Source organism: Passer domesticus, chromosome 2 (genome assembly GCF_036417665.1).
Source record: "Passer domesticus isolate bPasDom1 chromosome 2, bPasDom1.hap1, whole genome shotgun sequence".
In the NCBI taxonomy this organism is placed as follows: Eukaryota; Metazoa; Chordata; class Aves; order Passeriformes; family Passeridae; genus Passer; species Passer domesticus.
In genome coordinates this window covers 17,727,202-17,871,380 of record NC_087475.1, presented here as the reverse complement: position 1 = coordinate 17,871,380, position 144,179 = coordinate 17,727,202, and the positions used below count along the sequence as shown (strand labels likewise).

Genomic DNA, 144,179 nt, shown 5'->3' with positions numbered 1-144,179 from the left:
TAATCTGCAAGACATGAGATTCACACAAACCACCTCATGCCCTGGCCCATCCTGAGTTTAGAGACCTGTTTTTCGTTTTGGGCAAGGGCATGCAGAGACAAGGGCAACCCAAAAGGCAGATGGCCTCCTGTGCCACTGGGCTGGAGATAAGATTTCTCTTTATTTTCCTCTCCTGAGACTGTGTTTCCTGAGAAACAAACCCATGCCTTGAGTTCTGAAAATGGTAATAAGCTTCCATGGAAATATTTTTCATAAACCTGTATTTCAAGCAGAGAGCTTTGCAGTGCCACTGCAACAGATGTGATAAGCTTCCCTGAACAATTTGTCATTCTCTGTTTCTCTGACATCTCTGCTACTTTTGAATACATTGAAGCTGATTGATTTTTACAGTGGGTCAGGAGGCTTGCATATATCAACTTTTATTATAGATTCTGTTTGCTGATGGAGGCTTGCTGTTCATGTTCGTGTTAGAGTTCAGGTTCCATTTTCAGCGTGGGACTTGTTTGGTTTCTTTGCATTTTTCTGCCCTCATATTAAAACCAACCTGGGAAATTACAAACTCCAGTCTGAATCATATTTATTTTTAATCTTGTGCTCCAAGGTGCTGAAAATAGACTGATTAATGGGCACAATCTGAAAAGGCACCTCTGGCCATTACTTGCGGAGGGAACTGTATTTTCTGTACAGACAAAGGTGGTATCTTAGTACACAAGGAAGGAAAGATTCAGTCTAAAATCTTTCAGACAATTTGCCTCCCAAAGCACTGTACGGTGGGAAGGAAACACAAAGCAAACAAGTGTGCTCAGATACTTGGTGGATTGAGATCTGCATGTTTCTCTGGCTGGCAAGTGCAACGAACTTCACTTGTCCTTAAGCATGCGGGGAGCAAACCAGAGCACGTGACCAATGAGACTTAGAGAAGGGCTGTACTTTAGCTGTGAAGATGTCTTGGGGAATGTGTCAGGGGGACAGCAATGTTGATCTGGAAGAGGCCATGCAAAGGCCATGGGCTGTCTTTATCAGGAAGGTGACATGAGACATTATGAGACGTTGTCTGCACCACAGTTGTTATTTCTATCAAGCACCCTATTGCTATTTACAGAAACATCCAGAGACACACATCCTGTCCCATGGGGCACAAACACCTTAGTATGTTGAGTAACTAGGGTTGAGTTTGCAGGTTCATATGAAAAAAATCCCCTTTATTTCTCAAACTTACTTCATCTCCCACCATCGTTTGGTCCATTCCTGTTTTGTAATCTCACCCCTAAACACCATCCACCTCCACTTCTCCAGCATGTAAGTAAAAGGCATTGTTCCAACAATGGTTAGTGCTTGCTTGAGCAGAAAGTTGATTTCAGTTTCTAAAGAGAGAAGCAGTTTAGGTAATGGTTATGGTAGCAATTAGTATCTGACTAGATGGCTAAAGTAATTTCCTTTAACAGGTAATGCTTACATCTTAATTGAATTACAGATTTTCACTAAGGAAAAAGTGAAAGGAAGAATACTACTGAAAAAAAACACGAGATAAGATCATTTAGGAATTTTGTCTCTTTCCCTCAAACTCTTAAATAACCTAGTCCTTTGACATGTACATTTAGTTACCCATCACTGAGAACCTCTCCAGTTTCTGAGGAATTTTGAGCTGAAGACATCTCAAAATGTATAAAATGTACATTTTCATCCATCTAAGGTAGTGCTCAGAAGCCAGATGAACTGCATTATAATGAGGGCTATGTTGTCACTCAATATTCATTTAAGTGGGAGGTGTAAATCTCAACGTTTCAGTTTCATTTGAACTGCTAAATGCATATCGTGATAGAGATATATATGGATTCATGCAACAGAATTGAAGAGTTTTGGAGACTCATCTAAATGAACTATGAAAATTAAAGGATGAGTTCAGTGTTGAAGGTAGTGAAGTGCTAGCTACTTCTTTTTAAATTATGTAACAGCATTGCAAAGTAGTGATCTTTGCTTCACAATGCAATTTGGGGAAAAAATAGTATTTCTGGTAAATTAGAGGAGTAAGATTTTCAGAAGCCTATCAGTTGATTGCTGAGTTTGCAGGCACAATCTTCTGCTACAAAATAAGACCAAAAAGTGCTTTCGCATAAATGCATAATATCTGTGCATTTATTTACCTTCATCATCTTGGAAAGTTGGCTCTAGGAGATCAAGAGATTTCAGGTGCTGAGGCGTGGCTGCAGAAAGTGACATAATTTCACCTACAGCTTCGTGGAAGCCCTCGTTGGCACCGCTCCTGAGCAGGTAGGGCTGCCCCGAGTACGCCATGTCGTACTCAATGTGGCCCATCTCGTGGTGTGCCGTCAGGAAGTCATCCATGGTCACTTTGGTGCACATCTTGATCCTACACACCAGAATAAAGTGTCTGTGGTTAGAGAGAGAGTGGCCCAGAGAAAGGCTGACTGAATCCTGTTTGCCAGAGCCATGGGGCAAAGCCCCTCCAGAGCTTGCAAATGCCCTTTGCAAAACCTGGGCAGCTACACCCTGGTATGCAGTGCAGATCCTCCTGCTGCAGCAATACTTCATGGGGAACTCAGCAAAACACCTTCAGCCACCTTGAAATTCCCCAGGGAGTAAGAGAAAACTGCTGTTTTGTGAGAACAACTGTTCCCTAAAACCTGGTGACAAACTCTCTGTATGTGTGGGAGTGAGTAACCACCACCAATCTTGGTAATGTATAAAACGCTGTGTGTTGGTGACTCCTACTACTTCATCCTCATGTAGGATTTACAATTTACTGAAGGAATGTCTTCCAAACAGGGTTTCTTTTCATCTTCCCCAGACTGCTGAGGTGGGACACTGATGTGTTTCACTAAGGCTTGGCTGTGCACCAGCTTCTTTCCCTGGGTAACTGTGTGGACTGCAAGAGGGGTCAGAATTTCTGCAAGAAGCATTCATTTTGTGGGAACTTGCTGTCCCACTTTCCCAAGTACGGAAGAGACTGATGGATTTTCATGAAACTGGATAACTCTGCTAAAGATAGACAGTGGACTTTCAGGAGATTTTCCCTTGCCACCCAGGGACCCGCCCTTGCTGCAAAAATATGCAGTTGTCCATAAATCTCACTGGTATCCACCTGCATTTCTGCTTATCCCTTAAGCCCTAGAACATAGCCATTATTTCTCTAATTCATAAAAATATTAGTCACTTCTCAGCTAAAATTTGAGAGTGGATCTTGAGTATATCTACTAGTAAATTTGAGTAGATCTTCACAGAAAAAGTCATACAGAAAGGTTTACAGTCCCAGGATCCCTGCTCTCTTGTCTTCCTTCCCCCTCTTTTCAGCCAGAAAAAAATAAAGGAGAAATTATAACTTAAGACAGCATGGTGCACCTTTCATGAAAATAGGTTTGTTCTAGGAGGCAGTACAAAAAGGGGTCATAGCAGTTTCAGTACCTGTAATCATTTTTGCCCAGGTCCCAGGCTGTAGGATGGCAGACAACCTTCCTGCCATCGTCTGGCTCTGTGAGCATGGAGTTGTCCCAGAAACCCTGAGTCATGTTGTAAAGGCCAATGGAAACAAAGAAGGCCTCAGCAGATTTGAATATTTTATTGGCATCCCATTTCTGAAAGAGACAATGCCACCATTAACCTCTGCTTCTGCATGTCGCCTGTTCCCAATGCTCTCCTTGATGCAGTGCAGCTGACTTCATATTTCCCAGGAGCTTCACACCTGCACCTGGCCTATTGAGAGTAAGTCAGTAGTGCCTGCCTTTGGCACTTCTGTGAATTCTGCTGGGAACTGGAATTAAGTGTTTTCCCTGCAAACAAAATAGGTTTCTGCACTCAGAGGTTCAGCAGATAGCACCTGACCTAGACCAGAGAAGCTCTCAATAAAAGATAAAGTAAGATAAAAAATGCGTTCCTGTATGTCAGATCTGTGATCCGACCCTTCAGTCACTTCAGCCAGCCTGGGGACAACACATTTGAGGAAGTGGAGCTACATTCCCAGCAGATGAGCATGAGATTTCAGCCAGAACCATAAAACCTGGCAAATGTATCTGTGGGAATTGCTTACCAGATTAAAACTGCATGGTTATGTTCTGGATAATTTTGCCATTCAGCAGTTTTATTATTCTACCCAGCAGGAGCTCTGCATTTACTGGGATGAGCTGTCACAGAGACCTGGGTGGCAAACAGCTCATTTGGATGAAAATCCCAAATGGGGCACACCCACCAACAAGGATGAGCCCACCCATTGCTCTAAGGCTATGTAAGTAATGCTTCCCTTCTTGCAGTGGTACTTCAACAGACACATATTTATGACTACAAGTGGGTCAGTAGTGAAAAACAGAGGTGAGATTAATGCAGACTTGTGCAAACTGCTAAGGAATGAAATTCAACTATTCCTCCTCTTCCCCGTATAACATTTTCATGGAGTACTGCTTACAAGAGGAGAGTAGATTTCAGGTGAATAATTGCATTCAGAAATCAAATTCCATCTAGTTCCATCAAATTCCCTTTAGTTTAAAACAGGAGTAAAGCTTTGGCAAGACTACAGGGAATTATCTTCCCATGAAGATAAGAACCCATGTTCTTGGTCTGGTAAAGGTGGTGGCACAGCTGTTAGCTCTGCAGATCTCAAACACAGGCCTTATGCTGCTATGCAGGTATCAAAAGATAACAGGCAGCATTGCAGTTTCTGCAATGTTGTAGCTGTAACCAAATAAACAGGACTGACAAAAATAAAACAAACTGTGATATACAAACTATTTGATTATGGTAATGACTGGCAAAGGTCATGTTTGATATCAGCCCACTTCAGGAGTCCTGAAATATTTATAAGTACAAAATATATCTCTTAGAGGATAAGAGTCTCTGAGGAAAATAGACTTCGAGACAAGATTATGGGGGTCAAAGAGGGTGGAGGAAAACAGAGAACAGCTAAGGGTACAGTGAAAAATGCATAAACACTTAAAAGAGAAAAGCAAAAAAAGGATGCAAAAAGCAACACTTTGTTGGCAGTGTGTCTGCCTGAGGGCAGCCATGGATTTCTAGAGAGCAGCTGATATGTGCTACATAATTTTTATACCCTCTAGATTTGTTACATAATGCATATTGCATGAAAGCATGTCTTACCTTTTCAACCATTGCAGAAGTTACGTCAATGTTTGGTTTGGCTGGATAGGGAACAGTCAAGGCATACAGATTTGTCCAGAATCTACCCCACATATCACCTTCAGAAAAAGAGAGAAACAAAAAATATTTTGAATGATTTATTATGTATTACTCAAAGGTGCCAGACAGGTCTATAAATCATGCAGTGTCAAAAATAGAGACTCCTATTCATCCAACCAGGCCTGATCCAGATGTGAAGGGGAGCACTTCTGGAAGGTCATGCATAGGTCAAACTCAGATCAAGGATCCTTTCATTACCCAATATCAGCAATTCTTGGATAATACAGTTTCAGGACTGATGACATTCCTAAAGGTGTATGAAAACTGAACATCCTTTTTTTTTAGTCCATGGGATTGTTGTGCCATGTTCAGGTACACAACACTTATGGCAGCTTAATGCTGCATGATTTGAAAGCCAAGTTATGAAATGTGGGTTCTTAGAGTAAAATCTGAAAGAAAAAACAAGTCTCTCTGGAACTCTCATTTCTAAGGAAGACAAGTTCTGCAGAGGGGAGGGAAATGTCCCAGCCAAGTGCTGGACTTTTGTGCTATGTGAGGTTTGGCAAGGATAAGAATACCTACCCTCCCTTCCTGCTACCGCTGCTAAGCAGTTGTGTCATCTCTGCTAGGAATTTATCCATTTCTCCTCTACCCTTCTTTTTTTATCTGTAACCTTTTTGTTAATATATTGATTAAACAGTCAGATTATTCTCCACCCATGTGCCTTGTAGGTGACTGTCCTGTGTATAAAGCCAGGCTTGCACGCCATGGGTGTGTTGACATACCCAGCAAGTGAGCAGGGAGGCCTCCTGTGGAGCTGATGAGCTCGGGGCCATACACTTGCCCCAGCTTGTGTCTCACGTAGGCATGCAGCTGCTCGTACAGAGGTTTTATCTGGAGGCAGAGGAGGAGAAGGAAACCATTTTTATTTTTCACTTTGCTCTATTCCGCTCATTACTCCTAAACAGAGAGCCTTGAAGCTCTCTCCGACAAAAAGCTCCTGGCAGGTAACTGAACCCCAAACCTGCAGCTTAGGTTTGCCCCCTGCCTCAGGGCTCAGGCAGAGTCCAGATTCCAGCCACAGAATCATACCTGCTCAGGTATGAGGGAGGGGGCATTGCTAACTTTAGAGCTGGAGTATCAAGGATGCCATCTACTCCATGGATCCTACCTGGAGGAGAGACATGGACCTGCAGAGCTCCCTCTTTCCCAGCCTTTGGGGACCGAGCTGGTCCTTGAACAGCTACAGAGGTAGAAGAGTCATGTGTGTCTCCTCACATCTCTTTCTGTTAAACCCACGTAGACTGAGACCAGCCAATTTAAAGCAGGTTTCATCTTCATTCATAACATCAGCACGTGAGTCCACCATTTCAAAACACAGCCCTGCAACCCAGATGAGAGCTCTTTCTGCCTCTACCTGCTCAAATGTCTTCTCCACATCTTCAATCAGCTGGTCACGGCTGTATGTGTAATTTTCTGGAGATGTTGCTTCATAATTTGCTCTCCAGTAATCTCCGTAGTCAGAATAACCTGTAAAGCATGGATGCATCACATGAGGACACCACAAGTGGCACTGCTTAGGTGTGCAGGAAAAGTGCAGCTCCCTGCAGATCCCATGCAGACCTGCAGCCTTCCCCCAAAGCAAAGCAGCAAAATTCTAGATAGTTTGGGTTTAGCAGAGAGGAGAAAGCCTCCCTGCGGGTCTCCCTCATGAACATGCAGGTATGGGAGATTTCCAAGAAATTCAGAAATTGATGTCATGGTTATCTGCTAGGTAGGGTCATTCAGTCTGGAAATGGAGGTCAAAGGAAATCAGGAATCCTGACTGGAGCTCCTGGGGCTATGAGGGACAGCAGCCTCTCCTCAGGCTGGACACTAATGTGTTCTCACAGAAGGCATAAACTGGTGGACATTGAATACGAGCCCCCTCTTCCAGAAACTAAACCACCAGGACAGATGCAGAAACCAGAAGTGAAATTCAGCTCCCAGTTCCATTACCTCTTCCAGTCCACTGAGCTCCTTCAAGCCTAGAGTAAAAAGGGCTCCTAGCTGAAGTCTCTTCCTTGGTGGTATGGAGGAAGGTCATAATAACCATTTCTTAATGTTTGGCTTTTTTCCCTGTCTTACTGTTTGGGCCATATTTTCTTATCCAGCACCAGCTGACAGTTTTTGCAAAACAAGGAGGATGGAAAAGCAGGTGATGCAGCTTCAGTCTGGCCAAGAGACAGATGATGTAGCTACTTCAGAAGCTACTTTAGAAGACCCCAAAAGAAAATTAGAAGGCAGCTCCCGCTGTTCCTTGAAAAGACAGTTCCATATGATTTGTGTGGAGATCTCAGACTGGAAGCACACTTCCTTTAGTACAAAATCCTTTTTGAACATCCAGCTGCAGCTGCTGTCCCAAGCCAACAAATCTGATCATTCCAGCTAGGGAATAATGCTTATAAATATACCAATAACTGTGGCTGCTGCAAGAAGGTCAGGGCCCATAGGCAAGAGGAGATGTTGCCAAAACTCAGGAACACTCAGAAGCTGTTTAAATGGAGTGTGCTTGTCCATAAATCACAAATGGTGCAGTTCTGGGTGCTATGTAATGAGGGTCACTGATGCATTGTGGCCTTTGGGAAGGGTGCCAGCTTGGCCAAAAAGGTGCCTCTTGTTCCAGGCTGGGAGGAAACCTCTGAACTGGTCAATGGCAGTTGTCTGCATTGTCTCTTACTTTGAGACATGCACACCAAGAGCAAATTATGTGCAAGTTATGTATGTGTTTTGAATTCCTGGGAAAATTGGGTGAGACTGCAGTATATTTACTAGTTTCTGGGAGCCAGAAGGAAAAAAAAATAGAAACAAAAAGAAAACAGAAATTGACTCACCATTAAGCCTTGCAACCTCATTTTCAAGTTCAACATACTCTTCATATAATGGTCTCATCATTCTGCCAACATCAGCTCTCCAGCCTTCCCAGGCCCACAGTCTCTCATTATAATCAGTGCTGTCAGCCATAATAGCATCCAGACCTGTCAGAACAAAAAAGTAGGCGCTAGGCTTTGAAAAAGCAGAATTTTTCTTTCATAACAGGCAAACAAACCAAAGTGAAAGAAATTCATGAACAGAGAAGAAAACACTTTGTACTCGATATACTGAAAGATCCCATTATTTCAATGCATTCTTTCCTAATTTAAGGTTTCCCCCTTGCCTTTAAGAAGCATGGAGCACATCCATAGTCTCACAGACTCATAGTCTCTTAAATGCTCTCTCCACATTAGCTTCCCTTAAGTTGGTAGAATTCTCAGGACTGGTCTCAATGCAACATTAAGTCAATCTGACTGAAGGCAGGGAATAAAAAATAGATTTTCTGTGATACAGGCAAAGCCCAGGTGACAGGCAGGCTGCCAAACAAGGTGAGCAGCCCTCCCCAATTTTTTTTTCCTACAAACAGGAGACAGTATGTCTCGTGGGCAGAAGGTCCAATAGAGGTGCCTGAACTGCAAGGTGCAATTAAATTATGACTAAGCTTTAGATAGCAGGAAGTATCTCTTGAAATTACAGCCTGTTCTTTTGCAGTCAGGAGCCACCCTTTGTCTTTCTCCTTCTGCACCCTCAGGCTGAAGAACACAGTGGTTGGTGTCATACCTGGCTCCAGCACCAAACACTCCGATGGATCGTTGATTTTACAGACAGTCCCAGTGCTGTAGATGGTACTCATTGTATTTAGCACAGTGCCCAGCTGCAAGTTAGATGCAAGACAGCCCGTTAGAAACCTACTCTGTGCAAAATAACAGCCAATTATGCTAATTCTTTAAAAGCTAGAATCAACACTTCACTCACCAGCTTAATATTTAAGCATATGTTTGAGCTCAGGAGAGATTAATGAAAGAATTTGCCTAAATGCATTATTGAACCAGATCTAGCTGGAAAAGACAGATAATCTCCCAAATATATGATATAACCTACAGGTCCTAAATATCCAGTCAGACAGGGCTCTGGATTCAATGAGCACTGACTGTCACAAGAGAGCTGTCGATACACAGCAGCCATAAAAAAATAAAGTTTATCAATGTGTTTTCATAAGCATGAACACACATAAACTTTGTGGGGAGGTTGTGGCTTTGAGTGGCAGCAAAAAGGGCCCCTTTGGCAGGTGCTGCCAGGCTGACTGTTGCCTGTGGGTGTTCATATCACACTGATTGCATGGATCTGCTTGGACTCCATCACAGAGAAGCCATGGCTCATGTCTTGGGCCAGCTGAAGGCCAAAATGCACCTGAAATCATTCAGCTGTATCTCAGAACCTATGCTACGTGGCTTTAAATATTTTTTAATGTTTCCATGTCTTCATGCCTCAAGGATGACATGTACCATTTTCATCTTTCCCTTTAGGACTATGCAAGTTCTCACTTAGAGATTTAAGTCAGAACTCTGAAGAGCTGTCAGTGGGAGGGGTAATTAGTGAGTACCTCTAACTTTACTTCTGTCAGCATTAAAATCAATCAGTGCCCAGGCAAATTTTTGTGTCAGCGAAGAATATTTGGATATTCCTATGAAACCCCATCAGGCTGTATAAAAAAGTCACTTTTCAAACATGAATCAATAACTTCAGCCCCAAAGGCCATTATCTAGGAAATTCCAAGTGTCTAAAAGGGAGGGTACAGAAGAACATCTCCTCAACAGAGACAACATTACCATTAGTGCACTGTTGTGATCCAAAATAAATATTTGTTTGTATGAACTGCCAGCATTCCCACCAACACAATCTGTTTTTCAGAAATGCATCTTATTTGGATCAGACATGACATCCAGCCAATCTGCTGCTTCTCCTGCATAGTGATTAGCACTGCTAACCTTAGCAGAAAACTCTCTGGATTCTTCTGTAATTAGGACTGTAGGATCCTGGACTGTAGGTACCCATGACTCAGTGCTATGTTTCAATTTGATCTTCAGCAAAGGGAAGTAATTTAACTCTCAAGTGTTTGGTTATAAATCCCTTTTGAGTCTGCATAGCTGCTCACTCCAATTTCACATATAGTCATTATCCATATATCTGCCTCTCAGGTGAGCTTATCAGAGCAAATCTCATTATGATTCTTGCCAAACCTTGCTGGCCTTCAGCAGCTTTCTGTGGAACCCTCCCCATTTTCAGGCATCCCAGAGAGCCCAATACAATGAAACATTCCTTCCTTTTCCCAGTGTCGTAATGTACCATGTTCAGAGAAAGAAAGACTTCCTCCATCTCCACCTTTTTGACTCATCGAATGGCCTTGTACCCATCTCCTTCTGCTCATTGCCCTGGGTCTGGACTTCACCAAGCACTTACCACATGTCCTTTCTTGGTTTTATGGCTAATCCAGCTATAAGTGCAAGGACTGCTCTGAGGTGTGTGTGAAATTTATTCCATGGCAAAACTGCTGACAGAAATGTTAAACAGCTTCCTAGGCCAGACTACCCCCAGTCCTGTATGCTGGGAACACCTAGAACACTTCCATACCATACCATCACCCCAAAACAAGCAGCGTGGTGACAGCGCCATGGCTTGAGGGTGTTGTGAGAGGCAGCTGAACTCACCCCCCCCCAAAATGATGAACCACATTCAACAACTTACTCTGTTATACTTTTCTGATGACAGAACAGATGATCCTCGTTCCTGGAGAATCTGGATCTGGAGCTTGGTGAGGTCATCTGTGATGCTGTCTGTTGGGAATTTGCTGGCATTCCTGGAGGCCTCCTCGTAAAACGCGGACCACCTGGCGCCTGCCTTGCTCTGCAAGGGGTTCACACAACCCTGAATTAATCCCTCCAAGGGAGTGGAGTGGCCTGATGCACTCAGCAGAAAAAAAAATATCACTTCTAGGAAGAACTTCATTTGTGAAGAGCACCCATGGACTGAGGGCTTACACTGCCTGGTGAAATGGCTACAGAGCTTTTTGGCCTTGTTTTATTCACACATCCAGATAACCATTTTTCTTTGGGAACAGCAATAAGCATGACTGTCTACTCACACCTTGGTTGTTATAATTGATCCAGCATTACTTTGCAGCATCACTCCTGCTATTCTAAATCACTTTTTCTTCCCTTAGTGCTTTTCTTCACCCACCTGTGAAGAAATAAGCCAGGGCACAAAGAGATCTGTGACCCAGATGTTAATCCCCATTTCTGCTGCAGTAGCAGGAACACTCAGCTGCTAAGATAGTGATACTGAGTCTGTTTTTAAGGCAAATATCACTTTCTTCTGAAATGCTGACAAATAAAAGATTATACTTGGGCAAAGGAGGCTCTAAACTATTGCCCAAATTGGGTGTGCAGAATCTCAACATTTTGCATGAGATTGCTTTTAACACTTCCGCAATTACAAACTCCCAAATTTCAGTTCACCAAGTAGTAGCATTAGAACACAATTTGGAGTTGGGACTGTCTTATTCACCATTTTCTAATGTGTTTACAGTTTAACACATCAGCAGCAATTCCAAATGGCAATAAGAACAGTACTAATTAACCTAGGTCCTTGGGAGATTTTATTTAATTGTGCTTACACCAGAGCTTCCCAGACTGTGGATAGGGCACCTGTAATACCTGTAATACCTGAGGCATCAGGGAACTCCAATGTCATATTGTGCCTGAGGAGCTCTCAGGCACCCTTCACCCCTGGCAGACACACCAGTAAGACCAACACTTTCTGTAGGGCTGTGCCCAAGTTGTTCAGCCCCACGTGTGACAGGGGCACAGCACCCACGGCTCCAGGCTCCAGCACAGAGGGGTGGTGACAGATGTAAAGCTGTGGTGGCAGATGTAAAGCTGTGGTAACCCCATCTCCACAGCTCCATCCTAGCTGCAGGCGGGCAGCCATCACTGGGAGGCTTTCCAAACTCTCCCCTTCATGGGAACAAACAGTCCTGACACTCCTCAGCAGCTTGCAGAGCCCAGTGGAAAAGAGCTCGATAAACACCCAGAGAAAAGCATTGCTGTGCCAGTGTGTTCCTGAGCTCCTTGCCCTGAGCAGGAACAGAGAGGTGCCTCAGGAGTGGCAGGGCAGAAGAGGAGGCTCGCTGGCTACAAAACCAGGAGAAAGTAGTTTTCTTGTTGTCTGATATTTCCACAATTAGAGGAATTGGTTGATAAGTCAGAGGAATAGTTGTAGGGCTTGTGACACAATTTACAAGGAAAATGGATGTGAAGGAGCCAGAAGGGACAGTATTCATTAACTCTCCTTCAGCAGAATGGGAGGAGGGGAATCAGTGGGTTTATTACCAGCAGTGCTGAAGAGACCAAGAGAGAGAAAAAGTTCTCTCTGAATACCAGACTAATTGGTTTTATTTCTGGTATCTCCTCATGTATTTTATTATCATCTCATTAATGCTGAAAATACTATATAGGGCTTTCATTTTATGTGTTTGGAAACATTACAGTTTAAGTGTCTGGTGCCTTGGAAAAAATTCCAGATTGACAATGATTAGTCATTAGGATTTCTTCCAGCAACCAGTCTCCTTGCTTTAATTAAGAAATATGATAATTAAAACATGTTTTAATTAAGTTATATGACCATAAAGTGAAAGACCAGCCATTAGGCAAAAATAGATGCAGGATGTTCAGCTTTTTATGCTTGGAATTGTTTTCTCTAAGGCTTGAGTTAACTTTAAAAAATGTGATGCTTCAAAACAAAGCAAAATTCAAGGTGGCTGTATTCATTCTGAAAGGCTTTGAGCTTACAAGATACTGAACTGAGGCATGGCAATATCAGTAACCAGCCAGACCATGGCTGCGTGCTGTTGACAAGTTCTTGCCTAGAGACACCCCCAGGGCTGGGGCAGACAGAGGCTGGTGTTGAAATGCAAGAACTGTGTTGGAAGACAGCATAAATAAAAGTACTGTGGTCCTTCCTGCAGACAGAAATGGACTTTCAAAGCAACATGCAGGACCACTGCCATAGAAACTCCTCTGCTGGCATTTGCTAGTCTGTGATCTCACTTCGTTTTTTGCGGTCTAATACCTCCAGGCAGTCTACCAACAGCCCTGACTATGAGAAGAGTGATGGGGGCAGGGGGAAATGTCCACCACTGAGTAACTGGTGTGGGCCAATAAATCCATCAGCAAACATTTAACAGAATGCCTGCATCTAGAAAATATCTGCATATTCACTGAGAAGTAAAACAACCGCCTGTGTCAGTAAAAAGCCCAGCGTTTGTCTGGTCTTAGGGAAAGTGGGAGACCCGAGCTCATGTGAGTGAAAGGTTCAAATCCTGTTTCCTTGCACCACAGACAGCATCTACCCCAGGCCCTTGGAGAGGATTTTCACCCACAGGATACGCCCTCTCCAAGAGGAAAGGGAAATTCTTTGTTCTTGGAAAGGGAAACCCACAGAGAAACACTACACCAGGAGGCACTGGTGGTGTTGGACTCAGCAGAGCACAGCATCTCTCTCCATCCAACACAGATTTTCAGGATGAACACGCAGTGCTCCCTTGCCTTTTCCCTCCACTCATTGGAGTGACCTGAAGTGATGGCTAGGGCCAGTCCAGCTTCTGGACATCCCTCTGCAGTGGAGGCAGTCCAAGTACTAACCCAAGGCTGGTAGTGGCCCAGGTACATCCAGTGAGCATTGCTACATTAAAACAAGCTCCTCTACCCTTCCCAAAATGAAGCACAGCTACTAGAGAAGTAACACTCCAATTTCAGACAAGCTTGGTGGAACCAAAACAAACCAGAAAGTGTCATATTCCTAAGAGAACAGTAAGGATGCAGGATGGAGCACTCACCATTTCATTGGCATTCTCCTCAGTGATGTTGGTGTTGTAGTTCCATGAGGCAATGGAGTTCTCATAGCTGATATTTTCTGCCCTCCTGTTAAACTCTTCTAAAAACATTTGGGCTTGTTGTGTGACATCCTGAGGGGTCACAACAGCGCTCAGGCCACAGAGAAGCCAGAAGTGGACCAACATATTCATGTTCAGGATGAGAACCTCTCAACAAAGTAGGTTTCTTCAGGCAAGCTTCTCTGTTGGCCTCTGCCTCATCAGCCTTCAAGCATGGCCACTGTGAAGAAGAAAGGCTGAATCTAATTTGCTGGACCTTTTATAGGTTTTATTCATTATAGGAGAGAAAGGAAAAAGTTTTTTATAAAAAGCCACATAAACAAAAGTCAATTATTAACTTTGGAAAAATATAATTACTCCTGCCGTTTTATGGCCTTCTTATAAAAAGCTTTTACTTTTGGTTAATGTTTCCCAAATGTGCTGTCAATGATACAGCTGGTCACTTTATCTATAGCCTACCCGTGTCTCTGGTAGCTCAGAATCTGTCAATCCTTTAACAGGTTGGTGATAAGCTGTAAAAATATTTAGAAACTTCACTGAAACACCAAGCCAAGAACCTTAACTCCCAGGCAGGAAGAAACCCCACTGAGTCTGAGAGAGGGTACCTGGCTGGGTGTTTAGGGACATGTTTTTAAAAGCTTTGCAAAGCCCAGGTGATCTGGGGAACAGACCTCATTTTCAAAGCAATTGGGGCGTATAAAACCTGAATTTTAAATGTGTTCACTGAGCCATCAAAAAGCAGCAAGAGACTTTGTGGGGTCATAGCATCTTGTATAGAGACCTAATCTGAACTATAAATCAACTGGATTTAAGTACTAAGGTGACTAAGGCTACTGAAATGACTCCATCTTAATATTTAAATACCTTTGCTAATCTAGCTAGGAACCCAGCAGTTACTGCAAATCAATGGGAAAATCAATGCATGAATTAGCTCTGGAAATGCAGCTTGGGTTGAGTGTTATCGATCAGACAATGCCTTAGTATTTTTTAAATTAGCCTATTTCTGCTCAGGATCACTTGGATGGTTTTATTTTGGGTCTTGTCAGGGTTTGTTTTGAGATGCAACTCTGAAGCCACATCCACAGGCTTGGTTTCCCGTTCCCAGCAGCATTTCTCTGAAACCACCACGAGTCTGCCTCCATGGGAGCAGCAGGAATTGGCCCTTCATTGCCAAACCCTGGAGAGGAGGTCCAGCCCTCAGGAGCCCTTGGGAATCCAGCACAGCCCCAGCAGGGCCACCAGCAACAAGCATCTGGCAAGCACAGCCAGAAACCAGGGACCTCGAGGAAACAGCTGGCTTCAATATCTTGTGGTAGCCAATTTTCTTGAGTGAAAGTTAACAACATTCACTCAACCCTTCCCCAGAGGTCATGTTCCCTAAATTTCATGTTGCTCTTCTTGATGCCATCCAGACTTGCCAAGTTTTGTGCTTCCTTAGTGATGGTGTCCATATCTGCAAACAACTGAAACTGTAATCAGTGACCAGGAACTGGAACACTTTACATGCAGTGCCTCTCTGATACACACCTTCTTTCCAGTGACATCAGCCAACATCAATTCATATTCCAGCTGAGACCTTTCTGGTAGTGCTACTTGCTCAGCCGTTCCCTTTTTTGTCTCTGTACATCTGGCTCTAGGGTGGCACCAATTACTGCATTGCCAATTTGTCTGGGCTGAAGCACATCACACTGATTTCAGTCCATTTTTCAAAATTTTATGATCATTTGGAATTGTAATCCTTTGAAGGACTCCCTTGGCAGTGCTTGGCAATGCCCAAAAACCTGTTAGTAATGGATATTCTCTTCCCACATCCAGATGATATGGGATACAGTAAAGCCCAGGAGAGGTATTAAAATGCCCCTGTTCTTGACTGAGAACCACAAAGCCTGTTTTCTAAGTAATTATGTGCCTTTTGTGATTCTTGTCTTGCTCATCACTTCTCAATTTGCCAGTGAGACTGTCACATGGTGAAATGATAAAAGGTTTTTGTGCTGTTGTTTCAGCTGTCGCCTGTCAGAGCAGAGAATTATGCCTATTATTACCTTGATTTCTTCTTCTTCAGTAGAGAACAGGAACTATGGTGACCCTTCACTTCAACTCTCCTATTTTCTCTTCTGTGCTGGCAAGTTAATTGCACAATCACTGAACTGGGTATTTTTAGGGTACTGAAACAGGGCTGGCTGATTCAAAGCTCCCTTTTTTACGTGCAGTTGTTATTCCCCCCCTCCCCCCCGCCCCCCTTTACAGTGCTCTGCTTGTCCAGAGGCAGCCCTCGTAGCTGTCACCTCCCTGCTATGGTGCAGGAGTCACCTCTGCTTCTCACTCCCACCTGCTGCAGCCACCTGTCCATGCACAGCCTGGGACCCCAAGGGCTACATGCACAACCTCAGAGCCCCCAGATAGCAGGATACTTCTGGGGATACCAGCAGGGCAGAGAAGGGTGTCACCTCATGTTGCGTAGGGCTTGCCTCTGCACCTGCATGTAAATGTGTGTGCAAGCACTGTAGAGAGCTGGAAATGAGCAGGCAGAGTCACACTGAATTATGCTGCAAATTCTCAGCCCCATTTCTAAGTTATTTTCTACTGCATGCCTAAATGCAAACCTTGGTATCATATATGAGGAATAATAAAATAATTGCACTCCATCTTTCTTGCCAGTGACTTTACACAAGAGAAAAAAATAAGCTGTGAGATGAATTAGCACACAGCTACGTTTTGAAAAACTGTGTTGGAGAAACATTGAGGAGTCACTGAGCCTCAAGCACATCAAACCTTGGATGGATTTGCTCCCACTGAGAAGACATATGAGAGACACTAGATTCATAGAATCATAAATCCTAGAATATCCTGTGTTGAAAAGGAATCACAAGGATCATCAAAGTTCAGCTTCTGGCCCTGCACAGGACAGCCCCAAGGCTCACATCATGTGCCTGAGAGTGTTATCTGAGTCCTTCTTGAACTCTGGCAGGGTTGGTGCTGTGATTATTTCCCTGGAGAGCCTGTTCCAATGCCCAGCCACCCCTGGGATGATAGAGAATTGACTGTGTCAGCCTTACTATCACAACAGGCTTTCTGCAGTGGCCAGGCTCTTAGCTGGGAGTGACTTATACAGCCAGAGAAGGTGATGGCCATCCACACTTGGATGAGGAGCATTTCTTGCGGTGGACCTTCATGGTGTGGAAAGCTGATAAGAGCATGAAGATACAGCAAAAAAGGAACAGCAAACAGCTGAGAAAGGGAAGTACCTCGAGCCCTTTCATGAAATTCAAACCTCCAAGGGCAGCAAGGCAGCAGCCCTGGGTTTGGGTGATAGAAGAGCAGCTGGAGGTTTAAACTGTGTCTCAGTGAAATCCACTGCTGTGTGCGATGGCAGCCAGCCTGCCTGGCAGGAGCAAAGGGCTGTGTCAGTTTGCCACTGCCACAGCACAAAGGCTGCCTGTAACCTGACATGCTGACACAGGCTCCTTCTCCTCGCGTGTGCCAGTTCTCCCCCCTGCCCCTCCCGTCTGCAGCGGGAGCTGTGGCTCCCAGCTCCTACCTGATACTCCCAGTCCTGTCCCCAAGGTACGAGCTGTCTGACATCTGCTGAAAGAGCTGCCCACTGATGTTCCTCTGTACTCTGGCTCTGCTAGAGCAGTTTTCTGCCTCACCACTCATGTTGTTGGCTGAGCTGTGCTATGAAACTAGGACTGCAATAACAGAGAATTGCAGTTAGGACATGCCTCAATAAAAACCCTCTGTCTTGTGTATTGGGCACCACACACCCTTAAAATGCCTTTAAATACCATTATCAGGGCAATTTTTCCACACGGGAGCACTGTTTAAGCTCTCTGCTACACTTTGTCATTCTGCCTAGTGCATAAAAGATGGACAGAAGCATTACTCCGTGGCCACTTTGTGAAGAAGGGCTCTGAAAGGCTGTGGAGCATCCCCAGGGACACCGAGCTGCCGTGGCAGGGCCACCTGCACAAGGCTGTGGCCGCCCCACTCGGCCACTCCTCTGCCCTTTGCCAAAGACCAGCTCGCTCCAGTGGAATACCTGGCAAATCCTTGCTCTGAGGTCTCCTGTGAAGTGGCTTTGTGGAGGCAGGGGTGGCTTCAGCCCCTCTGCACGTGTCCCTGCAGCAGCGCCTGGCAAGGAGCCACACTGCCTCGGCTGCACCCGGGCATCGCTGGGGGGCAATTCCCCACCCTCTGCTCTTCCTCCTGCTTCGAATGGGGGGCTGGGAAAAGAGCCCTTTTAATCCCCTGAGCAGCCTTCTTCCCACATGACTAACTCTTCTGCATGCGTGCCATCCGCCTTTTCTCAGATGAAAGTGCTGGCACTGGGATGCTGCCTCCCCGGCTCCCTGGCTCCCTGATTCCCTGTCTCCCTGTCTCCCCAGCTCCCCAGCTGCAAGCTTCAGCCCATGCCACAGGAGCTTTGCCTGCCCTGGGACACATCCCTGTCTGCAAGAGGAGGCTTTCATGAGATCCTCGTGTCCGCTCTCCTGGGGGGACCCGAGCTGTGTGACACGGAGGGGACATCTCTCCTCCTCTGCAGGCACGCACGGCCTGTCCAGCTCCATCCAGGCCGCCAAGGGCACGTACAGCACCCAGCCTCAGCTCGGGCATCAGCGGTCTGGGCTTAGCTGGCTCGTCCTCTGGGAGGCTGATTCCTGCAGAGCACCCACCTCCCGCAGCTGGTTCCGCTGCCAGCCACTGCCCAGTGACCTCCCGGAGCACCGAGGGCTTTGTACCCCACTGCTCCGAGCCTGGGACCAATGTCTTGGACAACTAACCCACACCTCTCCATAACCTCCTGTCACGTTTGCTCCCTGCTTTTCTTTTTCAGACCTAAAAAAGCTGTCACCTCCACACAGCTCCATTGGACTCCCAGGTTGCCACAGGCTGATGGCTGTTTCCCAAGGCAGAGTGCTCAGCATTGCCAAGGGGACAGTGCCCCGTGCACAGGGGCCAGCCTCAGATCTGAGGACACCAAGAGCTATGTAAAGATGCTGTCAGTTTCCTGAAGCACCAGGAAACCAAAGTGTTTTTGCCAAGTTTAGGAGAAAGCTTAGAAGCTGAATGACTTTTAGGAAGATGAGTGTACAAACTGGCAGGTTAAATCAGAAGAGCATAAAGTGTTACTTTGAAGGATAAAAATCAAAACCATATGCTATAAAGGCAGATGAGAGGCAACTACTCAGGTGCACAATATTCTGCATCCCTTACACCTTGCCCTTTACAAAAAAACCCCCCAAAAAATCTTGCCCCAACAATGAAAGGAAAGGTATTGATCTTCTGAAACATGGCTTTGCTTCTAGGTAACGTGTTTCTCACTTCAGTTTTACTAAGCAAGTGGTCCCAGTTTATTTTACAGTGACCTTGTGCTCTCACATCAGCACCTGCAAAGTTGTTTAGATACAATGTCATCAAGAATGTTAGTCCAAAGTCTGAAATTCCTGTTGGTCCACAACTGATAAAAGCTGCATACTGTCATTTGTAGTAATTATAATTCAAATTATAGGAGAAAAGCAAAGGCAATAGAGAAATAATGCAAGAACACTCTTGCAGTGTTTCCAAAATTAAATGCTTTCCATTTAGTCATTGCTGTAGCTAGCAAGATGCTTTGACAGCTTCAAATTGTCACCTCTAAGGGAAAGGGAAACATGGTAGGAAGGAAGGGGACAGACTAAAATCAAATTTTACTTTTTGATCTTAGAACAAATTCAGTTCCTATTGAACCTGTTTACTTTACTCAGAACAAAACTGGATCTGGGCTACAAGGGCAAAATTACTCTGGACTGATGCAAACATCAATACAGACACAAAATATCCAGTTAAAACACAAGGCTTTCATGCAAAGTGCATCCACAGTGCTTAATGTATTCACAAAACTGAACATACTGATACATTCGCTAGCAAGAGCAAACCACTCATCACTGCCAATGTACTTTAGTTTAATGTAGTTTGAAAAATAGCAAGTTCAGTCCATCAAATTAGGCATATCTAACTGTGCAAATTTTTCATTAGCAATTGTCTGTTTGCGTAGGAAGCTGTGGTGTCACTCCATTGCACACCGCTCTTCTTGCATGCCACATTGAAGGGAAACAAAAACTATGAGAGGCCAAAAGGAGCTGCTCATAAAAAGCCAAGCACAGATTGTTCATTGCTAATGGACTGTGGACAGTTGGTCAATGCATTTTCTACAAAAACCTGGTGTATTTAAAGCAGCTTATTTTATGAGTCACAGGTTACTGCACTCGTGAACTGACCAAATTTCTGAGGCATCTGAGACATGTTTTAAGAGTATCTAGAATCAAAGACTCCCACTTTTCACTGAGTTGTTTCATGCCCTTGTTGCACCTCTTCCCTGACCTCAAAAGTAATTTCTTTTGTTTTCTCAGATGTGGGAATTTACACGTGAAAAACTCTTTCTGTCAAGATGTGATAAGTCTCCTTGGTTGGTCAAAACTGGCACCCAGTTCTTGTGCTAATACTGTGATTTGTATTAATTTGGGATTTATATCGTACTCACAGTGATGAAGAAACAGGACTTGACTCCTGCTCTGAGACTTCTTGAGCCCATTTCACCCATCTCTTTTGTGAATAACAGCAGAAACAATGGACTGACTTCCCTCAAAATGTAGAATAAAGGTGCTACTTTATGAAGGCTCAGCCAGGGAAGAGTTGTCCATGAAGATCAGTATGACAGAAGCAAATGTTGTACCTGGACAGACTGGAGCATATAGTGTGCATGAGGCCTGTCAGCTCATCCCTGCAGGCTCTCCAGCACTGGCTGAGCCCCAGGGGAATACCGGGTCCAGTTGTGAGTACCAGGATGCAAGGTGGGCTGATAGAGTGTTTAGGGCTGAGTACCACAGACAGACTCTTTATACCAATGTTCTTCAGCACTCCAAATGTCTGGCTAATGACTGACAGTGTAAACAACTTACTCGTGCATGATTTGTGCTCATTCTAGTGTAGGCATCAATGCTCTCTCTCAAGTAAGCTGAACAGAATTGTGAAAGTCCTTTCTGAAATGTCGACTTGCCGGGGATGTGGAGTGGAGTGATAAACACTGCAGACTTTCTTCACACAGAACTTCTCTGGGTTTATTGTTTCATTTAATTGAATGTTCCTTTTTCCTCTCTTTTCTTAAGTGCAGGTCTTGAAACAATTCAGTCTTGGGCACACCATGTACCTTTTTTCAAGATTCATTGGCACAGTACAAATGTTACTGAAATCAGAACCAGCTCATTGTTTTGGGAAGCAGTTTACCTTATAGTATATATTCCATGTTACTCACTTTCCTGTTTATTATCACAGGCTGGATGCAGGTGCTTTAGAGAAAAAGAAAATAAGTGGAAGTTATATAAAACATGTGGGCCAGCTCCTCAAGGGATATAAATTGTTGTTGTACCATTTACAGGCTCTGGAGGACAGGCTGTACCAAATCAACATATCCTTTGTTTTCTAATAAGATCCTACTGCACAGACTAGAAAAGAGATTTATTTCTTCTGTAGCACTGTGACCTTGATTAACCTCATCTGTAGTACTTATTTCAGTGAAAGAGCTAATACCTACACTGACTTCAAAATGTTGCTAAATGTAGTATATGGCTGCTCATGTATCATTTGCTTCTCTCAAGCCATTTTCTGTCAGCAGAGTGGCAAGCCAGATGTATGCTCTGGGTGATTCCCATATCATCATTAGCAGAAAATTAAGCCAAACTGCTGTAAAAGGTGAGCTGTCAGGAAGACAGTGATTAAATACTTACCACCACAGTCAGCCCACACTGCATAATGTCATGTTCAGAGGATTTCAATCTGTTTTCAAAATGGTAGTCAGTGCCATGGGCTCAACTGAACCTTTACTGAGGCCTTGAGAAGTAGGCTCAGATAAGCTTGGCCCTTTTTCATTTCAAAAGAATTTTATTTCAGTATCATATGGTACAATACAGGAAAACAAGAATTCTTAATCTGTAGCTTGAGGTTGCTCTTGCAGTACTAAGCTGTTCTCACCAAAATCTTTCACAGGTTCTTGCAGATGTGCTGCAGACACAGCAATCAGTCCATTGTGGTCACACTGAGGTGTAGCTGTCTGTCATATAAAGAATGGAAAAGTCTGAATGTTTAGAAATGATGGGATCTGAATTACTTCAATAAAACTTTGCATGAGAGACCTTGGAGCAACAACTGAGGCAGTAACAATAACAGTGTACTCTATATTTCCCCTGCAACACTGGCAAGCTTCATTTTCAACATTCCTGTGAGAAATACAGTCACATGTTGTGGATGGTAATTTTGAAACACTGAGATATTTTATTTATTTGTCTATTTATTTATTTATTTATTTATTTATTATATTATATAACCAATTTTATTAATGCTTTTCAGAATGGAGCAGCACACACTGGGACACAGAAATGATGCAGTCCTTGTCCCGAGGGACCCACCAGCAGGACATCAAAGACAACTGTGACAAATGAGACCACATTAGTGGGTTCCATGGTTTTATTTTGCATTTTACCCTCCTCTCTCCTGCCTCCCCTAACCTTGCTCAGCTTTCCCCTTTCACCCTGCTGCTTTCCCTTCTCCTTCCCATTCCTCCCTTTCTGCTGACACTGGTCCTAAGAGCCAGTACAGAGACAAGTCAAAGGTGCTCAATACAGCCAAAGCCTGAAGGATTTCCACCCTGGGAAACAAGAAACCTTGGACAGTTCAGGACACTGGATGGTCCGTTAGGAAAACCTTTTACTACCTTTTACTTTGTTTAAGCCTGTTCCTGTTGGTGAAGAGTCTGATGAAATAATCCTAATAAGCAAAGATGTTTTCTAATATTGCCTCTAGACATGACACTGGAAACAGGATGGTTAATGGTCAAATCCTGCCTCTAGTGATGTGGGCAGATGTTTAGTGACTGCAGATATCATATTTTGCTTCAACACATTTCCATTCTGTTTTTACACTTATCCACACATAGAACTCCCCTTTTCTGTTGACCAGTGTTTCTGAAGACAGCCAGAATTGTATCACTTACCCAGATCAGATGCACCAAATTCAGCAGTTGGTGTTTCACACCTTGAATCCTTTCAAAAGTTGTCCACCTATCACATGAACATGAAGGTTCATCTGACCCCAGGCTGGCTATGTTGGAAATCTACTCCAGTATTATTATTAAAAACTGTAAGCAAGACATTTCCAGAGAGCTGTGAAAGACTATTCACAAGGGCATGTAGTGACATGACAAGGAGGGATGCCTTCAAACTGAAAGAGGGCAGGTTTAGATTAGATATTTGGAAAAAATCCTTTACTGTGAGGTTGTTGAGGCATTAGAGAAGCTGTGGATGCCCCATCCCTGAAAGTGTTCAGGGTTGGACTGGACGGGGCTCTGAGTAGCTTGGTCTAGTGGAAGGTGTCCCTGCCCATGACAGGGGGATTGAAACAAGATGGTCGTAAGATCCCTTCCAACCCAAGCTGGCCTGTGATTCTGTGATTTAATGAGAGTTGGGCCACAAAACACTGCCTGCACCTGTGGAAAATCTGCCCTTTGCTGCAACTTCTAATTTCAAGTTTAATTTCCAGCTCACAACAAAGTTACAGCTTGTAACCTTGATAGTTAAGCGACAAACACTTCTAGTACAGATTTTTACTAGCCCAAGAGCTACACATGATCCAGGTAGTTTGACCTGGTCTTACAGAGGTTGTGAAAGCTTTTTTGTTTCTCAATAAATGAAAACTTTCATGCACTGATGGCTGTTCCATCTAAAGGCATACTACATAGCAGCAAACAGAAACAATTTTACAGAGAAACTTTTGCATATGGCTTGAAAAAAAACCCATCAAGAATTGACAATGATAGATGATCTCCCCAGTGAAATTCAGGAATAATGCAGTTTCACATTTATGTCAGAGAAAAACAAACAATGGACATATTTAAATAATCATTAAAAATGAGATGCCTGGCACAAGGCAGATTCCAACCCTGTTCTGCCACACATCTTCTGGAAATCTTTTTTGGATATTATCTGAGGCCTTCTTATTGGCGTTGCTCATGAATAAGAACTGTAATGGAGGTTCACCCAAGCAAAAGGTTCTCTCAAGGGAAATTACTTGAAGGGACATTTTTCTTGTCTTCATGTTTGACATTCAGGAGTAGTGATGAGAAAAGGCAGGCACAGGAGTCTTTCAGAAAACCACCAGAGAGCAGTGGCAGCATTTCATAGGGATGTGAACCGGTCATCATCTGCTGCAAAGACTCCATTAATGTGGCCTGCTTTTAAATCCAGTGCTTCACAAGGAATCCCATTTTCTAGTGTCACTTCAACTTTCTCTTCTAAATTTTCTCTCTCTGTTGACTCTTTATTCTTTCTAAAAACAAGAAAGAAAAGATCATCTTATTCTGTTGACCTGCAGCACTCCACCATGATTCCACAGAAAGCAAACTGCATATTTAGTTAGAAGTTTGTCATAGGTCATGCTCCTAAAGGCACAATCTGGTGTACTTCCTTGCTGTTGTAAACACACCAGATGGGTGTACCTAAATGCAGTAGCTGGAGGACACACAGATGGGAAGCCCTAGTTTAAGAGTTTGAGCTCAGAATTGGAGACCAGAAACCCTGAAGTTGACATGTTGTAAGTATGTTTTAAATATTATTTCATCTTCTTATTCTGCACCATGACTAGAAGGTGCAAAAGAAAAGCTGGGGCAAAACAAAATTTGAAAAAATCTCTAAATCTGTTTGGGTTTTTTTACATCAGGAAGGTCTACACTAAGCATGAAATCTGACCCTGCAATGTATGTCACAGATCACACCCCAGGATCTGTACAAAACAAAACATATTTTTTAGAAACAGATCAGTCTTAGACTAACTATAGCCTCTGATGTGGAGACATCCATGACATCCATCACATCCATGATTACCTTCTTCAGAACATTCATGATTACTTTCTTAGGTAATCTCAGTGCTGCAAATCTGCATTTTTTTCCTTCAAACTTCATTAGCAGCCACCTTCTTACCCAGTATTTTATACTTTTGTTTTCTAGATCAAACAATTGCATAGCTTTCACTTTTCCAGACTCCCACTGTCCCAAAAACATATAATAGTGGTTGAATAAATTATTTACATTTAAAAAACCCCTAAAATATTATCTAAAATACAATCATTAGAAGATGTAATAAACAAATATCAGTCAACAGATCATGATGTTCCTTTAATTCCAGATTTATTCTGACCTGGACAACAATTAGTTCATAGTTGAAAAACCTGCTGTACTTTATGGCCTGCAGCATCAGCGGTTTCAGAGGACAAGAAACTCAAAGGTCAGGTGCACTGCTTCTTCCTATCTCACAACGTGCACTGTAACAATCTGACTCAGGACAACTGTAAAAATCTGACTCAGAGTAACTGCTAATGACAGAGATATTAACAATAATAAAATTTTATAGGCCCTTGGGGGATTCTTCACATTACAGACATGTTAAAATAAACTTGGGGTGTAGTAGCAGAAACCTCTGACCTCAGGCTGCTCTCACACTGATAAAAATGAATGTTCTTTAATACAAAACTGTGGGGACAGAACATAAAAGTTACTAAGAAGGAGGTTCAAAAGAAATGAGAGGAATAGAAGATGTGTGAAACTCATTACCAGATGAAATTCAGAGAAACTAAAAATTTCCATGAATCCAAGGGGTGACTCAACACCTTAAGGGAAGTTAAGGGAAGAGAAAGTTAAGGGAAGAGAAAACATACAGGAAGACCAAATCCAGCTCAGGAAGGCCACAGCTGCAAATTAATTCCTGGGAGATATAATACAGGGGAAGACTGTGTGCTTACTCTGTTTTCACTCCTCCCAAGGCAAATTTTTATGGCCCCTGCTGCAGATGGGATTTTTGGGGGATAAGGGGAGACTTTGGGCTAGTTCAGGATACACTGCAGAGGATGATCCTGCTCTGGGCATGTGACAAATCTATTGCTGTGGAGGGAGGTGTCCTATTGCGGCAAGCATAGGAGAACAAACACAAGGCTGGGAGACAGTGTGTCTGACCCAGCTCACTATGGGCACTGAATTCAGCAAATATCTCAGTTCAATAAATGATGCATGAGTCTAACTCAATACTGAAACTCCTCTGTAAGTTAACTCCCCTTCCCTGACACCCTGAGCATGGACAGCCTGGAGCACGTGCTTTTGGTCTTATCTGAACTGAGGTATTTACATGGTATTTTAAAGACCTTTAAAGACAAAATGCCAGATTTATGAGAAGCCAACACCATCCTAGGGGTCAGATTTCCAACATAGCTTACTAGGCAACAGAGCTCCCATTACATAAGCTCTGGACAGACTTCTAAGAAAACTAATTATTGAACATGCTGAAGTCTTTGAAAACCTGGTCACTTCACTGTCTGACAAAAAGATCAGTGCTTTTGAAATCCTTTTCTCTGATTTTTTTTTTTCCAAGAAGCCAAATAACCCAGACCATCCCTTTTACCTCTCCAGTGCTTGCAACAGTAGACAGAAGAAATAATGCTTGGTTTACCCTCTCTCTTACTTCCCGCCCCTGCTACAGATGTGATTGAGGTGAAAGGAGGGTTACAGTTCAGGCACACATGAACCTGCTCTGAGGAAAGGTTTTATGTAATGATAGGGTAGGGAAACAGAGGGAGAAGTAAAAAAGCATAACAACTAAAAGGACAAGAGCATGAGACAGAGAGGGTGCCAAGTGAGCACAGGCAGGCAGCAACAAGCCATATTAATGGCAGTGTGGTGATAAGAGCATGCAGTTTACACCATATTGAGGGGAACTGCTCAAGCTCAGCTGAGTTATTTTGAAAATACAGGGGTAAATCCTGTCTTTCAGCATGATATGAAGCACTAGTGATTATTTTAGCTGGAAAAATATCAGCTATTTATCTTAGTTTATTACACTTACATGAAATGTTCAAAGACCCCCTTAAAGTTAGGCACCGTAAAGAAACACAGAGCCATGATACCACAGAGAGCAGGTATGGGCTTCAGGTAGCAACATCATTCAGTTTTACAGAAGAGGTTGTCTGGTTTAGGGCATGAAATAATTCAGTCCATACAGCATGGCTGTGATAGGGTTTTAACTCTCTACAGATTCCAAATACCATCCCAGACTCTTTCCCCAACAGCATCTTTCATCGATTGTTTGCTGAATTTTGTGGGTTTTTTTAGAAAAGAGAAAGGAGTTTTGGAAATTCATGTAACTCCTCTGATTGCAAAATATAACTGAAAGGATTCTGACTATACTACTTAAGGTTCTCTGTGACAAGCACTTAACCTTCCCAAGTGTTGTTCTTCTGAGGTCTTTTAACATTTTTCAAGGTAATAAAAAAGCAGGAAGGAGAAGTCTCTGCAACATACCACTTTTCATATATTAATTCCTTTTTCTGATATATTTGGGGATACAATCCATTATACAGTCAATAATTTTGATATTATCTGGTTATCAGCAGGAATTTACCATTTTTCAGTTCATCAGCTGTTCCTGTATGAATCTATTGCTGAAGTCATAATTTTGTAGCCTAAACTACAAAACTAAACTTAAACTCTGTAGCAGCCAAAAGCATGGTAGAAGCTGAACTTCTATGGCAGAATCTCAACTCAGCTGAGAAATTTCTATTCCTTATGCTCAACTCAGAGCCAGCAGAGATGTCAGGATCAAAACTCCACCTGCTCTCTGTGTTGCTCCCACATGCTCATACTAGGGAAGCATGAATCCCCTTCTCTTTTTCACCTGTGCCACCAGGGCAGAAATGGAGAGGAAAAGAGAGTATCTCTCTCCTATCCTACCACCAGAAAAACTCATAAGCTCACGGGGAGGTCTGCCCATGAACCTGTGAAGGGCTGGGTGTTTTGAGCTCATCAGGTCATGAATGGTAAGTGAAACCCTGCTGTGTTCCAGTGAGCAGGCCCTCTTCAGCCATACCTCAATCATTACTGTGTGCCCTACTGAGTCTTCTCAAGCTGCAATAGCACAGTTTGTTTAGCTACCAGCTTTTAACACTACTGCCCTGGAAGGGACACAGTCACTGCCAGCCTTTCCCCTCCTGGTGGTTATGTGGGTGGTCTGTGAGAGGAGACTCACCCATGGTACAATAAACCTTCACAAGAATGACATCAATTGTCTTTTTAAAGCTCATCTCTAGGTAGGTGGCCTCCAGCATAATTTTCTTACACTCTCCATTTCCTCGTTCCTCCCCAAAATTACTATTGCATCTGGACCTTACAGTTAAAATTTTTAAGTCTTTTCCTCAGAAAAGGAGAGATGGGTTGTCTTTACCTAGCTAGGGAAGGATGCACAGCATTAATCTGTCTGAGGCTGCTCTGAAACACAAAACCAGCTCAGCTGACCTAACTAATCAGTGTTCCATTAAAACAGAAGAAAGGCTAGGCTGCTTACTTCTTGTGCTTCTGGATCCCTGACACAACGAGGAAAACAATCCCAGCCACAATGAGACAAAGAACAACACCAAATACAATAAGCCAGACAGGAGTAGAGGGTTCAACAGGAGGTGATAAGGTTGAGGTTATCTTCAGGAACTGCAGCGTTTTGTCACTCAGTAGGAAGGCATTGTTGATTCTGTTCCGGTTCATCCTTCAGGGAAAAAAAAACAAAAACAAAAGAAACAAGAAAAAGATCACAAATCTTTATAAAAGTATTTTACAAGTTAAAAAGCTAGTAGAAAATAAAAGGATTTTTCATGAATGTGCTGCAAGTTAGGCAGGGCTGAATGTCGTCCAACATGATGAAGAAAAGGATGTTGTCTACCTTTAGGGGATCAGCCTCTTCTCTCAGGCAACGGGACAAGAGAACATAGCCTCAAACTACACTGGGGAGGTTCAGGTTGGACAACAGAAGAATTTCCTTCACTGCAAGGGTAGTTAAACATTGGAAAACTCTGCCCAAGGAGTGGTGGAGTCACCGTTCCTGGAGGTGTTCAAGACACAAATGTTCATGGCACTTAGTACCATGGTCTGCTTAGTACCAAGACACAGTGGTGGTTTGGTCAAAGGTTGAACTTGACCTTGAAGGTCTTTTCCAGCCTAAATGGTTCTGTGATTCAATGATGTTGGCAGGATTGCACAGACCTTGACTGTAACAGAGATCTCAGTAATCCACAGACACCCCCACACTTTTGTGAAAAACTGGGAAATACAGATGAGACCTGAAGTACAATATTATTACTTATTTCTGTTTTGAACCATGTCCTGAAGACATAGCAGGTTGTTAGCTGTAAGGCTTTCCTTGCTTATGCAGCATTCAAGATTAGCACAGGAGAGGCAGATCTACCCTTCAACGCTTGCAGGATTTACTTACAGTTGCCCCCTCGTCCCTCAAACTGAACCATCCTGCATGTTATGGGCTGGTACATCTGCCCCTGCTGCTGTAGATTTTCTTAGGTCCATGAGGCACAGGATACAATTTGGCCTGGAAGAATTGCCAACGTATTGCCAACATGTCCTTCTTCCCTGCAGGATGCAGCTAAAGGGATTTGTACTTTCCATATTTTTTCCATTTCCATATGAGAAACTGCAAGTCTGAGAAATATGCTTTTTCACAGAAGTAGTACAACTGCTATCCTTTAGTGGACATCATCACCCATTGTCACTGCCAGTAAGCATTTCACTGCCTGTAAGGTATTTCTGAATCTAAATCTAACCAGGCTTAAGAGACTTTAGAAGTATCTTTCATTAGCTTTTTCAAAATATTAAAAATTTTTAAGCAAATGGATTACATATATTGGTCTTGAGAGATTCTTTTTGATAGCAGTTGTATGAATGAATGGAGCTCTTTCTTTTATACAATACAATTTATTTACCACAAAGTATGTATTTCCTAAGAAAATAAGTATGGGAAATACACGTAAGATTTAACCAATTTATCTTCTTGGAAATCAAAATGTTCCTTAAACAGGAAGTTCTTAGCCTTAATGGAAAGTCAGCATTCCTGGACAGGACTGAAAGCCATGGCATGTTTTAAGACTCATAATTCCGTAAGCTGTCTGCCATTTATAAAAGATTTCCTTACTGGTATGAAAGGATTGTTGTGAACAGCTGAAACAAGCATTGTTTACCCTCATCTAGTGGCTTGAGTTTCAGAATTATGTGCTGAAACACATGCAGGCAACTACAAGTGCACTCCATGTTTGTATACGCATATGCTTGTATATTTATGCAAAATCTTGAGTATCACATGGAGCTCTGACATGCTTTACCTTCCTCTTTATCCTCACTTTGTAGGAAACTCATACAACAAAATTGTAGTCCATGACTAGTGTTATGTGCTACCCTAGTATGAAGAATTGTAATAAAGGTTTTGTATGGAAGCCTGCAATCAGAAGCAATTGAACAAAAAGCATTGTAGTTTTATGGACCATTTTATTTCTTGTTTTTAAATTAGGTAGGAATTAAAACTTTTCATAAATAGAATATTCTTTATCAGGTGACAGACAACAGTTAAAAACCAAACAATAACAGCATCCAATTTCTGTGCCAAACAGGGCACATAAAAGACTTAAATAAATCAGCTTATGCTACTGAATGTATCAAAGAATAACAGAAATGCAAAACCCCCGCATTCCAGCACTCTTACAGAGAGCTTCAGTGAATAAATAATCTGCTTCCTCCACTAATGCTATGAAGCTATTGTTTGGTGTCTCTGTAGGAAATAGTTTAATCTGCTCATAAGCTTAAATTAATCTTTCCAAAAGAACGCATACTCATTCATCAGGAATTAGGCATTACACCTCCACAGTGATAACACAAATTTTCAAGACAGAACAGAATGCCTGAAAACAAAGAGATCCATTTTCCACTCCATGCTTGAGAAATATACGTATGTTATGCTGCTTGAGGGACTCATCCCTGGTGCAGTTTTTTGGACCATTGAAGTCAGATTATCCCATTTTTTTCTTTTTTCCTGTCAGCTCCACATTCTTCTTTTTACTTGCTCCAGAATGTGAGAGTAGAAGGCAAAGTGATATGTAGTGCACTGTACTTTGTACAAGCAATGCTCAACTGGGATATTGTCTGGCATTCTAGAACAAGCTGGTATGAAAAGAATGTGAGCATAAGATTGCTTAAGCCAAGCTGGGACACAGCCAGCTCTGCTCATGAGGAATTCACACAAGCTCTTCTCATGTGAAAGCTGACTTCCTGATTAAGTCAGATGAACTGTTAGTGAGAAGCACTGAAAGGGAGCCTACAGTCATTAGCCCAGGTGTAGATGTGCATGTAGCATGCAGTAAAAGCTAAATTATATTAATCCCACCCAGAAAGTGTGCCCTTCCATCACCTGTCTCACTGGGAAATGTGATGAGAGCTGGATCAGAGCAGTGTGCCACACACTGGACAGCACATCACAGGTAGGGCTCTGGAAAGGGACGAGATTTCTTCAGCATCAACAGAGACTCTTCCCAAAGTTATAATCCCAAGGCTCACATTCTTTGCATTCTGTGGGACTGTTAAACATCCTCTAATCTCACATTCATTAAAGAGTACTGTGCTCTCAGTGTTTCAGCAACTTGTATTAGTTCATCCTTAAGAGGCACAGTGCTCATTCATTAAAGGCCCAGAGAGAGAAAACATCCCCAGTAAACAAGGAAGAAAACATTGCAAGAGCAGTGACTGTACCTGATGGCTGCCTCTACCTCACTTCCAGGAACAGTTGTCACATTTTTGGAAGAATCTGTGACCACAAACCAAAAGGACACCCGGTCTGTCACATTGCAGAGCAGCACATTGGAAATTCTGCAGACAGTTAAAACATCATTAAAGACGCATGGAAGGAATTATTGAAATATTTTAGATTTTCTTAAAATATTGCTCTCAACTAAGGGGGAAAAATTTCTTATTTTTAAAAATGCTAACACAGTTAAGAAAGAAATATCACTCACAGCATTTCCCATATGATTTTAAAGAAATCAATCTTATGAAGAACAAATGAGTCTTCAAACAAATTTCTAAATCTATTACAGACTTTCAGGGTCTTGGACATACATCTACCGTAATCAAATGGAAAAATACATATTTGAATAACAACCATCATTGGCTGTGAAAAAGGCCATATCATGGAACGAGTGTATTGGTGAACTAAGAATTCTGGTTTTGACAGCAAATACCACAGGAACCAGTCATTGAGAATTGCCCACGTGATTGTTAAGTGTGTGCAGTTCTACAAAATACATTTGTTGGAGGGAAGATCAGTGGAATTGATGTTATAGGTTTTGACATCTTTGTTCACAGAGCCAGGCACAGAATGGACAGAACAAGCTAAATTTAGTCATTCTGCTGGCACTGGCCTCTTCCTTTTAGCTTATGCTGTATCAAATATTTATATTATCTATTTTAAAGGAAGATTGTTCAGTTTTATGTGAAGTTAAATGTGGAGGGCACAGGCAGGCAGCTTCTCATGGCATAATAAAAACAGTCTGCAAAATGCCTTTTAAACGCTGTTTCCCTCCCCCGATTTCTACTGGTAAATGGTGGAAACATCAGAAAACCCTTCTGCAACGACACAATCGCGAGGATTTAAGCGAAGGAAGCGAAAGCCGATCCCTTCCAGGACCGGGACAGGGCCGGGGCGCGCCCCGCGCTCCGCTCGGCAGCGGCACCTGCCGGCCGCGGGCAGCACCGGGAGCCGGGGCGGGACGGGAGGGAGAGAGAATGCCCACGCCTGGGCATTCCCCATCCAGGCCAGGATCAGCCTGTAAGGCAGATCACAGTGCCTCATTAGGATATTTTGTAGAAATGTTTTACTTCCCGATGAAAACTTTTTTTGAGTGATGTTTTGGGTGCCCCAGGTAGTGCTACAGATCATTTTACAGAGGTCTATCTCAATCTATCTATCATCTATCTATCTATCTATCTATCTATCTATCTATCTATCTATCTATCTATCTATCTCATGAATCATAGAAGGGCTTTGGCTGAAAAGGACCTTAGAGATTTATTCCAACCCTCATGCCATGGGCAGTGAACCTTCCACTAGAGCAAGCTGCTCAGAGCTCCCTCCAGCCTGGCTTTGCTTACTGCCATGGATGGGGCATCCACATGGATGGGGCATCCATCTCTGGGCAACCTATGCCAGGGAGTTAGCACCAGTAAAGAATTTCTTACCAATATCTAACCTAAACCTACTCTTTGACTTTGAAGACATTCCATTTGTCCTGTCTCATGCCCTTATCAAAAACCTCCTTCCATCCTTCTGGAAGGAGGGTTCTTGCCACTACTCTCTCTTTTCCAGGCTAAGCAAACCAAATTGTCTCAACTTTTCCTGGAAGGAGAGGTGCTCCAGTCCTCAGAATCACAGAATATTCTGAGTGGAAAGGGACCCACCAGGATCATTAAGTCCAACTCTTACGGGAGTGATCCACACAGGGATCAAAGCCTCAACCTTGACATTATTTGCACCAACCAACTGAGTTGATTTAATTTTGGCTCTTTGGAGCTTGCTCCAACAGTTTTATGCCCTTCCTGTGCTGGGGACCCCGGAGCTGGATGCAGCACTCCAGGTGGGGTCTCACCAGAGCAGAGCAGAACAGAAGGGCAAAATCCCCTCTCTTGCCCTGCTGGCCACACTGCTTTGGATGCAGCCCAGGGTGCAGTTGGCTTTCTGGGCTATAAGCACCCATTCCAGACAGATATGCAATAAAATGGAAAGCAGTGATTTTGCAGAGCCAAAATGACCATTTTTACCTCTCTAGAACAGTATCAATTTTACAGAGAATTTTTATGGATAAAAGAGGAAAGCCATCCTCTGGAATTTGAAAAGATGTTCACATCTGTTTCTGGCAACAGTCAGAAGATGAAAGCAGAGTTATTCTTTCAAAACAAAAAAGAAAGCACAAAATTTACAGGAGAGGGGGAAAATGCCTACTTTTGGCTGATGGCTGACAAACCCTTGCTGACTTCACAGAATATTTAAAAATGTAACTGCAGAGGAAGTTTTCTATCTCAGTGTTTATAACAGTAGGACCCAAAACTTCATGTTGCCAAAGTTCCTAAAGCTGCAGTTTCTGTGGTGTAATCAAAAACTGGGCCAGGTGGAAAATCTGAGTTGGTGTTCCCCTACAGATGTTCTTGAAATAGGATAAGAAAGATTAATCCCAAAAAAGAAAGATAAAGGCAGACAAGGACTGGCAGAAAACCCAGACTTTCATACCCTTATTCAAAGACTCTTTAACCTAGGGTCTTTCCCAAAGTGCCAAGGTTTTTAGCATGAGACAAGGCATTCAGTCACCAAAGGGTCACATCTCTCTGTAGAACAAACAGCACTGAAACAAGGGCAGCAAGGATTGCACTAGGGTATGTAAATTTGCCTTATTTTCTTTTCCCTGTTGTTTCTAAAATCCTCAGTTACAAGGATCCAAACTCTGGTTTCACCACCACCACTTTTTCATCAGTGGAATACAAATGCCACAAACCCTTCCAGGCCCCGAAGAGAATAAATCCCACTCATGAGAAGTTCCAAGAGGATGAGTTAACACCAAAACAGAGTGGTTCAACAAGCACCCATGTGGTAATTTCTGTACAATGGTGCACTTTTTTTTTTCTCCCATGCCATTTGCTTGCAGGTTTGAATCACAACAGAGAACCACTGCAAATATGCCATCACACTGTATAGATCTGAGAAACCTGGCTTCTCCAGGCACTATTGAAGTGTATTTGTAAACATATATGTGGACATTTTTTCCTTTCCTTAGCAGTTGATAGACTTTTGACATGGGATTATAGGAGACTGTTATCACCAAAATGACAAAATCCTGGTTTGGCCTTCTGGCACCATGGCAAAAGTCCAAAACTGCATTTCCTTTAATACACCAGTGAGTAGAGTGCAGGAAACCCTGGCAATTCCCTGGCCTGAAGCACCATCATTGCTCCTTATGGAGATTTACATGATTGCTTAGGGGTAAGAAAGAGCTGTCAGAGTCAAAGGGAGCTGAGTGCCCACAATGGCTGTTAGCTCATGGAAGAACCACAGTCCCCAAGTCCCAGGTGCCTATCTCCAGCTCTCCCAAAAGTATCATGCCTCTTCTAACACAGGGCTCTACAGCTGCTGCTGCAAAGGAACATTATTTTCTTCCTAGCAGCTATGGGATCACTTTGATTTAACAGCTTTACTCCAGACTCTTGTTGCTCTAAATGGTCACAATATTTTTAGTATCAAAAAAGCCTGTCTTAGGAAGCTGGATAATGTTGATGAATTTTTTCTGGTCACTTTGTAAGGAAAATATAGGGTTTTTTATCTACAAATGGGGGAAAGATGCACCAAAAGTAGATTCTGTTATTTGAATGAAAACAAATGTTTTGACATTCTTCCTGCTCTAAAGATTAACTAGTCTCAAGCCCAAAAGAGATGCATATTATTTCAAATGAGTCACAGATTAGAGAAACCAGGGTTACTAACACAGGCTACAACAATAATTTTTTAACACTGAGAGATCAAAGGTTGGCTTACGTAGCTCATGACCATATGAACTGAGAATCAATTGAAAGGCCATATATAAAGCAGGAAATAATGGGGTATTAATTCTCCACTGAAAAAGAAATATGTATTTGTAACTCTATTAATAGTTACTGAGTAATGTCATTGATTGTACCTTTCTTCTGTTTTGTGCAAACTTGAAAATCTGATAAGCCTTTCAAACATTAAACACTGCTCCATGATTTATTAAATTTCAGTTTGGAAATTAACTTTAGAGAGCTCGAGATGTAACGTGCAATCCTCCCCATTCTGTGCTGGGTCTTCAGTGGTTACACAAGGGCAGCAACAGCATCAACTGCTGTTTGCAGCAGCACATTGAAATACTTGTCATCACAGCCTGGCTTTTATCCACCTTCAGAAACCTAACAAGAGGTGACTTCAAATACCAAAAATTACAGGGCAGACTGCAACAATGGTTATCCCAATCCACCAGACAAATTATTCTGGGGCTTGATAGAGTTTGCTGAAGTTAATGGCATTTGTGTCTCATGTGGAAGTTAGTTGTGGCTGTGAGTTACTTCAAGGCTGTGGGTGTGTTAGAAATAATTGGGATTTTAAAGCGGAGGTTTGTCACATCCTGGCTATGGCTACATGCATAATTTATAACCTGGCAGAACCAGTATGTAGTTACATAAAATAATAGTGATCTTTTTCATAGGTTTTGTTTTGACAAAAAACTTCAATTAACCAGATGCAAAATTTCCTTAAAATTGGTCATTGGTCTTATACATCTCCTGAAGAAAATCTGTTGACATTTTCCTGCGAAAGCTCATGTCGTGAAATGCAATTTATTTGCCAGCAGTGCAATGTAATTTATTTGGTACAAGCTCCTGCTTCTGCCTCCCTCTTCAGCACAGTGAAGTCTCCTCACCAGCTCTGCCAGGGTGCTGTTCCTGTGCACAGCACGCTGCTGTTCCTGCTGGGATGCTGGCTGCTCCCATGCCTCCATGCCTGCTGCAGAGGGGATGGAGCAGGACTGCACTCCTTCCTTCCAGCTGCCAGCCCCAAGGGTGGGGAAAGGGGTGTGTTATTTCCAGGGCTTCTAACAGGATGGAGGCTTCACAGCCTTCCTGGTCCCATGTAATAGGCAGATTATTTGAGGTGTATTGGGAGGTTCATCCAGCCTCTCCATCACTAAACAAGGGCTCTGAGGCCCCTTGGGATTTGAGAGAGATCTATGCATAGGAGACTCTTCAACCTGCTGCCTAGGAAGTTGTGCCAGATCTCAGAGCTGCACAGCTCTCCTTTAGGTGACAAGCTGTCTATAATGACCCCAAAGGTGTCTCTAAGTCCTACATGAGTTATCAGTTATACCTCCAATATACACCCCATGAGGGGTGTACCCAGGTTATACCTCATGAGAAAGTCAGATCCTAAAAAGAGGTAAAGATCCCCACAGCTGGTTGGTTCCAAATGTTATACTGACTTCTCTGACCAGCTTAGTAGCAGGGAATTATTCATGTATGCAACACCACCTCCAAACTGGAGTAACACTGGCATCATCATATTTGTCCGTAAGAAAAACTCTCTAGATAGGAAACTGAATTAATGAGTATAAATTCTATTATTGCCCAGAGTGGGTACAGATAACTGCCATTAAAACTTCTACTCCTTCCATACTAACTTGATTTTTTTTCCATTTCTGCAGCAACCTTACTTTAATCTGCAGAAAACCATAGTGCTTGAAGAGGAAAAAGATTACTTCCTTCTGACACAGGTTTTTGCTATGTGAAAGCAGACTGACTTTGAAGGAAGAGAATAATTTAAACAAAGGACCCAGGACTAAATAAGTATACAAAAGTGAATCTTTATGGAGCAGATGCTGAATGAAAACTCTGCTGCCTTGAAAACCTGAGAAAAGTCCTACATAATCATCTGTAATTAGCTTGTATCTTGAACTAATTTTTTTAAGTGCCATTTTAATTGGGCTGAGTAGCACACTTGGCTGTTTTTGATAAGCTTGATATAACAGCTCTTTTGCTCAAAGGAGACCACCTCTCAGGAATAAAAATGAAACAGCAGGAATCGAACACTCCTGCCACATGGAGGGAGAAATCCCCTTTTATTTAAGAGAAAGGCAGCATCCCCAATAATCATCATGTGACTGAAGCTAACTAATATATTTTCAAATGTGGAATATGCTTCACCTGATGCAATGACAGCCTGAAGCAGTTTTATTTTTAAGTAAATTGAAAACCTTATCCTTGTTAGCCTACCAGAAGTGTCAGTCTTTCCTTTCAGATTGAAACACAATAAAAAAAAAATAGGCCTATGGAAATGCACTTACAAGGTTTTCCTTTTAAGAAAGATAAGAACATCATGAAAATACAGCTTGGTAAGTGCTCTGTCTAATCTGGTATCTAATTTCATAGACTAGCAAGGATCAGAAGCCAGCGAAGAACATTCAATACCTCAGGGTAGATTTAATCCCAAAACCAATTAAAGGCTGATTTCTATCTGCACTACAACATCTGAAACTTCGTGATGGTAGGTAACTCAGCTGTGTGATATCAGGGATAGGAATGCAGAGCACAGCACTGGCATAGCTATCCATCTCCCAGGGCTCTGAGTCAGCTCATCTCCAGCACACTGCTGAAGCTGAGCTCTAAGGAAGGAGGCACCAGAGCTGCTTACTCAAAGATCTGTGCTGCCTTTCCTGACCTCCCAGGGTGTCCCTTCACCTCCTCCCAGTATGGTCTCCAGAAGGTGCCAAATCTTCCCGCTGCCTTCTGCTGAAAGTGAACTGGCACATCTCACTGAGATGCACAGCTGTGTCATGTCACATCCACAGGGACACTGGTTCAAAGATTGAACATTGTTGAAGGTGGAGACAGTGTGATGTTGAATATGTATCTGGGTGTCAGAAGTACAGTCTGCTTTTAGAATCTCTGTATAATGATTTCTACAGCTCAGTACAGCAGAGGACAGGTCACTACATGCAGCATTGTTAATATGTATAAGGCAAATCCAAGCAGATGCTTACTGAGTTGTGCTCTTGCTGGAATATCTTCTCATTGCAAAAGCCACCATTGCTTTGAAGAGGTACTCTTCATTAGCATCCCAGGCATACTGTAAAGGAAGAGGAAAAATAATTAGTTTCAGCACGAGTGGTGGCAGTACACAGAGGGAATAGAGTTGCTGAACTTGAAATGCTGTATTGATCAAGAAAATGAATAAATTCTCTGGTTGGGCTAAGAAAATGAATGTCCATTATTTAGTGTGGACAAAGAACTTTTTCTAATGGAAAAAAAAAGGGCCATAAAACTGTAATATAAATAATATAAAATGCAAAGAATGTTTCCAAAAATTGAATTAACTGAATATTTCTGAAAGCTGACCAAACTGGAGATGTAAAGTTTATTATACCAAAGACTAAGCATATTACTAGAATTCTCCCCACACAGCTGCACTCATAGCCTTACCTTTTTGCTGGAGAAACTCAGTTAAAGCAGATGGTTTATAACCACCCTCTAAGACTATTTGGCTCTGGCCAGAAATAATAATAAAAAAAACACTTTTTAAGGTGGTCTCTGGGAGTTGGACATTAGGACACCAGGAAATAAACTGAGATTGCAGCCTTATTGCTGCACACTGTCCTGATTACAAGAAGACTCAAATATATTAAAAATTGTTATACTGCATGTGAGATAAAAGAGAGAAAATAGCATCTTTACTACTTCAATAATAATAAGAATGTAGGCTCCAAAAACTGTCCTCTGTTGTCTTGGTAAAAAATCATGCTTTCATAGTTTTTCTGAGACAGCTTCACTGGGTTCCCCTGGGCTTTCACTCTCATATGCAATTCTAATGACCTGTAAGAACTGCATCTATTACATTCTTATAACAGGAGCCATGACTGAGGCATACTGATTGAATTTCTTCCCCTTTCAGCAGATTACAAAGATTATTAGTTTCTTGGAATTATATTAAAGGAGGTTAGAAACAGCTTTCTTCAGTCAGTCAGAACACAAATCTAATCTTTAACTTTCACCATTAAAAAAAAATCTGCTCTGCAATCATCCAAACCAGAAACCCAGTGGTATGGACACTTAGCTCTGTTGTCAACTTGGTCCTACTTTTTCATGGTCCTTTATAGCACATTCAAAAACCAACAATGTACATCAAATAGCAGTAGACAGCATTGAAAATTCCAAATCTTAATTCTGATTTGAAATCAAATCTTAATTTGATTGATTTTAATAAATCTTCTGACTTTAATTAAAATATTTTTAAATTCTGATTTTGGACATGTGGAGATGCAACCTGTCCACAAAAAAAAAAAAAAAAGTGAATCCAGCTTTCAGGTATCTGCAGCCCTCATGTTGTAGTGGCATCCTGGGAAACTGAATGTAGCTATGATATTTTATGGAAAATCCCTTCCTAGGATTTTTCCCCTCCTGAGAGCTGAGGGCCTCAGGAAAGACATGTAAACAATAACTGTCTGCTGCTGTGGAATGCAACAGGTGCATCTTCCACTGGTCCATGTGGTTTGTTTTCAATTGATTACCAATCACAGCCACCCGTGCCAAGGCTGTGAGCAGTCACAGGATTTTGCTACGCATTCTATTCTATTCTATTCTATTCTATTCTATTCTATTCTATTCTATTCTATTCTATTCTATGTCTTTGTAGCCTTCTGATCATTTTTCTCTCTCTGTTCTTTTAGTATAGTTTTAATGTAGTATTTTAATATGTTATATAACATAATAAATCAGCCTTCTGAGAAAAATGGAGTCAAGCCTCGTGTCCCCACACCGCAACAAACTGAACAGGGAAGGATGGAGTAATTTAAAGGGCAGAAAGTGATCTTGTTTATCATTCCTAGATGAATGTTGAGTGAAATGGGCTCTCTGAAATGCGATAGGACAGGGACAACAAAGCTGAGGCAGCAGACAACTTGAGCAGCACCGAAGTGCACCTGCACTGCTGAGAACCTGCATTCTGACTCACCACTCTTGCCTCATGAATGAAGGGGGTTGTGAGCATACTGTGATAATGCTTGCCAGCCTGGGAACTTAAACAGAAAAAAAAACCCAGAGAGAAACTCTTTGGAAAAAAAAGTTATAAAAGTCTGTGTTTTGATCCCACTGCACTGATGAAAATGTGAGAGAAATGAGAGCAACTACTACTGAAAGAAAAAGAGATCGTGTAGTAAAGGAATTAATACAGATTGGAGCCCTAGAACTATTTATCATCATTTTAAAGATATCTGTATTTAAACCATGAACCACAATTTGCATTTCCAAAAGGGAAGATCTGTTTTTTCTCTGTGTGGCACTATTGACTGAATCCCTACACGCCATCTGCAGTCTTTGAGAACAGGTCCAAAAGGACAGAAAAAACATAATTTGTTAGCCAGTGAATTAAACCAGCTGTAGAGATAATTTAATCAGTTGTCTTGAAAATAGATAATGATGAGGCACACTCCATTTCATGCTCACGTGGACACAAATACAATGCAGCGCTACCAAGTGCATGTACTCAGTATGTTTATGTTTAGTGCAATGCATATATACATGCACAATTTGTCCCAGCTCTCATAAATAATGCAGTAGCCTAGCACTTCTTTAAGTCAGAGTAACAAAAAGGGTATCTCAAATCAGGGAGATGATAATTTTTAGTGAGCAATTCCAGGCCCAGTTGAAAGAGTAGGCACTTCAAGAGTAGGAAAAGAAATGGAATAAACAGAAAACTACAAGAAAGGGGGAGGAGACTGGCAGAGAGAGCTCAGCAGAAATCAAGGGTCTCCCTGAGTCAGGAGAAGATATTGCAGACAACCTTCTGGGCAGAAGGGCAAGAAGCCCCAAGAAAATGGAGACTAAACAGGAAGTAGAGGACATGGACATGGCTATGGGCTTCAGGTAAACAAGAACCTCTGTACATGACTGCATACAGGAACATTCAAGAGGGAGGCAACATAATGAGGTGGAAAAGTAAGGCAAGAACAACTTTAAGCTAACTAACTGCATGAACTCAGGGCAGGTGGGCATGAATTTCCAGAAAATGGTTTCTAATCAGCAGCTTTCTCTGATCAGAGGTGCAAAGAAACCTTGAATGATCTGGATTGGAAGGGACTCTGAAGATCATCTAGTTCCAACCCCCCTGCCATGGGCAGGGACACCTTCCACTAGACCTGATTCATTCTACTACGGGGCTTTATCAGCTTCATCTTTATCCTCCAAATGCAAAGGCCTGGAGCACAGCTGATGACTGAGGATGTCCCTGTGCAGTACAGCTATTGATGCACACTTCCTGCTGCTCTAGAGGAAACATTACATATCATCTGCAACCATATTTAAATATCATTTGGAACCACACGCTGTGAACATAACTGTTGTGAATGAAACACTACATGATGGTATCAGAACTGTCAAATTTACCATCTTCATTGTGCTACAAAGGAACCAACACAAAGATGTTGGCTCAGTTGCACTTGCCATCCTTTATATATTAAGGAGGAGTAGAATTGGACATAGCTAACTGTGCAAGGCAGTCCTAAATGCCTCTTACTGAATGAAGAAGATGATAAGATAATGCATGAAAGATGATGAGTGCAGGTTGCTGACAGGGTGAAATGCTGTAATAGTGCTGTAAAAGACAAAATTTAAGATATGAGAATATAATATTACAAGATTCCTCCGAGCAACCTGACCGGATTTCAGTGTTGACCTGACTTTGAGCAGGTGAGGACTAGGGACCATCCAAGATCTCTTCCCTCCTGAATGGTTCTGAGCTTAACTATGTAGCCAGACTGCAGAGTGGCTACAGACACACAGACACACTTCTGGATCCCATATGGTGGCAAAACACAAGGTGTATGTCAGCCTTCCTCCTCTTCATCCTCTACCCTAGAAGCAGCCTGGATACACGAGCCTGAAGGGAAGGGCACTGTCTACTTCAGCTGGCTGCAGCCCCTGAGGTGCCAAATCTTTGACTCTGATGGAGAAAATGAGTGATGACACCAAGTTACACAGACTTGTCAGTGCCCATCACTTCTTCTCACTCTCTAGTTTCCTCTGTCCCTTTTGAATTAACACTCTACCTCTCTGCTGGCTCCATGAACAGAAAGCAGCTAGTGACCATCAGCTATTCCAGAAGCCACTCATAAAGTCAAAACCATCCTCAGAGAGACTCACAAATCACCTTCCATTTAGGCCTACAGGCACTGTTTCCTCCCACAGATCAGCAAACAACACCTCTGTCAAGTACACCCATTATTTGCAAATAAAATGATAACGGCTGAATACCTACTGCATCAGAGCTGGTCTTTCCAGCTCCACTGTGATAAGAACTAAATAAATACACCAAGTGGAACTCCCTGCCTCAGAGTACAGCTTACCTGGTGAACAAATCAAAAAAAAAGGTGTCCTGTTTTCATCAGTCTCACACACAAGGGATGGCATGCACTACACCATGAGAAAAGCTGCACCAGCCTATTTCCTATACCCCTGAATGTACACTGGAGTTATCCTGCCACTCCTAGGGAAAAATTCCCACAGTATCTTGGCTTTCCATTATCATGGAACTTGAAGTGACCTGGAAATGAACCAAGCTGATCATGTCCTACTGTGACACAATGACAGTATTACACTTTTCTTTGCTAAAATAAACAACACAAAGAAGTCAAGCACCCCAAATTCTTTAACAAAAATTAATTTCAGTGTCATAGTAGTTTCAGTTTTCAATTTCAGTCATTCAGAGAGAAGACTGCAATGGCTATGAAAAGGAACTACTACCACCTGTGTACTTAATAAATTGTTTATTATTTGTGGATGATTTTCTATGGCATCATATCACTTTCAGCAAGCTGTTGTTTTAAAATGCTGTTCTTGACTGTCCCATTCTTTGAGCTTTCACACACTTTGGTCTATGACATAAACAACTACAAAAAACCAATAGACTCCTCAGTTATGGATTTTTTTCCCAGCAATACAAAGTGCCTTCAAGGGTAATGATTTGTCTCATACTCTTTTTAAATGAAAAACAAAAAATTATAAATGATCAAACAACCTCCCCTAATTTTACTACAGCAGGAAAGGAAAAGGCACTAAAAAGCGCATTATCAGGAACTGCAATTTTCATTCTTTGCTACTATGTTGAACCAAGATTAAATAAAAATATTAGCACTTATCATCAAGAGGAGCTTTAATAATTATTTTAACATATTTTCAGCCATAGTATTACTCTATTTTTAATAATTTTTAAAAAACCTAGGCTTGCACTACTGTTTAATTAAAGTGTCCCACCCAAGAGAATTGACTTCACTATGAATTTCGAGACATTTACTTTAGCAGGTCTCTTGAAAATTTTTTTGTACTTTGTCTGGTTTATAAAATTACCAGTGAAATTTCAGTCCCTGCTAATGTCAGTTTAAATTACCTGATCTTTCAGGGTAATTTTAGAACAGTTTCTCCAGTCATAGGGAGTTTCTTGTATCACCAGTCTTTTAAAACGTGTAACCTACTGCTTTTTGTTTCCCAGAGCTCATAACATGATCAGACACCAGACTTACGACACCTAGACATGACTGTCCAGGATGTTTCATACTTAATTTTCTGCTGAGCCCTGTTAACATGTTGCAGATTTGCTCTAAGTATTCAAAACTACTAACAAAGTACTGGGCTCTGACATATTAAATAGTGCTTTAGATCAGGAAGGACCACTCAGTCATCAAATGCCCCAATCTCTTACACATCTCTCATTCTCATATCAGTATTTCTACATTAAGCCTAAAGATCTGAATTCAGCCAAAGCATTTCATAAGACAAGCCTGTGCACCACAGGCACCACAGGCAGAGAAGAAAGGCCACTATGTGAAGCCCTCCATTAGCAGGGAATTGATGAGACATGCTTGAATGATCTCTACAGTTAATGCTTGTCTGAGAGCCTGATATAGTCTCATTTCATAAAGACCTAAAAATCTTTTCCTGATTCTCTTCCTAAACATGCTTGACTTTACAATTAGCACTCCTGAACAGAAGTGCTTTTCCCAAAATACACTTACATTTATGCAGCACTTTTCATGCATAAAGTGTAACATCCCTACCACTTTTCCAGGGAAAAAAAAAATCTTTGAGCAGAAAATTATATTTATGAACAAGCAAGCTTTATATTTCTCCTAAAGGATGACATTTTAAGGAGTGGGATAGTCAAATGTCAAGAAATGGAGGCCTGGATCATGACTTGAGCAAACTATTACAATTAACACTGCAGAATAAATTGCTTGTGTTGCATTTACAAATTGTATAGTATACCTTACTTCTAGTTTGGCAGATAATGAGTTAGGAAGAAGATGTGAAGATATTTTACTTACTGCCTTATCTCCCAAAGCTGTTTTGATACTAATCCGCACTTTGAAAGCATTCTGTGCATCTGCAAAAGAGAAAAAAGCAAACATATATTGGTAGTCACTCAAAATAGGATTTTATATCATTTACTTCTCTGATTATTTCTCAAATGTCAATTTCTAAATGTGTCTTAAAAAATCACACATTTAGGAGAAATGAAAAAGAGACCAACAGAGTCTCAATGAGGTTTACAATGACCTCTAAAAGTGTGACCAACTTCCATACTTAATTTGCAAATTCATAAAAGAAGTGAATGCTCAGCATTTCAATCCTCAAACTGAAGACAACCAGTTAAAATAAAAATCTTAGAAGCTGGCAGCTTTGTAGTCTAAACTGATAGCTACTTTACCTAAAGAAAGATGGCAATCAGCTCCCAATCTTACCTGGCTTGCAGAGCTCAGCATGAGCAATGGCAGCTACAGAAATTATAAACAGCAAAGCCCGTAACATCCCGTCAGCATGGAAAGGTTGAAGCAAAAAGAAGTGAGTTTCCCCTGTAAAGCACTCTTAAACTTTGTGTGACCCAGGATTAAAGCATCAGGAGCACAAGTGAGCGACCAAGTAAAAGGTTTAATAATTAACCCCCGTTATTTTAGCTAAAAACAGGCACTAGAAACAACTGTCTTCTGTTAGTTATTTACTACCTTTCTCTGTAGTAAAAAAAACCCAAAAAAACAAAAGCAACAAAACCAAAAAACTGCAACAACTATTTAATTTTATTTCTTCCTTTTTTGAAAAATACAACATTTTACAGAGTGTTCCATGCCACTTTTTTTTTTTTTTTGTCACAGGCATAGTGTCAGACACACAAAGTGTCTGTGGGATGTCACACCAGAGCAGCTGGCAACTGCCACCCACAGCAGGCAAATCTGAAGCTTGGCTGCCACTAGATCCCAAAGGAAGCTGCCACCTGTCTTCCATAGGAAACTGTCTGGCCCCACTGAGGCTCCTTGAGGATATAGGAAGACTGGGCACCCTTTTCACCTCACCAAAAGAAATGTGTGATGAATAGTGAATACCAGGACCCAAAAAACAAGGCTCAGGCATTGCCTCCCACTTGCCCTTGAATTCACAGCCCTTGAGAAGGACCAGCCTGATGGGCACAGTCCTGAGTCCCCCCATCCCCACGCCAGCCCCACTCCTGTGTCCTTGCTCAAGCCCAGCAGAGCAAATGCCTGGTTCTGCACAAACACCCCACATCTGAGACATTGCTTTGCATGAAAACTGTCATATGTAGGGAGAAATACTTTTTTCCTGTCAGAGGCTTACTGTGGTAGCAACTAGAATAAGCAGAGGTGCAATAAAAGACTGAGTAGGAAGCATGTTGAAAAGGAATGTGTTTGTGTTTTGCAGACATGACCCCCTGTGTATACATGTACACACGCATGTGAAAATATCTTAATGCACTCTGCACTATTAATCAAATGTTTACCAAGACAACTAAATAAACATGGAGGAAAAAAAATTTAGAAACTGAAATGTATTGCACGTATTTGAACAGTGTCTGCAATCTAGGCAGCAAGACAGGATTATTTCATTATGCTGCTGGATTTCCCCTCTAGCCACTCTGATTAATGGCTAGGTCCCACCTCGAAGATCATTTCAGAATTACTTTCAGTTGGTCCTTTAGCACCAAGAAGTGTGTCTTGAGACTGCAAACACAAAGAGCTTCACACAAATGACAAACAGTAAGAAAATCTGACTTAACTGTGGGCTGAATTTATGAAAAACAATAACCAATATTTACTGCATTAGATACTCTGACTTTTGGGTAACAGAGAACTTACTGTTTCAGTAAATTAAACTGTTTTTAGAGGCCACTGTTAGCCCTTGACAGCCCATCTTTAAAAGTCATTCACCAAGCTGATTCCCAGGCACCTCTTTGCTCTCACTAGGCAACCCAGTCTGGGTACAAAACTATTGGATACATTATCTGCTTAGATGTTCAATCTATGCTTATGAAAACAAAAAAGTGATGAATTAATTTCTAATAACAGCTTAAATTAACATGCTGTATATATACACATCAGAAAGTGCACTGAAAAATTTACATATGGGTGAAGGACTATCAGGTTTCTGTAGCATTTGTAACTTAAAAAAATCTTAAAAGAATGTGAATGAAGTCAGTTTCATGGTAAATCCACATGCATTGCTTCAACAGTGAACACATGAACTTTTTTTTACCTTTGGGGGAAACACTGAAGGACTTAAGAAGAGAGAAGAAAAGCCAAGCGTTCTTTCCCTGCTGCCAGAAGGCAAATGGAGCTGGGTGTGATACACAGCATCCCCACTTCTCCCTGCTGTAAAACACCACAAATCAGATCTTCCCCTCAGAACTGCATGAGGCCAGCGTCAAAGTACAGCGAAGGGACACGACACCCAGCAGGAACAAACTCAGAGGACATGACTGGATTCCCTGATCAGAGCTGCTGAATTCCAGCCAGGATGGCTGGTTTTCCCCAATTTGTCTTGCTGGCAAGAAGCAAGACAAATGATTTTTTTCCAGCAGAGAGGGGAGGAGGCCAGGAGAAGAAGCAGTGTGATAAACACCCCAGCTCAGAGCTCACAGGCAGAGCATCATGCAGGTGATATATACGTGCTCAGCAACGTGGATGTATGCCAAATGCATCCAGCTCCAGGCCCATGTGCATATCCAATTGTACATGCACGGAGTGGTGCACAGAAGCAACCAACTGCTACACATCTACAAATCTTTTCCCAAAGCCAGCACATTTTTTAAATAAGCCAGGTGGACATGCAAGACTACTCCAGGTGTTAGCAGGAAGATAACTTTGCTTCAAATTAATGGTATTTTTAAATACTGTCTTAAAAAGCACTGCAACTTTTCAGTTTACAAATGGAGTATATCTGTATAATCTAAAAAGACAGACAGACATTCTGTCACTTCGAATCTTTATAATAAATCTACATGCATGGATAACTTTCTGCCCAGCCTCTCTGCTTCCATTTTGGGCAGATACACAGCACTGTTTAAGCATGTCTGTATTTGTTTGCCACTGATTAATCAGTCAGGCATCAGTTTGCTTGAATAAATTACAATCTTCAAGCACATATGCAAGGTATGTTTTTAACTGGATACTTTTTGAGGTGTTAGATTCCTAAGTAGTTCCTCTTTTAAAGTACCTTTATTTTTCCTAACTACTGTGGAGCTACAGGTCATAGTCATGAAGAATTTCATGCACGAGCTGCATTCCAGAAATATCACTGAACAAGTGCAAATAATTATTTCTCTTATTGTACCAAATGAATTTGTCTGCCTGGTTGAAAATAAGAGTATCTCTGTAATTTTTTTTCAGTACTTTAGATCTACAGAAGTTCATGTATAATCTGTATGTACATATTTAAAAATACATCATAATTTGGACTACTGAACAAATCAGGAGAAATTTGTTGAAAAGTCAAGAAAACATATGACTTGGTAAAACAAACAAACAAATCCCCTCAATCTTCTCCATGTGATTAACAGTGTACTTTTTCTGCTCCTTTCAATGTCTTTGAAATGGAAAATCCCAGGGAAGTAAAATATTGATAGCTATTGTATAAGTTAATTAACAACTATGGCCAAACTTAACCTCAGTTTTCAAATTTGACAAATTAACAGTTTTAAACTCTGAGGAAGTTAATCTTTAGTCTCAAACAGCTGTGTCCAATTCTGACGAGGAAAGAGTAGATGTGTGACTGTCAGCATTAGTCACTCATGGAAATGTACCTGGTGAGCTGCAGACCCAAACTGCAGTCAGGCACAGTGCTGTGCCATTCCCTGGGTGCAGTGGAAGTGACAAACACTGCACGTCTTTTCCAGAAGACATGGGGGAACAGGGTGTTGAATGAGGACTGCCACCACAGTCATCTCTGTAACAATGCAGAAGTGACTTGGCTGTCACCAAGTTTCTATCAGCGCTCACAGAAGCAGACAGTGTGTGAGAAATCATTTCACTCTCGAGACAGTAGTGCGGGTGGGGGAAGGATGCACTTGCCAGCATTCCCAAATATCATCTTGGAAAGGGCACTTTGCAGTGGAAAGCACCAAGGACAGCCCACAGCGGGGCTGGCACTGAGAGTGAGCAGAGACTTCCAGCATGGAGGGCGTGGGAGGATGGTGCTGCTGCCACCACTTCATCATCACCTTTATTACACAAACAACATGACAAGAAGTGCCAATGAAAATTGACCTATCCCAAACCCACACTTCCTGGATGTCTCCCACTTAGCATGTGTCTCCTGGACAAATCCAAGCTAGTGATTTGACTGCCATTTGACTGCCCCTCGTATTCTCTTATTTCCATTTGCATCATCCAGGAAAAAAATAAAACAGATGTACAATTCCATGACAAAAGGCACCACTCTTCTCCTGGAGCATATGGCAAATATTATGGTGAGGACAACTTCTACATAATCTGTATGCTTATCAAATGTATCTTTCTTTTTTCCACAGAGGGCTGGGGCACAGAACAAAGAGAGTGAACCCTTCTTATCTGCTTATGTCAGTCCACAACGGCAGAAAATCCAAGAAATGGAAACCAGAAGAGCCACAGGGAAAGGAAGTTCAAATGTGTGCCAAAGAGAGTCACTGCACTTCAACACAGAGCTGCTCTACTCTGCATACAGCTCTGTGCATGCATCTTGAAACACACAGAGATTTACAGTGCAAGGTGGGACATGCATGGCAGTTACTGCATGGTATGTAACTACAAGTTGTAAGATAAGAGCTTCTCTGTTCTGGGCTTTCTGTACAGCACAATCTGTGCATCCAGTACTGACCTTCTCATGAGAGGGTTCCTGTGGTACTGGACCATGAAGGAGTATTTTTCTTTAGAAAATATGGAAGAGTGAGTTCCAAAACCTGAAGGTTGCCACAAAAATAAACTATGCTTGTGAAAGTCTGTGCTCTATAATTCCAGTGTAAGGAGTAACAGCTACTGACTGGAATGCAGTATTACTTTGGATATGTGAATGGCTCTTGCCTGGAACTGCCATATCTTCTTCTTTCTGACACTCTGGCAATTAAATTGTATGGAAGTCTGCACCGGGACTTGAAAACCAAGCTGCTATATGTGTATAAACTAATAAAAATAAACAAAATGGGGAAAAATGCAACTATTGTATTCTTGAAGAGAATGACAGATTTTTCCAGAAGCATTCTGGATATCTGTAATAGCTATTATGTTTTGTGTTTTCTTAAAATGAGATCCTACTTTTAATTGCTGGAATATATAGACTTAAGATGGTGTCTTCCCCAAGAACATTGGAAAAATGCCATGATGACATGTAGCATACCAAAAGAAAGGAATTATTGAATTTCTCAATTTAGACTCATAAATAGCTTCAAGGAAGGTTAATATTATGGCATTTCCTCTGTTGATGGAAGGATGAAAGTTATAATTTCTCAATGTAATAAGATTATGAAACACATTTGGTTGTTTTTTTCAAAACTTTCATGGGTGCCAATGGTTCATCCGTTGTTAAATGCCCAATACTGCCATCTTCTGTACCCAAGAAACAGCAAATCAGGTGTTACTTTACACGTATGTTCTGCACAAGGAACAGTGGAAGTACTACTGATGACAACTCCTTCATTTTAAGTGAGTCTAGCTAGGATCTGGCACGGGGTTAAGTAACAGCAGAGAGGTCATGGTCTGAATATTCATTGGTCAAGTGGCAAGTGTAACTGCTGACTACAGCAGTCACATGCTTGCTTTGAATAACTTCACCGAGCTTCAGAGTAAGAAAGAGGATACTCATTATGCTGTTAATGAACAGCACAGTCAATTAGTCAGATTTTGACAGAGCCTGCTGTGGTGTGCTTCACCGTCAGCAGCTCCGGCTGTTTCTGCAGTCTACTACCCTGGATGCAAGCAATAAGCTCCTACACTGTGGTTTAGGAGAGTAATTTAGACCTTAATCAACAATGTACATTATTAATAGCTATGCAAAACATGCCCAAATGAAAGCTACAAGCACACTGCCTCTGAAGGCTGCAATCTATCACTCCTGTCACAGAGGAATTGATTACTGACAACTTGCATATTTCCACCCATCACACCCATGAGGGTCTGTGTGGAAGAGTTTCCTGCCATGAAATGCGTTTATAATCAGGTCAGGTGCTATGCCTCAGAGACGCTGATGGGAATACATCAGCAGTGCGAGCTGAAGTGATCAGTGCGCTGGAACTGCGACTTCCCCCGGCTCCGAGAGGCTGCGGGGCAGGGCAGCCAAGGGACACACCGAGCGCTCACCTCACGGCGGGCACCGCGCTCCCTGCTGCCCTCGCGATTCCCAACACAGCCAAGGCAGCTCGCAGAGGCTGTGGGCAGGCAGGCAGTGCCGGCCGTCACCCGGTACTGCCATGAGCACCCCGGCCAGCCCAGCACCGCGGCAGCCACCCAGCAGCACTGAGGACACCGCGCAGAGGCACGAGAGGCTCAGGGAACTGGGCCTGCTCAGCTCGAGGAGACCACGGAGAGGAGACCTCATCAATATATAACAATATTTAAAAGGCGGTGTCAGAGGATGGGCCCAGCGAGGGACCATATTCTCGGTGGTGCCGGGCAGCAGGACAAGAAGCAACGGGCAGAAACCAATGCACAGGAAATTCCACCTGAACACGAGCAAGAACTTTACAGCGTGCGACCCAGCACGGGACCAGCCTGCCCAGAGGGCGCAGAGTGTCCCTCTCGGGGGGCAGTCAGGAAGCGCCCGGACACAGCCCTGCGCCCTGTGGCGGCGCTGTTCGGGCAGGGCGGCTGGGGCAGATCATCCACCGTGGTCACTCCCAACCTGGCCCACTCTGTGGTTCCGTGACAACGGAACGTTCTCCGCACTCCCTCGCTTGCGGTCCTTAAGGGAGCTCGGTGAATCGGGCTCCCCGTTCCCCCCGTTCCGTGTCCCCGTTCCGTGCCCCCAGCGCCGCCCGGTCCCGCCGCCCTCAGCCAGGGCAGCCCGGCACGCGCCCGGCCCCGCGCGCGCCCGCCGGAACCGATTGCGCGCCCTTCCGCCGCGGGGTCACGTGACGTCCCGTCGGTACCGCAAGATGGCGGCGCCCATGTTGGTGCCCGAGCCCCCCCTGGGGAAGCCGAGGTGAGGCCGCGGCCGGGCCGGGGCTGGGACCCCCCGGGGCAAGGGGAGGGGCCCGCGGGTTCCTGCGGAGGGTCGCGGGCCCGTCCCGGCCGGGACCGCCCGAGCGCACGACGGCCGCGGCTGAGGCCGCCCCGTGGCCGGGCCCGGCAGTGGCGCAGCTCCGCGCGGCCGCGGCCCGCCGGGACGGGGGATCCGGGCTCGGTGGTTCTCGGGGCGGGGACGCGGCCGCGCTGGGGGCGGCGAGCGGGCCCGCAGGCGGCCGGGGCGCTGCCGGTGCCGTCCCCGTCCGGAACCGGGGCAGCGGGGCCGCCGGGCCCGCCCCAGGTGCGGCGGGGCGGGACGGGACAGCACAGCACGGGACAGCGCAGCATGACGCGCCCGGGAAAGCGGCGGCCCCGGGGGATGCGAGGAGCAGCGGAGGCCGCGGCGCGGGGAGGCAGCGGCGTGTGCGTGCCCGGGCCGAGCCCCGCTCAGCCCCGGCGCGGAGGCTGCGGGCCGGGGCAGCCGCGCTCAGACGGGATTCCCCGGTCGGGGTCTGCAGGTGCTTGCCCAGGCCTTGCTCCGGTGCCGTGCGGCTGGAGGGAGAGCCGAACCCCAGCCCTGGAGCACCGCTGCTCCTTGCGCGTCTGCTGCGTGCCCACCTCCTCCTGTGCTGGCCTGGGGGAAGGGGAGTTCCTCCGTCCCTTCCTTCCTTCCTTGGGCTTCAAGAGAAAGAAGTTCCCAGGAACTGGGAAGGAGCTTCTCGCTTGTCAGCCCCAGGCACCTGCTGAGAGATGCGGTCCATTTCAGGCAGGGACACGAGGTGAGAGGCGGCCAGGCTGGCCGGGTCGGAGGCAGAGGGCCCCGTGGAGACACTGCTCTGTGGGACAAGCACCGTGCTGTCACCCTGGCACACACAGGTGGTGAGGATGTGAGCAGTCCTGAGCAGGATTGGAGATGTGGGGGAAGTTCTGGCTGGCTGAGTTACACTTGTGGAATCTTTTAAAATTACACACTCCAAAAGGGGAAGGTATTAATCTCCCATCAGCATTTGGTGTGGCACAATGGCAAGAGCAGATCATCCCTCCTTCCTGTCTCTCCGTTATCACCTGGCTAGGAAGAGGAAAGAATGAAACTTGACAAAAAAGAGCTTGATGTGGAAAGGCTTTTGGACATTAGAGGCATTTTAACCATAGTGAAAACATGGTGCTGCCTGTAGGTAGCTGTTCAAAGCTGTCAGACAAGCAAAGGGTCTGGCCAAGCTTCTGTAGCAGAAGAGCAGTGCTGAGCATTGTCTGTGGGGGCTGTGGAGTGTGTTTTGTTAGCTGTGCATTGAGACTGCTGCCTGTGGAGAATATCAAAGGAGAAAAGAAAGGACTTGAAATTTCAAGTCCTGTAGAAGAAAGACTAGAATGTGCTGAAAGTTGTGCCAAAATCGTAGGGTAGGAGATCCCCAAGTTATTCTCCCTTATCTAGTGACCAAGTTTCAGGAGCTGAAGGAGATTTCATGGAGTTGGTGATGATGTTGAGTACTGCAGAGCTTCAAAAAGATGAGACCCCAGGTGTGGTGTCTTCTTGCTGCTGCCCATGTGCAAGTGTGAACAGCACAGCCACAGATTTGCAGATTTCATTGTCACATCAGATGCTGCTGTGGAGTTCCTGTTTCATATAAATGCCTGTTAATTTTGCAGTTTGTGGGATTTTGTATTGCTGAAGGAAATTAAGTGCATGTGTGACAGTAAAAACTATTTGTTTGGCTGTTTTAACAGAAGTAATGTTCTCTCATCCTCAGCCATCAAAAGTACAGAGCTATTCTGAAGAAGGAGAAGAGGAAAAAAAAGCGGCAGGCGCTTGCCAAACTAAGGGACTCAGGTAAGTGAAGTGTTTGGTGCTGTCAGTGAAACTAGAAGTGATTGGGGTTTTTTTGGGTTTTTTTTAAGATATTATTTTGTGTATCTGTATGGCTGTAGCATGCAGTTATGTAGATGCATTGAGTTGTGCTTTTTTTCAGAAGCTGCAGAAAAAGATGAATCTGTGTCTGAGGAGGAAGAGGAGGAAGTGGAAGAAGAGGAGGAAGAAGAGGAAGAAAAAAAACTTGAGGCAGAAAGGTGAGAAATCTAGAAAATGGCATATATGCAATAAACACTTTTGTAATCAATTCCATTTTAGTGCTTTGAAAAGTTTGAATATATTCTGTGAAACACAATCTTTATTGAATACGCCAGGCTACACAGTCCTTTCCTCTAAAGCCTGAATGATTCCTATGGAAAATTCTCTTTAAAATAAGATAAGTTGCAGTTATTATTGTAGTAATAAATACAGTATTGATTTGTATTTATGACAGTTGCATCAGTCATGGGTAGTCCTTAAGTTGGTGGTCTAAATGGTGTCTGGTTTCTTTGGTAGACAAAAACTACATGAGCAGTGGTTGCTGAGAGAAGAAAAGGCCCAAGAAGAGTTCAAGCTAAAGAAAGAAAAAGAAGAGGCTGCAAGAAAACGTCAAGAAGAAGAAGAGGTATAAAGATGTAAAACCTTACAGTTGTGCGAGGCAACAGGGCAGCTTAGTGTAATAACTTCCATTATTTTGTGATGGGCCCATTTTTCTTGATGCTGGTGTGTTTGAAAGCAGAGACTCTCCATTCTTTTGTATAGAAAAGCAGAATTGACAAGAGAAGAAAACAACAGCTCTTAAAAGGGTTTTTTGTCAGATTTAGTTGCTTCTGACTAGATGAAAACTTAATGGTCAAGGAGTTGTAATGCAACATGGTGCTTTTGACTTTGATTGTAAAGCATTGTCCCTTCATTTATTTTTTCTGTTATAAAGAGGAAGATCAAAGAAGAATGGGAAGAGCAGCAGAGAAAAGAGAGAGAAGTGGCACAGCAGAAGCAACAGGAGAAGAGAGAGAGAGAGGTGATTCCTGGTGGTGGGAGGATATACATGTTCTGTGTCCTGTGACATGATCAGATGCAACAGTTATGCATGTTGAAAAGGGATTTTTGTATAAATAGCAAATGCATTAGTTAACCCATTCTGTCTAAGCTCCTAAACCATTGTTCAGTGTTAAAGAGCATCCAGGGGGTCCATATACTGAAGTGTAACTCCTGTTAACCCATCTGGTTGTTCACAGCCTGTAATTGCTTATGTCAGGTCAACATGAAGGTGCTGTGCCAGTGCACTTTCTGCATCATGTGTTAAAGATAATCCTTCCTTAATGTCCCAGTTAAACACAGTCAGTGCTGAAGAAAATGCCCAAAGAGGATGTGGAATATGGAAGTACATTGCTGCTGTTCCTTAACACAGTTCTTAATCAAAAGATGAATTACAGTTCTTCTTTACCTGACTCATCCAACAGGATGTATCTCTTTTCAGATCTCCTTGGGTGGAATAAAAATGGTATTGAAGATACAAGTCATTGATAACATTTCTGTTAATGATACATTCATGTTAAGTTTTACAAGTTCAGTGACATGGATGTAAGATGTCCTGTACAGTAATCCAGTGTGAGGACTGGCCTGTTATTGCCACTGAAGAGTGACTGCAGCTTTCTAGGATCTGGTCATTTTAGATTCTCCACAGTCACTAAGTTTCCAGTCATTTCACTGGGAGGTGTCTTGTGGCTGTGTCTGATAGCCAGAGCAGGAGAAGAGCCATGAGCAGAGAGTTGTGGCTGTCTGCAGGTAATAGTTGGTTGTGCCATTGATAATGTAACACTTGAATGAGGGATGCCAAAGAACAGCAGTTATTGTATTTCCTGTCTTACTTGCTCTGTTGTTCAGGTGTCCATTTCTGTCTTGGCAGAGTAGGAAGAGAAAGTTATGCTTGTGTCCTTTATTTAGGGTTGAGATACAGTTTGGAGAGAGTTGAACCATGATAACAGCAGGATTTTGTTCCTCCCCTCTGTCCTTGTGTCTGGGTGTGCCCAAGCCCTCAGTGGGATAACTGGTGTCCCTGAACTAGATGAAAGCAGCTTTCTTTTTTGTTTTGTTGTTGGATTCTTTGCTTTGTGTTTTTCTGGGTTATTATTTACGGGGATAGTGAGTTAAATTGGCTCATAGAGGGCAATTACAGTCACCCAGAGGGAAACTGATTACCCAGCTAAAAGCAGAGCCACCCATTTTAGCAGCAGAAGTTGTTTAATTGGTTTTGCCTGTGTCTTGAAACAGCAGTTTCTTCAAGTTCTAACAGTGATGCAAGAAAAAAAACTAATTTCCCTCCCTAAAATGAAGAAATTTGATGGGTAGTGGTGGTTAGAGGCTTTTTTTGAGAGGGTGAAGGATTAGTTTTGGCTTTGTTTTTTTTCGTTTGTGTGGTTCAGGAAGTTTTATTTGTTTGTTCTATTTCATTTTTCTTTATTAGGGTGGGTACTATCTGATATCCTTGGTGATCAGTACCAGATGCTGTCTGGGTCCTAATTTTTAATTGCATTTTAAAATTTTTATTTGCTCATTTAAAATTTAATTAATTCTCTTCCAGTTCTAGCATATTTTCTTGTACTGATTATGTTAAAATATCTTTTTTCTAGGAACTTCATAGAGCAATTTATTAGAAGTAGTGTCCAGCCAGTTTTGGAGAGTGGTATTGTTATGCTCAGCCCACTTAGAAAAATGAAGGGAAAGAGTATCCTCATTGCTTTCCTGTATTTGGAAGGCTAGATATGGTTAACTTGCAATGTTTGTTTCTTACCAGTTACATCTTTTGCTGTAACAGAGGCTCACTAAGCATTACATTTTTCTGTGTTCCATAAAATGTGTAAGTTAAAACATTTCGTGCTACTAAATGATTATGGACTTACCTGTAACCAGGCTGTGTAATAGAGCAGGAGATGGATTTAAGCATCAATAGTTCAATGATAGTTTTAAAAGAGAAAATTAAACTTTTATGTTGTCTATCATTTAGTTTAGAGATCATCTACGTGAGGGTCTTGTCTGGTGTATCCTTTAACAGCTTTGTAGTACATGAATTGCTACAGAGCCAAAGTAAATCTCCTGTTTTTAAAGCAAACCCCATCACACTTTCATTATGCATAATCACTGAGCATTGTAAATTAGGTTCTTAACTAAAGAAACCAGATGTTTTGTGTATCCTCAGGGTTTTCACTAGTCCTGTGTTTGCACCATTTATAGGCAGCTGTGCAGAGGATGCTGGATCAAGCTGAAAGCCAGGTATGCTCAGAGACTTTCTGAAAAAAGAACTGAAAAGTAATTTAATTTCCATCCGGTGTTTGCCTTCTAGCATGCTGTCCATCTGCTCTTGAGAACCTAATGGCCTGAATAAATTTAATATATAGTGGCTTGCATGAGCTGTAAACAATTATTTACTGGTGGAACATAATTAAGCATATTTCTGGCTGGTTGGTGGCAGTGCAGTTGTGCATGCTGATGACTGTTCAGGAGGTCTGAGTCAAAATGAACCTGGAAATACTGCTGTGTGCTGTTAAAAACCACTGTGCATGATGGCTTATTTGTGAATTGTAATTCTCAATAAATCTGTCAGTCCTGGCTGGCAAGATAAACTTGTCTTTTTAAGCAGATGTCAGGCTCTAAATAAGAGGATTCAGTGGTAGAGGAGGGCACAGATCCTTAAGGAAAAGAAAAAAAGGTGGGGGAGGGAGAAGCTTGACTGCTTGGATGCCTGGAAGAGCATGGATCTCAAGCTGGCAGTGTATAGAAAAGAAAGCTGCAGTTTTCATTTGACTCTTAGAGATTGCCTTAAAGAATAATTTGGATTTTTATCCCTGTCACATGGTTAAACTTGTGAAGATTCTTGTTCTGTTTAAACCACTACATGAATCTGAAAAATAAGTTTTAACCTATTTATCCATTGTTTATTGATTGCCATAGGTACATTGGAGTTACATTTGGTTCCAAATCATATTTAAACAGTTCTTTAGGTAGGGAATCTGTTTCATAAGATGGTAGGAAACTGCTCTGAACTGCTGCCTGCCCAGAGCTCAAAATGCATTGGCAGTGATGTCTGCAAAGGAACAGTCAGAAATGTGGTATGTTAGAGACTGCATTAGAGTATCAGTTCAGGGTTCATTTACTGCTGACATAACAGGGCTGTTCTGGTGACAGAAAATTATGGCTGCAAGTCATGAACAGAATTGGTAGCTGGGTCAAATACTGCTTGTGAATAAAAAGAATTTTCAGTTGATTTAAAATGAGAACTTAGGCCAGTCAGCTTTACAGATTGTTTGGTTAGAATGACTACAACCAAGACACATATTTTAAAATATGTGTCTTGGTTGTAGTCATTCAAGGCTTGCAACTTGGTGAGGCCATTTTGAATTACAGAAATCTTAATGATCCAAAATGATCAGTACAGACACGTTTATTCTCAGTGTTAACTGTGAATTTAATTTTTTTTTAAATTCTAGCCTTTGGCAGATTACTTTTATTTTAGCCTTTTCTAGAAGCACATAAAAGTGATAATGATGAGCTTGCTGAGCTTTGGGCTGTTGCAGAGAAAAATAAGTAAATAGTCCTAGTTTTCTCTCTGCCATGTGGTGGTTTTGGCTGGGGTAGAGTTAATTTTTTTCATGTTTGTTTTGGCTGGGGTAGAGTTAATTTTTTTTTCAAGGTGGCTAGTATGGGGCTTTGTTTTGGATTTATACTTAAAATAGGGTTGAAAATGTGGAGATGTTTTTGTTATTGCTGAGCAGAGCCTACACAGACCCAAGGTCTGCCTTTTCTGCCAAGGTCTTTTCTGCTTCTCATACTGCCACACTGGTGAAGAGGCAGAGGGTGCATGGTTGGTTGGGAGGAGACAGCCAGGACAGGTGACCCCAACTGAGCAAAGGGATATTCCAGACCATCTGACATCATGCCCAGTGTATAAAGTGGGGGGAAGAAGGAGGAAGGGGGGACATTTGGTGTGATGGTGTTTGTCTTCCCACATCCCTGTCATATGTGGTGGGGACCTGCTTTCCTGGAGATGGTTGAACACCTGCCTGCCCCTGGGAAGCAGTGAATGAATTCCTGGGTTTGCTTTGTTTTTTTGCCTGGCTTTTGCTTTCCCTCTTAAACTGTCTTTATTTCAATGCATGGGTTTTATATCTGTTACCCTTCCATTCTCCCCCTGATCCCGCCTGGGGCTGTGAGCAAGTGGCTCTCTGGGGCTTGGCTGCTGGCTGGGGTTAAACCACGACACAGGTGTATGAAGTGAGACCCAAGGCACAGGGCAGCTTTGAAAAACAATGCTTGAAATAGGTTTAGCTTGTCCTGTAGAAACATAGTGCTCATAACTGCATGTGAATTCAGTTGTTAAGTTTTATTTTTGACACTCTGTTTCTTTACTGTTTTCTAACTTTTGTCTACTTTAATGTTTCTTCCACAGCTGGAGAATGGTGTGAGTTGGCATAACCCAGAGCCCCCAGAGAATCTGGGAACAGAAAAGGATAGAGCAAATTGCCCATTTTACATTAAAACAGGTTCCTGCCGATTTGGAGACAGGTAATCCATTGAATATTTACCAGGATAGAAGTGTGTTGGGGAGATAAAACAGAGACAACTTTATTAGGTCATAAGCAAACTGAGGAAAAATTTCTGCATAAAATACTTCTGTGTTTTTGGATGTGGACTGAGAGCAGAGCTTTGCCTGCTGGAATTGAGCTATTTATTGTTATGGCATATTACTGATGGTGCATTCTGGTTACATTGGTCAGACTGGAGTTTTCCTTAGCTGAGACTCATGCACAGATATATTCTGATAGAATGTATATGGTCTGTTAATAGTACAGCTCTGATATGTCAGATGCTAGTTCTTTATATTTCCTAATTTGCATAAATTCAAATCCCAAATGGACTAAAGAAAGTAAGTTAGGTAAATCTGCACACTTGTTGTCAGGAAAGTTGTCAGGTAACTTCCAGAGCTCTCACTATTTAAATGTGTGATGCATTCAGTTGTGATTTTGGTACACTGACAGGGTGCTCCTGTCTCGAGAGGGGAAGTGTGGTAAAAGGGAAGAACAGAGAAGCTCATCAGGGTGATGAGAGATGAGCAGCACCTCTGTGGAAGTGGCTTTCAAGTCCAGACTCTGCTTTCAGAGAGGGGGATGGAAGGGGACTGTGGTAGATGAACAGCAAACTCAGGAGTAGGGTGGGAATGGTTGTTTGCAATTTAGTCAGGTGCCTCAGAATGTTTACCAGCTTTGACAAAGGAAAGACTTTCTCATGTGAAACAAATGGCAAACTTGTTCCCAGAGGATGTAGAGGAAACCAGAAGTATGAATGAGTATACAGAGTATATGTTCATTGGCACCCAGGAACAATAATGACCCAAATGCAGCTTCTGGTTTGAAAATCTCGGGGGGTTTTTTTTGTGCTAAGGAGAAACAACAGCTTGGCAGGGAAGGACTCTGATATTTATTACATGAATCTTCATCAGGAACTTATGAGGTTATTTTACTAACTTGTATCACTGAAACATGTGCAGTCTAGCTATCGTAGTTTTCTCTATCCTGGGAGTAATTTGTTCCAGTGTGATGTATATTGTGGATAATTATAAGGTAATTCAACTATATGGAAGCTTCAAGTTTACATCTTTTTTTTTCTATTTTGAAATATGTGTGGAATTCCATAATAAAAATTTCACCAGCTATATCCCTGCAGACAGCATTTTTTTCAGATGTCTGGGTCTTTGTAGTCTTTGCAGTATTTTTGTTTTAGTGATCTTTAATGGAGATAACTTCCATGGATTATTTATGGATTGCATAAAACTCAGGTTTGCTTTGAACTTTGCATTTGAACTATGAATAGCCCTTGGAAAATAAATACTGAGAAACATCATATTCTGCCCTTCCTCTTTCACCCCTGTTGATCTCAGCTACCTTTTCCTTCTTTTTCTTCACATACCTGCTTCCTTCATAATCTGGTCATTTTAACATCTGGTGCTGTCTCTAAGTTGAAGGACTGGTACAGCTAGGGTAGGACTGGAAGGATGGGTTGAAAGAAGTTGTGATAGTTGTGACAGAGCCAGCATTATCAACAAATAACTATTGAATCTTGTCAAAGCTCACTATGTCCTGAACAAGCTGAAACTGGCTGAGTTTGCTACTACCAATTTCCCCAGTGATTCAAACCCTAACATTTTGCAGTAATACTGGATTCTTGGATGATTCATTTTCCTTGGGGTTCCTTTTGTTCTGTCATGTGAATATATCATTTTGTGTACAGACAATATTAGGTTAATTTAATATTTTCTGTTCTGTTATTGAAATTGAACAGCAAAAGGAGGCAGCTTCTAAAATGTAAAAAAAACATTAATCATCAAATTAATTTTTTCCTGGTTTAGTTTTGGGATTGGAGATTTGATTTTTTTGTTGTTGTTGTTTGCCTTTTGAAGTCTAAGGGGCCAACCAGAAGGTGAGAGTCCATTTCTGATTGACTGGGTACAGAAAAACTTCCTAGCTGAAGTCTGAGTTGTAATTGTCCATTTTGAGACCTGGCCTCCCTGCAGTTCTTCTGTGCTGCCCAGTGACATAGAGACTAGACTAGTCTGGATGTTTTCTTGGTCATGTCATGAAAAGGAGAGAAATGTTGGAGAGTTCATGACCCAGTTGCTTGGGGATATATTGAATGGGAGTCATAAAGCACAGTGAAATAAAGATGGAGAACATGTGTTTCTGACTGAATCTAAAGGTGTCTAGGGGAGAACTGTATTTTCAGCATGTTAGTGAGGCAGCCTGAATATGATGGATGGTGAGGGAGATCTAATACTTCTATGGCTGCCAAGAAGCTGCAGATTAAGATACGACTGATTTAGAAGAATCTCTTTTTTTGTTGGGGTTTTGGTTTTTGTAGGTTTTTTGGTTTGTGCATTTGTTTTTGTTGTTGTTGTTGTTTTTTCCTTTGTTTGTTTTGGTTTGGGGTTTTTCTGTTAAAAGTGGAAAAATACCAGACTTACATTCATCCAGGTGCAGGTCTAAATGTGCTGTTCTTCCCACATTCCCACTTTCTACTCCCATATGATGAAAACAACTTCAGTAAAAGTTGTTCAGTTTGCAAAAAGAAGAGCAGGGACTTGCTTTAAAATCTCTTTACAGAAAGACTGCTGACAATCTTTTAAGCCCTTCAGAAAATGAGAACACATTAACCCTTGTAGCCTAAAAGACATTACTTCAGCTCTCATTGTGACACTGCTATCCATTGCTTTTGTAGTTTTGCTTTCTTAAGCAAGAATGTGTTTGTTAATGGCCTTAAGGAAGCCTTAAGGTTATGTATAAATTCACTCTAAAATACGTGGTCTAGTAATGGAAATATCTTGATCTTCCACTAATGCATTTTCTTTTATAGTAACTGTAACTGAAAATAACAAATGTTTGAAGCTTCAGCAAGTGTATCTTCTGCTGAAAGTGCCAATGTTTCCACTTCCCTTTCTTCACGACTCTGTCCAGGTGTTCTCGCAAGCATAACTACCCCACATCGAGCAAGACGCTGCTCGTGCGAGGGATGTTCATCACTTTTGGCATGGAGCAGTGCCGGAGAGACGACTACGACACAGATGCCAGTCTGGAGTACAGTGATGAGGAGACCTACCAGCAGTTCCTGGAGTTCTACGAGGATGTGCTCCCCGAGTTTCAGAATGTGGGGAAGGTGGTTCAGTTCAAGGTATGCATCTGAGTGCAGTTTATGAGCCTTATGAGGAATTCTGTCCAGCATGCCCCAGCTAAATCCTGTGGGCACTAGGGAGCTATGCTGTGTCCTTACAACAAACTCTGCATCTCTCATGGCAGCTGTAAACTTGTCACTGCTCTTACAGAGCACCATCTTACTCTGGGTGAATCTTCTCTCCCATTCCTCTGAAGTGTTACAAAAGCTTCTATACTGCATGTTATTCACACTACTCAACAGTCCACTTATCTCATATTCCTTTCTTTTCTTACCCTGTGCTAAGCCCCAGAGGGTCCATTAAGACTGTTAGACAATATAAATACATCTGAGCTACTGTGTTTGGGCTTAAGGAATGAAATAGTGGGGATATGAAATGCATTTGGAGTGTACACCCAACCAATGTCATTTCAGGACTGTCTGAATAAAATAAAATCAGATCAGAATGAACTGAAAAGATAGCATATATTTCAGTAGGAAGAATTATAGAAAGGTAAGTTGCATAAATGGTCTTGAGATTTGTCATCCATCCTTAATTTGTGCATTTGGTTTGTTCAGTGTTTTGTACTGATTTTTTCCCAATTATATTGTTGTTTCTTACGGGGATAAAGAGGGATCTGTAAATGGAGACCTCAGAGATGAATGATGTGTCCTAACAGTCCCACATTGCCCCAAAATATGCAGCTTGGGTAGTGCAATCTCCTTGTATCAGAATCTATTGCAGCATCCCTTTTTGCTTGCCTTCCTGAGTGTTTTCCTGCAGTCACCAGGAGGCATAGAGTGCCTTTTCTTCTTTTGTGTTCATCTACTGACAGCTGCCTCAGGACTGAGATGGCATTAGCATTTCAAGCAAGAGGAAAGTAGGAGTGAGTTTTCAGTAGTTGTATAATGAGCTTTATAGGTAAGAAACCTTTACTTGTTTGAAGGAGTAAAGCATCCCCTCCATATTTTAACTCATGGAATAATAGCCAATTGTCCTCTACTAGAAAACAAAATGCAGATTCCCTGTGGAGCCTGGCTTGAAAAGCCTTATCAGCAAAGCCAGTCCTTGGCTTTGTACCACGGTTCTGTGCAGGTGTGCTAAGCAGCACCTGCTTGGGTCCCTGTGACTATTAGTGTGGCATTCCTTGGCTTCTGAGGCAGTTGTGCAACAGCAGGATGATTCTCTTGCACATTTTCGCTGCATTAGAGATGCTTCAGAAAAACATGTTGGCTGCAGGGATCTTAACTGTGAGTGAGCTGAGACTCTGACCATTTAGAATCTGATTATACACACACCTCTGTCAGCTGACTTACTTTTCCAGTGTAGCCCAAGATTTTTTCTGGCTGTTTTTTCTGGGAAGCCGCTCCAGAATCTGGAAGATCTTGATAAAATACTACCTTAGATCACTAGGGTTCTTTTCCTACCCAAAAATGTCTATGGCAAAATCATTCTCACTTGTTCTTGTATTGACACTCTTTATCTCAAATAGTTTGACTCCTTATCCTGTAATACCTAGTTATACAAGTGCTTCTTATTGTGGCTGAAGCCCTTTGCTGATGCAGCATACAAAGAGGTATTCCCTGAGTGTCAGTCAGAGTTCAGGGATGAAAGGAGCCGCTAACTTTGTTTGCTGCGGATATTGGAGGAGGCCTGCAGGCAACAGAGGCTGGAATCACAGTTTGTCCTGGAGAACTGGGTTCCACCTGCTTGGACCTGCCTGTTGGAAACTTTTGTAACTAGCAAGCTTTTTCGGAGTTAATTTTTGAGAGCTTTAGATCTATTTTGAATGCTAAATTATTACAAGAACGGTTTTCAGAACGGTACAGTGAAAAAGCCATTTTAAAGGGATGCTGTGAAGATACATTGCTCGAGAGTCTCTTACTGTAATGAATCCCTCTTTTCCACATGAGGAAACTAATGATTGTTGTCAGAGCAGGATTTGGCTGTTGCACAGTAGGGTTGGCCCAGACAAGTGCAAGACAATGGAGTACAAGCTTTCTTGTGGACTAAGTGAAGCCAAGGTCCCAGAGTTAATTTAAATATAAGCCAGAAAGGTTTTCTTTTTCTTTTTTCGGTTAACACTTATTGTTTTGAAAAACATCATCTCTAAGTTGATATGGATGAACTGTCTTAAATGAGAATTGCGCATCTCAGGATGCATGAGCTGCTGTACAGCATAAACCTTCCATGCCCTGACTTCATGTTTCCATCCCCTCAGGTCAGTTGCAACTATGAGCCTCACCTGCGAGGAAATGTGTACGTCCAGTACCAGTCGTAAGTACTCACAGTCTTACCAAGGGTTAGAGCTGAACTCCAGAGTTGAATAATGAATAAGAAGTGTTTGTATCATCCATGCAGTTCATTCTCACACTGTAGTGGGAACCTAAAATTGGTAAGGGGTGTCTGAAATGATTGTGTGATGGTAATGCCATCTGTTGCTTTTACTTTTTAAAGGGAGAAGGACTGTCAGGCAGCTCTTGCTCTGTTCAGTGGACGATGGTATGCAGGCAGACAGCTTCACTGTGAATTCTGTCCTGTGACGAGGTGGAAAACTGCCATATGTGGTGAGTCTTGGAAAAGAGAATATGTGTTACTGAAATACTCACTTGTAGAAGTGAAAAAGAGGAATTAGGCTGTAGCTTTCAGATGTGCCTAATGTTATTTATTTCTGTTTGGAATATAAATGTGGTAACTTGCTTGTGTAGATCCAGGAAAGAAAGGGAGATTACACCATGTCACGTAAGTATCTGAATTGTTCTAGTGGATTTACTATGGTCTAGAAAAAAAGGTTTGAATTCTAGCTTTGGAAATAATAATCTTAAGGTGAAACTCCAGGAAGTACTAATTTATCTCTTGAGAAGCTACAGCAGTTTCTAGACTATCAACAGTTCTAAGCAGTAAATATAACGTGACTTACCTAGATTTACCTTCTTACATTAAGGTAAATAAAACTTAATGAAATTAAATGTTAAGTTTGTTCTAAGCTAAAACCAAATCTTCATAGCTGTTAAAAAGCTAATTCCAAGAAAAGTACACAATGAAAATTAATTTTGTGTGAGTTAAATTGATAGGTGGTCAGATGCATGTTCTTCTGTTTGGAGAAGCAAAATTCAGTTTATTACATTTCTTCCAGTTGGTACATAATGAAGAAAGAGATTTAACAGGTCTGGTTCATAAAAAAGCAAACCCTAATCTGTTGCAGGCTTATTTGAAAGGCAGAAGTGTCCAAGAGGGAAACACTGCAACTTTCTTCACGTATTCAAAAATCCAAACAACGAGTTTTGGGAGGCCAACAGAGACATACGCATTTCTCCTGAACGGACTCATCAGTTGTCTAAGAACTCTGAGAGGAGAAACCGATCGAGCCATCGCGACGACTACTACAGCCGGTCCAGGAGAAGGGGCAGCCCGAGCCCAGAGCATTCCTACCGCAGAAATGGGGAATCGGAGAGGAAAAAGAGTCGCCGCAAAAACAAGAGGCGGCGCCGGTCGGGGCGGTCCAGGAGTCGAGAGAGGAGGAGGTCCCACAGCAGGGGCAGGAAGAGGAGAGGCCGCAGCCGGAGTCACAGTCGGACACGCAGCAGGAGCAGAAGCAGGAGCAGAAGCAGGAGCTCCTCTCGATCCAGGAGCAGGGGTAAAAAGAGATCAAGCAGCAGAGGAAAAAATAGTGAAACTCCCAAAACAAAGTGAGAATTACTTTCAGAAATCCCTAATTGGTAAAAATAGAGCTGACAAAGAAATCTTCCCAATAGGGCACCAGATATATATGAATTTCAAATAAAGTGTTCTTGCACATTAAAATGTTTCTTCCTAATAAAGGAACGTAGTTTACCGAGTGTGAAACTTGAGAAAATGTAAAGTTTTAAGTTCTGTAGAAGGTGTGAATGTGAAGTACTCTAGCTACTCTGTCCCTCTGAACTGCTGCAACACCTGGATGCACACTGAGTGCAAATAGAGAAGTGAAGCCTCTTTGGTATATGCTTATTTCTGTTATGTGTACGTTAAGTGTTTACTGTTCCTGTAAGGAGTTAGTACAGAACAGCCAGTGTGCAGTAAATTCACACCCCAGCACACTGCAGATCCAGGGCTGTGTAGATGATTGCCATTTGTGTTTTTCATCTGTTTATCGGAAATTGCTTTCTAGACAAAGAAAATATAATCGTTTTATGAGTTGGAGAAAAGGGATCTCAATGACATCACTGTTTGATTGTACAGTACTTGCCCAGTAGGAGCTTTTTGGTCATGAGTGTTGGATTTTTCTCGGCCCTGACTGAGCTGCTGAGCTGATTGCTTGTAGGGATTGCAGGAGACTAAAACCAAGCAGAAAGTCCACAGAGAAACAATCAGTTTATTCAGTACCTTAATCCCCAAGACTGGAGACCATGCAACTGTAATCCTTGAGTGAGGTTAGAACTACTTTGCATACCTCTTGGTTGCACACAGTTTGTAGGTGAAAACAACCTGCCTGACTTGTGCAGGAGGGGTGAAAAGTGTCCATGGGGAACCAAAGATGTGATTGTGAAGGCTCAGTCAAGATGGCTGCAGAGTGGCTGAAGAAACTGAAGGGTTTATACATGAAAGACTATTTCATGGTTCTGGGAGAGCAGGACTTGACTTAGAGTCTTTTTAGGTTTATTTTACAAATAGTTTAAGACACCCTACTGCCTTGCTTTCCTACCACAAGGTGAAGAGTAGGGTACATAAAAATGAAATTATTGGGACAAAACCTCCTTGAAATGAAAGCTACATTAGTGAAGTACCTACAGTTAGATAAATCCTTACCAATATTTTTTCACTTTTATTTAAAAGATTTGTGCTGTTAGATGTACTGTATTTCACATGGTTTATCTTCAGGTTTTAACTTGGGCATCTCAGTGTCCTCAGACACCTAGAGAGAGCTTGTAGCAGCGAAGGTGCAGGTGCCCTAATGGTCTGTAGAGATACCTCCCTGTCTTTAGCCTCTCCAAAGAACTGGGCTCCTGCCTTCAGAGAACCAGACCCCATGAGTTAGAAGCCTAAAGCAGGCATGAAGTGCTCCCAAATAGGAATTCATTACAACTCCCAGCAATGTAACATAAATTCCCTTAGATAATCTAGGTATCCAACAGCATTCCTCACAGCAAGAATGTTTTTCTCCAGGATAGTTAAGATCAAGTGAACATTGCTTCAGCATATGCTATATATGTATATTTTTGCTTTTCTAAATGCGTAGTGCACCTAGCATGCTGATTATACATTTTTCCTTCTTTTTTCATGTGTAACTTGTCCAGTATGGAGTAATACAACAAAAGTGATGTTCAGTTCAAACCCAACTTTCTTGACATATTGTCATAAATGTAGGCAGAGCTGTAGCTTAGTTAATTTGATTAAATGTTTTCGTTATTAACAGATGTAGGAATTGTAATTAATTAGCATAATTTTTGAAATAATAACTTTTTTAAAAGGCATATTTCAAAGGATAGACAGCACGAAGTTTTTAATTCCATTTGAGAAATTTGTTACTGCCAGTTTCTTACAATGTACCTTTTTCTCACCACACCTTAGAGACAAATTTCCCCCGAGGTTTCTATTTTTTTATAGATGCTCAGTTGTCTCACTGGGTCACTTGCACTGCATGTGGCAGACTGGTTACATCCTCCATTCCCTGGGCTGCCCTGCTTCCCACAGCTCTGGTGGGAGAGCTGGCTTGTGCCCGTGTGGACACTCTGCACCCCGCGTCACGCAGGCAGATGTCACGGGGCATTATCCAGCAAAATCAGCTGTCCAGCTCAAAGAATGTGGAGTGGGTGGTGGGAACCTGGGACCAGTCAGGTGAAATAAGCAAACCAGGCCTCTATGGGATTAGAAACTAAGTGCCCAATAACAACCATGTGAGAATTCCACAAGTGATTAGGCTCCTTGTCCCCACAGTTTTGCAATAGGATTTGGGAAGCTGAGTGACTGTATTTAAAAAAAAATACAAAAAAAAAAAAACCAAACAAACCAAACTTGCTCAGAAATGCATGTAAAAATTTAAATATACTTTATTTCTGCTACTACACTGGCTGAAGCTTCAGCTTGTTTTCTTGAGGTCTGGACCCAAACATGCTGGCTGTACCTGTACAGTGTAGGACTGGTAGCTGTGATTGCCCTGCACTTTCACGCGCCATCTGTTTATTACACAGAATTTGAGTGCTGTAGATCTGACAGCTTGCATTTGTTAGCATGAAACCTGGGATTCCACCAGTTTTCTGACCTTGGAGTTTGTATTTTTCAGTATTGTTTCTCTGCTTCTTAATCTTAAGTAGTGTTATATGCATGGTTTTGTGTTTCCTTATTATTATCTGAGTGAGACATTTTATTCTGGAGAGACAAACAGACTAGAAGTTTTTTAATGTTAAGATTAATTATTTTCTTTCCCAAAGGGAAAAAGCCCAGAAGAACATGGAAAGGATTTAAGTTTGTAAGGAACAGCCTATTCCCACTGTGTGTTATTCCGCATATTCCACAGAAAAGGACCTTATAAACTGAATTAATATGGGCCAAGTTTTGTTTTGTCTTCAACAACTATTTAAAAGTAGCAGTATTTCAAAATACTTTTTTTCAGTTGTGAATTCTGCAGGGATCACCGAGGTGCTCTGGAGTAATTCTTGCATGTACACAGAGGTTCAGGGTGGCAGTGCCAGGGCCTGCCACACGCCCTGCTTCAGTCAGGATGGGGAGCAGCTGCTGCCCCTGCCCTTCAGAGGAGGAACAGCCCAGCCAGGCAGCAGCACCAGGGGAACCCCTGTAGGCATGGGCACTGTTGCTGCCCAGCAGAATTAAGGCATCAGGGGACTGGGCTTGCCCCTTGCAGCAATGTCTTCCCTCCAGCTGTAGCTGGTGGCCACTTCTGTGGGATTTCATTCCCTGTCTACCTGTCCAGAGTAGCAAACCCCCGTCAGGGGTTGAGGAGGGGTGGCATGTGTCTGTGTTGAATGCAAGGCATTTCTTGTGGACACCCAACAAGGCCTTCCTCTCTGGCCCCAGCCCTTGTGTAGAGGGCATGTTGTCCAAAATGCATCCCAAGTGACTCCTGTCCCACGTTTATGCCCTGTGATGGCAGCATGGCCATTCTGCATCCAGTTTTGCATTAGCACGTTCAGTGTATTGGAAACTCCGGTTTACCAGTGACATTCCTGTGTGCTAAATAACTTTGTTTTTTTTCTAAAGACATGCAAGAGCCTGCTAAAAATGCTATTGCTTCCTGTCCTGGATCAGCACTTCTTACAAAACATGAAAGATGGAAGTTTATGATAGTTAATAACCTAAAAGCTTAATTCACTTTCTTATCCAAAGAGTGCAGCTCATTTTGATTTCACTGTAAGCTCGTAATTACAATGAACCCCAGTTCTTCCACATACACTCCTGCTCAGCACTGATGTATCAGGTGAATTGAGTATCTGTGGCTGAAAACCAAAACTGATGTGACATGGACAGGTAACACTTTGTCGAGCTGTGGGACAGACTGCAAAGCAAGCTGGACAACCATAACCCATGGCACGTGGGAACATGACAGAGGCAGCCACAGGGTGACCATCCCTGTGGCCTTACCCCAAAAGAACGGCAGATGTTTGGGAAGGCCTCTTCGAGTTAAAGACTTAAGTCAGTGAAGTTGAAGACACTCAAGACAACAATCAACTTGCCTGAACAATCCAGAAATTCCTACTTGTTCTTTAGCTCTCCCCAGCCCTTCCGCACAAGACAGGAAATTCAAAAACGAGAATTTCATTTCAAATTATTTTCAGAAATCCTTGAAGATGTTAATTTTTCCCCATGCTTTTGCTGATAACATCAAGCAGTTCAGTTCTTTTAGAAAGGTGGAGAACAGATTCATGTGACATATTTTTGATCGAGACCAGGATTGTAAACATTGCATTGACTTGCTCAGAATTCTATGAAAAGAACTGAATATTCAGTCTGTATTATCCAGAATCTCTCTCAACATGTGGTTTAATTTTCAAATGAAGTGGTACTACCCCATCAATTTAACATCCACTTAAATAAATTTTATGTTTAATGTGACAAGCTTTCCAAAAACTTGCTAATTTATTGCTTTCTCTACAATTTAAATGGATGTAAATAACTAAACTTGGACACAGTATCCTCAACATTTTTTTAATGAAGTGCTCAAGAACAGGTTAAGCACTGTAATAAAATTTCTCTTTTTTTTTAAGCCAGCACTGAGTGGCCTCTTCTTTCCTCTGTAAATACAGGCACTAATTACATATAAACACAGCAATGGTGTAAAAATGGACATTTATTACAACTAAACCAATGTGACAGACAGAGGTCAAACAGTTTGTCACAATCACAACGAAGCTTAATCCAGCCAAGCACATACAAATGACAGTGTAAACTTTAAAAACATGTTTAATACATATAAAATTGCTTCTGGTTTGACTTAAATCCATTTTACCACTACAATCTCACACACAGGGTCCTTTTGCTACCCCTCTACCCTCATCTACCCCTGCCCACTGTGCACTGGGGAAACGCCCTGGGACAAGAACAGTCTCTGGTCATCTGGAATCTGTGTAAATCCTGGAATGGGCATCCGTAGACAAGTTCTAATGGCTTGAGTTCACAGCAGCACACTGGTACTGCCACAGGAGTGGCACACCCAGCCTGGGCCTGCCTGGCTGCTCTACTGGCTCAAGTATTGATCAAGTATTGGTCTGGATCAGGGGCCTTGGAAGTGGCACCGCTGCACTTTTCCTTGGGCTGGTACTACTGAACCCACTCTCCAGCTGGCCACACAAGTGCTGCTGCTGAAGCTAAGCTTTGTGAAAACATGGCACCACTCAGGTGAACAAGCCAAAACTCCTAGGGGAAGGTGTCTGGGTGGAGAGGGAGGAGACAAGCCCCCCTCCATGGGGACAGGCAACAGAACTTGGCTACTCCCAGGTGTAGACTCCGACTGTCTCCCTCAAAATCACACATGGATCACATTTCTGCTAGTGAAACAGGCTCAGTCTGTAATTACTGAGAGTCTGCTCAAAGTGTCAAAATATTACTGGATATCAGTTTACATGATTTATAGTGAATATACTATACAAATCTAATGTTTAAGAGCTCTCACTGCAAATTAGTTGGTTGAACTACGTCACGCAGGAGTATTGTAAGGGATGTGTCACATTTTAATGTGTTGATCAAGTGATCAAGAAAAGCAGTTCAATGACTTCGACACTTAGTGTGTCCTAAAGGTACCTATACACCCAATAAAGCATAACTATAAAACACCAAAAAATACAAATTAATTGGTAGACTTCAAAAGAAAATAATAAAAGGTCCCTTTTGTAAAGCTTCTTCTTTCCAATCTTTGAAAGTATTCCGTTTTCATTATGCATCTCTATTCAGTTAGAAAGCTGAGCACATTTTCTTGTACTCATGGTCAAAGCAAGCTAATATCAGACCTAAAAACAGTCTCCTTATTCAGTCTGGGCTGGTTTTTCTTCTCTCCTACATGCATTCCCTTTTGAGTATAGTAACTTGCACAGTTTTGCTTAAGGTAGCTACACTAAAATACACTTTCAGGTCTAGTGAGTTGATCAGTTTTCTTAAAAAAGCAGCTATCACCTTAACAGTTTTTTACCAGTTTGATATGCAGATCCTGGCAGGATTCTTTGGTATAATGACAAATTCAGTAGTAAACAGACATTTCCAATCTTTATGCAACAACTGAAATAAGCAGAATAATCACAAGTGGTGACTAAAATGTAGATGAACAAATTCTTTGGTTGCATAAACACAATTTCTACACCATAATATTTCATATTTGGAGTTGTCCATGTAGCTTCTTTTCATTTAGGTAGGCTATGCTTACGTCATAATAATACATTTATTTCCTGAAGTCAAGTTTGCTTATAAAAAACAGAAGACTTATTGAAGTCAAACGCAATTTTCCTATAAATGCAGTGAAGGGAAACACTGAGTCAATTTAAATCTAATTCCCTTTCATTTATAAATTTTGAACTTAGGTCTCTTCTTCCCTTTTCAAAAAAAAGTATTTTTGTATTTTTCTTGTAGGCCTGAATGAAGCAGCTTAGCAAAACAGTAATACTGACAAACAGCATCTTACACCATTAGCTAAACATTACAATGAAGGCAGTGAACATTTACAGTATGAAACACTGAGATGGCATCAGCTGAAGAGAAGATTTATGTCAATCCAATTTCTTCAAGTACACTACGCGGGGTCTCTGCTTCCTACGGAGGGAAAATTTGAGACAGTAGTAAATGAACACTGTTTCTACTGAGCAGCTGTACATGAGTTAGTATGGAAGATGCTGAATTGAAAAAGAAAGCTGAAAAGACATGAAAACATGGAAGCTCTGCAGTTTGCAAACATGGTATTAGCTGCACTTTTCACAGAGCTGTTAATTAGATTGCCATGGTTCACAAGAACAGCTGGTAGATTTTATTGCCCTTAAGCATAATAAAAATAAAACAATTTAGATCTACCAGCAGGGAACAAATCAAAAGCAAGTAACAGAGATAGGAACTGAGGAGGGATAGGGAAGGATCTTGCAATGGAGTCAGTGAATTTTGTGGTGAATTGTTTCAAGGGTCTCAAAAATCTGTTCGGGAATAACAAGTAAGTGGAAGAATGAAACTACAGATGCAACTAAGATACAGTATCCCTTAAGATCTTTATAAAGGAGTTTGGGTTTGTTGTTTTTTTTTATACAGTGATCCCATGTTTAATTAAAAAAAGCAGGTCACGGAACCTTGGTATGCCTAGTGTCAGATTGATCCCTTTCAAAGAGGGAGGAGTTTTCAGGACAGGAATTTTATTTCACCACACCAGGCATGAAGTTTTAGGTAAATTCTAATCTTAGATTCAGAGAAAGTTGTTTAATACCAAATTCCAAAAAATTATAATCAGTTTTGTATTCATTACTTCAATAGCATCTGAAAATAAATGGTTTAAACTAGAAACATTAGGCTGAGCTCTTTAATACCTATTAACAATGCCATGATAAATAAAAGGGGATACTGTGTCCGTATCAAAACAAAAGCTTTAAATTAAGAGTATGAATAAACTTACTTTAGCATCCTAAAACAAGACATGTCATGCAGCAGGGAAAAAAGGCAGATAACAGTTAAGGCAGCCAACAAATTATTTTTCAATTGCTTTGCAAATATTTATTAGAAAAATAATGTCGGTAAAACACAAAATTAAACACCTCAAACCTTACAAATAACATCAGAATGTTGTCTCTGTCAGCCTTGACTAAGTGGCACAAAATGATCAAGTTTACTATCATCATTTAGCTCATGTATAAGGTGATTCAGCAGTGAAGGAACAAGCTATGATACTTTAAGTCAACTTCATTCAAAAATAAGTCAGAGCTTGGAACAGGCATATTGAGGTGGCTTCTAAAATCCAGCAGGAAATAAAAAATTGCAATAAAAAGGCAAGTCAAATCTGAAAACAAGATACTTGGTGTATTAAAGATGTAGTGCTGGCTTGGTTTTTTTTCCCTCACTGATGCAATATTTAAATATTCTGAGAACTGCAATGACCTGGACAAAGCCAGACAGGATGGCAGGATTAAAGATTTACACATTTATTTTAACAAATCCCCAAAAGGAGGCACTAAGTGAAGAAATGGCTATGTAGCATTTCTAATATAACTTTTTGAATTATATTCCCAGATTAATTTGTTGTGTCCATTTTAGAAGACACACACCTCCCCTATCCACCAAGGTAAGGCACTTTATTCAAGAAATCCTATACTGTTAGCTAACTATGGCACCAAAACTCAAAAGCATTCTACAAGAATACAACTTCTCAAATATCTCAGGTTCTTCAAAATATTTGAAATAAATTCACTTTTTAATTTCAAATTGATTGGACAGCAGTGGGCACTTAAGAGTTACTCAGGAGCGCAACAGGATATTTACAAAGTTACCTGAAAACAAAGTTCTTCATAGCTGTGAAGAAATACAGAGCACTGTTTTTAGAGCACTTCAGTATTGTTGTTTTCACTGCCATTTCGAAGTCTGAGATTATTTTCAGCAGGCATATACTTAAACACTACATTTCTTCAAGAAAATCAAGGTCATTGGCTAACCATGAAAAGCAACCTATTTCAAGGACATTAGCTACTTGCCCACAGATACATCAGCCATAGAACTAGACATATTTTAATTTTTTTTTATTACTAAAGCAGTAATCTTGAGACAGATGTGCCTTCCTCATGAACAATATAATCTCAAGGAACACCTAAGGGCTAATGTCTTTTGCTATAAGAATAACTTCATTAATTATTACTTTTAAGAAACAAATAGAATGAATTATGTTTCATTCACATTATTTGTCTTACTAAGTGTCAAACATTTTATCCAATTCTTAGGTAAAACATTCTGCAGTGTTATATACTACCTGCAGCTCAGAATCACCCAAGGCAAACAACAAATGTGAAATATCAGAACACAGATGAGGAAAAAAGTCATTCACATGAGACAGAAGTGCATGCAATACTTTATTTCAAACATGCCAGAAAAGCTAATTCATTACCTAGTCATTTAGAAGCAAGCAGCTGTATACAGATAACAAGAAAAACAGCATCTCATTACAGCTCAATGCACAGCATTTTAAGCCAACAGGCATGAAATAATGCAGGCTAAAGCAGCATTAACCAGACATCCAAACACATTGTTAATGGCTTACAGAAAAAAGGCAAACTTGGAAATGGAAAACCAATTCTATGATCTTGTTTTCTAAGATTTCAGAATGCTGCAAATCCAATCCAAAATATTTTGTCTAATCCTCTAAGTCTCCCATTTTTTTTGTCAGTTTAACATTTAGAAGGTAGTGCATTACCACATATAGTACAGGGAACTAGCTTGTTTGTGGTTCATTTTAGTAATTCCTCCTTGATAATTCATGGAAACAATTTTCAGAATCAGCACTGGTTTTAGGTTACAAAGAGGATGCATTACATGCCCTCTCTGCCCACTTTTCAACTGAATGCACTTATATTCACCCTCATGGCAGTTCCCCCACACACAAGGCAGCCTGCATTTAAAACTGGAAATGCCAATTTAAGAAGGCATATTGCAAGTATACTGTTAATGGACTTAGATCTTTCCAACCATAACCATTAACGGTTGGACTCAATAGGCTGAGAGGTCTTTTCCAACCTTAATGATTCTATGATCCCATTATTCATTTGTCAAGCAATGATATTGTTCTCTCTTTCAGTGGCAGTAACTGCTAAATTACTCACAAGAGCGTTCTGCACATTTAAATATAAATGTTTGAATTTCAGATTTACCCATCATTCTCTTTGACCTAATCAATTCTGCCCCCCTCCTTTTTGTAAGGTAGTCACACTTATTGTGCCAGTCTTCAGAAAGGGATACTGTTATTTGCACCTTTAATTAAGATGCATGGTCTACAGAGAATTTCTGTGTGTATACACATTTCACATGATACTTCTTCACTACTTCCTCTGTAAGTCTTAATTTAAGAATATTTTTTAAATACCACCACAACCTATTTAAAAGATAAATGTGGGTTAAGTAATGTTACAATATAGGTATTGCAGTATATAGATGTTTAGCTTAGAAAATGCTATAGAACTTTTAAGCATAAGACTTCAAGCTTACACACAATAAAAAAGTTAAACCATATGGCAACAAGCACAAGTTTTGTTGAAATGAGACATGTGAAGAGACAACACTGTAAAACAGAGGGGGAAGAGGAAAGTACAACAGCAGAGAATGGTTGTGGCATTCTATTAGATTCAGGATGACTGGATTCAGCAAGCTGATGATAATGTTCTGTCATGAGTAAGTCACAGGTCTATCTCCTCTGAAATTCTGCATGCATGATGAATGAAGCCATTTAGTACACTGGTACATTAAAGTATTCATGACGTGGCTACAAAAGAAATGTACATATTCTTATACATAATAGAAAGGTGGACAGATATGCAAGAAAACAAAAATACTACCTCACTATTGTATCTCTGATATTAAAAGGACATTTGATACAGAAATACAATACTGTATTTTTGACTACTCTAGATGTTCAGGAGCTGAGGGCAGTGGGGAGAATCTTTGTTTTACCCACCTCATACATGCATGCTTTGTCCAACAATAGACAGAAAAACTTTGTATCATAAACACTTTATTACATAAGCTCAGAGTTTCTTCTTAGCCAAAAAAAGTTTGAAGCTCCAGAGATGGGCCACCCTATCTATTACTTGTCTCAGCATCAGGCACCAACTGTTGGCTTCTGTCAGAGACAGGCACTGAGCTAAGTGGCATCTGACACCACCCACCACATCTGCTCTAATAAAACACAGGTTTAGAGGTACCAGGCCTCCAGAAAATGGCTGTGAGCACACCACGCCAGGGCAGTCCAGCAGTGCCATTACTGGTGACAAAAATTCCTTTCTTTGACAGAGAGTCTGTTCAGAAAAATGGAGGCCTCTGATACACCTCTCAAAGGCAAAGTTTTTACTGCTTTTGGATTATGCTGCCGAACTCAGTAACACTTTAATATGATTGGCATGAACATTAATATTCAATTTGCTGGAAGGTGAGCTAGAAAGAAAGCAGCACTCAATTTTAATAATGGAGTAACAGTAATTTAGGAGCATCAGCCCCATATACGCCAAATTAACTTTTTCTGGGATGAAAACACACAAAACTCAATACTCTGCATGTCAGCTGCCATCTTTGATCCTGTACCAATTACCATCTTCAATCTATTTCAGTATCCCAATTCCCAGAATGACAGAAGTTTTAAAACAGAACTGAGAGAGACCCATGGACTTCTAAAACGGTCTCCTCTGTGCCACCTCAGTTTATTCGCATGTCCAAGCTTGCATGTTTTTAAATTCTTTTCTCAAATTACAAAAAAAAAAAAAAGCACAACAAAAATATTCCAGAAGCTGTAGAGTTTTTATACTGTTTTTCAGTATCAGTAATCTGAAGATCATGTCACAGTAGTTTAAATTATCCTGACCAAGCTAACTACAAATCCAGTAGTTCACAAAATAATAGCACCTATATAACTCTGTGACAGTTACAAATAAGTTATATGATGCATGCTATCATTTTTAGATTCAAAAGAATTTGGTATATAATAAAGAATTACAAACATTAATTTCAACACTTAACACCTCTCACATGGCCTAAGTAAAAAGCATCAGTCTACATTAAAAACAAAATGCAGAGGCATATTCCTAACTGGAAAGGCATTGCATAGTAATAGTGTATGTTTATTAGGGAGTAGGAGTTTTGTCTCAGTAGAAGAAAGTACTAGCTTTAGAATTCCCACAGACAAATATTCCCAGAAAAGTCCCTAGGGAAAACTTCTGTTTTACAGTCACAATGGTGACTGTTCATGAAGACAACTGAAGAGCAGGCATACTGTAATAATCTAAAATGCCCAACTTTTATCTGGGTTACATATGCATACATGATTCCCCTCTTCCTTGAAAAAACCTCGTGTTCCAGTGCTCACCAATGGAAATGTGGAGCCATCAAAGTCAGTGTCTTCACTGAAATGCCTGTCAAATCTCCTAACAGATTTCTCCTTAATTTTACATTAGTTTTCTGGACAGAAAGAAAAATGAGAGCAGCTCATTCTCTTTCTTATGAAGCTGACTGCAACCCACTGTTGTACTCAAGGATTATGTGTGTATACATTCTTAAGCATCCCCTTTGGCCTGGAAACACTGACCATGTCCCATTTTACACAACTGTAAACATCAACAAATAAGGCCATGGAAGTGCTCATTTCATGTATTTTCCCAACCTGCACAGTCCCACACAGTTTTGGGATATTCCCCAGCCCGTTTGTATCTTCAATGGTTTATACCTTGAGGAATTCGTTGTCTGACATGAATATCATGATACACAAAATTAGATGATTGATTCACATTACTGTTGTGGGATTAGTGCCTCATCTTCACAGAAACTTACGGTTTACTGATAAAGCAAGACAATAGGAAAAAAGTGCTTATTTCACTCCTTTTTAGTTTACAGAAGGTGTAAACATCACCTGCAACTAGACTAGCAATAAACTGACCTTGCAGAAGTGAACCTGAAGGATTAAATGGAAGACAGCAGTAATGGAGACACAAAGTGATAACACAGCAAGATTGAGAAGGAAAACTGGACCAAGGACACCCAGGACCATCCCACACAGAGGGCCTGGCACTGTGGGCAGCCTGACAAGCAACCGAAAGGAAAGTGAAGTTTTGACAAAGTGTTTGCCATCACAGAACTACAGCATCTCACAAGTTTCAACTATGACTGACCCTTTTTTGTGCTCCCCCCATTACACTGTCTCCAGAGCAGTTGGGCTGCTGGTCTGAATACCAGAAAAGAGAGTATGGGGAAGGGACAGCTGTCAAATTCCACAACCAACATCTACACTACCTTGCTTTCCTTTGGTGGGAATGTGCAGACCTCAAGGACATGCTTTACATGCACAGATGCTGTTTAAGATAACAATCTAGATCTAATGACTTTACAAATTAGTTGATCTAGGAGCTAGTGAAGAGGCAATGGTATCCTTACAGCGCAATATAAGGACAAACTAACATGAAATATCACCTCTGAAAAATCATCACATAAAACTTTGGATGTAAACCATTTATCTGGCTTTAACACGCAGGTCTTAGATCCTAGTACTGCCAGAAAAGTAATAGCTCTACAACACAAGCTGCACATTGTGGAACTGCAGTATTTTAAAAGTTACTAACATCTATCTTTTTCAGAATGACATCTGTGTTTACAACTCATTTTAAAAAGCTAATAATACTCTCAGAAATTGTCATCCTGAGTCATTGGAGATTTTTTAAATTAGAAAAATGGTAGAGTTGATCTGAGTAAACAGAGCTATTTAGCTAGTCCAACCCAACTGACATTTTCTCAGCCAACTCTGTCATGACCCAAACTAATTAAAAATCATAGCCAAAATAAAATTAGAAGGGACTTCATTTAATTCAGTTCCTCAAACAGTATACCTGTAACTTTCCTGAGAGATATTTCATCTATTAAAGGCATACAGTGATGCCTTTTTATTGTGCCTCAGGCAATCTACTTAAATGCTACATTATCATCTCCACTGGAAAATTTGCCTAACATCTACCTTGAATTATTTACTTGCTGCAATTTAAGGTATTTTATGTCTGTAGTGGACAAGAAAACTGTGCTATTTCCTCAGGCGAGAAAGAGAAAAGAAATTCTTTATGTCTATACCAAACTGTCTCAGGTTCAAGGTGTTGCAGGGTTGCCATTTTACTGGTGACATCTCCTGGCACTGCCACAGACTTCATCAATACTTCACACGACTTCTTTTTCAGGGAAAGTTTGCTGAGGTTATTATTTTAACTTTCCCATCAAACCCAGCACAAAGCCTGTGAAGGCAAGCCATGTTAAACTGCACACAAAAATTACAAGCCCCACCATTTGATAAAGACTTGGCTTTTTTCTTCACTCAGTATCTAACAAAACCCTAGCTCAAACAACATACAAAAGATGAGGGTCCATGGAGTGCATGGGAGTTTGGGAAGAATTCTAGAGAAGCAGTGGAAATGCAGAAATCTAAAGTAGAAGATGAGGGTTTATGTTTAGAAAAATGAAGTTTTTGCACTGAGAAGAAATTCACATTTAACAAGCATTTCCTTAGCAATGCTTCAAAAGCAATTACTTTTACACTATTTCTGAATCGTTATTAGGCAATATTTCTAATGAACAGCTGCTTTAGAAATTGCTGCTGTTCACTTGCCTTTTCAAGGATTTCAAAACAGGAGAGTACCCATTTCCCAATCTTTGGTTAGCAAACTGTTCAGAGGCTTCTACTAGAAAGATGAGTTTGGGTTGGAAGGGATATTTTAGATCATTTAGTTCCAACCCTTGAGCCACAGGCAGAGATACCTTCCAATAGGCCAGGTTGCTCAGGGTCCATCTAGTCTGGCCTTGATACTTCCCACTAGGGCACTTTTATTACAAAATTCTCTTTTTACTTTCAAAGAAGAGCCAAGTGTTATCTCAGAGAACCTAGAAATACTTACAAACATCTTCAAAGACAAGTATTAACTATAATGCTCTTACAACAAAAGAACAAAAAACTAAAAAAAACCACAAGCAAACAAATAAAAAGAAGAATGCTTCATCAATATCAGCTCCTAGTCAAGATCTTGTCTGCAGCTTTCTACACAGAGAAAACAAAAAATCTTCAAGATCAATGCAAACCGGCCAACAGAATTCTCAACCAGAATATGAAACGGCAAATTGTCCTGCAAATGTTATTCAGCAAAACATCCAAGCATATGCATAGATTCAGCACTAAAACATCACCTGAACAGACCAGAGCAGAAGGCAATGCCAGCAGTGGCCTGCCTGCCTCTCTCCCACAAGCACTACAAAGATCAGCTGAAGCTTTGTGTACTATAACCGGATAATAGAGGCGCTTCCTGCCTCTTAGCTGCTGCTCTGATCTGCCAGCTCAGAGGTGATAATCGCTCTGGGGCTCTCCTCCTCATGTGCCAATCAGTTGCTATGCAGCGAGCCAGGAACAATCGGGAGCCCAGCCTTCAGCAGTAAGGATGGTTCTAAGAATCCATCAGAGGCTCCATTTGCCACCACAAAAACACAAATGCTTTAAGCACATGTTACGGCTGAACACTTTGTGTTGTGAAGTTAGAGCCAAAATTATTAAAAATCACTGAGTTCTCCATCAGATAATCTGACAGTGTCTGTGTGTTTGGCAAACTGCCCAACTAGGCACATAAGGATTCATTAATGCTTTCTTTCAGCACTGCAGATACAGGTTTGCATCGCTTATTCTCCTTTGCTTAAGGAAGCATTTCTTAAACTGCAGGGCTGTTATCTTGGAAGAGCTGACCAGAATATACTGCTGCAACAAGCCATGTCACGTCCAATACTATTCAGCTTCCATGGCAATGGCATTTGAGCATCCCCCTTCCTTCCTGGTACTGCAGCACTTTGCGTTCTTTCAATTGTCTCGACAAACGTTTGCAGGCACAAGTTGTAAACATAGAAAAGAAAAGCTGCTGACCATATGTTTTTAAAAACAAGCAATTTGAATTTGATCAGTTTAAATGGATCTGAAATCCAGTTCTAGAATGGCTGTACAAATAGCTTTTCTGGCACAAATGAAAGAGGGAGAGAAAGGACAGCTGCAAACTCTGAAAGTCAATGCTGCTGCTGAAGCTCCTTGCTATACTCCTATGACTAAGGCCAACAGCAGGGGTGCAGCATATGACAAGTAAATTAGACCCTACCTATGCAGGCTGACTTGGGGGTTCACAGCAGACACTGAGTCAGGACAAGATGTGTGGAACATTGGCTTTTTAAAGCACTTAGATATTGTGATTTTTTTAAAAATAGGATGTTATTTAAGCTGTATGATCAACTTTAGCAAAAGTCCTGGCTTGCCAAAAGCAGCTGCTTTTTACTTTCCTTTTCAATGCCACTAGTTTTTCCTCCTGGCACTTCCCTGTGGCTCCCGCTGCATGACCTCAAGTTTTGGCTAACAAGCTAGGAGCCCCAGAGCAAGCAGATCAACACAAAGGTGGCAGTAAGAATGGATCCAGCTTTCTCAACAAGAGTCACTGTCAGCATGAGTTTGGGTGATGAGCAACCTGCATCCTGACTCAAGACCATGACCTTACCACTGTAAAATGCTCTCAGTAGAAAGCAGAATTTCTACACAGAAAAATTTGAACATATATCAAGACTTCATGTGGTTTTTCAACATTATGCAAAGCTTACCATAAATTTCACCACATTCTCCATGAAACTGACTTCTTCTGAATATGTGGCTTATTACAACTGCCACACAGAACATGTAGTACCCAACACCCTAGTTTACAAGAAAATCTAAAACGGCCAACAAAAAAAACAAGTTCTACTCATTCTAAGCTTGGTTATGCCTCAGTGTAACAAGGATTAAAGTAACATAAAGTTGTATAACCAATTAGTTAAACATCAGGTTAATCCAAACACCAAAGCTATGAGTCAAACTCCTCCCTTTGCCCTAAGGTAACCTCCTTTGCCTCAGGAGATCTTTCTTTAACACAGATGATCTTCATTCCTATATACAACCTGCAGCTCCTTACTGCAGGCTAACTATTCCCCATCTCTGATTTTGTGCAATCATCTATCTGTCCCTCTCCCCTCAGCCCAGCAGATGTCATTTCTATTTCTCCATATTCTAAGGAACCACAACAACCTTGTAAATTAGGGTCTGAAGATAGCAACTGTTCCTTCACTCCTTCCAGGGAACAGTACAGGCCAAGGAGCAGCATTCCATGGGCATCAGATACTATAACTGTGTTTAATTTAATGGGGACAAAGCACATTTCTTCAACCAAAACTATGCCCACACAGAATTCACCCAGGGACATATTGCAGACAAGTAAACTGGAGTCACACAATTATCTAAGCCTGAGTTTGTATATGTCAGAATTGGTTTTTGTAGACATCCGAGACACAAAAAAAAAAGATTAGGACTCCTAAGCTCTGTTCATAGCACAGGTGCCAAACAACACAGGTAGCTTTTTTTAAGTTCTAATCATAAGGAAAGTTTTACAGCCAGTTTCAATTCTAACCTTACCATGAGAATAACACCCTTTGTACATGAACTTGTTATCATGAAGAGCACAGAAAAAGCAATAAAATTGGGGGGGGAAATGTGGTAAGAGAGTACCAAGCTTGAGCAGTTACGTTTTTCTTACAGTTGTTTTAGGATATGTCCAAGCTCTTAAAGAAATTGCTTTCAACAAATTACTTGTTGGCTGCCCTAATTCTTTGGGTCTAATATGCAAGCAGATTATTGGCTGCCCTCCTCTTCCCAACACAAATCAGTGGTTGTATCATATACTAGGAAACTCTTAAATGGTAAAAATACCCATACACCAACTGTGAATTTGGTTTTGAACATGTTACAAATACTTTTGCCTACTACAATTATTTTCTTTTATCTGGAAACTAAATCCTGATACTTATAAAGCTGCATATGAAATTAGATCTATTACCACAGTTTCGTATTACAAAAGCCAATCTGTTTACTGAACTACTTGTTTATCATTATATCAAGTAAGCAACACACTAATTAAGTTTTCTCCAGCAAATCATTTTCATGTATGTTTAAAACTTGCTTTATGCAAATTAAAATCTTACCTTTATTAGTAGGACTGCCACAACGTATTCCACTTATGCTTTGGACAAAAATATGTTGCAATGCACTAGATATGCAAATAAGCTTTGTTCTGTCATGCAGCATCCGGCATTTTGATACACAGTCAATTGCAGCAGCACCCAGTCTTTTTAGGGCCCATTTTCTTTGCATAGCAGATGTAAACAGCTCATTTTCCAATAAATACATGTTTATATGGGCTGATTGTAAGTAAACAAAGCCAAACATCTGTTTAGTTATTAGCTTTGGTATCCATTTCTCTAACTTGCATTATCCCACTTAATTATCAACACCAAAGAAAGCCAGTAGAAGTCAGAGATTTCAAGTTGATGCGGTTAGTACATAAAAGGAAAATAAAAGGAAACACTCAAAGCACTCTTCAAAGACCATCATGCAAGTGTTGCAGAAAGTTAAGCCCATCACCCATTTTCTGTTTACCCTTGCAAGGACTTAATTACACGTGCAGCACTCTTTGCATAGCACCCATTTAATCCATGCCACCAAAATGGTAAACTTGGTAGTTACCAATCATTTAGATGGGGTCAAAAGGGCTAATGCCTTAGATTGCTCTTAATCATAAGATATCCTCAGACAAACCTCCCCAGTCTTCATTCTGGCTCTACAAACAAAATCAAGCAGCAGTGAAAATGTAATATCAACTACTAAATGAAAAAAAAAAGGCAAATAAAAACCCAACATCCACCCAATCATTTATAGCTTATTTACATTTAAAATAAGACTTTAAAAATATTCTAAACAATATACAAAAGTAAATTCAGTTACTTCACTTAAATCTACTACTGTTATTCTTTAGATTAATACAACTTTAATAGGTTTTTCTAAAAGTCCACAGTTAAGAAAGCAAATAGAAATGCACCAGAAGAAAACATCTGTTCAAAGACTTGAAGGAGATGCAATAAAAAAACACTAAAGTTTACTTTTAATTTCTTAACCAGGTACAGGATACTTGTACCTTAAAAGAGTATGTTATAAGGAGTTCTTTAGAAAGCTTCAGTTGTGCATGAAAAAATATTAATTCAAAGATTTTACTTTTTGAAAGAGCAGTTGTTCATTATTGGAACAGATTGAGAGCATAATAGAATACAAAATTTACATATATTTCATTCAGTGATTAACTGTCACACAGTATTATTATTAACATTAATAATAAAAGAAGACTTGTTTCATGAAGAAAAGTTTCATTCAACCTATCATCCTTGAAGTAATTTAACCATTTAATTCAGAATTCATATTTATTAAGTCACCATTGTTACTCGCTGAGTAGTCACTTTCATGTTGTATTGCTCAGTGCAAAAAGTTCAACATTTTCACTTTAATCAATCCATCTGTTAATCAGACAAGGTTAGAATTCTCAAAGAATTGTGAACAATAGGTCTTCTTAGATTTTTTTTGCCTTTTAATATCAAATTTTCAGCCTTCATAAAATTTAATATACACACTTTTATTGTATCTTGATATCCATCACCAGAACTACTACTGTTGCTAGACAGCTTGGCAACAAGAAATATAGCTTCTCCCTTAAAAATGAATAAACGCCCTAAAACACCTACCAGCAATGTGCCCCAACATCTGTACAAGACACAGAGAAGACCACAAAGAAATGAGAATCTAAAACCAAACACAACAGGATGCCTCCTGGGGAATTCGTATTCTTTTCACCTAATATTCTCTGGCACTCTAAGACCATCTCACAGGAAAGGGTAGTAGCACTGCAACGTGACACATCTCAGACAACAGAGTAAAAATGGAATTTTCCCCTCACAATCTCAAGATCCAAACATTAACATTGATCTTTTCAACATCCTGCCACATCCAGTGAACTTTTTCTATTAAAATGCAGATTAATGGGAGCATTCAGAAAGAGCACCTGATTTTGAAGATAAGATACTCCTTACTCTCAAGCAGCCTTTTGCAATTGTTCACTGAATTTACTATGCTAACTGATGAGCAGCACATGATTAAACTCCTGAAAACAGCTATGGCACGTGCAGCAGTGCTAAAATTTTCATTGCATCACCCTGACACAGCCCTTCTATTGCTGAGGACAGGAGAATGTCTCTGGAAAATAATCTATCAGTTCAATCTACTGAATAAATACATCCTTATTAGAATTATGATCTACAAGGAGTTTTCAGTGTATTGTTAATATACCCTTAACAGTGCTATAATAATTGCTTATGTCAATAAAGGATCAAGTTCACAGTTTGCAAACTGATCAGTAGTGGAATTCACATCAGAGAGGGTACTGGATAGTTATGAGACAGGCAAGGACTGCCTATGCTTGTCTTATTTTTAATTGAAACTTTCTGATGTTTCGATTTGCAAAGCTTAATGAATGCATAATTAACACTTTTATGAAAGACTCCTTCAACTTGTTGAGTCTTAAGATCTTCTAATTTTGATTTCTTTGATGTAATAGAATTAGTCACATCTTACATGCATATACACCCAAACAAAGAAACAACAACAAAAAAACAGACTGAGCATGGGAAAAGGTCAAAGCATGATAATGCTAACTTCCTGGATACTCAGTGCCACTTTTTCAAGAAAATATTTACATCTTAAAATGTTAACCTCCTCTTCCCCCATTATTATTTGGGAAAAAGAGATGTAGGTTCTACTATTCATTTTCTGGAATACTTTCTAGTGCTTTAAACATGAAAGTGTGATTTGGTCAGTATTTGCAGGAAAGCCTACTCTGCAGTGCAAGGACAGTTTAAAATTATCTATTAAAAACACAGAAATGTCAAGGTTTACAGACCTGTCCACTACAATTAAATTCAGTCTTTAGAGGTTTGTTCCTAAGAGCTGCATCCAACTCTCCAGGTGGGGTGTCACCAGAGCAGGCTAGAAGGGCAGAACCCCTCCTTGGACCTGCTGGGACACTGCTACTGATGCAGCCCTGGGTAGGACTGGCTTTCTGGGCTGCAAACACACATTGCCAGGCCATGTCCAGCCTCTCATCCACCAGCACCCCAAGTCCTTCTCAGTTGCTCCTGCTCACCCTCCAGCCTGTACAGATACCAGGTGTTGCCTTGACCCAGGTGCAGCATCTTGCACTTGATCTTGTGGAACTTGCTGAGATTCCTAGGGGCCCCCTTCTGCAGCTTTGTCTGGGTCCCTCTGGATGGCATCCCATCCTTCACGTGTATAAACTGCATCATTCAGCTTGGTGTCACCTGCAAATTTACTGAGGGTGCACTCAATCCTTCTATGTCATTATCCAAGACATCAAACAGCACTGGTCCCATTACTGACCCCTGAGGAGCACCACTGAAATTCATCAGGACACCAAGCCACTGACCACTACCCTTTGGATGTAACTGTCCCATCAAATCCACCCCTCCTGGATTTAGAGAGAGCAATTGTACGAGGAATTGTGTCCAGAAAAATGACATCTGTAGCCCTCCCCTGGCCAGTGACGAAGTTGCTCCATTATAGAAGGCAAATCCACAGAAGGGGTTGGCAGGACTTGCCCTTGGTGGAGCCACGCTGGCTGTCCTAAATCACCTCCCTGTCTTCCACATGCCCTAGCACAGCTCCTAGGAGGATCTGGTCCATGATCCTTCCAGGTATGGACGGCAGTCGGGATGACAGGTTGGGAGTTTCCAGAGTCCTCCTTTCTACCCTTTTTAAAAATGGGTACAAAGCTTTCCTCTTCCCAGTCACCTGGGACTGCATCTGATTGGCACCACTTTTTTCAGTATCATGGAGAGTGCCAAACACTCTAACAGCACTGTAACCCCTTTCTTCTATAAATACATCTCCTGAGACTGAGTTCTGAAACACATTGTACGAAAGCATCAGCTACCAAAACACTACAACTTGTTCTTCTGCGAGTTGGGAGGGATTCCAAATCCATAAAAATCACAGCTATTTCCTAATCCCTAAATAATGAACTAGCAATCTATCATTCCTCATTCACAGTAACTCTCACAGGTCCCCATATATATGTATCTTCTAAAATGTAACTGTAGATCATTATCTGTGCCTAAAATCAAGCAGATGCATGTCTCAAAACTGCAGAGACCAAGTGATCAACAAAGCTGACCACCTGAAACTGAGATGGAAGTTGTATGTGAAGAGCAAATGGCAGTCAAGGCAGTTGGATCTCCATGATAATAAAGATTCCATTATTCATTCTTGTTTCACATTCAGGGGAACACAGGTACAGCCAAGGCAAATAATGCCACTGCCAACTTAGGAAGGCAGTCTATTTCAGCAGTCTGTATTTAAAAAAAAAAAAAAAATTAAGTGAAGACTGAATTAATTTCATTCATTGTGGTCAGTTTCTCAGGCAAATGGTAATAAAAAGGTGCTTACAAAGGCTGTTTCCTAAACCAGTCAAAATCCCTTATACTCACTCCCACCCACTGGAGGCTTAAATATAAGAATTTTGCCAGTGCTAATGACAAAATGAAGGAGTTTTGGCACATCTCAAGAACAACCTAATACCTACTATTATGCATACTTTCAAACCTATGGTTTCCAGTAAGCACATTTCATCTCCAATAAGAAAATTCTCATAGCATATGCAGGAAATACACCAGAGTTTCATTTCACAAGATGCTCATGCTAAAACCAAAAGCTTAAATCTATGCAGTAACCCTAAGCATCTAAGGCAAGTCAGCCACCATGAACACTGTTAGCAAACTTCTGGATATAGCATGAGGCAAGGGTTTGAAATGGCAAAGAAAATAAGGTTAATTGATGGCTTATCTTTCATTCTTCATGTGGAAGGACTAGTAAATACTGCCTGAGGCCAAACTGAAAGAGCCTAAGAAAAAAAAATGTTCACATAGCTTTCAAGTTTTTGATCATTACTGAAGTAGTGACACAAACAAGCAAGTGTAATTTGTGGACAAACTCCCCGGCCTTTTTGTTTATAAACCTCTTTAAAAAATATGTATTTTTAAGTATTCAGATGTTCTGCAATCAAATACTAAAAAGAAAAGCACACAAAAATCCTACAAAAGAACAGTGATGGAAAAAAATAGGGATAATTTCCACAATACTTTTCTAAAATTAACCTAGGATAATCAACAAAAACCATTTTCATTCATAGACAATGTTTAGGAAATTTTTCCTACTTCAAATAAAGAGGAATAAGTCTCTACATATTTGCTTTAATATAAACATGATGGCTCGGTTGAAATATAATTATTAACGCCTTGATTTCAGCATTTTAGCACAGGAAATGACCACACTATACTGAATTACTCAAGCCATCAAAAAAAAAAAAAAAAACCAAGCAAAACCAAAAAAACCAGAGCAATTAGGCTTTTGAGAGAAATAAATCAAATCCTCTATTTTGTATAGAACATCTATCATTGGTAGTTTCAAAAACTCAAGTGTCACAAAATGATGCACAGGCTTATCTTTTAGCTGTTCCACACATCACATGTATATTTAATTCATGCAACAACACACTGCATCTACCAATTTCTTTCAGTATAACTGAGTTGTTCAGAAAAGCAAAAACCACCTTTTCAGCAGTGCATGCCTTTGTAATCACTAGTTAAGTATTAAAGTCTCTCTAGCAAACAAGATCTAAAATCATCAGCATTCTTTTAAACAGAAGCATTTCTTCACTAGAGAGACAAGGAAGAATGGAAGCACTGGAGTTAATTACCTTTTACTACCCTTCATCTGGGTACCACTGCCAGTATTGGTGACTGACTGCTGATAAGTTATCAGGTGGTAATAAATATGGGGGAGGGGGTAGGGAATGAATACTTGAACTAAGTACATTCCTGAGGAACTAACAAGAATGTGAAGGTTGAGAGGGATTTAACAAGTTGGTGTTTCCATCACACAAACTGCAGCAGTTAGTGAAGGGACCTCACAGCACCAAGAACTTTATGACAAACTGAAGTAGGTGCTCAGACATAGAAGTACAGCCTGGAAAACTTCAACAGAAAATATAGGTAGGGAAGGCTACTCAGCAATTAGTGCCTTAGTGTATTTCCTCTTAACATTACACAGCCCCTTAATGGATCTGTAATGATTTCCTTTTGTATAAGTATTCTGAACAGCTCTTCATCTTTAAGGTCCTTCAGACACCAATGCCTGTAGCATTATTAATTACTAATGTTGTGTATTCAATTAATAATATTGTGTATTCGACTACATATATGTATGTGTGTACATATATATATTTCACAGTATGAGTATTCAGGGCCAAATAAAAATTACTTTGTTGCACATAATTAAAATCTGAATGTTCAAACACAAATACATGATAACCCTGCCAGAAATATGCTTTGCATTTGGAATCACACCATGTTTCAGTCTAGTAGTTTTGAAGTATTCTGGGAGGCAGATATTAACTCTAAGTACTAAAAATTCTCCACATGTGAGAAACTGTTATTTTAACAACTCTCTTCATCAAACCCAGCATTTACATAGCAGCAGTTGATACAAAACCAAGCTTCCATAGAAAAGAGTCCAAATGTATTGGAAGCTCAATTTAAATATGAGCCCAGACTTTTACAGGGTTTATAAACTAAAATGCATGTATAGGGAGTAGTTTTATACTTGATCAACAGTCAATCCAACTAAGAATGAAAAACATAGAAGACCAACATAGGACTCCAGTGGTGCTGTGATAAACTGCTACATTTCAAGTTAAACAATTATTTAATAAACACTGGCAACTGAAAATCTCCTAAAGAGGGGGAAAGGAAGGGTAACCAGAGTAAAGCTACCAGGGGGATTAGGGAAAAGTCTCACATTGAAAAAGTGGTATTTCCCTTTGCCTAAGATTTTGAAGTTACATTAATATGAAATTATATTCTCTGTAAAAAGAGAATGTTTGTTGCTCGAAAAACAGTAATGAATTCCTAGAAATGTATTTTTTCTTTAGAACAGCCCACAAAAGTAGTGAAAAAAAAGTTCAAAAACAGTAACAATGAGAAAGAATATAGTTGTTCTACTTTATGTACAATTAACTGCATTTGCAGGAAACAAACTGGAACATATAACCAATCTGTTATATCTGTTTTCATATAGAGCAAAAGATTTTAAGAGAACAGATTATTTTTCTCCTGTTTTTATAAACGGCAACAGGACTTCTGGTTAAGATAATTCCTACAAAGAGTAAAGAAGGACTTAAATTGAATCAGAACACAAGAAGTAAATAAGTGCATATATTTCCCTTCTAGAAAAACAGGGTAACAGATCTGTGTGTAATGGCTGACTGTGTTCTTGACAAGAACTTTAATGTGCAGTGGATCTGCATGTATTCTGAAGGGATTAAAAAACAGCTACCAGGGTAAAGAACACCTTGTGTTTCCTCATCCTACTAATACTATGTCCAACAAAAGACTACCAAGTGGAACATAGAAGGCTTCCAAGAGAATTAAGCAACTAATTCATAGGAGAAAATAACAAATTGAAGGTTCACATAGGGAGAAATAGAGCAATTTGGATCTATATAGCATCTGGGCAGTAAACCTCAGTACACTAAAAAATAAAGGTGAACCATCCCTGTTAAAACATATGTTCACTGACATGCACACAAGACTGATGATTCCCCCAGCACACCAGAATTTTTGATTCCCATTCAGACATTCAAGGACCTTAACAGTGTACATTTTCAGTAAGGAAAAAAAAACCAAACATAATCAGATAAACCCAAAATAACCAGCATAGGATGGATAAATATGGAGAAATGATATTAAGTTGTTCTATACCATTGAACCCCTTCACATCAGTTTTTTTTAAATGGTAGACATGCAATCCATCATTATTCAATGATAATAACAAAAAAAAAAAGCATTCAAAGTGAAAAAACAATGTTCTTATACTTTATTCTGTATGTTTCTATGGCACTACTATTACTGCTCTGTCAAGTTGGAAATGTTCCACAGTAAGCAGCCTATAGCAGAAAAGCAGGTCTAAGAACTAATTAGAACTATACCTGAACAAGTCTCAAAGAGAGTCTAGCTTCTGGATTTCAGCAATGAAAAAGTAAAAAAGTGAACATGCATCAGGTATGAGAAAAAAATTAATGGTTAATAAATAAAAAGAAGGAATGAAAGACACATGAACAACACCAAGTTAAATTAGCATGATCTACAATTATCTAGGTATAAACATAAAACAGCCACTTGCATTTACTAGCAGAACATGAAGTCACAGTAGGTTACAACATCAACATGCCAAGTCAAACAAAAAGAGCAGCTAACATCATCCTATTGCACACTTAGGACAATTAGCTAAAACTACATGCTAAGCATGCTAAGAAATACCTTCTAGAAGCCTAGAGGAACAGGAGGTTTCTAAGTCACAGCCTACCATGCTGACACTTGGGCCAGAGAAGTTGGATTTGCTTACCTCCTGTAGAAGATCTGCTTGTTCAATGGCTTTAAGAACATTTTTCTTGGATGTCTCCTGAACTTCCCCTCCTAAAAGGAACTCATCCAAAATGAAATAGGCTTTTTCAAAATTGAAGATGATATCAAGTTCACAGACCTAAAAAGAACATCAAGCATTATTGCAAAGTGGGAGGATACTCTCACTTGAGGTATATCCTCTCACAAAACTTAACTTGTTGACAGCTTCACCAAACTTTACCAAATCAAGATGTTCGCCTAAGGCTGTAACCTTGTGAGGACTGGGGCAATAATAAAAATCACACCTTGGAGGAAAAAAAAAAATCTGATTTTTTCTTCAGTTAAAAACAGCTACAGCAACCTCTGAAAGAAAGCTTTCACTGTTAAAAAGGCTTCAATTCACAGCAGTCTGTCAGACACAGCTCCTCAAGACACAAGAGAACATTCCCTATAAAAGTTCTCTTGTTGCCTGCAATATGCAAAGGCAGCTCACACAATCTTACAGAAAGGTATGAAAATAAATAATCTCAAATTTCTTGTTCAGTCTGTGCATTTCATAGTCAGAAGGACTACAAAGGAAGCAGAATGAGCACCCGTTTTTCTAGAAGTGTTCTTGTATATTACTGTAGCTGTTTGTGTTTGCTGTCTGGGCAAGCAGATGTCTCTCTTGTCTTTCCTTACCATTCCTGCCACTTCACAACCAATCTGCTCCTTTGGGAGCAGACGTAAGAGGTGCTCACACTAGAGCTGTGCAAGGGAAAAGAAAAGCTTCCTGCTAAGAGTAAGATTTTATCTGACCCCAAGTGAGACTACTATGAAATGAAACAAATACAGGCAATTAACACCAGATTAATAACATTTCTTCTACAAATCAATAAATTAGTTTTGTATTTTAATAGAAGCAACCATCAGTTTAGTTTGGCCAAGCAAGCCACACGAAATGTATTAAATACACCTTTTCAATTATTAGTTGGTTATGATCTTGTAAAAATGCTGCGGGCATAAAACGAAATGACAAAATATAGAGAAACTACACTCACACTGCCAAAATACTTGTCAAGAAGTTCTACATAGCGATGAATGATTTCCAAAGTTATTAGTTCATTGTCCTGATCTTCAATAGCACAGCAGAAATAGAGGCTTGCATATCTGTAACAACAAAATAATCCTGATGTTAGCATACGAGCATAAGCAAAATGAATGCACTTGAGGAGTATCACATTCCCAGCAGTCCTTCATACACAAGTTCAGCATATATCAATATGATAGTCCAAATCACAACCAAGCAAGTCCTACCAAAGAACGGCTGAAAGACCAGAAGACACACACATGTACTAGGGAGTTATGTCTCTGAGTCAAGCATGACTTCACTCTTTGCCATCCTTTAGCTGACAGAACTAAAACAGCCAAAGAGGTGGTTGGAAAATTAGTATATTTGATTTTGTGGCATCATGGCAGAGTTCTGAGATGATGTACTTTCTCTTCTCTCTGTAACATCTATACACAAATTAATCAACTGATCCCATGTTAAACTTTCATCATGTAAAATATACACAGATAATAAAAAACATAGAAAATGCCTCAATAAAGATAGACTGAATTAGCAATTAGGGTTTGGTCTTTATAGAGAATTTTAAAAATTCAAAAACTCCAAAATCAATACCAATGTCATCTACCCCAACTACTACTAAGCCACAATGCAATCCCTACTAGCTGTCCTGGCATCAGACTGATGAGAGGCCACCAAATAGTTTCTAGCAATCCACTTCCACCTTGGAATACAGGGAAGTCATAACTTCAGATATGCTCAAGATCCACTTTAACAAAAAAGACCATCCAATTCTACTGTGCTCTATGATAATTTTTTTCAAGCCATGTTTAAAGAAAGCTGATTAAAAAAAAAAAAGCAGGAATGAAAGCTGAAAACCTCATTTAGTCTCTTCTAACATGTCAAAACCATATGCCTTTCAGCCACACATGGCACAAACCAGATTTGAAGTACCACCTGCTGTAACTGCTAATTTACATGAACCAGAAACAGCTTTTGTTTGCCTCTAGAGGGGACAACTGGCCACATTCAGCACTCCTGTGTAGCCAGCCCTGCTGAAAAGTAAGTCATTGAGATGTGAATATCTGTGTTGTTTCCCACACAGAGGAATCTATGCATCCTTTAAACATAAAACATATTTCAACATTTTATCAGCTAGGACTTATCATACTTATTACAAGTTCTGGAAAAACCCCACTGTATTTTCAGGTATGTTGAAATTAATCTCCAAGTACCATTTATGATCTGAAAAGGTCCCCCCTTCTCCCATTCTGCTCCAAATCAAATTGCTATGGCTTCAACATGAAAGATTAATCAGAATAGCTTTTATATACAAGGTTTTATACAAAATCTTTAAACTACTATAAAATATTACTGCTTATGCTACCACAAAACATGATGGGGGAAGAGAGGAAGACACCTCCAGTAAAGGCAACCTTCATTCCCTCTCTCTTTCATCTCTTCACCACAGAGATTCATCAGCTCATCAGAAGTCCTATCTAAGCACAGTTCTTTTGATTTTACATTGTTCTGTTTATGCCTCACTAATTTTTCAAGGACATCCACAGTCATTGTAGTAGCTTGCAACATTCAATCTGTATAAGGAACCTAAGCTATTTCAAAAAGTATTGGAAAGAAATATTATAAAGAAAAAACATGCTTTCAAGCCTACTGAGGAATTTTCAATGTTATCATATTTCATTGTTGCAAAAAAGAGCATTGACCCATTAAATGATATTTACACTAATCACCAGCACTCAGGCCAAATCCATCTAAGCAAAACCTTTCATCACCTGCAGAAGAGCAGCGCTGATTATGATGAATGCAGTTCAACTGTTTCCTTACAGTGCTTAAACATAAGATGAACCATGTACCAGCAGACCTTACCAAATCAAATTTGACTCAAATATTTTAAGTTTATCCACAGGGGACAGTCTCTCTCTGCTCCTCTAATACTTAAGAGTCTCTCTTGACACACAGAACTATTTTATGGAAAAAGAAGGGGGAAGGGGAGACAGGGAGACCAGCACAAAATACTTTCTTAGAACATGGTCTGCCCTCAGTGTCCTCATTTAAGAGAGAATGAAAACTTTCAAAAGACTGTATTTGGCAGCTAGCAAGTAGACTGCACATTCAAGCCTTGCCAACTGCAGTTCTGCAGAAATAAGACGAAGAAACAAAAACCACTCAGTGGATATCAACACAAAATGGAGGCCTGGGCATCTATTATTATATGCAGAGAATATTTCAGTATTTATTTTTTAAGTAGCAACCATGACTAATGGATCACTACTCAAGGAAAGAAAACAAATGCAGATTTAATGAGCCTAAATGGCAAAAGGCAGAAAAGTAAAAACAAGTCATACCAAAGGGCATGAGCATACTACAAAGGAATGCTTCAGATCCAAATTCTCAGAGGCATTATTTTAATTTTTTTCCCCTGCAGGAAGGCCCTCAGAAAAAAAAAGTATCCACTTATAATCCACAGCAGACACTGGAAGTTTTGCCAAGTGCAGAAGTTTACATGGACAGTATCCACACAAAGACAAGTAAATTACTCGGGCTCAAATAGATTTCTGCTCTGCAGAAACAGCTTCTTTCTAATGAGCTTGACAGAAACCTTCCATATGCACCCAATGAAAAGGCAAACCCTGATAGGAAAAGTACATACCCAGAAGTAAATAAAGAGTAGTCTGTAAGAACCATTCTGCCTTTTTTATTCCTATTGCAGTTCTGGTCTTTTTTTATCTCAGTAAATATTATTAAAATAATAATCAGACTCAACTCAGATGCTTACCCTCATTTAGGAAAATATTTTATGATAAATATCCTCCACTTATCAGAAAGAGGACGAAAACCAGAGAGACCAAAAACTGTTTGGACCAAATCACCTGAAAATGTAATACAGGATTAAAGAACAAAAAGGTAACACAGCAGGTATAAATACTTATGCAAATTCCTGCCTTCAGACAGATGGCCTCAGATTTTTTTTTTTTTTGATAGGAAACAAATCCATGCATCTTCCCCTCAAGACCTGCAGCAATTCAGCAGTGGGAAGCCTCAAAACAGGCAGGCAATGTTTCAGCAGAGTTCTCCTCTTCTGCTCTCACAGCCAAGTTCAGTAACTCTGCTGAGAGATGAGGTCACTGTGGGCAGAGCACAACTTAGAAATCCTACCAGCTCAGTGGTGCTCTTCTAGATGGGAGAACACCCACTTGAAGTCATCCCTGGAAGTTCAGCACCAGGTAAGCCTGCAAACAAGCCATAAGACTCTCAGCACCTAAGTCACTTTGCATGTAGATCCCAACTGTGGAAGTTTAAAGCTTACAAAGTTTGGTACAAACAGAACTGAACTCTATCTAAATGACAACAAGGAGGCAGACAAGTGCTCAATGAGCCCAAGAATCTGTGGTTTGCTGATAGCTAACCCAATGAAAATTGGGACAACTAATAAGCTGTGCTTGACCTAAGTTTTTTTTCTTGTCCGACAACTTTACACATTTCTTTAATAAAACATGAACTTCTGAGGCTCCAGGACAGAGTCTACCAAAGTGAAGCACTGTTCCAGTTTCTTATTTCAGCAAGGCTATAGCCCCCAGCAGCTTCAAAATGAACAAGAATTTGATACTGCTAATTCTCTAAGAAAAAGCTGTTGCTTCTTGTTACTGAGGTCCTCCTAGTGCCGCACAAACTGGAACCCAGCACAAAGAAGACCTGATCTAATTAAATTTATCAAGCCCAAGTATCTAATTCACTATAATCATTGCATTCAGCCAGTTTTACAAAGCTACCTAACTAACACCACAGTAATATTTTTAAGAGGTACAACTGGCTGCTAAGTTATACATAAGGGAAAAGAGGGATCATGCCAAGCTGGGCACATCCCACTGGCCACATGGCTGTACCTTGAGTTCACAGCACTTTAACAGACACACTACCTGCACAGTGGGCTCTTCCATTGCTTCTTTCAGTGGAGGGAGGGAAGAAAGTAGGTTTTAAAACTTATTCTGTTGAAAGTCTTTAACATAACCTCTGATTGTGGTTATGTTGTGCAAAAGTAAAAGACAACTGCCACATCAAGAGCAGCAAAAGCTGTGGAAATTTCATAATATGATAATTCCAAACACAGTTCCAAACTGACACACAAAAGCAAAGCCACAACCCTTAACCAAATAACTAATCAACAATAACTATGTCCCATGAATGCAGCTAATCAAATACTAACAAAGTAAAATTTATGTAAGTTTTTCTCCAAGTTCTGACTTTGACTGCAATATACTACACAATGAAAATAACTCATATTGCCAGAAGCTAAAATCATGAACAGAAGTCTTTCAAGGAAAAATCACATCCTAAGTTCCCTCTTTAGCAAAATTAGAAATTAACATTTAACACATCTTTTCTGCCACAGGGGGAAAGCTGCATGAACTTCTACCCTATATGCTCCAAAACCACTATGTTATTTTTTAAATGACAAAATGTGAAGAGCAAACACATCAGTTGTGTTTGTTAAGTTTCTAATCAGCTGTCTGCAGATGATTCCCCCTCTATTTTCATAAAGCGTAATTGTTGTTGGCTTCCCATATTTAATTTTTTATTTTCCCAGCAAGTCACTTCAAATCTCTATGCTTCTTGAAGTTAGAAGCTCACATCCTCTTTTTAATCTTCTGGTGCCTATCAGCCTGAAAAACTATCTTCCAAACCAGCTACAAAATAACATAAAAGTCAATTCAGGCAGCATGACAAAAGCTGGGCACCTTTCCGTTTGTGTTCTGTAGTGCTCAAGGAAACAAACTAAACAAGGCAATGCCTGAGCCAACCATTGTAAATGGCACATGTATGAAACCAGAGGGAAATAAAAGCTATGCCACGTACATTTAGATGAATTTTAAGATCTATTTCCTTGAAAATTCAGAAAACATCCTACAAAGATGAAATGTTACAGAGCTAAGGAGGCTAATCAAAACAGTCCAGCAGTCTTATTAAAGGTTAAGTCTCATAAGGAAGCTAAAGCTACTGTCTTGCCAACTTCTGCATTTGAGTTCATTTTGTTCCTGAAAAAAGGTATGAGACCCTTGAATGCAGTTCTGACACTGCCAATCATTCTTTGAGCTGCAGTATCTAGGTTCAATTCTCCTACATGTGAACAACAAACACACTCTAAAAACAAACAGCACTTAAATGTCAATAATTTAAGACGCAAAATAGCAATGGGCACGTACTTTTAAAACTTATATTAAAAACATTTGTACCAACAGGTTCAGATCATTACCAGCAATAGATCAGACAAGAACAAATCTCAGCAGAGATCCTCTAGAGATGCTCAAGAGGAACTGGGAGTACCTTTTGCAATTTCACAAGCCACAAAGTTCCTTCTGGTGTGTTTCCTTTTAGCCACCACCTTCTCAGCTACCAAAAGTCACCCTTTGCAAAGAAATCATACTAACTGGTGCTCATCATCTTTAACTAGGATGCTATGATGGGAACAAGTACCACAAATCTAAGAGATGTTAGTGCTACCAGATACAGACATTTAAACCATCACCTCTTACATCTAGTCCTTCTGGTGATGTTTCAGTCAAAAAGAAAGTTGAGATGTTCATTAGCTTGGTACAAGCTCATCTTCAGCAGTTTCATAGGCTCTCTGTGCCAGACTGGTCTGCAGAGAGTGAAATAAGCTACTGCAGTCAGCTGTGCACACCAGCAGTCCAGCAGACAGACTGCAGCACTTAGACCATTTTTAGCCAGACATAGACGTCTCCCAGCAAATTTCTCTATTCTCCTTGACCACAGGACCCACAACACACCACTCAGATGCAAGAACTCCACAATGTTCAGTAATTCAAGCAGTCCTACCCAAATTTCCACCAGCTCCCCAGACACAAAAGGACATGGCAAGTAGTTATTAACAGCAAACAGGGAGGGAAAGCAGCTCTGTGGAATCCTCCCCAGGACAACCACTGATGTTCAAGACTGGGTAGGGAAGGAAACAGACTGGTCTCCTAATGCCTCATTTTTCTGATTTAGTCCCATGAATGCCCAGCTGAAAAGGTACTTGCAAGCATTAATATGGAAAGAAGTGCAGCAAGTGTTGGAGCAAGCTTATCTACATACATGTTCAAGGAGTTCTGTGAGGAAATCAAGCGGCAGAACAAACTGTGTATGCTATCAGCATAGGCTCATGCACTGTTTCTCCTCTTTCCTCCTCATGTTGAAGAACTACATGCATTAGGCAGACCAGCAATACTCACAAGCAAGTCTTTACACAAACCAATGTATACATGAGAGCAGCACTTAAAACATCTAAACATATTTGATACTACCCAATTGTTATCCTGGAGAAGAGTTACAAACTCCTCCTTTCTGGTCCAGTCCCTTCTGTCCTATCTACAGGGAATGCAACAATATTTACTGTGGGGCACAGACTATCTACCATCTCCACGAGAAAAGAGGAATGCATAAAGATTCTCAAGTTTACAACTAACTAGGGAAGAGAGATAACTCAAGGCTTTGCAGCACCACCTTTAGCTGGAAGAGATGCAGCATACCACATCAGGAGGAGGATTACTGTTATTTCTGGAGAAGAATTATGGTCACACCACTACACTCTGATACATTCTAAAGATCAGCACAAAGCTAAAAAATGCCTGCCAAAAACTCCTACAAAGGTTAGGGAACAACTGAAAAATGAAATTATCATGAAGAAAATTATACAGTACTTCTACCAAAAGAAAGCTAGCCGTGATTTTTTCAATAATGAAAAACTTTTTTTTTGTACATACAGGGAGAATAAAAAAGAAAAAAAAACCAACACCCAACCCAAGTACTATGAAAAACTATTTCCTTATTTCTAAAAGTCTTTAAAAGCAAGTTATATTTTCAGGTGATCTATGAAGCCACTTCTTGAGGTAAATATTTATAAAATGTTTATCACTTATTAAATCTGAAATGTGTACAAATATGAAGCATGTACGTACTGTGTGAACCTAAACAGACCCCCAAGAAGAACTGCCACTCCTTATAAAAATAGGAGGAAAGCTCATTTCTTCAGTACATTTCTAAATGCATGAGTGATTTTCCACACATGAATGACTCCTGCTTGGTTATCAAATTAGATGCAAGGGAAAAGTCAAGTCTTCTCTGTAACCACCAGAGGGAAGGAAAAAAAAAACCAACAAAACAAAAACAACCTTCATTATTTTCTTGCTGCTTAATACACGGTTTTTAATGTATGGCAATTACGAGGTTAGTGAGACAGAACCACCTTTTGTAGACAATCTTCAGGTCTCTCCACTCCAGGAAGCTGCACATTTTCGGTTTGCGGGCTAATACTGTTTGAACAAGTTCCCTTGTGATTTTCTTCTTTTCTTTGTCAGATAATGGGACATACCACTTCTGGAGTCTCAGTTTCCCCTGGCGACTAAAAAGCAACATAAACTGCATCTGTTGAATTGGAAGGAGGGGAAAAAAGAAAAGCATTAATCTCAGTCTCCGAGTTTCGAAAAGATCTGAGAAAAATCAAGCAGGAAGCAAGACAGAAATTCAAAACCCTAACTACAATATATAGTTCTATAGCACCGGCAGATGTTACACAAGATTTGGAAGGAGCAATGATACAAAGGATTCTGCTGAGCAAGGTCAGTCAAGCCAAAGGCAGAAGAAAGCGCACACAAGTTTCAGAAAGGGGTGTCAGAACCATGGGCTGGGCAGTGAATATTCCCCAATTTCAGACTAGCCACGTCCAGCACTCGCATGGTTTCGTTTGCGTTTTCTACCCAAAATGACAGAAAAACAGCACAGCAGACTCTTCCAACACCCAACCTCATTTCCAATTCACCGGATCAGAGCCTTAGAGGAGCAATTTGCACTTAAAATCTTTCTGAAAAGCCTCGGAATACTTTAAAAGCCATCAAACCTCCCAGCGGAGAGTCCTACGGCACAGAAAAGCCCAGTCTTTTCCCACGATACACAAAAGCAGAGATTAAGCGCTTTCCCTGCGGTCCTATGTTCCAGTCTCGCTTCCTCCAAAGGAGTGATGTTGCAATTATATTTTAGGAGGAACTTGCCGGGCTGTGTTTTTCAGCAGCCGTAGGATTAAATGAAAAGGCTCCGGCTTTTTTTTTTTTTCCCTTTTGCCTTTTTGCTCGAAGTTGTATCGGGCTGGAGAAGTTTCCCGGGCAATACGACAGACATGAAATACGATGCGAAAGCCCAGCCGGGTCCCGGGTGACAAGCGCGACCAGCGCCAGCCGCGACGAGCGGCGGCCGCGCCCGCAGCGGCTCCGCGGTGCCGGGGCGGGGGCAGAGCCCGCAGCCCCCGCAGCCGCCCCACATCCCGCCTCGCCTCCCCGCCGGCCCCAGCGCCGCCCCGGCTCCCCCGCCGCGGAGCGGGCAGCTCGGGAGGAGAGCCCGGCTCCGCGCGGCTGTGCTCACCGTGCCCGGGGGATAGCGGAGCTGAGGCGGAGAAGAAGGAGGCACCTCTGCCCGGAGCCGCACCGCGATGCTGCCGCCGCGGCCGCCGAGCGGGACTGAGGGAGGGGTCGGGAGGGGACGGGAGGTGCCGCCGCCGCGAGCGCGCGCGCGCCTCAACGGCCGCCCCCCCTCGGGCAGGTCAGGGGCGGGGCCGGGACCGCGGGGGGGCGGGGCCGGGACGGAGGGGGCGTGGCCCGAGCGCCTCCGGACAAAACTTTATCAGCGGCCGCGGAGGGGGGACTGGGCAGAGCTCGGCCTCACCCAATCGGAGAGCTCAGCGCGCGGGCGGGAGGGAGGAGCGAAGCGGCTCTGGACCAATGAGAGGCGGGAAAAGGCGGGGAAGGCGGAGCTGGTGTTGGCGGCAGGAGGGGCCGGAGCAAGAGGCGGGGTTTGGATGCCCTAATCCGCGTGGCCCGAATTGCGATAAGGCAACGGCCGGCGCGGCAACAGCCAACCAGGCGGCGCGGTGCAGATAGCGGTCCGAGAGCAGCCAATGGGCGGGCGCGGCACGGAGCCGGGGAAATGACATCAGTCAATCAGGCGCCCGGAGACTGAGGCGCCTCCCCCGGCCCCGCCAGCCCCGAGCCGGAGGGGTAAAGGAGGGGCGGCCGAGCCGCGCATGCGCCGCGCGGTGTTTGCTTCCAGCACGTGCGCGCCCGGGGGGCGGGGAGGGAGCGGGGCGGAGGCTGAGGGGGCGCGCGCCGGGCGGGAGCGGCGGGGCTGCACGTGAGGGAACCGGGCGTGTGAGGGGACCGTCCTTCTGAGGGGACCGACCCCGTGTGGGGATCGTCCTTCTGAGGGGACCGACCCCGTGAGGGGATCGTCCTTCTGAGGGGACCGAGCCCGTGTGGGGATCGCCCTTCTGAGGGGACCGAGCTCGTGTGGGGATCGTCCTTCTGAGGGGACCGAGCCCGTGAGGGGATCGCCCTTCTGAAGGCACCGACCCCCTGTGAGGATCGTCCTTCTGAGGGGAACGACCCCGTGTGGGGATTGTCTCTGCAAGGGGAAGTTTTTTTCCTTAAAGTCACCTTGATTGCGAGCTGCAATTAGATTGGCAGGAGCAGCCGCCGACGGGGGTTTAGCGGCGTTGTGTTTCATTAATGCTTGGTTTTAAAATTATCGTTCGTGTGTGTCTGAAGAGGCTTTGCGTGCTGAAACAGCTCAGTTTGGGGGTTTGGTTGGTTGGCCGGTTTTGATTTTGTTGTGCATTGGTTCCGTGTTAAAATTCTAATGGAGGTGGGCTGAAAACACATTAGTTAGTTGGAAGAAACAGCAATGTCTCCGCAAGCCGAAGTCGGAGCCCCTTATTGTCAAAACAATGTTTCAAACACCTAAAGCTCTCAGCATCGTCGCTGCTGACCGCCACCCCCAGCAGTAAATGAACAGCAGTGCCCTGACCGAGCTGATCCGGTCGTGGTGTGACAGTGACCGAGAGAACCCGGGAAAGGGTCGTGCTCCCAAAGCAGCTCTCCCTCAGGAGCAGCTCGCAGCGCCTCACGTTTTTATTACTTTCTATTATTGACACTTTAAATAAGCGCCCATTCTTCTGGCTACGAAACTGCTATGGCAGCAGAAGCGGGCTGGAAATGCTTTTGTGTAAAAATGTGCATGGTCTGAAAGGAAAGCCAATTTTCTGGCGTTTCAAGGAATGCTATAGTCAGTTGTACTTGAGGAAAACTGCAGATGTATTCCTGATTTTATAGAAGAGGTTATAATTGTAAGAGTGAAGTGGCATGAGGACAAGGAGGCATATGTGAAGCCAAGCTGAATGGATCAGGCAATTGCAGTATTAGAGGTCGTGTAGAAAATGAGAGCTGCTGTTGTAGGGGCTTGTTCCTGTCACATTTAATGTTGGTTGAGCAGCTGTCCCGTTCTCATGTTAACCTGCCTTTCATCAAGCGCAGGAACAGTTGTGCGTGGATCTGTTACCTCAGAGAGTCTGCCCTTACACCAGGCTGTCACTTTGTCCTCAGCAGTTGCCAGGCTTTGCAGTTCTGCTTCTTTCCTGTGAGCTAATTCCATGGTCTAAAATACCCTGTTTTTCAGAAAACTTTCATAAACAATCTCTTTCCTAATCAGCACTTCACTCATCTTTGAATTCAGCATCATGTATTTGGTGATTCTCTGAGTGCATGTACACTTCAGGGGCTTTGAGACTTCATAAATTCAAATTCATAATTTAAGCCACCAACCAAATTTATCTCTCTTCATCTGTGCAACTTCCAGTTTATTAGCATTGTTATGGTAATGGGAGCTCCAAAATGAATTTCCGAAGGAGTTACAGCAGACCTGAGTTATGATTTTCACTTCCCAGCTCAGTGAAATATTTCTGCATATGGATCAAACCACACCTTTTGCAAAAACATAGTTGATTGAATCAAACTACCCAGATAGTTCAAGAAATGCCTATGTTGTTTTGGTGGCATAACGTCTTAAAGCTTCATCTTCAGATTTTTTGTTTTTTGGTTTTGTTTTTCAGTCCTGTATATTTTTTACTTTTTTTTTTTTTTTTTCCAGATTTTACTGCTCATTTACAGTGTATAATTTCATACAGTGATACAAAGGCAATTGTTCCACTACTTTTCTCCCTTCTCTCTTGTACTTGGCTGGATTTCTTCAGACGGTAACACGGAGTTTCTTCATTGCATCTGGGCAGAATCACTCTGCTATACGCAGTTTCAGGTGCTGTGATAAGGCATGTGAGACCTGTGCTACATGCACTGGTGGAGGCACTGGTGGAAATTCTATCCAGGTGCAACTTGGCAGCAGCTTTCTGTCTTCCACAGCCTGTCCTGCCTCCTCATCCCTGTTTCAGACAGAGGATGTGATGTTCTCAAACCTGCTGGGATTGCCACTGATATGATCATTCCTTATTTCTCTCAATGACCCTGCTTATTTTAGGCAGTTTAAGGTGTGATTCCATGTCAGTTTCAGATCATCTAAACACCAGCTTCTCCCACCCTCTCCTTCCATTCCCACCTCTGTGTTCCCATCTCTTTTCCTGTTCTGGCACTTTGCTGCATCTCCTACTGCCAACAAGGCTGGTTTTGGCTGTACAGGTCACTGAGGGAGTTGGCTTCAGGACTCAGCACCTGTGTTGGGGGACAGTGACAGAGATAATGCTGTCCCTTCTGTTCCTGCTGTTTCTTTCAGGAACTTCAAAAGACTTGCTGTTCACATTTTTTTTTTCAGTGTTACAATTTGCACTAATTGTCCCTCTTGTCCCTCTTAGTACCAGCTCCATCATTTTTTCCTCTATGACATTATCCTGTCTCTTACCCATTGAACTAGAAATGTACTGAATTAGCTCTAATTATCAAATTGATAAAGATATATAGATGCTTACAACAATAATACGTCTCTGAGTGTTCCACAAACCCGTGACAGTGCAAATGTCAATGCAGTCTAATTTTAACATGACACAGTGAGTCTTCTGTTCATTAGCTTTTGTTCATTGTCTTATATCCAGCTTGATAATAATCCCCTGATTTATTTTGAATAGATTTTTTTTTTAGCTGCTATAGTTGGAGAATCCTTTGTATTCCATTTTAGATGTAAGGCAAGTCTTTGGGGGATATGTTCATTGACCATAAGACATTTGGGGTCCTCAGCCAAGAGTTTGCTTTGTAAGTTATTTCCAGCATGACTTGAGACACAGAACTGCCTGGAGCTGGGAATAGAGGCAGGAAGGAAGCTTACATCAAACAAGATTAAATTTGCTTGGGTTTGACTGGTATGGTTTATGTCAATTTTGGTGGGTTTGTTTGTTTGTTTGCTTTTACTTAATTAGAGTATAGTTGTTTTGTCTGGGATAGTGGGTCTTACACAAAAATTAATGCCATAACCTCCTGGCATTTGGCACTTCATGCATGTTGTTATTGCCAAATCTGAAGCTCATAAAATAATTTTGTTGTGTTTCAACTCTCAGCCAAAATGATGGGTAACATGAACTTTATAACATGAACTATTCATTAATTCAAATGGAAAATTTGCTTACTAAATTTTAACAGCTTTTTTTTTTCTTCTTCACATGGTATTTAGTAAAGAAAGGGTTTGCTCCTGCCTCCTTGCCTTGTCAGCCATCTCAGCACCCTACAGAGGATGGTAACATACTTTAAGAGCACATGATGTGTTTTTGCAGTCCTCTACTGAAGTAGGGCGTGGATGTGTAAGACTCACTTTACTGTTAATTTATCTTCTTGATGCTCAATATCAGGCTACATTTTCATCGACTGAATAACTGTGGAGTCATTATGAAGGCAATAAGAGCTGAGTTACTACCCTTGGAAGTGATTGCTGCTGGATTTTTGCCTCTTAAGCCTCCAAACAGGATGTTACGTTACTGTATGCAGTTCCCTTCCCTGATGTGCTGTCTGAGCATTGGCCAAGCTATCAGTGTCCCATTATGATTCATGCAGAACTGTAATCCCAGTGGAACCAATGGAAGTGTAAATGAGACCACAAAGGACAGTTTCCATTGCTCTGCTCCTTTTTTTTTTATTATTTTTACAGTGCGCAATCCATCTTGATGAAATACTATTAAGTGCAATCTAGTAGCCTGATTGCTGGGTGCTATTAAATCATCAGATTGTGCCTGGTGTCCTTACTCCTCTGTCTTTGCTTTGCAGGGGTTACCAGTTTGCCTGTCTTCTTTTGAACACAGTTGGTTTTCAACAGACACATATGGCTCTCAGGAACACAGATGCCAGGTCACATGTGTCTCAGGCACAGCTCCAAAATTACTATCATGGATGTTTATCCCTGAAGCTGAATTTTCAGAGCTGGAGGAATAGTTTGAAGCTGAAGCGTGCAGCCTGGTTATGAGAATTACAGTCTAAACCATGCCTTACACGTGTCCTTTGCTTTGGAAAATAAAAACTTGCTTTTGTAAGTATCTGGATATGAAGAAATGAGGAAAGGGAGTATGGTAGATGCCAGTCAGTGAGGACTTCCTCTTAGCTAACATATTTATTAGCCTCAGCCTGGTGCAAGACACAGGAGCCGTTTGAATAGGATACACACGAACCAGCTGGCAGCACTGGCTGTGTTAGGTTAGTGAGCAGCCGATTTCTCTCTTACTTGGGTCATGTTCTTATCTTCTGCTTGTCCATGTTTATATTGGAGTAGTGCTCAGAGGCCCCAGAAGTGAAGAAAATCACTGCAGACATTTATGAAGAAGTTATGTTCTAATGCTTCTGCTCCACTGCTACAACTCTGCCATAGTGCAGCAAAGAGCTGAACACTTTCTGAAAGAAGTGTGTGAGGAAACCTGAATTTTTAGCCTCACAAGAAAATGTCTGGGAGGAATGGAGAGTGGAAAGGAGAGGAGGCTGGGATTTCTGAGACTGCATCAATACTTTAAAGAGTTGTTCAGTGCCACACCTCACATACATCTTGCTCATGCTTTGGCAATCCTAAGAAAGCAGTTGCTGCCACTGCAGTTTCTGAAGTGGCTGATGCTGCAGGTTAATGTGCTCGCTGTATCCATCCCCCGTGAGAAGGAGTAGCTAGTGAGGCTTGTGCAGAACTACTCAATATTTCCCAGGGTGAAGATTTTTTTTTTAATATACTGGGGCATGACTTTGGATAGGACACCTGAGAAGTCAAACATTCAGAGAAATACACTGCAGCAGGTTCTCTGGTACTCAGTTTGGTCATCCTAAATGCACTGAAGTCCTCATTTAGGCATCTATGTCCACTTCTGTCCTTGCTTTGAGACAGGCCCAACTGGTGATCCTGTAAGGCCTCTTGATCTGTGTATGGAGACTGATCTAACATACCTTAGGAGGTACTGCCTTCTGCACCAAGGAGATAACCCAGTTTCCAACCTCTCACTTTCCCGCACTGGCACATTGCTTTGCGTAGCCACGAGATATGGACTTCCAGAAAGTGTCTTAATTTTCAGCACAAAGAAATTTTCACAAAAACTTGGAAGCTGCTCTGACTCTGAGGTGGCAACCCTGAAACCAGAATTTTTCATGTTATAAACTCATAAATCTCCCAAACTTCCACAATGATTCTGCAGTATTAGACTAAGCTTTCATTTCAAATCATTCTGGAAGACTCAGTATAACTTCCTCTATTGTTTTAAAGAAAATTTACTGCATGTTCTGCCACTTCCATAAAGGGATCACACAATCTGTAAGGTCTTCATTTACTGCAGTTTTCTTCTTTGGTTGAAGTGTTTTAAGATGATGAAACTGGGACAGTCAAGGCCTGTAATCCATTTACTGTCTAGTTTTAGAGGCTCAAGAAGAATTTAAATGATGTGTAGATATTGTGCTGGCTGTGTCCACTTGCGAGAATTTTATCCATGTGAATTCTCGTTCAAGCTGCCTAGACCACCTCTATTGCCATGGCTTTGTGAAGCCAATCTTTGCAATGCAACCCTCAGTCTTCCACAAAGCTGCAGAACAGCAATGACAGCAGACATCTCTGCCGGGGGATATGTGCATCATTTACCTGGGAACTCGAGATTGTGACAGATTTTGAAGAACTAGAGTGCATATGGAATGAGTGTGATAAGGCTCAGCATAGTGTCTCATCAAATGGAAATGTGATAAACAAAATCTCTTTAAACTGTTGGCTGTACTGGGAAATACCAAAATGTGTGTCTAATTGGTCTGGCCAAGATCATGTGTGGGATCATACAGAGAATAAGGATGCTGTTTGTTATTTCTCATTGTGCCCCTGGGTTTCTTGGTTGGCAAGTGACCTGATTTTGATCTTGCTTTTTATATTCTCTGGGAGGGAGTGGTGTTTGGGATGCTTCACCTCACTATTTTGTTTCACTTTTCACAAATCAATGAATTTCATGAATGTGTGTTGCCTTTGTGTATTTTTTTATCCCTGGACTTGTTCTTTGTCTTGTTTGATGCATTATCTTTAGGTCAGTTTGTTCTTCCTCTCTGTCCACATAAATTTTTAACACATCCAACTGCTTCTTCTGGTACTTTCACACACACACACACACTTCTACTCTCACTCCATTAATGCCAATCTTGATATTTTTTTCAAATCACTGTAAAAGAAACAAGTAGCTCCTCCTACCTCCCTGAACATTTTGTTCAAGTGCAAGCCTCGCTTTTTATTTAATCAGCATTTATTTAATACAGCAGGATATCAAATACACTTAGAAGACTGTCCCAGTAAGAAGGGACCCCATTTACTCTCTGACTTAAGAATTCTGTGCTGTTCCAGAGGGTCATTAGTGGAACAGAGCCAAAAGGACATTCAATTATTTGCTCAAGTCTGAAAGGCCAATGTTTCACAAGTACAGAGCATGCTATTAACAAGGATGAATCCTTTGGCAGTGTATCCTTTCTACTGCAAAATACTTGCCATGTGGAACCCAAGGCCCTTATTACAAATTCATGAATTATTTTAATGCATCCTGGCAGCTTTCAGAAGCATTGCAATCATGTGGAAGCCAGGAAAAAAAAAAAAGATCACTGGTTTGTGCAAAATAATACAGCTATGCTCATATTTGATCTAGTTCTCTAGTGGAAAAGGAATAATTGAACTTTTTTTTAAAAAAAATTGAAAGACATTTCTGCTACGTTACCTCTGACCATCTGATTTAAAAGTCTTGTTCACATAAGAGATAACTCAATGTAGATCATCAATAAAAGAGAAAAGATGTCTAAAACAAGCATGGTCCTTCGTGTAAGGGAAGAGTTGTAAAACTGTGTTGTAAACCTTAACTACTCCTTGCCAGAAAGTAATACTCTAACTGAAGAACCTAGCTTTCAAAAGTCCTTTCATTTCTTCATAATATTTTAAACACTCTCCCAAATTCTGAGTTTTGCTTAGAGCACTCTTAGCTTGGAGGCAGTTTTTGTTGCAGAGACAAAGGTGTCAGAAAGGAAAGTGGATCTGAGAGTGAGCAGCATTTGTTTCCTTGGGGCAGTCTGGTGCAAAATCACAGTGACTGCCAACAAGTAACATTTTTTGTGGTAGATGCTTGAAGAAGTATCCAATAGCTGATTTCTAGTACAGTTTTCATATTAATATTTTTCCCATTAAGCATCTGTTATGGAAACAAATTAGATGATATGTGATCACAAGGCCAAAGAGGAAGGAAGTACTGAATAGGATGCATTGAAATGAAGAGTGTTGTGTATAACACAGTCAACCCTGACGTAAGGCTGAAACTAAAGATTCAGACTTTCAAAATTCTGTCCCTTGTTTCTATAGAGCCAAATACAGCTGAGCTTTGGGGCTCCTAAATGCTTTAAAATGTTTCCCACTTGCTCAGATTTGCAGAAAAATTGATGTAAAGAAAGCTTAAATTAATCTCTCTAACCAGTCTTCCATGAAGAATTCAAAGTTTAACAGATTTCTTTGACACTGATAAATAATATCAATAATAATAATCATCATCATTGTCTGCAGAATTAAGCATCTTCCCTCTCCATTCAGTCATGAGTAATTTGCATAATTGGTTACCAAAAAAACAGTGTAGTGAAATCACCCCCAGACAGCTAAACAGTCTGAAAAAATTAGAGCTGTGCATAAACTACAGGTAAATTTTAAAAGGTTCCTCAGACAAGAGACCCATGCCTGAAACAGAGCAACAAGCCAGGAAATATTTAGGTTGGTTTCTGTTTATTTACAAATGTTTGTAGCAGATGGTTACCAACATTTCATCAGTGTGGCTGTTTAAGCAACTTAAAAGCTGTAACAAACAGCCCAATTTATGTAGCAGCTCGCCTGCTTCAGCCCACTCTCACTTGTGTTACCCAGAATGGCTCCCATTACAATTCATCACAGCTAAGTAGCTGAAAAAGGAAATAGTGCAAAACCAGGAAAGCAGCCTGGTTGTCCAAAGCCTGAGATCAGTGGTTTCCCCATCACAGCTGCCTGCTTTGAAAACAGCAGTTTTCAGAAGATTTCTCACTCTCCTATGTGCACAGTGTACCTGGGTTATTACAGCTTGTAGAGACTACAGAGGCAGAGACTACCTTAGGTGCTAGTTAGGTATCATTTACCTCACCACTTTCTTTTTAAGAGAGCACATTTAGCAGATGAACTAAGCTAGTCTGCTCTTTCCCCACATTACCCTAATTTTCATACAACAGCCAAGGTGGCTTGAATGAGGTGGTGGCTGACAGGTGAAGGTGGCTACTCAAATGGGTGTCTGTGGTTGGGTTTGTGTGTATGGTTAAAAAATACTGTCTGAAGAAAAGATAGAAATTAGGGTCTCAGCTTAATTTCCCCCAAAGAAGGCCTCACACCTAAGAATATTGCATTTAGAATTGTCATATGGAATATAGAGTTTGTGTACCTCCTAATGAAACAGAGAGCTGGGCTGCTCCCTCTTAGATACCGAATTTGTACACAAATTCAAGAAGGAAGATTATCTCTTCATAGGCAGCTGGATGAAACTACCTACACTGTGATGCCAGTCTAGGTAGAAGAAAGCATCAATTTTATCACCATAAAAAGGATGGACAGTATGAGTAAACAATGATTTAAAAATGGAAACAGGAATGCTTGCTTTGTAAATATTTATTGTGAAGCTGACTTTCCTGTTTGTTTTCTAGAAAGTGGTGAGGAAAAGGGGAGTCGCTGGTTAAGGAGAATGTCACTGCAGATGGCTCAGAGTAGAGTGTACCACCATCATTTCACTGTCTGACGGCCTCAGGGGCTGCCTGGTGTCAGAAACCCATGATCAGCAAAACCTCAAAGTGTGTGCCCACATCGGTGTCTGAGAAAGTGTTATTGACTGTACATTTGCACTCATTTCCTGGGGAATGAGTTCCTTCCTGGGAAAATTCTATCTACAGTGACAGTGTACAACATCATGCAAACCAGGTGGAGTCTGAACTGGAAATGGTTGTAATTTATGCTTATTTCATTGATTAGGTTGAAATTACTAAAATGCTGAGAATAAAAGGGGTTTTATTCCTTTTATATCTTTCATTTATATGTGTGCTCAAAACAATTCTTATGAGAAAATTTCCTAAATTAGGAGTGATGTGCTTTAAAAAATCCTTTCTATGTGACTTGGCATGTTCCACAAGAAGTTTCATTTAAGACCAAGGCGTGCATGCTTAGATCTGATGCTTGCCCACTGCACACTTTGCTGAGGTCCCCCCTCAGAGCTGAGGAGCTCTGAGCTTACACATTAGCCCAGCGTGGGAACATTTCCATGGCACAGCGTGACGGATGCTCCCATTGACTCGTTATTGCTGTACCCATTTGTGTGTACTGGAGCATTGAGCCAGTAGCTCTCTGTGTGCCAGCACCTGCCATTGTGCCACCCATGGGAGCCCTGGCATGCCTGGGAATGACAGGGCTGTGGGTCAGGGATGCAGGACTACTGACACTGGTTTGCCTGAGCCCTCACTGCAGATCCATCCAGTCCTAGAAACAGACAGGCACTAGGTTAGTTAGTTTGGATCTTAAAGCAGCTCCAGACTGAAATTGCTAGGCTGAGGAGGAGATGATGGATGTCTGCAGGCTGGAAACTGGCTGGGAGCCCTGAATAACTCTCCAGTGTCGACATCAACACTTTGGAGACTGGCAGCATCTCTGCTTACCTTCCACTGAGTGCTGAATCATCCTGCTCAGCTGGGATGAGCAGCACCTGGCCAGGGAAGGGATGCCAGGGATGCCACTGTGCTGTGGGGCTGTGCCTGACCGGGGCTCAGGGTAAGCTTTGAGGTTCAGGGTGAATTTTGGGGTTTGTGACACTCTTGATTCCTGGATGTTCCACAGACATTCTCCCACACACAGGGCAGATGCCTCTGGAACCAGGCAGAGCCAGGCATCCAGGGTCCATACCAGACAAAGGCAGATTCATCAGACACCAGGCAGGCAGACTTATGTGGTTGCCCTTTTCTTCCTTTCCTGCAGAGTGGAGCCAGTGCCTTGCCATCTCTTAGGAAACAGAAGCTGTGGGCCTTGCTGCTGGTGGATGCAGACAGTACTGTTAGACTTGTCTTAGAAATTCCTGGTAATGACGTGTTTAAAATAGATCAGATTACATTTTCATTAGTGTTTCCACTTGTGGAGAGAGAGGAATGCCGAGTGGTAATCATTGTTATTGCCTTAACAGATTGTGTCTGTGCATAGCTGCCACCTGCCACTCTCAGTACTGTGCTGTAAAATTGTTTGGGTGATGCTATGAAAGTACAAATTTTTTTGGGGGAAAGACAGTGCTCTGACCTTTGCCTCGATGCCCAACTTCCCTAAGACTTGTCCAGGCAGTAACCAGGGTCAGCATGAAATATGGCATAAATTGTTTAGAAAGTGTGGCTTTGAGTCCTTATGCTGTGTAAATCCCTATATTCAGCAATTTAATAGGCATGTCTAAATTTACACCAATGGCAAGTTTGGCCATGTCTTTAATTTATAATCCAAAATCTTTGTCACACATCTGGAATAAATTACTCCAAATGTTGATCTTTAACACTGGAAACCGTTCCCATGCAAATGCAAATTGTGGATTGGCTGTGGTCAGAGGCTTATGATATGCATTGCTTCTATTTTAAATGTGTGTGGAAAGAATGGATTTTGTAGTTGAAAGCCTGATAATTCTGTTATCCTTGTTCAGTTTTTTACCACCATCTGTTCTTCTGAATCAGAAATTCCTGACAAATAATATGAGCAAAAGCTTACTTTATTTCTCTGTGCAGTAGGCAAAACATTAGAATTACCAAAATCTGATTGGGGGAAGAAATATGTTTATAAAATGATTGGTTTAAGTCTTTGTTGTCTGAGAAAATGACTTTTTAATGTACTGGCAGCTGTCTCCCTCTGGCATATTTTCAGTTTAATAGTTTATGTTAGAGCCAGATCATTTGTTTCATAACTGTCTGTAGCGTAACAAACAGCACTTTTAAATCTCCCATCAGCCCACGCACCATATAAATGTTATCTGTCCCAATTGGGATACTTTTCCAATCACTGTTTTCTTAATTGTGCCTGAAAAATGCTTAAATAATATGGTCACATGATAATCCTCATTTAAGACCCACAGAGTCATCTGAAGCATTTGGGTGTTTTTATTAGGTCATTTTACTTTAGTCAAGGAAGATACCCAGCACATAAATGCCAAGTAAATAAATAAACAAACAAATAAATAAATTTGCTAAAGTAGTTCTATAATGCTTATTTAAATCCTACCTAGGAAAAAAATAGTGCTATTTTCTGGACCCTAGACCTTCCAAAACCTAGTGTGTTAGGCACTGTGCAAATGCAGTCTGGATGCTTACCGGCTAAATCAGGGTTTCAATGAAATGTTTTTATACTTTGCTTTCAGATGTGAGAGCACTGGGCTTCATGGTCTCCTTCTTCCTTTTGTGTCCAGTGGTGTTCAGCGGATCCAAGCTGTTTTTGTGAGTGCAAAAGCCTGCACAGGGTCAGCTGTCCATGCTCCCATGCCTTGGGCATCATCATACAGGACATTCTCACCACCACTTTGGTGCAACACCTGCACCTCGGATTGAAAACTGCATTCTGAACGCTGAAATGAAGTCATAGGAGTGGCAGATGGAAGTGAAATAGAGAGAAGCTCTCTTCTTTTCCATCTAAAGTGGTCTTCTGACATCATTTTATCTCCTTAACTGTATGTTGTGAACATGGCAAAGCAGTCTCAGCATTGGATTAATATTTCTGTTATTGGCAGTGTGGTGCTCTCTTTCCCAGTTCCATAGGAAAAATAGAAGATTATAGGCCAATTGATCTGTAGTACAGTGTGATGCCACCAATTTGCATTTGTTATTTGGTAAGGGTTCCTTACATCCTTTTGAAGAAATGTTACTGATTTTGCTAGTTGATTAGATCTACTCATTGTGGAACCAGAGAAATCCTCAAGCACCTTAAGGCTTAAAGATGTTCTTTGATCATAACAATAGCATTTGTACCATCTCCTAAATCCCATTCTTCTAATAAATATTGCAGCCAAGTTAGGAAGGATGTACTGTAAATAGAAAATTTTCTTGCTAACCACACAGTAAATGTTGCCAGTCCCTGGTATATTTCTGAGATGCAGCTGTGTCCATGATCTGTCCCCAGGCTGTATGCATTTGGAACTGAAACACTTATTCTGTGTCACAACAATGTGCTTATGGACCATGTAAAAACAGAACAAATATTAAAACCTTTGCAAGTCTTGTACCACAAATGAATTTATGCATAAGGAGGGGGAAATACAAGCTCTCTCTAGGAAGAAGTGTCTGGATAAAACATCTATAAGGGAAAATGCATCCAGAAGGTGGCTTTTTAGGTAAGAAGCTGAAGCCCCATTAAATAAGTATATGTTGACAGGCTACTGCCATGGTGAGGAAAGGTGGTCTTCTGGTCTGTGGCTTCTGAGAATTTCACTATAATCTGTAACTACTGATATGATACCAATATGAAATGTGGAGTTACAAAGGCAGAATTGCCAAGGCTGTACTGTGCATCCCTTTCCCTTCCCGTCCCTCTGACAGCTGCCAAGTCAGACCTAACTCTGACTCAAGGTAGAAGCTGGATGTTTTGACTGTGTTGGCCCTGGAAGTTCTCATTGTACATACTGTTGGTTGTGTGCTTGCCACAACTCTACAGAAGATTGCAGCATGTGGAGCCACATGAGGAGTTTGGGGATAAAGGGAGAGTCAAGAGAGCTCTTTTGGTACAAGTTATGATGAACAGGAAGATTCTTTAACCTCAGAACTCACTGTGTCAGGAAGGCTCATGTTCAATGGCAAAAGAAGCATAATGGTCAGAAGGGGAACTATGGGACTTGTGTGAATATCTTAGATGATCCAGTTTAAACTTGAAGACATACTAAGTCAGGAAGGCACATGTTGCATTTCTTATTTAAACTATCTCTCTGAATTATTTGGATAACCTTAGCGAAGATCCAATTATTTTGGAATCTGAAAAGCCTGCATGTATTCTATTCTATGTATGTGACATGTCTTTTAGAACATGGGCTCATATTATTGAACCTCTGGGAAAAGTTCCATGTAAGCTATTCAAGCTGAAGTTGCACCTGTATTTACCTGCAGATACATTGCAGCTCTCATCAGAACATTCTGTCTATGGGAACCAGAGTGGAGGAGAGACACCAGTTCATCACTGGTGCTTGCTCTGGTTCAGGCACCAGAACTCCAGTGTGCTCCCAGGTTTGGTAACAGAGCTGGCAGCAGGGAGAGTCTTCAGGGCTAAACAGTTTTATTGTGAAGTCCCAGATCTCCAGTGTAAATGGAGGAGCTGCTGACAAGACCACGTGCAAAGATCTCAAATCTGACTCATTTTTTACTTCCTCTCTGACTTGGGAAGCTCAGACTCATGGTATGTAGGCAAAGCAGTCATGTCTACCTGAGCAAGATTCTGTCCTGGGGGGCTGTGCCAGCATAGTGGCATTCAGTGTGGGCTTTTCTCCAAGTGTGAGGGCTTTGGTGCAGCACAAGATGGAACATAGCTCTCCTGGGGGAAAGCAATGCTGATGAGAAAGCTGAAATTAAGTCACAGTACTAGAAAAAGATATTAATAATTCTGAGTACAATTTTCATAATTGATTTTTAAAAACCCCTTTCATTCAATGTTTTAAATTGTGGAAGCTCTTGCAAGATGCTCTCAGCTCTGAAGTGTGTCCTAAAGTATTTTTTCATCTATTCTGATGGCAGTGGAGTGTCAGGAATGTCACATTCTGTGTGTGCAGATGTGTTATAGCATTCATGAGCTTCCATCATGACACAGGTTTTGTTGGAGCTCTCTACTATAACAGATCTCAAATAAGTTATTGTTCTGAGTAAATTGTCTATCCTATTGTTTTCCCACTGCAAACAGAACAGAACAGGCTGAATAAAAACAAGACAGGATTCAATGTGGGGAAAAATGGACAATTGCAATTATATTTTCCCTGATATTTCCCGAACTCTTGTGATGATTGTTATTTTTTTATTGCATGGCTCTTTCTATTCAATAATAGGCAAAGCGTTGGAAAGTGTTTCCTCCCATTAATAAACATGGGAATAATACACAATCATTCACTTAATGTTTTGTCTCTTACACAGATACAAAAGGGGCAGACCTTGGGAGAACTTTGATAAGGTATTTCTCCAAGCCACAGCTGAAGAGAGTTGTGTTTTTGTTTCTTAGATTTCAGATGCTAATTGCAGCAGGATACTTGTCCAGTGCATTAGTGAAAGCCTTCAGTAGGACTCAGGTGCTCCAGCAGTCAATGCTCCCAGTTGAGCAGATGAGCTGAAGCCTCAGTATCTTCCTGGGGAGCGTGGTGCTGTCTGCCTGAGCAGCCACTGTGGGGGATTCCTGGCCCCTCATGGAGAGTAGAGGGCCCATGTAGAATTTTGTGAAGAGGCGCTGTCAGTGCAATACAGATGACAGCAGCCTGACTCTTGAAACTCTCACTGCAATTCCAGCCAGATGCAATATTGTCTTAGATTATGATTTACAGGGCATTTACAAGATATTTCACTTCAGAGCAAGCAGAACAGCAGCAGCAAGTAGGGCAGCGTGCCTGAGCAAGGTCTCACATACACACACCCTTAGAGGAACAGCCTTTGGAAGAACCATGATTTACAAGGCACTCTCTTGCTCAAATAGGCTGCTGGTTTGGGGGATATCACAGGCCATTCTCCACCTTTCAGTACATCTGCTTTCTGTCCACTCTCCCACTCTTGGGGCTGCCTGTAACCTCATCCACCACTAGCACACAGAGGCGTGACCAAGAGGGAGATTTCGGGCAGCTTCTGGCTAAGCAGGCAACTGCTTTTCCCTACCATGCCACTCATCCCATGGCTCCTGTTTAAACCCTAGCTGAAACCAGATGGTGAATGTGCTGCTGCCATAAAGCAGAGCGCAGTCTGGAGGGAACCTTGCTGCCTTTTCTCTCCCTCTGCTCTTGGGGGCACCTTCCCCAAGGCACTGGGGTCCCTGGGGTACTGCTTCTGGTGCAGAGCTGTGTGGTGTTACTCAGGGAAAAACAAATGTCTGAGGCCACAGAGGACCCACACTTGTGTCTTTAATTCATTGAGACTCCAAAGGTTCTACTTAACAGGACACATAAGAAATAAAAGACATTTATGTTCTAGAGCCTTCTGTTTTAAACTGCATCAGCTAAAATATGTGTATTTTTAAATTTAGCTTTCATACTATATCAATTCCAGAGCCAGTCACATTTTCCCTGTGGTAATATTACGAAAGTAATTCTCACTGAGCCCTTAGCTTTATTTTGTGTCTCATCATTCTTTGATAACGGGAAACATACCACAGTTATTATGCATGCACTGGAAATAAAGAATTATAGCAAAGAGTTGTCTCATCCCTGAGAGTGACAAAGTATTTTCCTGTTCAGAACATTAGACACAGACTGTCTTTAGGAGTTCTCAAACCAAGTTTTAGTGATCCACCTTTCCTTTAATAGCCCCAAAGTTCCTGCATTATGTTCATAATGGATTCAGACTTTTTTTTCCTATTTCAATTGCAGCAATTAAAAACATTAGATCACAACTGCAGTTTGGGTGGGGTGAGAGGAAGATTGTTGCTCCACATTTTACTTCATTCTCATGCCAGCCCTACTCTGGGCAGCACTATGACCAGATGTCCTGTCTAAAATGGTTTCATTTTACTGAAATGCCTATCACTGCTTCATTTTGTTTTCAGCAATATTCCTCCCCATTGCTGGGTGTTCCTGTGAGAACAAGATGCCATCTTGTGGCTGGATTTTCATCTCCCAAACCTGAGCTTGCTTTTCTGAGAAACTAGTTCAACTGTCCTGACAGCTTGAGAACGCAAAATAATTAAACCTGTAGTTTTGGAGTTCATTATGAACTCAAGTCCTCCATTCAGACCTCCAGACTTTTACACTAAAACCTGGACATTTTCGAGGTAAAATTGCCTGCTATTAATGATCATGTAGAAGTGACATTTGGAGATAATAATTTAAGTTGCTGAAACAAAATGCTGATATGGGCAAATTATTTTTTTCCAAAGTCGAGCAAATATATTAATTTTGGAAAGTGTAATGATTTTGTGCAGCTGCTTGGAAAAAGGTGGTGCAAGCATTATTCAAGAGAAAGCTTATGTTTTCCATAATTTAGAATTATATAAATAGCAGTTAGGACTACCTCATATTTTCCACCTAGCTTCCCAACCTCAGGTACAAAGCTGAGTAATAAGAATACCAAAAAGCAAAATCTGCCTGGAGTATAAAGTTTATAGACTTTGGGAATACTTACTTAAATACAGATTTTTGTCCAGTTGGTTATTCAAATATTGCCCATGAAGTTAAAATCTATTGCTTTTGAGATGCTACTCCCAGACCTCTCATATATTTTGTGCAATATAAAGATCCACTTTATTGTTCCGTTCTCTTCAGTAAATGAAGGAAAATCCAAGGGTGTGATTGCAGAAATCTTCTAGCAATAGAGGATAACTGCTATCAAGGTTTCTTCACAAGGACTCTGAGCTCTGTAGGCAGAGCAGTAGAGCCCTAATTATGTCAGAAACAACTCCAGTCTCTGAAACAGCTGACAAATGAAAGCACTAACATGGCTATGATGCTGCTTTACTTCCCATTCCTTTTGGGCTACAAGCTCAGTCCAGCTTGGTTCTAAAAAGCAGTTTACATCTTTTGGACCTGCTGTCAGGGTGCAGCTGTGCACAGTCTGCAGACAGACACTGCCTGTGTTGGGGCTAAAGGGACTCAGGGCATGCTGACCATGGACTGTGGCTCTACTCAAAAATTAAGCATGCCCAGAATCTCCCCTGGGAGTCAGGACTGTGGGACAGCCCATGTTTGTGCCAGCCCACCATCCGGCTGGCAGATGGAGGTGGCTGAAGGCACACTGCCTGCTAGCCAGGGCCACCCTGCTGCCTTCACTGCCAGAGCATGCCTGGAAGCAGCTCTGGAGAGCGCTTGCTCAGCCACAATGGGGCAGCTTAGGGTAGATATCTGTGGTGCTGTGCTCAGGAACCTGCTTGGATTGGCTAGGTGCACAAACATCAAGTAGTAGAGGAGCTATGTGCGCAGCCAGGTGAGGAATATGGGTTGTTATAGGCTGTTTATTTGTTATTTGGTGTAAATCTGTGCACTGCACAGGAAAAGACCCCCAGACCTCAGAAGCGTGCAGGATGAGGGGAGAAAGGCAAAGGCTCAGGGATAGAAATACCTGACCAAAGCTGCCGAGACAGCCTTTAGAAGTACTGTGCAAAGTGGAACCTGCAGCAGCTCCCACTGGTGCCCCTGACCCAATCAGCATCTGGCCTCATGCTCCAACTGAGCAGAGAGATGCTGGAAGGTCCTGGCACTTCCATATCATATCCACCTCCATGCTGGAAGGCAGGTGATCAAGGCAAGGTAGGAGGGTGGAGGAGTGGGATGCTCTCAGCCATGTAATAGCACCAGACAACACGTGCTGCCACATCTTAACTGGTGTCAGTTTGTGGAGGAACATAAGTAAAAGTGTGAGTGTAAGCTGAGGATACAGTGAAGAAAGAGCCTCTATACTGCTGCAAATGGATTATTATTTTTTTTTTGGCAGCAAAGAGGCTTTTATTCTCACTGCATTGCAATGAGGGCTTCAAAGCCCATTTAAGTGCTTGTTTGCCTTTCCTTTTACTCTGCATTGCAGCTGGCATGACCAAGGAAAACAGCTTGCTCTGAATGCACATTAAGGCTTGGCCAGTGTATTTGTAAAGCAGAAGTGCTACAGCACCATTTCATAGCCAGCAGGCATCAGGATCAGAGAAGAAAGTGGAGGATACAATGGCAGTTCCATTTCTCCTGGGTGCATCCTCATCCATGTCAGCCAAGGCACAGCCACTGACGCTCTGGGCTTTACTCAGACATGCCACATGGAGAGAGATGGAACCACAGGAAATGCAAACTGCCAGAGCTGGGTTATTGAGATCTCACTGACCTCTTTCTTCTGTAGAATTTCTCAACTTCCACACATTTATTTTGAAAATTTTGCCAAACGGACATGAAATTTTGTACTAGATATTGCTTTTTTCCTCTTTTTTTTTTTTTAACTAGCTGCTGCACTAATTGGTATTAGAAAATTGAAGCGAGGAAAATATATTTTTAGTTTTTTGCAAGTGATCCATTCCCCTCCTCCCTATAGCTGTCAAGTTTGACAAGTAGCAAATAGAGCAGCACCACATCCTGCCTCAAGTCAGCTCAGGAGCACGCACTACTGCAAAGTCAGCAGGATCAGGAACTGAAGTGTCCATAAACATCAGGTGCATTTTTGATAGACTCTAGAGGTGAAAAGGAACTCCTGTATTTTTTCACTCTGGTCTTCTGCATAAACAGGGCATAAAGCTGTTCTCTCCAACTGGATTACAGCCTACTTTGAAAGACAATTTCATTTTAGGAGCTTGTGCATTTCCCCTGACAAATCATTCCAGCTGTTAATTACCTTATTTCAGGGAAATTCTGTCCTATTTCAAGTCTATTTGGCAGAGTTCAGCTTCTAGCTACTGAATCCTGGTAGCCTGCTGTCTGCAGGATGGAAGAGCCAGGCTGGGGAAGCTGCTCCATTTTCCCAGGGAGGAAGGGGAAATGTGTGGGTCTAGCTCCCATATCACTAAAAAAGCAAATGGGAAGCATCAGACAGTGCTGACAGCAGATTGCAACCCTATTAAAGTTTTCCTCCTCCCTTTTCCCCATTAATTCATACCTGTAAAAGTAAACCCCAAACCAGCACTTTTTCACATATAGCTATCTATCTAAAAGATTGTAAGATCTCTCACCCTTTCTCAAAAAAGCTGAATAGCTCAGTTCTAATACCTTCCTCATTCTGGATCCTTCTGTGTCCTTTTTTTGAATCTCCCCCCCTCCAACATCAACCTTGGCAGCACACTATTCTAGCAGCAACCTTACAATTGCCACATACAGAACCAATACAACCTTCCAACCCTAGACTGACATTTCTTTTTATGGTTTTTTTTTTTTTTCTCTGTGTTACAGCCCTCATCAAGCCCTTTCCCAACTCACTGCTTTTCATGAGAAGCAGTCTGTTCCCTCAGCTGACACAGATACATGGACGTATCTCCAACAGGGTGGGTGCAAAGTCTGTCCAAAGACAGACCAGCCTTGCAGCAGGGTGGCTGTCCCCAGGCCAGCCTGGAGTTCTTCTCACACTGTGACATCCCCAGTCCTGCCTTGGCCAGTCATGCAGAGCTGTGAGTGCAAGCCTTGGTCCCTGCACGTCTCTAACAGGTTAAGCCCCTCAGACATTTCTGCTCAAATTTGCATTTCTGATTCTCTCTGAATCCCAATATCCTGTCACTGATTATTAGTTCACACTTATACATTGATATTAGGAAGAAATTCCTAACTGTGAGGGTGGTAAGGTGTCAAGACTCCCCCCCATACAGGCCACCAGTTGTTGGCATCAGTGCTTGGCATCAGTCAAGGGCAGATAGAAACTGACTCTCATCGTCAGTTTAATAACTTACTGTAAAACTTTCATATCTTCCCTCTGTGAGCTCCCACAGGCAGCTCCTCACAAGACTGACTCCTTTTCTCTTCCTTCTGCACTGCCAGCTGACTCCTTCCTATCCCTTGCATCACCCTTAGGTTATGTAACCCAAAGGTTAGGTAACCCTTACTGTTCCCCACAGCACATACTACCCCTTGCACAACTGCTTGACCCCTCCTCCTCTGAGCTCAGCCAACAATCACCCACCCTCCTCTCATTTAGCTAACCCACTCTTTTACAACACCCATCCTCACTGGACAGTGCTGTGCCCTATTAAGGGCAGGGCTGTTCCTACTCTTTGGTAATTAGTTCAGCTGCAGCTCCTCAGGGGTGAGGCTGCCTTCAGCACTATCTCTATTCTCCTACGATCCATCCTCCCACAGTAAGGCACAAGGACAAGCTGCCCAGAAGAGCTGTGTGTGCCCCATCCCTGGAAGTGTTCAAGGCCACGCTGGATGGAGCTCGGAGCAATCTGATCCTGTGGAAGTTGTCCCTACCAAGGGCAGGAGGGTTGGATTAGATGACCTTTAAAGGTCCCTTCCAGCCCAAACCATTCTGTGATTCTATGATATATGAAAAGTTGCACGAGCCCTATTAAGTGACCTAAGAAGCTTTTAGCAGTCCAAAAATGGGGAGAAATGCTTAATCTGGGTGCCACCAGCACACAGCAGCCTGGAAAGCCCACAGCCTCTTGTTCCCAGACACCCACCACAGCTCTCAGGAGAGACTCCTGTGGCAAAATAACCTGTGGGAGTATAGCCACAGAGTTTGTACCAGACCCAGCCCTGCTTCCCTGCTTACAGTTTAGTTTGTAGAAATTGGTCAGGATTATTTTGTAACTCTAACAAAGTGGATGATACTAACAAGACACCACTGTAGAATCTCAGTAACTCTCTCTGTGTCTCAGTGACACTCCTGGAAAGATCAAAACAGAGGACAATTAATTGAAAACTCCTAAGCTGTTACCATCCTCTCACATGCTAGAACAGATTTCTTGTTCCCACTAGTTAGATTTCTTGGGTAAAAAAGCCATCACAAACTAGTATTCAGATTTTTTTGTTAAATAATTTTTTAAAAGTGTATTTTAACGGAATTATTAAATAATGTTTATCTACAGTGTTAAAACTGCCAAATGTGGAGAACTGCTTACAAACTGGAAAACTTCCTGTTATTCTCACTATTTTATGTTCTGAAAAGAAGTCTAACCATTTTGAATATCAAATAGGCATCCACTTCTCTGCTTTCATCTCAGAAGTGTAACAAACACTGCCAGTTCTACTCTGACCCAGCATGAAGGGCTTGTCTCTCACTGTACCTGCTCACGGTCTGAGCTAATCCTTTCATAGCACTTGTCTATTAATATTTAACAGGCTCCAACACTCTGGATTCAGTGACCAAAACTGGCACTTGTAAAGACATCCTGTAGCTGGATTTTTTTTAGTTTCTAATGCTTAATCATTGCCATTGTGAAATATTTTTGATTATTTAGAAGTCCTGACATGACCTTAATACATCTTTCATAATGAATTACTGCAGAAGTGGCAAGTTAATTTTGCAGTGCAAAATATGAAGACAGTAATAATATATTATTGGCAGAACTTAGTCACAAATAGGAGATAATTTTTCTACTAATGTAAACAGAATTTTATACTTCAGTTATTAATTAATTAATTTTACTTTATTTGAATATTTTGTGTTTATTTAATTAATGCTTTCTACCACTCCTGAACAAACATAAGATGTTTTTATGTATAAATAAAATATTATCTGTATTCAGCAATTAGTGGCTAGTTACACCATTAGGACTTTAAGTAATTAAACATCAGAATTTATTTCTTTCAATAAGACATGAACTAAAACAGAGGTAAAGAAACTCTCAGGCTACTTTTCCAATTTTAAATATACTTAAATACTATATTAGTGTCAGGCTCATAATTTAAATGCATTATTTGGTTATCCATTGTAAAAATTAAAATCTCAGTAAATTCACTGGTAATGTTGCAGCAGCTCCCAAGTAGCTGTATCATAGGAATTGCACAGAATCCAAAATACAGCAGTGAAAAGAGAGTCCCTCTATTCTTCAGTGCATTTTCACAAAAACAAAAGGCATTTCAGTTTATCTGGTTATCATTTATGTGTCCTATGCAAAAAAACAAAACAAAACAAAAAAAAACCCAACCAAACCACAAACCAAACAAACTAATTAACTATGCCATACATCTGTCTTCAGGCTTTTTATGGAACCTGCAGCTGTGAAATCCAGTCCCTGAATATGTTCTTTCTTTTTCTGTGTCCTTTCTCTTTCTCTGATCTTGGAAGTGAATGATGTGAATGGGTTGTTGCCTAAAACTAATAGGACAAGCAAAGGTGCATTTACCCCCCTGCTGTTAGTGGGGAGATGAGGTGAATTTTCACTCTAGCCCTTAAGGTGGAACACAAAGAGTAGTGATGTATCCTCCTTTCCTCCACCCAGACTTTATGGACCCCATGTGATGCCTAGATGGGAGAAGTGGAGCTCCCACTGTAGGATGTTTGGCCAAGAGAAAAAGGTGCCTTGGATGGCTTCATTTGTGGAGCCTTCCCAGCCCACTCCTCGTCACTGCTGCCAGATGCTGCCCTAGGCAGCCCTGTCTCACCTGGAGATCTGGTTGGAGAGCTGACTACTTTTGACCAAGGAAGATGGGCAAGGTGTGAGGAGCCCTCTGGAAGGTGTGTGATAAAATCAAGAAGAGGAAAAATAGTTGTGAAAAGTATAAATTGATCAATGTCTACCTTGTTCTGCTGCTGGTGCAGCTGAGTCTTGGAGGCCACTGGTGGCCCTGGACCCATGCCCAGGAGGCCACTGGTGTGGATCAGGAGTGTTGCAGCTGGGCTGAGAGATTCTCAGCCAGCGAGGACGTTCACCCTGTGGCAGCAGCTGAGGCTGGACAGGGCTATGGCTGCACTGCAGGGTGCACCTGCATTAGTTCAGCTCGGGGAGGAGATGTTACAGCAAATATCCCAGCCCGGACACCCCTCCAGCACAGCACCTCAGACATCACAAAGCACTTCTGGCTTGCAGGGTCTGGCTTTCCTTGGAAAAACGGGAGGGTTGGTGCTGCTTCAGGAGTGCACTGAATGTGCCACAGCATAGATGTGCTTTCAGTTTGCAAAGCTGGGCTGGAGCTGGAAACATGGCCCATACAGGACAGGGGTAGTATAGGCACCAGATCCTCAGCACAAGTGTTTCACTCTAAACATTCACTCTAAACCTGCTGCTATTGATCCACAATATTTACTGATACAAAAACTTATGAAAGAGCCCCAACCCCTCAGCCGGCTGCCTGCCCACCCCAGCCCTTGCTGTCTCTGCCAGCCAAGGTCTGAGCTGTGACCGGATCATGAAAGAACTGGGTTGATGCTGAGAACATGGGCTGTACTCTGTCTTGAGCTGAACTGCTTGTTTGGCAGGACTGAGAGTGCAGCATGTTGCCCTGAACACAGGAAAGAACAGCTCAATACTGGGGAAGGGCAATCATCACCTTAGTGTTGCTGAGAGTTTGCAGAAAGCTTTTTCCTGTCAGCCTGACAAGAAGCTGTAATGTACTTCCAAGACACATTTTCATATCAGCCTCCCTTCTCTTATTTAGTCCAATTAATAGGAGTTTTTGAGGTCAAGTCAGTCAATTTAGGAAAAATACAAACACCATTGACAACTGACACTTGAAGCTCAATAGCTGTGCAAAGGTTGCTCATAAGAGTAGGTGTCATACTCCTCATTATTCTTCTGTGACCTGGCCCCATGATCCATTCATGAGAGCAAAATTATTTTAATGCATTAAGTGGAACCTCTGCCAGCTTTTGGAATGATATAATTTGTGGTTGATGAACTCTTGTTCACTGAATTCTGTAATAGGTTCTTTCACAGGCTGCTGTTGGGGAAAACTTACCAAGTTTGAACTGCTTTTCTTAGGTCTTTTCTGTATGCTTCTAAAACCCTGGGTGAAGCTTTAAAGGTTAACAGAGAGACCTCAGGAAATAATTACTGTTTCTCAAAGGACACCCTCTGCAATGGCATCTTCCTGGGTTACTTAGTGAAACTGCTGAAGGCATAAAATCCAGTTATTTTAAAGTATCTCCCAACAGATGATTCCACATGTTATAATTATGAACTGAGGTAAAAAAGGTGTCTGTTACAGTGATGAAGTTGCCTAGTTGACTAAAGCTTTTCTTTTAAATTATTTTTTGATTATTAAGTCTGTTTGATGTGGAAATCAGGATTGAAATATTTCCCGATCAGCTTTCTGAAAATCGGGCAAACGTGCATCTTGCCAGCACAGCTGGAACAAAAGTGGGATGATATGAAAAATGACACAAGTAAAGGATTTTCTAGAAAGGTTTTGTACAGATAAAGGCCTATTGATCAAGTGATATTTGTGTAGAAGTCTTACTAGGAAAGGCAGCAATTATAGTTAGAAGTCATCAAAGCTTCTAAGAGCTCCACTCCTTTGTAGATACATGTGCAGTTGTATGTCTGCCTCTTCCCCTAAGAAACAATGAATGTTTGGGTTTGGTGGGGTTTTTTTTGTTTTGTTTTATAACCTTTAGTACCATGAAGGGCTCCTGAAGCCATAGCTTACTGGATGGTCACTAACTGATCTTTGTCAAGAGGAACTTAGCCTTGATAAGAGATAAACATCAGAAGAAAAAGGAAATTTATGCTATAAAAGTATTACGACATTTGATTACAGCAATTTAAATGGTATTAAAATTAAATTTAAAAGGTATTAAAATGCATGAAAATGAAAAAGAAATCTGTGAAGTGCAGTTCTCCATGGTGTTTAGCAATCTGAGCTGCTCCCACAACTCAGGTACTCTGAGGGCCTGGCACTCGACCCCCCCACATTGAGGAGTGTCCTTTGTGACTGGATTTTCTCTCTTTGTTCAACACGCAGACTTCTCCCTACCTGTCTTGTCAGCCTGCAGGATGCCCTTCCCACCTTTTCTTCCATTCTTCAGCACAGTTTTAACATCACCAAGCTCTTCTTTCCCACCTGCCTGTGATCATTTATAGGTTTTTCCTCCTGAGCTGAGGGACTCATCCTCCTCTCCCATACCCTGGAACTGGGTTTGGATATTCAAGCTACAAAGGCTTTAAAAGGGATATGTCCCAATCCTGGCAGCTCCTCTGCACATACATTGATTCTGCAGCCATTACCCAGCAGATCTTTCCTGCTTAAAGAACCTCTTTGCTTCTCACCTAATTTTGAGGATTGCTACAGCACTTTATAAAGCCTATGCTGTGAGAAAAGTGCAATTTCACAGTGCTGATACATGATTCTATCCACAACCTCTGGCTCAGTGCTAACACATTGCCAAGGGTACAGGTGACAAATTAGTGACTGGGGTGACAGACTCAGAACTGAAATGAAACTATCCAGCTTTTCCAGCAAGTCCCTTTTCTCCCTTCACCTTTTACTGGTTTTAAAATTCTGTTTATGTTTTATAACTGGACAATCCCAGCTCAGCTTCAGTGGTTGCATATGGCAGGGCTCAGGCTCTGGAGCACTGGAGATCTTTTTAAGCTCTGGTATTGCTGACAAAACTGCTTCTGAGCAGCCACTTGAAGGTGCAGAGTTGTGAGAAAGCAGGGGGTGTGGTGAAGCCAGGCAGGAGCTTCACAAGAGCAGGGAGTCAGGAATGCCAAATCCTGCAGATGGCAAATCCTGCTGGTTCTGGGGGCAAGATGCATGCACCTTCTCCAGCCAAATCGTGGCCCTGGCTGGGGAGGTTTTTCACCTTGCAGAGCTCTGTGCAAGGCACTTGAGGAACCAAACCCCAACAGGAAGGTGGTACCAGGGATTCTTGTGTTGGTGACATTCTGTTATGAGAAGCAGAGCCTTTTTGACCAGTTTTGCTCCATGGCACTTCCAAGAAGTCAAGCTAGCCAGCAGAGTTCCCGGGAGCTTCTTGAATACTAGAGGTGTCATTATGGTAAACATAAGTGGGGCTATGGATCTTGTTCATTTGGGCTAGAGTTTAAATCCACCACATGTTGGGTGCTTTGAGTCTTTCTCAACTTGTGTCACATATTAATTGTGTGCAGTGCTAACTAATGCTCTGGGAGAGGTTGCCACCTGCCTTCTGTTTGAATTTGTTTGGTTCACAAAGATTAATAGGCAGGAAATGATGCTGTGTCCAGCACCAGTCTGTGAAAAGCTGATGGCAAGTTGTGCAAATCAGCTGTCTCCTAGAAAATGTAGATCAACCAAGCAGCTGGAAAATACAGTTGGCCTCATTGCTGTCAGAACTGTCCTGGCAAAATTTAGGAACACAGGGAACACAGTGGCCGCAGAGCATCAATGCAACCTCATACACCATAGAGTGCCATAGCTGAAGATTATGCATCCTTGATGGAAGTTAGAAATCCATTCTCAAGGGAGAAAAAAGTTCACTCTGCCCTCAGTGAATAATTCAACTAAGGAGTTTTGCTTTGGGCAACTTGTGAAAGTAGCAGAGCTCCATGTATAAAACGGTATTTCTGAAAGCTTTACCCATTAATTTAACATGACTTAGCTCAATTCTAGCCTTCCTTATCCAGCACAGTCCACTTTCTGCTTTGCCAGTCAGGACTGATGTATTCCTCTGTGGCACAAAGTGCAGTCCCAGCAGTTCCCAGCTGCTTGCAGACCTCAATAACTTGCTTCCATTGCAAAGCAGAAGAGGAACTTTAGAACTACAAAGAAAGTCATACAGATTTTCCACTGCAGTCAGCAATTTCTTGTTCATTCAGTGCTTTGCAGTATTCATTGATAGATAAAGATGTTACAAGAACCACTAAAATATATGATTGTAGTAAATGCACATAATGCTTTTTCCCAGATTTTTTTGAAAGTTTTTAGAAATATCTTTTAAATACTAGCAATGGTATTTCAGAAATTAATAAACTGTACAGTTTTAGAGATACTGATACTTGTGAAAAGCAAGGAGCAAAGGGAACTGCCTAAGTGTAAGTGACAGCAGAACACCTGCACAGATAGATCATGCAAGCTGGGGCTCATATTTAAAGAAATACAAGATGGGTTGTTGTTTGGTTGTTTTTTTTGTTTTTAATACATAAATGCATCACCTTAACTTCACTCACTAATACTGAGATGTTCAGTACTAAAATAAAAGGAGGCATACAGAAGGCTGGTGGAAGAGTAGTTCTAGGAAAAGGGAAATGGATGGTGCAAAGAGCAGGGTCTAATGCAGCTTTAGCACTGCCATGGATATTATGGTGCTACCCTGCTGCTCTTTACATGTTACTTCAGTGTAAATGCTGAATGTTTGCAGGCTGTTCAGGTGTTCCAGCCTGGCATTTTGGGGGTGGCAGCTGGAGGCTCCAGGAAAAAGAGAGTTTCAAAAAAAGTGGTCTGGCCATTTTCAGTACTGAAATTAGAAAAGAATGGATTGTTCTACTGTGTTGAAATGGTTTTACAAGCAATTGCTTTCAGCACTGTCAGCAGGCATCTTCCTGCTTTGGAGCAGGAACTCAGACTTTTCCAAGAGCAGAGAAATCACCCTGGATGAGGAGGCATACCTTTTTCTTTCATTGAAAAATCACCTATAATTGTGGAATTGAAACATTTAAACTGGTATAAATTTGCAAATGCTGAAGACTTTTCAGCTGTACCCATCTATCCAGCACAAGTGTGTTCCTGCTTCTCAGAGCTGAAATTGGCCTGGTATCACAGGGCCAGTCATCCTCAATTCACTCAGTAGCAAAAGAAGTTTAGGAGCAAGAATATGGAGCAAATGAGGGTGTGGAGAAAATATAATGAGAGGCTTAACTCTTTCAACCTATTTATCTTATCTTAAAACAAGTTCATGGGTGATGCAATTTCTCTGATTATTTCTACAAGAGGAAAATGTTAGGTACTAAAGCAGTCTTTGTTTCTTGAGAGAAAGATTCAGTGGTGAACTATGACATATGATAAAACTGAATTCAACTAAGAGATTAGGCAGAGATATTGAGAAAGGAAGTGAAAAGACTGTCAAATTACTAAAAGAAGCAATCAATTTACTTAAAACTGTATTGATTTTGGTATCTCATCCAGGCTTGCTGCCTCCAAAGAGTGTGCTTTGACCTCTACAGTATCTTGGGCTTCCTGAATTTTTTCAGGTGACAGTCTAGAGTTAGTTTTATACATTAAGTAAGAACTGGTGTCTTTTATTCTTGAAGCCTTTGAATGTACCAAATGGAGAAGTGGTAGGGACAGATCAAGATATGAACTGAGAATGAAGAAAGGATGAGGAGAAAAAAGAATGTATGAAGGAGATGACTGATGAAGGACAGGAACCGTACAGGAGAAAGGTATCTGCATCTCAGCTGTCCAGCTGGATTATTAGATCATAAACCAGAGAGGACCCAGGTAGACTGCATGCCCTAAGATTTCCCAAAAACCATCACTATTTAAGCCAGTTCTTCTTGCTTCTTGTTTTATAAACAGAAGTACCCTGCAAATGAACTTTTTTTTTAATATTTCCAGCAATTGAGTAGCACCACATCTGTTGGCAGATACTACTGTGTTGAGTGCATTTATTATTAAAAGCAAAGGATATAGTTTCTCTCCAAAATGACTTAATCACTGGTTATATGATGCAAACAAGAACAGAAATATTATCTGCACAAATGATAAATCAAATGTTACCTTTTCAGTCCATTTGCTATGTTTTTCTCTTTTCTTATCTAAAACATTCTTTTTATGATGTAGTAAAGCAATGAATACTTAAAAATAGCAAACCTTGACTTCAGTTCTACTGCTTCAAGCTTTCTATTAAAAGAAAATCAGCGGGAGTTTCTTCAGTTTCTTCAAATTATGATTCCCTTTCCCAGGAGTCTATTTCTGTAAAGATGTTTTCATAGACTCAGAATAGTTTAGTTTGGAAAATGTTGTTAAGACCATCAAGTTCTATCATTAACACAGCAGTGCCCATTCCACCACTAAGCCATGTCCCTAAGTGCCACATCTCCATGCCTTTTAAATACCTTCAGAGATGATGACTGCACCACTCTTCTGGACACCCTGTTCCGATGCTTGGCAATAATTTCAGTTAAGAAGTTTTCCCTAACAGCCAATTTAAACCTCCTCTGGTGCAACTTGAGGCCATTTCCTCTAGTCCCATCACTTGATATCTGGGAGCAGAGGCCGACTCCCACCTTGCTACAAACACCTTTCAGGGAGTTGTAGAGAACAGTAAGGTCTCCCCTTGTCTTCTCTTCATATTCTTTCTGATGTTTGAAGACCATTTTAAAGAAAAAGCCTGAGAGATTCAGGTTTTCAGGACTTTTTTTGTGAAAATCCTCATTTGTTTACAGTTCAGCACATTGCATTTCATTCTACCAGTAGTGATCGTCAAATCTGCCTTTCTAATAGAATACTGTTTGCACTGACAGCAAATTGCAAATAACTAATGAGACAAATGGTAGAGAAGTCAAGCTCGAGACATCAGATTTAGGGATGACACCAGCAGAGGGCAATACGTAGACACTGTCCCTGGTACCCAGCTCTCCTGCAGTCTGGAGGCTGGCAACTCAAGACTGGCATCCACTGTTTCTGGAGAACAATCTTAGATTCTTTCAATAAGTTAAAAAAGAAAAGTCAAAAGATACTTTCCTTTACAAACTCTGTTTAGTCATTCCACACTTTTTTTTTTATAAAAAGTGCTTGGTAAGTTTTCATAACCAGCCACAATAAAGAACAGGAAATAATAAATAGTAATAGGTGGCACAAAAATCCATGAACCATGGCATGCTTGACAGTGAAGAAATTCACACAGTGGATATGTGCATATGCAGTAAAGTAAGTGCTTCATCTACAGCTCAAGAAAACCTTTGTATTAATTTGATTTACAGCATCTCCTTTGCCTGTGAATGATAGGAATATAGTACTGGAAACAAACAAAAATGGTTGCTGAAAAAAACTTTTTAATTGCCATCCATGGAGATACAGAGCTCTTCATGGCCTTCAGTATGTTTTCTTTAAAATATAACTTCTAAGCTGAAATGTCTCTTTTGTGTACACAGCATATGCTGGTTTTACTCTTTTACTTCAGTAGGATTGTGTCAAGGGACCATTAACCAGTCTTTAACTTCCAGCTTGCACATTTTATTTGTTGTTGAGGAGGCATCTGCTGGAATAGGAGAAAAATTGCATTTGTATCCAAAAGAGGCAGAAAACGCTGTTGGAGGTCCCTTGGAATCTTGTTTAGATAATTAAGTGCCCTAGACCTACTCAGCATCACCAAACTTTTCAGCACTTAAAATTATTTAAGGGTAGTTAAGACCAAATGTTTTATTCACCATCAAAGGAGATGCTCTATTTTGTCTGTCTTAAGGGTACTTTAAGGCAGATTCATTAATCTCAGAAGATTTGCAAACATTCTGGTCCATGTAACCCCTGTGGCTAATTCCAACCTTCATAATGCAAATCACACCCTAGACTGGTATTTAAGGATGTGAAGCGGCAGCAAAATAATTCTGCTGTAAGTATATCTCATGAAAATCATAGAATTCCAGGTTGGAAGTGGCCTCAAGGATTATCTGGTCCAACCCTTCTTGGCAAAAAAACAGTCCAGATGGCCCAGTGCCTTGTCCAGATGAATCCTAAAAGTTTCCAATGTTGGGGAATCCATGGTTTTCCTGGGGAGATTATTTCAGTGACTGTTTGTGTTGTGAAAAATTTTCATCTTGTGTGCAATTGGAATCTCCCCAGGAGGCACTTGTACCTGTTATACCTCATCTTTTCTGTATTGTCATCCTAAAACTGATGTTTTCATAATGCATTTTATTTCAAAAACCTGTATTCTGACAGTACCAACAGATTCAGCAGCTGTGTCTGAACAGCTTTATTGAATCTTCTTTTGGTAGTGATGTGAAATTCCACAGGGAGTCAGACTCTGGGAATTAAAGGTCTATGTATGTTAGTTGGGAAAAAATAATCTGCAGTTCTCTTTGTTAGTACTAGTAGTGGGTTTCAGGTTTTGCCAAAGTTATTACTAAGTACTGTAGCAGAGGGGTTGTATCCAGTTCAACCCTTAGTCTGTCTAATCCAGTGTTTTGGAGCTAGAAATAGCCAACTAATTCTCTCTGTGTCTAAAAATACAGAGTATGTTAGATTTACCTGTAACAAATGCAGTTGCTTAGGGTGAAGTAGGAAAGTTATTTTCTCCGTAGCAACCAAGTTTGTGTACATCCCAATGGGTTGCAAAGTCAGGGAAAGGATGGCTTAGCAGCTTATTAGTATTCATCTCTCTCTTTCTGAAGATGAAGGAAGTATTAGCCTTCCCTCTCCAAAGGATCATGCACAGTACTGTCTGCCTACACACCTGCAGGGAATGAGGTCTCACCAAGGTAGAACCATTTCAGCTGTTGCTTTAAACATAAAAAGTATCATTTGCAAAATAACCCAAAACCCCAAAACCAAGAAAAACAAACAAACAAAAAAAAAAAACCAAAAACAAAAAAAACCCAAAAAAAACCCAAAAAAAAACCAAAAAAAACCAAACCACACACATACACACAAAAATCAAACAAAAAAGGACATTTGATAATTGGCTGAAATTATTTTCAAGTTCTAGTCAAATTGACAGAATCATACAGAGTATTGGAAAAATGAAAAGTGAACATTTTTGAACCCTTAAACAAAATACTGATTTTTTATTTAAAAGAGGAGAACTCTTTTAAATAAAAAGAGTTTTATTTAAAAAAAAATAAAACTCTTTTTATTTAAAAGAGTTTTAGACTCGTTTTGTTTTAGACTTCACCTAAGTGTAATTTTGAAATGACTAAAATTATCACCATGGCAGTTACATGATTTTTTTCATTCTTAGACCTCAGATTCCTTACCTATAGGTAGATAATGCATATTTTGGCAACTTCTTTCTTTGTCCTCACAGTCCAAAGCTTTCTTTTGACAGTCCAAAGCTGGCATTTGACAGCTCTCTTCATTCTTTGTCCCAGAGAGAACCAGGGCTTTGTTTTACTGAATAGGGGATGGGAGAAGTAGAAAAGCAAGAGAGTCTGTGAAGCAACTACAGGTCTTTCACTGAGTAGAGAATTCAGGACTTTCAAAATTCAGGAAGTGTAGGAATTGCCTTTTCCTAGAGTCTAGAGAAGTCAGCCATAGGATAGCTCTGCCTGTGTGAGACTGATTCAGTCTGGAGCAAACCAGCACGTGAGGAACAGGAGGCAGCATTGGGAAGGTCTCATCATCTTGGGAGTTTCATGACCCTCTCCTGAAGGTAAATATGAGGAAGGGTAAAGGAACTTCTAATAGCTGTACTAATTTCAAAATAATTCCGCTAGCACAAAAGATATTAGCACATTTTGCAAGAAAAGCATTGTGATAAATATTCAAGTTTTATAATTTGTTTCTCATTGTAGCAGTGGCTATTAGAATTTAGTACTATAAAATGTTTACAGCAGAATATTGCTCTAACTTGAAAGTGTAAGCATGTTCCTCTGCCAGGCTCTAGCCACCATCAGCCAGCCTGATACTGTTTTTCCAAGGCTGCAGAGTGCTGTGGAGTCATGTTGACATGCTGTTAGTTGATGTGGCTCTTCTCAGGGGTGCCGTGTTAGAGCCAAGAGCTGCGGCAGCGTTGCAGCCAAGGAGATGTGATGGCACAGCCTGGGGCAGCCCTGCAGCTGAGCAGTGGTGGCTGCTGCCAAGGAAGCCTGGAATTGCCTTTCACAGGGAGCACATACATGTGTTTTTAAACCTGGATTAAGGGCTTGGCTCTTGATCAAAATCAAGTCTGGTCTGTTTATACTGTCAGTCTTTTCATAACATGAGCCTCCTCTGTGGGAAGTAATCACCTTGCTGAGAATAAGAGTGATACATTCAGCTCATTAGTGCTCCCAAAGCTCTTTCTGTCCTAGGCTTACAGAGCGATTGCAACGCTAGCAAAGGTTCACATCAGCTATCCATTTATGCTGTGTATTCATAGTTAACTTCAAGTGTAAAAATGTCAGTGACAAATTAGTGAGAGCTTGGCATCACACACTTCTGAAATGCTCGAGAAAGGCTGCTTCTTGCTCCTAGGTATCAACCAGCCTTTAACAATCTCATGGCAGGGTGTTACTCTAAGCCTTTTTAGCTCCTCTTTTTTCCAGGCATGTCATTTATCTTTTTATTTCAATATGAATGTTTTTAACTTCCCCTTCCAATCCTTGCAGCTCATTATATCCTACAGGTCTGAGAACTCTACAAGTTTTGTTCTCATGTAGGTTGTTAGAAATTTTGTTCACAACCTTAATCCTCTGTTGTAGAAGAGATATGAACTGACACCTCTTTTTCATCAGGAAAGGACATTTTCCATTTCTCTGATTTTCTTTTTCTCTGATTTTCTTCTTCTCTGATTTTCCTTTTTTTTTTTTTTCCTTTTTAATAACTGTTTTATTTTTCCAGCCCCTATGGAGCCAGGAGCAGCAAGACTGGGTGTGGAGTTGTACACACACCCCTGCTCAGGCCAGAGGAGGAGGAATGGTTTCATCTTGTAGTAGGTGGGCCATGTCAGTTCTTTTGACTCTAGGGTTGCACTGAATAAGTGTACCTGGTTAAAAAAGGTACACAGTCACAGCCTCTCAGTTCCCGATGCTGTGATAATTCCTGTGTTCTTACACACACATGACATGTAGTGTTATAAAAACAGAAACCTCTGAATTTCATCACTTCACGAACCAATTTTGATTATACTGCAATAGTGACCTACACTTTCCATTATTTAGCACTGCACAATCTTTTCTGTCACCTGCAAACTCCAGCAGTAGTTTACCATTGATGAGTGTTTTGATTTCTTTGATTCTGTCTGTGTGACTCATCAGGCTTTCTGAAAGTTATGGTGACCGAGTACAGTATTTAAAATATTTTCATCTTAAATATTTGAAATCGAGTCAGGAAGAATTTGCCATGCTTCCAGAAAAGAGATAGAGCTTACAAGCCCTGAATGGCTCTGTCTCAGTGAGGTGGTGGATGGACAGGAGGAAGAGAAAGGGGAGAGAGGAAGTAAGGAAAAGAATTCTAACAGTGGCAAAAATCTCTTTTCTCTAAATAGATTTGGGGTCCACTTCTGCTATTACCTACACCATTTTCCACACTAAAGCAGTGTGAGCTTCTCTAGAATAGCTGTTCTGTGGAAAATAAGAGGACAACCAGGCTTTCACAAGGAAGGAGGAAAGTCACCTGGCTATATTCTGGTGCTGAGACACAGTCACCCTTAGAAAGCATCTGAATGTGAAGGAGGCCAAGTGAATGACTGTAAAGGATGCTGACATGGAACAGGTGTCAAAATACCTGAGGGACCAAAGTTACGTGAATTGGATCCTACTTGCGATGCTCGACATTCACAACATTGTGTTTTTACATACATTGATTTGTGACAAGCAGTGCCTCACCTTGAGGCTGATAAGGGAGCTTTTGTTGTATTTAGCATGCCACGAGACAAAATGCTTTTACATAAAACACGAAGGCATCCTGTCTGATCCAAAGCAAGCAGACTGAACTCGTTGCTCTGTTTGGCGTGTGTGCTGTGAGCTGGTGCCTCGCCAGGCAGGGCCGGGCTGGGTGCGGGGCTGCAGCCGGTCTGTGACAAGCGCACGGGCCAGGTGTGGCCAGGAGAGGGCCACCCAGCCCTGGCAGTGCCACCGCGCCCGGCTCTCCTGCCAAACACGCTCCGTAAAAGCTTAATTGCAAAGCTATCGGAGCTTGGAGGCGGCTGACCTGACCGCAGGGAAGCGACTGCACGTTGTCATGTAACAGAGGGATAGGAGAGAAACGTTCCTTAACATCTGCTGCAGGTGTTAACTTTAGGAAACAGAAGTAAAAAAGAAAATTAAAAGGACACGGGAAAATGCTATAAAAAGTGCGGGGAATCCTTGCCTTTCATCCTGGCAGCCTCTCTGATAAATGTCCCACAAGCCAGAGGTTCCTTCATCTCAATTCCTCATGTTAACTCACTCAAATGTCCCCCAGACCAAGTGGAACCAGTCCATACCTCCTGCTCCTTGAGGAGCAGATAGCCCAGCCATAGGTAGTCCCTTTGCTAACCTGTTTTTCTCCATTAGGACTAAGACAGGTTTGCAAGGAACTACCTATATCCCAAACGCTGAACATGTCCTCAGTGAGAGAAAATCCTTTAAAAGGACTGAGTAGGAGGTAAATCTCTACCTGTTTCAAGGCTGATTAGGTGGGGCCTTAGGGGAGGCTCATGCCTCACACAAGTGCTGCCAAGGTGTTTCCACACATGGTAGAATGTGGATGTGCCAGTCCCATCCCTACCTGTGCCTGGCACAGGCAGCCTGCAGTGCTGCAGCCCCTCCTAAGGAGTGTGGGCAGCCCACATGAGCACGTGCTCCTCTAATCTAATTTTAAGCACCTGAAGGATGAGTATGGATCTAGTGTTTCCTTCTGAGCTGGCTGGAGTTGGTAGGGCATGTGTAGCACTCCACTCTAACAAGTGGAGTGTCTCAGGCTTTCATGCTTGTCTTCATGCAAGTACACATAATGCCCTCTTCAGTGCCTTCTCATATTACTGAGTTTAGGAGCTGCTATTATTTTTATCCAACAATCACATTAATGAACATATTTGGTCTCTTTTCCATGCAGCTCCCACACCAGTCACGCCAGGTCAGTGCTGAGGCAGAGCAGAACTGAGCTACTGGGGGTCCATGAACATGTGCCTCACACAGGGTTTTCCTTGGGCAAGCCCCTCCTAAAGAGGTCCCTGGTGAAAAATCCCTGCTGCCAAGCCTTGCCTGTGGCACAGTCAGTCATGGTGGGCTTGTGCAAGTCAAGCTGGGGTCTCATATGCAGAAAAAGCTGCTCAGAGAGCCTGCTCATCCCCAGGCCAAACTCTGCACCTTGAACCCTGGCACCTCAGCGTCCATAGGAGGTACTCAAAAAGTTGAGCAGATGCTGTCAGTTCTGTCACTGGAACCACTGTTTCCATTTTAGTGTGTTACAAAGTCATTCTCATTCTGAGGAGAGACTGACGCTGAAATATAGACACCTCCTCAGCCCAAGAAGCACTGAGATAAATCTGAGAAGCAGGGAGCAATATTTTGAGGGACTGCTATTTTCTCCCACAAGAAGACAGCTCTACTTGCTGCTTCTTTCTCAACATGGTGAGCACTGCATTTAATTTGTGACTCAGATGCAAACAATACTCCTAATATTTTACCCCTGCATTTGCTTTATCTTCTTTAAGGTTCCCATATACTAATCCTGTTCTGACTTCTGATGTTTAAAGCTTGTGTGAAATTTGCTTCTTTAGCAGTCAAGTGAAGTCTGAAATAACCATATTTACTGCTAAAATCCAAAATAATGTTATCAAACCAGATTTTCTCCATACTTCCACCCAGTGGGGTAGAAACAAGATAAATTATTACCATGATGACATCATCTTGAGAAATCTTTCCAAAAAGTGATTCTTTGACATATTCTTTATCCTCAGCCTGCTTAATTGACATGTTTATTAGCTAAAGATGATATATATCACCAATGAACTTAGTGTCCTGCTTTGGTTTAATTTCATTTGCATTTCTCTCATGAAGCATATTACACATATATGTCAAATATTTTTAGATGAAAGTTTTCTCATTATATGTCTTACCCATTTTAAGAATTAAGCAACTTCTCTTTTCTGCTTAGTCAAAAAAAACCACATGCCAACTCTAAAAAAATTAACATCACAAGGCTTAGTGCTCTATCTCCTAATTAGAAAAAAAACTAAACACTATCCACAAGTGTATCCTGTTTCTTCCCATTGCATACCACAACAAGACTTTAATTCATTAGGCCTTTCAAGTGCCAAAATTCCTTTCATATTAATAAGATAAGATGGTCCATAGCACAGATACTACACATACAGGCAAGAAGTTCAACCATAGGTAACTATTGCACTATAAAGGAGAGTGCAGCAGTTTTACCTTCCCAGTGGTATTCTGAGCCTTCTCTTACTCCTTTGTTCTTGGACTCAATTTTTCTCATCCATGCTCACAGTCATTTCAAAATCCTAGTTCCAGTTTCCAGGACTATTGGTCACTTCTCTGGGTAGAGTTGCATTACTGGTCTCATTGTCATTCTTGATTTGTTCATAACTTTACCAGGGCAGTCCCCACAACCCAGTACAAGGAGTGTGAGCTATAGGCACTGTCCTTGAGCTACAAGCTAAACTTTCAGAGGATATGCCAGGCTCTGGGTTAAACTTCTTTTCAGAGCATCTTGCAAAACCATTCTCTTTACTAAGAGATATGTGTTACTGTAGGTTAATACAGTGGAAAGGAAAAGGGAGAACCACAACGTGCCAAAAAATGTCTGCTTCTCCAGAAAAGCTTCAAAAGATCCTGATGTCCTATAGACCTAATTTTCCCATGGAATATTTTGATACCATTTCAGTAAGGGCTGTACAGACACACAGACACAACCTACCACCCTGTAATCAAACTGGAACCATGGTCAGTGGTTGTATCAAAGGTGGGCTGCATCAGCTGTCACCAACAAGAACAGTTGGTGTTCTTGTTGGCAAGAAGGCAGTTCTTGAAAGACAAAGAAGAGGAATTAAAGTGCTCCCTTCCCCTCCTGGCACACTCTTCTCCACATCCATAGCCTCAGCTTTCACAGACCTGAGATCTAGGGATTTGCACATATTGTATGTAGCAGTATCATCACTCAGATACTGTTCAGATAGTCCAGAAATGAGCTAAAAACTCTCAAAGTTTCATCTTTTGACTCAATTAAAAGGAATTAGTAATCTAAATATGCTATTTTACTTTAAAATTGCATATGCACTTATGTACTTCCAATAAGCACCATGTGCAGTCAGGAAAGCCACTGGAATAAGAATGTCATAATTGAAACCAGGGAAAAAAAAGCTAATGGAAGGTATTTTCAGAGCTCTTTAATTTTTTCTTTTATGTGTTAAAAAACAAAGTTTTATGAGACCAAAGAAAATACGCAGAGAGATTATCTAGCCTGACAATATGATTTTGGAGATTGGAATAAAATAACAGTGAGTCAGAAAGTTATTCTTTTGAGTATGAAGAAGAGAAGGTAGGAAATGTGTATTTGTAGAAACATTTTCTGTGTTTTACAGCAGTGGCCAGATGAAATGCAGCTGGGCTTCAGCCCTTCTAATTTTCTCCCTGCACAGCCTCACAACATCCTTGTAGCCCTCATGAGTTGTCTGTCTCTTTTTCCAGAGGTGATAAACTGTCTTTTTCTCTTGTCAAGGATCTCTGCTCAGCCAGGCCAGTGTTCTTCCTCACCAGCTCATCATTTGGCACATGGGCATGGCCTGCTCCCACACTTTTAAGATTTCCTTCTTAAAGCAGGTCCATCCTTCCTGCACCCCTTTGCCCTCCAGGACTCCTTCCCAAGGGATTCTGTCAACCAGCCTCCTAAGCAGGCCAAAGTCTGCCCTCTGGAATCACAAGGGGCCAGGTATGCTGACTCTGCTCCTTACTTCTCTGAGAATTGAAAGCTCTGATGTTTTGTGGTTGCTGCCAGTCCTCTGTTCACAAAGAGCAGCTCTGCAGGGCACCTCCCCACCAGCTGTGTCAGAAGATCATCTTTCACACAGTCCAGGAACCTCCTGGATTGATTTTGTCTCTGTTTTGTCTCTGCTGTGTTATACTTTCAGCAGACACCTGATCAGTTGAAGTCCCCAAAGATGTCATGTCTCCAAGAGGTTCAGGAATGACACACATTGCCATGAGTCTGTCTTCCATGCCCTTTGGTAGCACCAAGTTAAATACAGTGCAAGGTAAACTGATACTGGTATCCACCTGTCCTACAAATTCAACAACAGGACTTTTTTCTAATTTTGAGAAAGTGAAGAGAGAAACCTACCAACAATTATGTATTGGTGTCAGACTTTATCCTGACTGCTGCAAAGGCTGAAATGATCATTTAAGTGGTCATTTAAATTTATGCTTGCCACTATTTTATCTCATCCCTGCATGGACAAGTGCCCTGGCTCACAGAGCTATGAAACTTGGCACATATGGTTTAGTTTCAAGACTGTGAACGTAGTGAGTGTTTTCTGAGTCCTGCTGTAGCTTTTTTTAAGACACCACTAATGCTTTCATATGTTTTGATTTATTTTAATTTTAAATACCTGTGTACACCTCTGGGGTTGACTGCAGCCCAGGACAGGGCATATGCTCCCTCACAGATGGTTCAGGCTGCCTCCATGGCTGTGGGGTCGCACATGTACACATCCAAACTTTTCAACACTCTTGGACCATGCTGCCAAAATCACCAGAGTAAAGATTCCCTATCCAGTCCACACGTAAAATGGAGAGAAAATACATACTTTCCATAGCTTTGTGACATAATTATTTGCAATAGAGAAACACCTGAAGTGTCCTGTGGAGACTAAATTTTGCTGCCTTTGTTAGGAGGTGTAAGCACAGCATGAACTGTGTTCTCTGAAGTGACAGCAGACGAAAGCACCAACAAAAGTGGTGGTTTCTTTCCCTTCAGTGAGTGGGCTGGCAGAGGGCAGCCTGAGATGCCTTTACAGAAGCTATTTTAAAATTATCAGGGCATCATCCTGAGATCCTGGGACAGAGCTGTGCATTGAATTCAGATTTCTCAAGACACAGTCAATAACTTTCATCCAAAGCAATTTCCTTCTGTGTTGCTGACAGGCAAATTGGAAAAGTAACAGATGACAGACAAGCTGGCACGGTGACAGGAAGGTTTTGGATGCAGTCTGCAACAAGGACAAGAACATCCATTTTTCTCCCACACCAGAAGCTCACTCCTACCTTTCCATCAGCTTCTGTTTATAGCCTGCTTTGCCAGAAAGGGCGGTTTCATTCCTTTCATGGAAGTCCTTTCAGAGTCAGTCATCTAGGGCAATTGAGCATAGACATTAAGATAATTACAGTGAAAAGTTATTAAATCCTGGCCAGCTCTTGTGCTGTGCCTGATCAGTTTTTCTGAATACAAATTTCTTGCAAAATTAATCCCCAGACCACACTATAAATACTCCCCTGTGGTGAGACAACCCAGAACTTTGATGTAGATCTGCATTAATCTTTTTCCTAAAGTAAAGAACACTGGGGGGAGGGGAGGAAATCAAATAGGAAAGCTAAATTTATGAAAACAAAGCCCTTAAACAAACAAAAATGCAGAACTTAGAAAACCAGAAATTAAAAGAACTTGTCAACAATTTTTGCCTTTCTGCTCCGTTCTTGAAAAGAGGGACTGATCACATATTCATGGTGTTAGTCCAGCATCTTTCAGTAACAAAAGTCAGACAGTGTCATTTGAGTCCTTACCAAGAGTCTTCTTAGTGTTCCATGTGAGACCTGTTTGTCTGCTTTCTCTGCTGCTCAGCAGTTTCTGCTCTTGTCCAACTAGCATTAATGCAATAGGAGCCAAGTATGGACCACAGCTGAAAAACCACAGACAGGAACAGTGTGGAGGAGGAAGAGTATGATGGAGGGAAGTGCCTGATTGTAGCCTGGCATCTCAACACGGAGAAGAAAAAGAGAAACACCAGAAAAGTGGGGAAAGAGATCAAAAAAGCACTGGGCTCACTGTGAAACAGCACGGGCAGCACTGTGCAGTAAAGGTGCGCCAAGAGTCGTGTGTGCTGAGCCTTGGCTGAAAGCAGTTCACAGCTGTGAGCAAATAAATAGCCACCTTCTCTTAGTGGCAAGGGCTGCCCTTGTGTGCAGGAGAACAGTGTACACACTGCTTCTGGGGCATGTGACTCTACCATCCATGGCTTTGCTGACAAGAAACAGCCTAAAAGACCCCAAAACCTCTGTTAACCAACCAGGTCAAAAAGGAATAGTAATATGAAGAATGTAACCATTAGGTTTGGCAGTATTTAATGTATTCACTCCAGAAAAGGTTTATATAACAATTCTGATTAATAAAAGTAATTAAAATGTTACAGAGGTTGTCAGCTGTCCTCATCCTAAAAAGCATAATGATTAATGTTACCAAAATTAGAACAAGAAGGCACTAATAGCTTACATTTAGCTTTTTAAATTGTAAGGAACTTTACAAACAATCACTAATCAATTTAAATCCTCTGGATGTCCTGTGGTGTGGATGTTGGAAGTGCAAGACAGTTATATTATCCAGAGACATAGTGAAATTCATCGTGCTCCCCACTGAAATTACTGCCCGCTTTCATGTTAGAAAGGAAAAGTATTAGACTCTTAACACTGGCACTAGAGAGCAGATCTTTTAGCTGCCATGGACCCAGAGGAAACCACACAATTTATTCCAAAGCTGATACACTCCTAGTAATGTTTCCTACTGTTTGCCACAAAGATGACTTCCATTAACTTGTGCACCTTTACAGCATACTCTGGTGTGCAGAACTGTCTCTCATCAAATACAATAATACTATTATTAACAACGGTGGCTGGCACACTTCCAGTGCCCTCAATCAGTTGTGAAGCCACCTCTAAAATGAAATATTAGTCCCTGTATGCAGGGATATATGATCTAAACTCAGTCTTCACTTTCTAAAAGTACCCATTTTCTGCAAAACAAGCCGAAGCTTCCTCACAGTGAGGGAGAAGAGGGAGCTGCTTGGTTTAAGGGAAAGCTCCATTTTAAGATCTGAAAGTAATTGCTAGACTTGAATAGTCTAAGTGTGGATGCATCTCCTTTTCCTCTTCAGCTCTGTAAATCAGCATTACAGTTTGCTTTTCGTAGAGAGGTATTAGCACTGTTGGACTGCTTGGCAGCTCTTGCTTTACTTCTGTTTATCTTTTGTGAAGGTCATGTTCCTGCTTGCAGTAGAATTGGCAACAGGAGTTGTTAGCAAAAAGGCTTTTTTTGTGCAGAATTGTGAAGGACTTAAGGAAGGAACATAAACTTAAAATAACCACTGCAAACATTTCACAGGGTTTAGATACTTAAGATTACTGTTATCCAAGAAACAATGACTTTGGATTTTATTCTAAATGGTTTTTTATACCATGCTTAACATCACAGTAACAGAAAACAAAGTAGCTGAAAATACTTCTCCAGATGAAGTAAACTTGAAAAGTGGAGTGCTGGCAACACAGTGCAGAAGCACTTGAACATCTTCTACAGGGAGCCAGCTGTGCCAGAAGCAGTACAGCTGTGCTGCACTGCTGGGCCGAGCCAGAGGAACCTGCCTAGAAATTTCCAGATGTGTTGCT

The 144,179-nt window shown here is 41.5% G+C and overlaps 4 protein-coding genes and 1 long non-coding RNA gene across 17 annotated transcripts in view; 2 read left to right on the top strand and 3 right to left on the bottom strand.

Annotated features, from left to right (window-relative positions):
* ACE2 (angiotensin converting enzyme 2) overlaps nt 1-14,225 on the bottom strand; it is a 25,333-nt gene extending 11,108 nt beyond the window's left edge. The window contains exons 1-10 of the mRNA XM_064407619.1: nt 13,892-14,225; nt 10,744-10,902; nt 8,779-8,872; nt 8,019-8,162; nt 6,563-6,675; nt 5,931-6,039; nt 5,107-5,204; nt 3,424-3,593; nt 2,145-2,371; nt 1,220-1,364 (exon numbers count right to left, since the gene is read on the bottom strand). Coding sequence (XP_064263689.1) covers nt 1,220-1,364; nt 2,145-2,371; nt 3,424-3,593; nt 5,107-5,204; nt 5,931-6,039; nt 6,563-6,675; nt 8,019-8,162; nt 8,779-8,872; nt 10,744-10,902; nt 13,892-14,080 — 1,448 coding nt within the window. The 5' untranslated portion in view covers nt 14,081-14,225. The remainder of the gene's footprint in view (nt 1-1,219; nt 1,365-2,144; nt 2,372-3,423; nt 3,594-5,106; nt 5,205-5,930; nt 6,040-6,562; nt 6,676-8,018; nt 8,163-8,778; nt 8,873-10,743; nt 10,903-13,891) is intronic.
* A 7,620-nt stretch (nt 14,226-21,845) lies between these two features.
* CLTRN (collectrin, amino acid transport regulator) lies at nt 21,846-46,952 on the bottom strand. The gene is made up of 6 exons (XM_064407610.1): nt 45,177-46,952; nt 44,760-44,818; nt 38,430-38,515; nt 31,594-31,710; nt 28,361-28,555; nt 21,846-24,304 (listed from the first exon to the last, which is right to left on the bottom strand). The coding sequence occupies exons 1-6, from the start codon at nt 45,241-45,243 to the stop codon at nt 24,154-24,156; spliced, it is 675 nt and encodes a 224-aa protein (XP_064263680.1). The 5' UTR covers nt 45,244-46,952; the 3' UTR covers nt 21,846-24,153.
* A 4,825-nt stretch (nt 46,953-51,777) lies between these two features.
* Nucleotides 51,778-70,655, top strand: ZRSR2 (zinc finger CCCH-type, RNA binding motif and serine/arginine rich 2). 4 transcript variants are annotated; one of them, XM_064407607.1, is made up of 11 exons: nt 51,778-51,891; nt 53,663-53,742; nt 53,885-53,978; nt 54,277-54,385; nt 54,695-54,781; nt 56,995-57,033; nt 59,207-59,322; nt 62,265-62,478; nt 64,680-64,735; nt 64,916-65,025; nt 65,664-70,655. In XM_064407607.1, the coding sequence occupies exons 1-11, from the start codon at nt 51,845-51,847 to the stop codon at nt 66,149-66,151; spliced, it is 1,440 nt and encodes a 479-aa protein (XP_064263677.1). In that variant the 5' UTR covers nt 51,778-51,844; the 3' UTR covers nt 66,152-70,655. The 4 variants fall into 4 exon arrangements, with proteins under 4 accessions (XP_064263677.1, XP_064263676.1, XP_064263679.1 ...); XM_064407606.1 differs by having other exon boundaries at nt 53,882-53,978; XM_064407609.1 differs by lacking the exon at nt 51,778-51,891 and adding an exon at nt 52,549-52,693.
* A 66-nt stretch (nt 70,656-70,721) lies between these two features.
* On the bottom strand, nt 70,722-101,671 carry AP1S2 (adaptor related protein complex 1 subunit sigma 2). 8 transcript variants are annotated; one of them, XR_010355577.1, is made up of 7 exons: nt 101,514-101,671; nt 100,345-100,523; nt 93,073-93,181; nt 92,034-92,171; nt 84,201-84,294; nt 83,660-83,903; nt 74,958-76,373 (listed from the first exon to the last, which is right to left on the bottom strand). XR_010355577.1 is itself a non-coding variant. In XM_064407617.1 (6 exons), exons 2-5 carry the CDS (start codon nt 100,521-100,523, stop codon nt 84,250-84,252), a joined length of 471 nt encoding a protein of 156 aa, XP_064263687.1. In that variant the 5' UTR covers nt 101,514-101,671; the 3' UTR covers nt 70,722-72,688; nt 84,201-84,249. The 8 variants fall into 8 exon arrangements, 6 of the variants coding, with proteins under 6 accessions (XP_064263687.1, XP_064263681.1, XP_064263683.1 ...); XR_010355576.1 differs by having other exon boundaries at nt 83,660-83,875; XM_064407617.1 differs by lacking the exons at nt 74,958-76,373; nt 83,660-83,903 and adding an exon at nt 70,722-72,688.
* Nucleotides 101,672-102,934: 1,263 nt separating this feature from the next.
* Nucleotides 102,935-117,820, top strand: LOC135293449 (uncharacterized). Of its 3 annotated transcripts, none has more exons than XR_010355574.1 (4): nt 102,935-106,439; nt 111,098-111,241; nt 112,413-112,512; nt 113,821-117,820. It is a non-coding gene; the product is annotated as an uncharacterized LOC135293449 (long non-coding RNA). The 3 variants fall into 3 exon arrangements; XR_010355575.1 differs by having other exon boundaries at nt 111,098-111,368; nt 113,869-117,820; XR_010355572.1 differs by having other exon boundaries at nt 111,098-111,368.
* The last annotated feature ends 26,359 nt before the right edge of the window (nt 117,821-144,179 follow it).

Coding starts and splice junctions, on each gene's coding strand:
- CLTRN (XM_064407610.1), bottom strand. CDS start 45,243: ATGTTACGGGCTTTGCTGTTTATAATTTCTGTAGCTGCCATTGCTCAT. Junction 38,516..44,759: donor CAGCTTTGGGAGATAAGGCA/GTAAGTAAAATA, acceptor CTTCCTTTACAG/TATGCCTGGGATGCTAATGA. Junction 31,711..38,429: donor TCCAGCAAGAGCACAACTCA/GTAAGCATCTGC, acceptor AACTGTCTGCAG/AATTTCCAATGTGCTGCTCT.
- ZRSR2 (XM_064407606.1), top strand. CDS start 51,845: ATGGCGGCGCCCATGTTGGTGCCCGAGCCCCCCCTGGGGAAGCCGAG. Junction 54,386..54,694: donor AACGTCAAGAAGAAGAAGAG/GTATAAAGATGT, acceptor TCTGTTATAAAG/AGGAAGATCAAAGAAGAATG. Junction 54,782..56,994: donor AGGAGAAGAGAGAGAGAGAG/GTGATTCCTGGT, acceptor CACCATTTATAG/GCAGCTGTGCAGAGGATGCT.
- AP1S2 (XM_064407611.1), bottom strand. CDS start 100,523: ATGCAGTTTATGTTGCTTTTTAGTCGCCAGGGGAAACTGAGACTCCAG. Junction 93,182..100,344: donor CTGAAGATTGTCTACAAAAG/GTGGTTCTGTCT, acceptor TTGTTGTTACAG/ATATGCAAGCCTCTATTTCT. Junction 92,172..93,072: donor TTGACAAGTATTTTGGCAGT/GTGAGTGTAGTT, acceptor TGTTCTTTTTAG/GTCTGTGAACTTGATATCAT.